General features: G+C 44.6%; 3 protein-coding genes and 1 long non-coding RNA gene across 19 annotated transcripts; 3 read left to right on the top strand and 1 right to left on the bottom strand.

Annotated features, from left to right (window-relative positions):
- Nucleotides 1–10053: 10053 nt before the first annotated feature.
- On the bottom strand, nt 10054–29365 carry LOC110510408 (high mobility group nucleosome-binding domain-containing protein 3-like). Of its 11 annotated transcripts, none has more exons than XM_036976442.1 (7): nt 29227–29365; nt 21351–21446; nt 18184–18213; nt 15737–15790; nt 15433–15537; nt 14761–14860; nt 10054–10811 (listed from the first exon to the last, which is right to left on the bottom strand). In XM_036976442.1, the coding sequence occupies exons 1-7, from the start codon at nt 29239–29241 to the stop codon at nt 10804–10806; spliced, it is 408 nt and encodes a 135-aa protein (XP_036832337.1). In that variant the 5' UTR covers nt 29242–29365; the 3' UTR covers nt 10054–10803. The 11 variants fall into 11 exon arrangements, with proteins under 11 accessions (XP_036832337.1, XP_036832338.1, XP_036832340.1 ...); XM_036976443.1 differs by having other exon boundaries at nt 15433–15534; XM_036976445.1 differs by having other exon boundaries at nt 21381–21446.
- A 23382-nt stretch (nt 29366–52747) lies between these two features.
- Nucleotides 52748–71610, top strand: enpp5 (ectonucleotide pyrophosphatase/phosphodiesterase 5). Of its 5 annotated transcripts, XR_005051562.1 has the most exons (8): nt 52748–53135; nt 58172–58319; nt 59370–60038; nt 62294–62446; nt 63759–63938; nt 64152–64645; nt 64737–64795; nt 71563–71598. XR_005051562.1 is itself a non-coding variant. In XM_036976441.1 (6 exons), exons 2-6 carry the CDS (start codon nt 58190–58192, stop codon nt 64544–64546), a joined length of 1527 nt encoding a protein of 508 aa, XP_036832336.1. In that variant the 5' UTR covers nt 52748–53135; nt 58184–58189; the 3' UTR covers nt 64547–65239. The 5 variants fall into 5 exon arrangements, 2 of the variants coding, with proteins under 2 accessions (XP_036832336.1, XP_036832335.1); XR_005051561.1 differs by having other exon boundaries at nt 64152–64795; nt 71563–71610; XR_005051560.1 differs by lacking the exon at nt 71563–71598 and having other exon boundaries at nt 64737–65239.
- A 919-nt stretch (nt 71611–72529) lies between these two features.
- On the top strand, nt 72530–73568 carry LOC118964489. Its single transcript, XR_005051559.1, has 2 exons — nt 72530–73409; nt 73530–73568. It is a non-coding gene; the product is annotated as an uncharacterized LOC118964489 (long non-coding RNA).
- Nucleotides 73569–79173: 5605 nt separating this feature from the next.
- Nucleotides 79174–139780, top strand: LOC110510406 (chloride intracellular channel protein 5). 2 transcript variants are annotated; one of them, XM_021591755.2, is made up of 6 exons: nt 79174–79889; nt 132675–132784; nt 134779–134904; nt 135589–135695; nt 138722–138903; nt 139049–139780. In XM_021591755.2, the coding sequence occupies exons 1-6, from the start codon at nt 79311–79313 to the stop codon at nt 139211–139213; spliced, it is 1269 nt and encodes a 422-aa protein (XP_021447430.2). In that variant the 5' UTR covers nt 79174–79310; the 3' UTR covers nt 139214–139780. The 2 variants fall into 2 exon arrangements, with proteins under 2 accessions (XP_021447430.2, XP_036832334.1); XM_036976439.1 differs by lacking the exon at nt 79174–79889 and adding an exon at nt 116415–116734.
- Nucleotides 139781–144179: the final 4399 nt, after the last annotated feature.

The raw sequence follows: 144179 nt of genomic DNA, 5'->3' as shown, positions 1-144179 counted from the left end.
TGACAGACCAGCTAGATCTACTGTCTCTATTATAATATGACATACCAGCTAGATCTACTGTCTCTGTTATATTATGACAGACCAGCTAGATCTACTGTCTCTATTATATTATGACAGACCAGCTAGAGCTACTGTCTCTATTATATTATGCTAGATCTACTGTCTCTATTATATTATGACAGACCAGCTAGATCTACTGTCTCTATTATATTATGACAGACCAGCTAGATCTACTGTCTCTATTATATTATGACAGACCAGCTGAGCTACTGTCTCTATTATATTATGACAGACCAGCTCGATCTACTGTCTCTATTATATTATGACAGACCAGCTAGATGTGCTGTCTCTATTATATTATGACAGACCAGCTAGATCTAACGTCTCTATTAAATCATGACGGACCAGCTAGATCGTCTCTATTATATTATGACAGACCAGCTAGATCTACTCTCTCTTTATTATATTATGACAGACCAGCTAGATCTACTGTCTCTATTATATTATGACAGACCAGGTATTTGTACTGTCTCTATTATATTTTGACAGAACAGCTCATTCTACTGTCTCTATTATATTATGACAGAACAGCTCGATCTACTGTCTCTATTATATTATGACAGACTAGCTAGATCTACTGTCTCTGTTATATTATGACAGACCAGCTAGATCTACTGTCTCTATTATAATATGACAGACCAGCTAGATCTACTGTCTCTGTTATATTATGACAGACCAGCTAGATCTACTGTCTCTATTATATTATGACAGACCAGCTAGAGCTACTGTCTCTATTATATTATGCTAGATCTACTGTCTCTATTATATTATGACAGACCAGCTAGATCTACTGTCTCTATTATATTATGACAGACCAGCTAGATCTACTGTCTCTATTATATTATGACAGACCAGCTAGATCTAATGTCTCTATTGAATCATGACAGACCAGCAAGATCTAATGTTTCTATTATATTATGACAGACTAGCTAGATCTACTGTCTCTGTTATATTATGACAGACCAGCCAGATCTACTGTCTCTATTATAATATGACAGACCAGCTAGAGCTACTGTCTCTATTATATTATGCTAGATCTACTGTCTCTATTATATTATGACAGACCAGCTAGATCTACTGTCTCTATTATATTATGACAGACCAGCTGAGCTACTGTCTCTATTATATTATGACAGACCAGCTAGATCTACTGTCTCTATTATATTATGACAGACCAGCTAGATGTACTGTCTCTATTATATTATGACAGACCAGCTGAGCTACTGTCTCTATTATATTATGACAGACCAGCTAGATGTACTGTCTCTATTATATTATGACAGACCAGCTAGATCTAACGTCTCTATTAAATCATGACAGAACAGCTCATTCTACTGTCTCTATTATAGTATGACAGACCAGCTCGATCTACTGTCTCTATTATATTATGACAGACCAGCTAGATCTACTGTCTCTATTATAGTATGAGAGACCAGCTAGATCTACTACTTCTATTATATTATGACAGACCAGCTACATCTACTGTCTCTATTATATTATGACAGACCAGGTAGATCTACTTTCTCTATTATAATATGACAGACCAGCTAGAGCTACTGTCTCTATTATATTATGACAGACCAGCTAGATCTACTGTCTCTGTTATATTATGACAGACCAGCTCATTCTACTGTCTCTATTATAGTATGACAGACCAGCTAGATCTACTTTCTCTATTATAATATGACAGACCAGCTAGAGCTACTGTCTCTATTATATTATGACAGACCAGCTAGATCTACTGTCTCTGTTATATTATGACAGACCAGCTAGATCTACTGTCTCTATTATATTATGACAGACCAGCTAGAGCTACTGTCTCTATTATATTATGACAGACCAGCTACATCTACTGTCTCTATTATATTATGACAGACCAGCTAGATCTACTGTCTCTATTATATTATGACAGACCAGCTAGATCTAATGTCTCTATTAAATCATGACAGACCAGCTAGATCTAATCTCTCTATTATATTATGACAGACCAGCTAGATCTACTGTCTCTATTACATTATGACAGACCAGGTATTTGTACTGTCTCTATTATATTTTGACAGACAAGCTCATTCTACTGTCTCTATTATATTATGACAGACCAGCTCGATCTACAGTCTCTATTATATTATGACAGACCAGCTAGATCTACTGTCTCTATTATAGTATGAGAGACCAGCTAGATCTACTACTTCTATTATATTATGACAGACTAGCTAGATCTACTGTCTCTATTATATTATGACATACAAGCTAAATCTACTGTCACTGTTATATTATGACATACCAGCTAGATCTAATGTCTCTATTATATTATGACAGACCAGATAGATCTACTGTCTCTATTATATTATGACAGACCAGCTAGATATACTGTCTCTTATATATTATGACAGACCAGCTAGATCTACTGTCTCTATTATATTATGACAGACCAGCTAGATCTACTGTCTCTATTATATTATGACAGACCAGCTAGTTCTACTGTCTCTATTATATTATGAAAGACCAGCTAGATCTACTGTCTCTATTATATTATGACAGACCAGCTAGATCTAATGTCTCTATTAAATCATGACAGACCAGCTAGATCTACTGTCTCTATTATAGTATGACAGACCATCTAGATCTACTCTCTCTATTATATTATGACAGACCAGCTAGAGCTACTGTCTCTATTATATTATGACAGACCAGCTAGATCTACTGTTTCTATTATATTATGACAGACCAGCTAGATCTACTGTCTCTATTATATTATGACAGACCAGCTAGATCTACTTTCTCTCATATATTATGACAGACCAGCTAGATCTACTGTGTCTATTATATTATGACAGACCAGCTAGATCTACTGTCTCTATTATATTATGACAGACCAGCTAGAGCTACTGTCTCTATTATATTATGCTAGGTCTACTGTCTCTATTATATTATGACAGACCAGCTAGATCTACTGTCTCTATTATATTATGACAGACCAGCTAGATCTACTGTCTCTATTATATTATGACAGACCAGCTAGATCTAATGTCTCTATTGAATCATGACAGACCAGCAAGATCTAATGTTTCTATTATATTATGACAGACTAGCTAGATCTACTGTCTCTGTTATATTATGACAGACCAGCCAGATCTACTGTCTCTATTATAATATGACAGACCAGCTAGAGCTACTGTCTCTATTATATTATGCTAGATCTACTGTCTCTATTATATTATGACAGACCAGCTAGATCTACTGTCTCTATTATATTATGACAGACCAGCTGAGCTACTGTCTCTATTATATTATGACAGACCAGCTAGATCTACTGTCTCTATTATATTATGACAGACCAGCTAGATGTACTGTCTCTATTATATTATGACAGACCAGCTGAGCTACTGTCTCTATTATATTATGACAGACCAGCTAGATGTACTGTCTCTATTATATTATGACAGACCAGCTAGATCTAACGTCTCTATTAAATCATGACAGAACAGCTCATTCTACTGTCTCTATTATAGTATGACAGACCAGCTCGATCTACTGTCTCTATTATATTATGACAGACCAGCTAGATCTACTGTCTCTATTATAGTATGAGAGACCAGCTAGATCTACTACTTCTATTATATTATGACAGACCAGCTACATCTACTGTCTCTATTATATTATGACAGACCAGGTAGATCTACTTTCTCTATTATAATATGACAGACCAGCTAGAGCTACTGTCTCTATTATATTATGACAGACCAGCTAGATCGACTGTCTCTGTTATATTATGACAGACCAGCTCATTCTACTGTCTCTATTATAGTATGACAGACCAGCTAGATCTACTTTCTCTATTATAATATTACAGACCAGCTAGAGCTACTGTCTCTATTATATTATGACAGACCAGCTAGATCTACTGTCTCTGTTATATTATGACAGACCAGCTAGATCTACTGTCTCTATTATATTATGACAGACCAGCTAGAGCTACTGTCTCTATTATATTATGACAGACCAGCTAGATCTACTGTCTCTATTATATTATGACAGACCAGCTAGATCTACTGTCTCTATTATATTATGACAGACCAGCTAGATCTAATGTCTCTATTAAATCATGACAGACCAGCTAGATCTAATCTCTCTATTATATTATGACAGACCAGCTAGATCTACTGTCTCTATTATATTATGACAGACCAGGTATTTGTACTGTCTCTATTATATTTTGACAGACAAGCTCATTCTACTGTCTCTATTATATTATGACAGACCAGCTCGATCTACAGTCTCTATTATATTATGACAGACCAGCTAGATCTACTGTCTCTATTATAGTATGAGAGACCAGCTAGATCTACTACTTCTATTATATTATGACAGACTAGCTAGATCTACTGTCTCTATTATATTATGACATACAAGCTAAATCTACTGTCACTGTTATATTATGACATACCAGCTAGATCTAATGTCTCTATTATATTATGACAGACCAGATAGATCTACTGTCTCTATTATATTATGACAGACCAGCTAGATATACTGTCTCTTATATATTATGACAGACCAGCTAGATCTACTGTCTCTATTATATTATGACAGACCAGCTAGATCTACTGTCTCTATTATATTATGACAGACCAGCTAGTTCTACTGTCTCTATTATATTATGAAAGACCAGCTAGATCTACTGTCTCTATTATATTATGACAGACCAGCTAGATCTAATGTCTCTATTAAATCATGACAGACCAGCTAGATCTACTGTCTCTATTATAGTATGACAGACCATCTAGATCTACTCTCTCTATTATATTATGACAGACCAGCTAGAGCTACTGTCTCTATTATATTATGACAGACCAGCTAGATCTACTGTTTCTATTATATTATGACAGACCAGCTAGATCTACTGTCTCTATTATATTATGACAGACCAGCTAGATCTACTTTCTCTCATATATTATGACAGACCAGCTAGATCTACTGTGTCTATTATATTATGACAGACCAGCTAGATCTACTGTCTCTATTATATTATGACAGACCAGCTAGAGCTACTGTCTCTATTATATTATGCTAGGTCTACTGTCGCTATTATATTATGACAGACCAGCTAGATCTAATGTCTCTATTAAATCATGACAGACCAGCTAGATCTACTGTCTCTATTATAGTATGACAGACCAGCTAGAGCTACTGTCTCTATTATATTATGACAGACCAGCTAGATCTACTGTTTCTATTATATTATGACAGACCAGCTAGATCTACTGTCTCTATTATATTATGACAGACCAGCTAGATCTACTTTCTCTATTATAATATGACAGACCAGCTAGAGCTACTGTCTCTATTATATTATGACAGACCAGCTAGATCTACTGTCTCTGTTATATTATGACAGACCAGCTCATTCTACTGTCTCTATTATATTATGACAGACCAGCTAGATCTACTTTCTCTATTATAATATGACAGACCAGCTAGAGCTACTGTCTCTATTATATTATGACAGACCAGCTCGATCTACTGTCTCTATTATATTATGACAGACCAGCTAGATCTACTGTCTCTATTATAGTATGAGAGACCAGCTAGATCTACTACTTCTATTATATTATGACAGACCAGCTACATCTACTGTCTCTATTATATTATGACAGACCAGGTAGATCTACTTTCTCTATTATATTATGACAGACCAGCTAGATCTACTGTCTCTGTTATATTATGACAGACCAGCTCATTCTACTGTCTCTATTATATTATGACAGACCAGCTAGATCTACTTTCTCTATTATAATATGACAGACCAGCTAGAGCTACTGTCTCTATTATATTATGACAGACCAGCTAGATCTACTGTCTCTGTTATATTATGACAGACCAGCTAGATCTACTGTCTCTATTATATTATGACAGACCAGCTAGAGCTACTGTCTCTATTATATTATGACAGACCAGCTAGATCTACTGTCTCTATTATATTATGACAGACCAGCTAGATCTACTGTCTCTATTATATTATGACAGACCAGCTAGATCTAATGTCTCTATTAAATCATGACAGACCAGCTAGATCTAATCTCTCTATTATATTAAGACAGACCAGCTAGATCTACTGTCTCTATTATATTATGACAGACCAGGTATTTGTACTGTCTCTATTATATTTTGACAGACAAGCTCATTCTACTGTCTCTATTATATTATGACAGACCAGCTCGATCTACAGTCTCTATTATATTATGACAGACCAGCTAGATCTACTGTCTCTATTATAGTATGAGAGACCAGCTAGATCTACTACTTCTATTATATTATGACAGACTAGCTAGATCTACTGTCTCTATTATATTATGACATACAAGCTAAATCTACTGTCACTGTTATATTATGACATACCAGCTAGATCTAATGTCTCTATTATATTATGACAGACCAGATAGATCTACTGTCTCTATTATATTATGACAGACCAGCTAGATATACTGTCTCTTATATATTATGACAGACCAGCTAGATCTACTGTCTCTATTATATTATGACAGACCAGCTAGATCTACTGTCTCTATTATATTATGACAGACCAGCTAGTTCTACTGTCTCTATTATATTATGAAAGACCAGCTAGATCTACTGTCTCTATTATATTATGACAGACCAGCTAGATCTAATGTCTCTATTAAATCATGACAGACCAGCTAGATCTACTGTCTCTATTATAGTATGACAGACCATCTAGATCTACTCTCTCTATTATATTATGACAGACCAGCTAGAGCTACTGTCTCTATTATATTATGACAGACCAGCTAGATCTACTGTTTCTATTATATTATGACAGACCAGCTAGATCTACTGTCTCTATTATATTATGACAGACCAGCTAGATCTAGTTTCTCTCATATATTATGACAGACCAGCTAGATCTACTGTGTCTATTATATTATGACAGACCAGCTAGATCTACTGTCTCTATCATATTATGACAGACCAGCTAGAGCTACTGTCTCTATTACATTTTTACGGACCATCTAGATCTATCAGGTGAAATTATACTGGCGAATCAGGTGATGATGTTGTACTGTAGAATCAGGCGGGGATGTTGTATTGTAGAATCAGGTGGTGATGTTGTACTGTAGAATCAGGTGATGATGTTGTACTGTAGAATCAGGTGGTGATGTTGTACTGTAGAATCAAGTGATGATGTTGTACTGTAGAATCAGGTGATGATGTTGTATTGTAGAATCAGGTGATGATGTTGTACTGTAGAATCAAGTGATGATGTTGTACTGTAGAATCAGGTGATGTTGTACTGTAGAATCAAGTGATTATGTTGTACTGTAGAATCAGGTGATGATGTTGTACTGTAGAATCAAGTGATGATGTTGTACTGTAGAATCAGGTGATGTTGTACTGTAGAATCAGGTGATGTTGTACTGTAGAATCAGGTGATGATGTTGTACTGTAGAATCAGGTGATGTTGTACTGTAGAATCAGGGGGTGATGTTGTACTGTAGAATCAGGTGGTGATGTTGTACTGTAGAATCAGGTGATGTTGTACTGTAGAATCAGGTGGTGATGTTGTACTGTAGAATCAGGTGATGATGTTGTATTGTAGAATCAGGTGATGATGTTGTACTGTAGAATCAGGTGATGATGTTGTACTGTAGAATCAGGTGATGATGTTGTACTGTAGAATCAGGGGGTGATGTTGTACTGTAGAATCAGGTGGTGATGTTGTACTGTAGAATCAGGTGATGATGTTGTACTGTAGAATCAGGTGGTGATGTTGTACTGTAGAATCAAGTGATGATGTTGTACTGTAGAATCAGGTGATGATGTTGTATTGTAGAATCAGGTGATGATGTTGTACTGTAGAATCAAGTGATGATGTTGTACTGTAGAATCAGGTGATGTTGTACTGTAGAATCAAGTGATTATGTTGTACTGTAGAATCAGGTGATGATGTTGTACTGTAGAATCAAGTGATGATGTTGTACTGTAGAATCAGGTGATGTTGTACTGTAGAATCAGGTGATGTTGTACTGTAGAATCAGGTGATGATGTTGTACTGTAGAATCAGGTGATGTTGTACTGTAGAATCAGGGGGTGATGTTGTACTGTAGAATCAGGTGGTGATGTTGTACTGTAGAATCAGGTGATGTTGTACTGTAGAATCAGGTGGTGATGTTGTACTGTAGAATCAGGTGATGATGTTGTATTGTAGAATCAGGTGATGATGTTGTACTGTAGAATCAGGTGATGATGTTGTACTGTAGAATCAGGTGATGATGTTGTACTGTAGAATCAGGGGGTGATGTTGTACTGTAGAATCAGGTGGTGATGTTGTACTGTAGAATCAGGTGATGATGTTGTACTGTAGAATCAGGTGATGTTGTACTGTAGAATCAGGTGATGTTGTACTGTAGAATCAGGTGGTGATGTTGTACTGTAGAATCAGGTGGTGATGTTGTACTGTAGAATCAGGTGGTGATGTTGTACTGTAGAATCAGGTGATGATGTTGTACTGTAGAATCAGGTGATGTTGTACTGTAGAATCAGGTGATGATGTTGTATTGTAGAATCAGGTGGTGATGTTGTACTGTAGAATCAGGTGATGATGTTGTACTGTAGAATCAGGTGATGTTGTACTGTAGAATCAGGTGATGTTGTACTGTAGAATCAGGTGATGATGTACTGTAGAATCAGGTGATGATGTTGTACTGTAGAATCAGGTGATGTTGTACTGTAGAATCAGGTGGTGATGTTGTATTGTAGAATCAGGTGATGTTGTACTGTAGAATCAGGTGATGTTGTACTGTAGAATCAGGTGATGATGTTGTATTGTAGAATCAGGTGATGTTGTACTGTAGAATCAGGTGATGTTGTACTGTAGAATCAGGTGATGTTGTACTGTAGAATCAGGTGATGATGTTGTACTGTAGAATCAGGTGATGTTGTATTGTAGAATCAGGTGATGTTGTACTGTAGAATCAGGTGATGTTGTACTGTAGAATCAGGTGATGATGTTGTACTGTAGAATCAGGTGATGATGTTGTACTGTAGAATCAGGTGGTGATGTTGTACTGTAGAATCAGGTGATGATGTTGTACTGTAGAATCAGGTGATGTTGTACTGTAGAATCAGGTGGTGATGTTGTACTGTAGAATCAGGTGATGATGTTGTACTGTAGAATCAGGTGATGTTGTACTGTAGAATCAGGTGATGTTGTACTGTAGAATCAGGTGATGTTGTACTGTAGAATCAGGTGATGTTGTACTGTAGAATCAGGTGGTGATGTTGTACTGTAGAATCAGGTGATGATGTTGTACTGTAGAATCAGGTGATGATGTTGTACTGTAGAATCAGGTGATGATGTTGTACTGTAGAATCAGGTGATGATGTACTGTAGAATCAGGTGATGTTGTACTGTAGAATCAGGTGGTGATGTTGTATTGTAGAATCAGGTGATGTTGTATTGTAGAATCAGGTGATGTTGTATTGTAGAATCAGGTGATGTTGTACTGTAGAATCAGGTGGTGATGTTGTACTGTAGAATCAGGTGGTGATGTTGTATTGTAGAATCAGGTGATGTTGTACTGTAGAATCAGGTGATGTTGTACTGTAGAATCAGGTGGTGATGTTGTACTGTAGAATCAGGTGATGATGTTGTACTGTAGAATCAGGTGGTGATGTTGTACTGTAGAATCAGGGGGTTGGGGGTCAATTTTAAATAGTCCGGTGGCCATTTTATTAATTGTTCAGCAGTCTTATGGCTTTGGGGTAGAAGGTGTTAAGAAGCCTTTTGGACCTGGTGCTCCGGTACCGCTTGCCGTGCGGTATCAGAGAGAACAGTCTATGACTAAGGTGGCTCTAGTCTTTGACAATTTTTGGGGCCTTTGACACCGCCTTGTATAGAGGTCCTGGATGGCAGGAAGCTTGGCCCCAGTGATGTACTGGGCAGAGAGACAAAACACACGCTACTCACAAGACTTCAACTTTCAGCTTTTATTTCAAAATAATGTTTTCCCCCAGGCAGGGTGGAACTCAGAGAGGTTCTAGAATCCACAGCGTTCTAGAACTGAAACACCACTTGTTATTGCTATGCCACTGCTCTGCCAGTTTCAAACACAGGAGTGACAATTCTCAAACTTTTCTACATCTGCTTAAAAAGCCGCAAATATTCTCCATGGCAACACCTCAGTTCAGGGTCAAAGGTCACCTGTGATGCCATAGGAGCCTAGTTTGACCCCTGGGTCTCTGATGTCATAGCCGGGAGATGATTTACAGTGATGTCATCAAAAAGAGCTATCTTAGTAGAGAGGATATGACGTCATCATTTAGAAAGGACGTGAGACACATTATAATGGTGACCCTGTGAGGCTCCTCCCACTGCCAGAGGAAGAATAGTTGCAGCCATTTTTTAAAAACATGTCACTTCATTCTGTCTTTCAAGAAAAGGTTGAGGAGAAAGAGAGGGAGAGGAGTAAAACAACAAAATGGAAGAGAGGGAGGAAAGGATTGGAAAAGAAAGAGAGTGATAGAACTGCAAGGAGTGTGGACGTGGGGTGTTGGTTTATCTTCGCTAATATCACAGGACCCCAAAAAATTCAGCATTTTACAAAATCCTCGTAAAAAAAGATCCTTTCTTTGTTTCCATGGTACCGGTTTGGGAGAAGTCAGAGAAAGACACACCCCCAATTTCCTCATTCCTTCTCCTCGTCAGACCCCGCCCCCACAGCCTCAGTCTCCTGCAGACAGACACAAACACATAGAATTAGGAATCAGAACACTAGAATGGACATGAACCTTCTTATGATGGGATAAAGGTCAGCCATGATGGTCAGGGAGTTGGTCAACCATGGTTTGCCAGTGCTGTGATAAGATAGTGTAAAATAATGAATTTGAAGAATTTATCTACACTGTATGTTTGTTAGCCAGCTAGCCAGAGTTTTAAATGAATGACTCCACTAATTATTTTGTAACTGCCAATATTCCAAAGGGCTCCTGAGAGGCACAGCGGTCTAAGGCACCTCATCTTAGTGCAAGAGGCGTCACTACAGTCCCTGGCTCAAATCCAGGCGGTATCACATCCGGCTGTGATTGGGAGTCCCATAGGGCGGCGCACAATTGGCCCAGCGTCGACTGGGTTTGGCCGGGGTAGGTCGTCATTGTAAATAAGAATTTGTTATTAACTGACTTGCCTAGTTAATAAAAGGTTAAATAAAAAAATATGCCAACATTCCATTCAACCCATTCATATGCAGTCAAACCACAGCCATACACTGGCTGACTTAAACAAGTTGGAAATGCAACAAGTACTGATATAGTATCATATAATAGCACTCACAGCTTTCCAAGATAACAATGACATTTACAGGTATTGTCTATTTGCATTTATACAATGGGTGCTTCTAATCCTGTATGCTGATTGGTTAAAATCACATTCCAGGCGGTGTCTACTCCACAAGTTACCACCGGTTAAATCTATTACTTTAAAATGCTTATTCACTCTGTTCCATCTGACTGCTGCAATACACTGCCTCCTCAGCCCAACCAGGCAATTTATAAACTTGATCTCCACTATAAAAAGCATCTAGACATTGTCTCACATTTCTTTTTCGACCAACATTTAGTTTTCAACATTTGTATAAACCTTGCTGTCTGTCTCTCCGACATTTGCAACATTGTTTCAATATTCAAATTGGATCACCAGCTGTCCCATAGTAATATACATGTCGGAAGTCGGTACGAGACAGACAGGCAGGCAGCGTTTCTCAGCCAGTCGAAATCATGAATCAGCTGGTATCATTTTTATGGATATATACAAAGAAATGCGAAGTGCACCTAGTTTGCAGTATTTCCAGCTTCAGTTTAAAGTGATTGAGTTACTGTAGCTGTGTTGTTGGCTCCTCTGAGAGAGCACATGTTCTATGCCAGGCGAAATCGCGCCTCATTAGCTCATTGTTATGGATGTATCCAAATAAATGTCACTGGAAAACACCTTAAACAGATGCCGCTACTTTGATGTTATTCTGGCTGCACTATTTGACTGTAAATTAGCTGTAGTTGACTAGCTAACAAGCAAAGGATAGGAACGTTTCCAGTCAGTATGACAATGGAACATTTAGAACGAACGACTGGTTCGCGTCCATAGATACTGAAAGACTGGGTCGCGTCCATAGATACTGAACGACTGGGTCGCGTCCATAGATACTGAACGACTGGGTCGAGTCCATAGATACTGAAAACTGGGTCGAGTCCATAGATACTGAACGACTGGGTCGAGTCCATAGATACTGAACGACTGGGTCGCGTCCATAGATACTGAACGACTGGGTCGCGTCCATAGATACTGAACGACTGGATACTGAACGACTGGGTCTAGTCCATAGATACTAAACGACTGGATACTGAACGACTGGGTCTAGTCCATAGATACTGAACGACTGGGTCGCGACCATAGATACTGAACGACTGGGTCGCGTCCATAGATACTGAACGACTGGGTCGCGTCCATAGATACTGAACGACTGGGTCGAGTCCATAGATACTGAACGACTGGGTCGAGTCCATAGATACTGAATGACTGGGTCGCGTCCATAGATACTGAACGACTGGATACTGAACGACTGGGTCAAGTCCATAGATACTGAACGACTGGGTCGAGTCCATAGATACTGAACGACTGGGTCGCGTCCATAGATACTGAACGACTGGGTCGAGTCCATAGATACTGAACGACTGGGTCGAGTCCATAGATACTGAACGACTGGGTCGCGTCCATAGATACTGAACGACTGGATACTGAACGACTGGGTCGCGTCCATAGATACTGAACGACTGGGTCGAGTCCATAGATACTGAACGACTGGGTCGCGTCCATAGATACTGAACGACTGGGTCGAGTCCATAGATACTGAACGACTGGGTCGAGTCCATAAATACTGAACGACTGGGTCGCGTCCATAGATACTGAACGACTGGGTCGAGTCCATAGATACTGAACGACTGGGTCGAGTCCATAGATACTGAACGACTGGGTCGCGTCCATAGATACTGAACGACTGGATACTGAACGACTGGGTCGCGTCCATAGATACTGAACGACTGGGTCGAGTCCATAGATACTGAACGACTGGGTCACGTCCATAGATACTGAACGACTGGGTCGAGTCCATAGATACTGAACGACTGGGTCGAGTCCATAAATACTGAACGACTGGGTCGCGCCCATAGATACTGAACGACTGGATACTGAACGACTGGGTCAAGTCCATAGATACTGAACGACTGGGTCGCGTCCATAGATACTGAACGACTGGGTCGCGTCCATATATACTGAACGACTGGGTCGCGTCCATAGATACTGAACGACTGGGTCGAGTCCATAGATACTGAATGACTGGGTCGCGTCTCTGGCAACCGAACCGATAAGAGAACGAATGACCATCCGGCTTGAGTAACAACCCTAGATTTGTGTCGGGACTATATCTGGTGGCAGGATGAAATGTTATGAAGAAATTCATCAAAATAACTATTTAATTAAAATATGTCAATCATTATTTGAATATGTTGGTAACCCACTGTATAAAAGGGATAATGCCCACGAAGACTGCATTTGGAAGATATATTGGCATGGTTCGACTTCTCGGGCCCAACAACACCAGCGTCAATATATCATCCAAACACTGGCTTATCAGGACATTACACTTAAATATTTTAGAGGCTATTTATACAGAAAAATTTACAATTCAATTACACAATTAAGAAATAAGGCCTGGGGAAGTGTGGTATATTGGCCAATATACCACAAACCCGGAGGTGCTTTATTGCTATTATAAACTGGTTACCAATGTAATTAGAGCAGTAAGAGGTGAAGAGGGACTGTCGTACTACTATGACCCTTGTAATACATCACATTACACAGTGATAATATATATTATTATTATTATTATTAATTTAGCTAGTGAAAACCTAGTTCCATGGCCGAGGAAAAGACTGGTCTGGTCCTGCTAGCTAGTTAGTAGCATCACTAGTGATCCTGATGTGTTAACAGACTGTACATACTGAAAATTGAGAACACACACACACACACACACATTTCATACAATGTTAGTGCCCACACACACAGTGGTTAAATCACACACTCAGTTTACAACACACAGTGGTTAAATCACACAAACCGCATCCCAAATCGGACTCCGTTCCCTATGTCTATGCTTAGGTCTAGGGCTAGATCTATGGCTAGGTCTATGGCTATGTCTATGTCTAGGGCTAGATCTATGGCTAGGTCTATGGCTATGTCTATGTCTATGTCTAGGCCTAGGTCTATGGCTATGTCTATGTCTATGGCTAGGCCTAGGTCTAGGGCTAGATCTATGGCTAGGTCTATGGCTATGTCTATGGCTAGGCCTAGGTCTATGTCTATATCTATGTCTATGGCTAGGTCTATGTCTATGTCTATGGCTAGGCCTAGGTCTAGGTCTATGGCTATGTCTATGTCTAGGCCTAGGTCTATGGCTAGGTCTATGTCTATGGCTAGGTCTATGTCTATGTCTATGGCTAGGCCTAGGTCTATGGCTAGGTCTATGGCTAGGTCTAAAGTAATGCTCTACGGAGGGAATAGAGTGCCATTTGGGAGACCCCCTAACAACTCTGGTTCAAATCCACAGCACTCTGTCGGTCTGTCTGTCATACCGTTGACTCGGACTGTCTCACTCGGTCCTCTGACAGACATGGAGTAGGGAGCAAGACTTCTGTAGTAGGTCACACTGACACTGGAGCGAGACACACAGATCTGTGTGTGTGTGTGTGTGTGTGCGTGGGTGTGCGTGTGTGTGTGTGAGAGAGAGACAGGGAGAACATTGAAGGAAGACATGTTAGATGATTATAATCCCACAACCAGCCCCCCTCCTCTGATGGAGGTGTGGCCTAGCGTACCTCCTCTACATCCTTTGATGGAGGTGTGGCCTAGCGTATCTCATCTACATTCTCTGATGGAGGTGTGGCCTAGCGTACCTCCTCTACATCCTTTGATGGAGGTGTGGCCTAGCGTATCTCCTCTACATTCTCTGATGGAGGTGTGGCCTAGCGTATCTCCTCTACATCCTTTGATGCAGGTGTGGCCTAGCGTACCTCATCTACATTCTCTGATGGAGGTGTGGCCTAGCGTACCTCCTCTACATCCTTTGATGGAGGTGTGGCCTAGCGTATCTCCTCTACATTCTCTGATGGAGGTGTGGCCTAGCGTACCTCCTCTACATTCTCTGATGGAGGTGTGGCCTAGCGTATCTCCTCTACATCCTTTGATGGAGGTGTGGCCTAGCGTATCTCCTCTACATTCTCTGATGGAGGTGTGGCCTAGCGTACCTCTGTAAGAGTCTGTCGGTTATGGGAGGGGCCATCCTCCCTCTTCAACTTAGCGCCTCCTTTCTTTCCCTTCATGGCCTTGTCGTCCACCTTGTCCACCGGCTTCTAGGCAGACAGAGCCAATCAGAACACAGCATAGAAACAGAGACTACCAATCCCAACAGAGGACAGACACAACCAATTAAAAACAGCTCTGAGAACATTCAAATGGACAGAAACTTTGAGACTTTAAAACAAACACAACATGCATTTATGGAAACGCACTTTAACACCTGGACAGTGTGTGTGTGCTCGATGGCATTACCTTGGCGATAGCCTTCTTAGGCTTGACCTCAACCGGTTTGGGAGGAGCTGGTTTCTGTAGGTCAGAGAGAGAGAGCCATTAGCTTTAGCATTAGCCTAGTTAAAGAGTGGGGGAACGCTATAGAATTAGCTTAGTTTAGCTTAGCCTAGCACAAAAAGTGGGAAACACCATACAATTATCTTAGTTTAGAATGGGGCATTTCTATAGAATTAGCTCAGCTGAGTGGATTGGACATTTCAATGGAATTAGCTTAGCTGAGAGAATGGAGCATTTCTATAAACTTAGCTTAGCAAAGACAATGGGAAAACACCATAGAAATAGCTTAGCATAGGAATATATGTATAACCTGAACAATAGTGCATTGTGGGCTATAGGGGAGGCCATACAATACCCACTAGTAGACGGCAACACCTCAGCTGAAGGTACGTACAGACAGCTTAATCAATGCGAACTTAAAAGTATATTTAACATATTTAACTTAGCAGTATATTTAACATATCATCATTATGTAAACAGGGAAGACTATCATTGGATCCTTTCGTTATTAAAGTGACTAAAATAAAGCCGTGAGAACCTGTTGGTTAAAAATCTGTAATAACCTGATCACATAATCAGCTATAATAGTAATATTGAGATAAGGTAATGTATTAACATGGCTGTAATAATGCGTTATATAAACATGGCTGTGATAATGCATCATATAAACATGGCTGTAATAATGCATAATATAAACATGGCTGTAATAATGCATTATATAAACATGGCTGTGATAATGTGTTATATAAACATGGCTGTAATAATGCATCATATAAACATGGCTGTAATAATGCGTTATATTAACATGGCTGTAATAATGCATCATATAAACATGGCTGTAATAATGCGTTATATAAACATGGCTGTAATAATGCATCATATAAACAAGGCTGTAATAATGTGTTATATAAACATGTTAATGATGAAGGGCTAACGTTCACAACAAGCTGAAGTTACCAAGACCATGTGTCCCAAATGAAACCCTATTCTTTATGGGGTCAACAATAGTGCACTACAAAGGGAATATGCTGCAGTTTGAGATCCGGCCCATGTGCGCCATGCTTGAAGACAGTGAAATCACGACAGACCGAGGATGAACAGAACAGATAGATATCAAGTCTGGTAAAGGAAATGAGGACGAGAGAGAGAAAACAAGCGCAGGACCAGAAGCAACCTGCAGGGACCTTTTCCCCCCACCACCTTTACAACACTGAATTCTGTCACGATACCCCGATGAAGACGGCTTGCTGTCACGATACCCCGATGAAGACGGCTTGCTGTCAAGATACCCCGATGAAGACGGCTTGCTGTCACGATACCCCGATGAAGACGGCTTGCTGTCACGATACCCGGTGAAGACGGCTTGCTGTCACGATATCCCGATGAAGACGGCTTGCTGTAACGATACCCCGATAAAGACGGCTTGCTGTCACGATACCCCGATGAAGACGGCTTGCTGTCACGATACCCCGATGAAGACGGCTTGCTGTCACGATACCCCGATAAAGAGGGCTTGCTGTCACGATACCCCGATGAAGACGGCTTGCTGTCACGATACCCCGATGAAGGTGGCTTGCTGTCACGATACCCCGATGAAGACGGCTTGCTGTCACGATACCCCGATGAAGGCGGCTTGCTGTCACGATACCCCGATGAAGACGGCTTGCTGTCACGATACCCCGATGAAGACGGCTTGCTGTCACGATACCCCGATGAAGACGGCTTGCTGTCACGATACCCCGATGAAGACGGCTTGCTGTCACGATACCCCGATGAAGACGGCTTGCTGTCACGATACCCCGATGAAGACGGCTTGCTGTCACGATACCCCGATGAAGACGGCTTGCTGTCACGATACCCCGATGAAGACGGCTTGCTGTCACGATACCCCGATGAAGACAGCTTGCTGTCTTTGCTGGGTTGCTTTATAACCCAGTCTGAATAGAGCACTCCTTTATAACCCAGTCTGAATAGAACTCTCCTTTATAACCCAGTCTGAATAGAACACTCCTTTATAACCCAGTCTGAATAGAACACTCCTTTATAACCCAGTCTGAATAGAACACTCCTTTATAACCCAGTCTGAATAGAACACTCCTTTATAACCCAGTCTGAATAGAACACTCCTTTATAACCCAGTCTGTATAGAGCACTCCTTTATAACCCAGTCTGAATAGAACACTCCTTTATAACCCAGTCTGAATAGAACACTCCTTTATAACCCAGTCTGTATAGAACACTCCTTTATAACCCAGTCTGAATAGAACACTGTCTGAATATCTAGCTAGTTATGATTTCAGATCCTAATATCATATCTGGTGACAGTGAGAAACTATGACCCACAGACTGCTTCTGGTGGAGCAACGACGAGAGAGAGGAGGGAGGAAGGAAGAGGGGATGATTAAACTTACCGATGACAACCTCTCTGACCGTCTGGTGGGCTACAGAAGAGAGAGAGAGGGGGAGAGAGAGACAGCAAGAGAGAGGGGGAGAGAGACAGCAAGAGAGAGGGGGAGAGAGACAGCAAGAGAGAGGGGGAGAGACAGCAGAGAGACAGCAAGAGAGAGAGGGAGAGAGAGACAGCAAGAGAGAGAGGGAGAGAGAGACAGTAAGAGAGAGAGGGAGAGAGAGACAGCAAGAGAGAGAGGGAGAGAGAGACAGCAAGAGAGAGAGGGAGAGAGAGACAGCAAGAGAGAGAGGGAGAGAGACAGCAAGAGAGAGGGGGAGAGACAGCAAGAGAGCGAGGGAGAGAGAGACAGCAAGAGAGAGAGGGAGAGAGAGACAGCAAGAGAGAGGGGGAGAGAGAGAGAGGGGGGAGAGGAGGAGAGGGGACAGAGGGCATATCAGTTGTGTATTGAGGGTCTGTTAGTGTACTAGGGGTAGTGTACTAGGGGTAGTATACTATGTGTAGTGAGGAGGGGTAGTGTACTAGGGGTAGTAAAGAGGGGTAGTGTATTAGGGGCAGTAAACTATGTGTAGTGAGGAGGGGTAGTGTACTAGGGGTAGTGAAGAGCGGTAGTGAGGAGGGGTAGTGTACTAGGGGTAGTGTACTAGGGGCAGTAAACTATGTGTAGTGAGGAGGGGTAGTATACTAGGGGTAGGTATACTAGGGGTAGGTATACTAGGGGTAGTGAGGAGGGGTAGTGTACTAGGGGTCGTGAGGAGGGGTAGTGTACTAGGGGTAGCATACTAGGGGTAGTGTACTAGGGGTAGTGAGGAGGGGTAGTGTACTAGGGATAGTGTACTAGAAGTAGTGTACTAGGGGTAGTGAGGAGGGGCAGTGTACTAGGGGTAGTATACTAGGGGTAGGTTTACTAGGGGTAGTGAGGAGGGGTAGTGTACTAGGGGTAGTGTGGAGGGGTAGTGTACTAGGGGTAGTGTGGAGGGGTAGTGTACTAGGGGTAGTGTGGAGGAGTAGTGTACTATGGGTGGTGTGGAGGGGTAGTGTACTATGGGTAGTGTGGAGGGGTAGTGTACTAGGGGTAGTGTGGAGGGGTAGTGTGGACGGATAGTGTACTAGGGGTAGTGTACTAGGGTTAGTGTGGAGGGGTAGTGTAGACGGGTAGTGCACTAGGGGTAGGTGTACTAGGGGTAGTGTACTAGGGGTAGGTACTAGGGGTAGTGTGGAGGGGTAGTGTGGAGGGGTAGTGTACTAGGGGTAGTGTACTATGGGTAGTGTGGAGGGGTAGTGTACTAGGGGTAGGTCTACTAGGGGTAGTGTGGAGGGGTAGTGTACTAGGGGTAGTGTACTAGGGTTAGTGTGGAGGGGTAGTGTAGACGGGTAGTGTACTAGGGGTAGGTGTACTAGGGGTAGTGTACTAGGGGTAGTGTACTAGGGGTAGTGTACTAGGGGTAGTGTACTAGGGGTACAGTACTAGGGGTAGTGTATTAAGGGTAGTGTACAAGGGGTAGGGTCCTAGGGGTAGGATACTAGGGGTAGTGAGGAGGGGTAGTTATACTAGGGGTAGGTATACTAGGGGTAGTGTACTAGGGGTAGTGTACTAGGGGTAGTGTACTAGGGGTAGTGTACTAGGGGTAGGTATACTAGGGATAGTGTACTAGGAGTAGTGTACTAGGGGTAGTGTACCAGGGGTAGTGTACTAGGGGAAGTGTGGAGGGGTAGTGTACTAGGGGTAGTGTGGAGGGGTAGTGTACTATGGGTAGTGTACTAGGGGTAGTGTGGAGGGGTAGTGTACTAAGGGAAGTGTGGAGGGGTAGTGTACTAGGGGTAGTGTACTGGGGTAGTGTGGAGGGGTAGTGTACTAGGGGTAGTGTACTAGGGGTAGTGTGGAGGGGTAGTGTACTAGGGGTAGTGTGGAGGGGTAGTGTACTAGGGGTAGTGTACTAGGGGTAGTGTGGAGGGGTAGTGTACTAAGGGAAGTGTGGAGGGGTAGTGTACTAGGGGTAGTGTACTGGGGTAGTGTGGAGGGGTAGTGTACTAAGGGAAGTGTGGAGGGGTAGTGTACTAGGGGTAGTGTACTGGGGTAGTGTGGAGGGGTAGTGTACTAAGGGAAGTGTGGAGGGGTAGTGTACTAGGGGTAGTGTACTGGGGTAGTGTGGAGGGGTAGTGTACTAGGGGTAGTGTACTAGGGGTAGTGTGGAGGGGTAGTGTACTAGGGGTAGTGTGGAGGGGTAGTGTACTAGGGGTAGTGTGGAGGGGTAGTGTACTAGGGGTAGTGTGGAGGGGTAGTGTACTAAGGGTAGTGTACTAGGGGTAGTGTAGAGGGGTAGTGAGTAGGGGTAGGTATACTAGGGGTAGTGTACTAAGGGTAGTGTACTAGGGGTAGTGTGGAGGGGTAGTGTACTAGGGGTAGTGTATTAAGGGTAGTGTACTAGGGGTACTGTACTGGGGTAGTGTTGAGGGGTAGTGTACTAGGGGTAGTGCACTAGGGGTAGTGTGGAGGGGTAGTGTACTAAGGGTAGTGTACTAGGGGTAGTGTGGAGGGGTAGTGTACTAGGGGTAGTGTACTGGGGTAGTGTGGAGGGGTAGTGTGGAGGGGTAGGTACTAGGGGTAGTGTATTAAGGGTAGTGTACTAAGGGTAGTGTAGAGGGGTAGTGAGTAGGGGTAGTGTATTAAGGGTAGTGTACTAAGGGTAGTGTACTAGGGGTAGTGAGTAGGGGTAGGTATACTAGGGGTAGTGTATTAAGGGTAGTGTACTAAGGGTAGTGTAGAGGGGTAGTGAGTAGGGGTAGGTATACTAGGGGTAGTGTATTAAGGGTAGTGTACTAAGGGTAGTGTAGAGGGGTAGTGAGTAGGGGTAGGTATACTAGGGGTAGTGTATTAAGGGTAGTGTACTAGGGGTAGTGTACTAGGGGTAGTGTACTGGGGTAGTGTGGAGGGGTAGTGTACTAGGGGTAGTGTATTAGGGGTAGTGTGGATAGTGTGTTTGTATAAAGATCCTCTTCATGTATCAGGGTGTTTAAGCGTTTCCTGTATGTGTTTGTGTGGTGAATCCGATACATACATAATGAGCGTGTTTGCGGTTGTGTAAAACACAAACACTGTACACTGCACACACACACACTGCACACACACACACACACACACACACACACACACACACACAGAGCTCCTACCTCTTGCTTAGCGACCTCCTGCTTAGCGACCTCTTGCTTAGCGACCTCCTGCTTAGTGACTTTAGAGGCGTCCTTGGCACCAGCCCCTTCGGCAGACTGGAAGAAACAGAGAGAGGACTGAATACACAACACACCCGGTATCCACGGCCGAGATGTCTGTTACGTTGTACGGTGAGCCAGTGGTCACCAACCAATCAAGATCACTTTCACAGTCAAAAAGCAAACCGAGATCTATTGCTCAGATTTTATTTTTAAACATGAAGCTAATATAAACAGTTGTGTAGAAATGATGTTTGTGCAGTCGACCTAATGCATTATTACCTCATATTGGCTATATAACTGGTCTGCCAATATCATTATTCTCAGAACATATTATATTTCAACACTCAAGTTTTGATAACAAAATAGATCCGTTGGTGTAGCACTTGCGAGGCACAGCTGAGCATAAATCGAGCAAATCATTGTATTTTTTTAATTTTCCTGGACTGATGGTACGGGACACCTGCATGTGATGTCATGGCCCTTTCAAGAAACACTGGGAACTGAACGAGGGAAAATCATGACGTCAGAGTTTCCGAGGTAGATGACGGTTCAAAACGCTTTTTTCTAGTAGGATCTCGTTTATTTCTGAGTTCCCAGATCTTGAACACACTGAGGTCGGAGATTTCCGAGTTTCCAGTTGCTTTGAACACAGCATTAGTCTCAGCGGAGGGAGGGAGGGAGGGAGAGAGAGAGCACTGTCCCCTGTTCTCTCCTATCTTTCCTCCAGTGATACTGACCAGAGAGAGGCGAAACTCGAGTCGCACCTCATGCACAAATTCATGTTGTACCTAATGACCAGGGAAAGTGACATATTCCTCGATATTTAAATAGACACGACGAACTGCTAAAATAAACGCAGGAGGTCGGCGGCACGTTTATATCCATCACGAGGTTGCTCCAGCCTGGCCTATGAATGGACGTTTACAGAGTAGGTGCACAGGTCGAGAGGATTGAGTAATCAAGGTGACAGACAGTGAAACATTAAACAAGGCCTTGCACACTCAGGCCTGCATCTAGATGATCTGTCATCATTAGTCCAACAGTTGCACATGAGAGTTTCTACTGGACAAATTCGGGTATGTTTATCCTCGTTTCATTTAGTTTACTTCCGTTTAAGGAACGTTTTTCAACAGTATCGGCGCTATGAATACACTCCTGATCACACACAAACACAGTTCACTGTCATAGCAGACACATACAAACAGCATGATCACTGTCATAGCAGACACATACAAACAGCATGATCCCTGTCATAGCAGACACATACAAACAGCATGATGACTGTCATAGCAGACACATACAAACAGCATGATCACTGTCATAGCAGACACATACAAACAGCATGATCCCTGTCATAGCAGACACATACAAACAGCATGATGACTGTCATAGCAGACACATACAAACAGCATGATCACTGTCATAGCAGACACATACTAACAGCTCGTTGTATATATAATTCCTTCTCGCATCTATCTACTGCTCTTGTCCTCTCACCTTTTCCCTTCGCTTGTGGACTTCAGTGCACAACACATCAGCTCTCTGTGACCGGGGGAAAAAAACTTTCCAAACCTTCATATCATGACCGTGAATCACTAATCACAGCCTACATCGTTTGTCAGTCATAGTCAACAAAGAACTAACGCGTTATAAAACCCGCTACAATCATGCAGTACATTTGAGCGGTTATACTCGCGGGACCCGGTGGCAATAAATTAATAAAAGCAGAAGCTTACCTTGGAAGCATCACTCTCTGTTGGACAGCCATAGACAGCTAGCTAACATAGCATCCGTCTCTGAGCTGTTTTTTTTATAATTTAAATGTAACCTTTATTTTCAATGGTGACCTACCAGGGAACAGTGGGTTAACTGCCTTGTTCCCGGGAAGAACAAGAGATTTTTACCTTGTCCACTCGGGGATTCAATCCAGCAATGTTTCGGACAACTGGCCCAACGCTCTAACCTGCCGCGTAGGTTAAACTAGCTAGCTGCATTTGACACCAGCTAAGTAAGTGAAAGTAAAAATATATATTCTATGATAGCTCTCCCTCTCTCTGCTTCTCCTTAATTTTGGAAGAAGTGAAGTTGTTAAACTGTTTAACTATTGTCCTTCTCTCCCTGAGTCATCTACTCACCACAATTTATGCACTGCCGTGCTAGTTAGCTGTAGCTCATGCTTTCAGTACTCGATCCATTCTCTGATCCTTTGAGTGGATAACATGTCAGTTAACGATGCAAGAGCTCTGAGGACGTTCTCCGGACATTATCATAATTACTGTGTAAGTCTATGGAAAGGGGGTGAAAACCATTAGCCTCCTATGTTTTGTATTGAAGTCAATGTACCCAGAGGAGGATGGAAACTAGCTTTCCTCCGGCTACACCATGGTGCTAGCCAAGAAGGTGCTGTTGAAGCAACTGTAGATCTTCATGGTAAAACAGTGTGTTTTAATCAATTATTTGGTGACGTGAATATATTTAGTAAAGTTTTATCTAAAAAGGAAAACTTTTATAATGTTTCACTATTTACATTTTTCTGAAATGTCCCTTTCCTCCTCTGACGAGCCTCCACTGGTGTTTGTACCCCAGATTGATCAAGCAGACCAAACATCCATTTGATCATAAAATACTAATGAATATTGACAAAGTCTCTCAGAAACACCACCTCACTAAGACATTAGAGAGAGTTTAGAGTTTCCCCGACACAGATTACGGTAAACCTTGTCCTGGACGGTAAACCTTGTCCTGGACGGTAAACCTTGTCCTGGACGAGGAGAATCTCAGGAGCATATTTCTTAGTCCAGGGCTTTAATCTGTGGAGAATCAGGAAGTTTCATGACTAATAGTAATTATGACTGGAGAGGAGATGAGTGGACTAGAGATCATGACTATCAGCAGATACTATCTCTCAGCCTCGGGGACAGTGTCACTGGAGGTCTCTTCACAGTCCCCGAGTCCAGAACAGACTATGGGAGGCACACATTGCTACACAGAGCCATGACTACATGGAACTCTATTCCACATCAAGTAACTGATGCAAGGCAGGTAGATGCAAGAAGGGTAGGCAGGTAGACGAGTAGGCAGGTTGACAGGCTCACAGGTAGACGGATCGGCGGGTAGACAGGTAGGCAGGTTCACAGGCTCACAGGTAGGCGGGTAGACAGGTTGACAAGCTCACAGGTAGGCGGGTAGGCAGGTAGACAGGTAGGTGGGTAGACAGGTAGGCAGGTTGACAAGCTCACAAGTAGGCGGGTAGGCAGGTAGACAGGTAGGCGGGTAGACAGGTAGGCGGGTAGACAGGTAGGCGGGTAGACAGGTAGGCGGGCTCAAAGGTAGGCAGATAGACAGGTAGACAGGCTCACAGGTAGGCAGGTAGACAGGTAGGCAGGTAGACAGGTAGGCAGATAGACAGGTAGGCAGGTTGACAGGCTCACAGGTAGGCAGGTAGACAGGCTCACAGGTAGGCAGGTAGACAGGTAGGCAGGTTGACAGGCTCACAGGTAGGTGGGTAGACAGGCTCAAAGGTAGGCAGATAGACAGGTAGGCAGGTAGACTGGTAGGCAGATAGACAGGCTAGCTAAACACCTATGTATCTAGGGTCTTCCTCTAAAAACAGGCTATCCAAACACCCTGATGGTTTAGCCAGAGGACAATACATAATTTACATAGCAACAACCTCTTTCACCATGTCCCCCCTCCCTCTCTCTCTGCTTCACTCTCCATGCCCCCTATCTCTCTCTGCCTCACTCTCCATGCCCCCTATCTCTCTCTGCCTCACTCTCTATCCCCCTCTCTGCATGCCCCCCACCCTCTCTCTCTGCCTCACTCTCCATGCCCCCTATCTCTCTCTGCCTCACTCTCTATCCCCCCTCTCTGCATGCCCCACACCCACTCTCTCTCTCTGCCTCACTCTCCATGCCCCCTCTCTCTCTGCCTCACTCTCCATGCCCCCCCCCTCACTCTCTCTCTGCCTCACTCTCCATGCCCCCCCTCACTCTCTCTCTCTGCCTCACTCTCCATGCCTCCCCCCTCACTCTCTCTCTCTGCCTCACTCTCCATGCCTCCCCCCTCACTCTCTCTGCCTCACTCTCCATGCTCCCCCCTCACTCTCTCCATGCCTCCCCCCTCACTCTCTCTCTGCCTCACTCTCCATGCTCCCCCCTCACTCTCTCCATGCCTCCCCCCTCACTCTCTCTCTGCCTCACTCTCCATGCCCCCCCCCTCACTCTCTCTCTCTTCATACGTCCCCTCCCTCTCAATTCAATTTCAATATACAGGCTTTATATGTTTACATTGCCAAAGCAAGCAAGTGAAGTAGATAATAAACAATAGTGAAATGAACAATATAAAATGAACAGTAAACATTACACTCACAAAAGTTCCAAAAGAATAAAGACATTACAAATGTCATATTATATGCAAATAGTTAAAGTACAAAAGGGACAATAAATAAACCTAAATATGGGTTGTATTTACATAGGTGTTTGTTCTTCACTGGTTGCCCATTTCTTGTGGCAACAGGTCACAAAGCTTGCTGCTGTGATGCACACTGTGGTATTTCACCCAGTATATATGGGAGTTTAAAATATAGTATGGGAGTATATATGGGAGTTCAAAATGTCAAATTCTTTGTGGGTCTGTGTAATCTGAGGGAAATATGTGTCTCTAATATGGTCCTACATTTGGCAGGAGGTTAGGAAGTGCAGCTCAGTTTCCACCTCATTTTGTGGGCAGTGTGCACATAGCCTGTCTTCTCTTGAGAGTCAGGTCTGCCTATGGTGGCCTTGCTCAATAGCAAGGCTATGCTCACTGAGTCTGTACATAGTCAAAGCTTTCCTTAATTTTGGGTCAGTCACAGTGGTCAGGTATTCTGCTGCTGTGTACTCTCTGTTTAGGACCAAATAGCTTTTTAGTTTGCTCTGTTTTTTTGTTAATTCTTTCCAATGTGTCAAGTAATTATCTTTTTGTTTTCTCATGATTTGGTTGGGTCTAATTGTGTTGCTGTCCTTGGCTCTGTGGGGTCTGTTGGTGTTTGTGAACAGAGCCCCAGGACCAGCTTGCTTAGGGGACTCTTCTCCAGGTTGATCTCTCTGTAGGTGATGCCTTTGTTATGGAAGGTTTGGGAATCACTTCCTTTTAGGTGGTTGTAGAATTTAACGGCTCTTTTCTGGGTTGTGATAATTAGAGGGTATCGGCCTAATTCTGCTCTGCATGCATTATTTGGTGTTTTACATTGTACACAGATTATAGTTTTGCTGAATTCTGCATACAGAATTTCAATTTGGTGTTTGTCCCATTTAGTGAATTCTTGGTTGATGTGCAGACCCAGACCTCACAACCATGAAGGGCAATGGGTTCTATAACTGATTTAAGTATTTTTAGCCAGATCCTAATTGGGATGTCAAATGTTATCAAATCAAATGTATTTATAAAGCCCTTCTTACATCAGCTGATGTCACAAAGTGCTGAACAGAAACCCAGCCTAAAACCCCAAACAGCAAGCAATGCATGTGTAGAAGCACGTTATGTTCCTTTTGATGGCATAGAAGGCCCTTCTTGCCTTGTCTCTCAGATCGTTCAAAGCTTTGTGGAAGTCACCTGTGGCGCTGATGTTTAGGCCGAGGTACAGTATGTATCGTTTTTTTTGTGTTCTCTAGGGCAACGGTGTCTAGATTGAATTTATATTTGTGGTCCTGGCAACTGGACCTTTTTTGGAAAACTGTTATTTTTGTCTTACTGAGATTTACTGTCAGGGCCCAGGTCTGTCAGGGCCCAGGTCTGTCAGGGCCCAGGTCTGTCAGGGCCCAGGTCTGTCAGAGCCCAGGTCTGTCAGAATCTGTGCAGAAGATTTAGGTGCTGCTGTAGGCCCTCCTTGGTTGGGGCCAGAAGCACCAGATCATCAGCAAACAGTAGACATTTGACTTCAGATTCTAGTAGGGTGAGGCTGGGTGCTGCAGACTGTTCTAGTGCCCGCGCCAATTCATTGATATATATGTTGAAGAGGTTGGGGCTTAAACTGCACCCCTGTCTCACCCCACGACCCTGTGGGAAGAAGTGTGTGTTTTTTGGCAATTTTAACCGCACACCTGTTGTTTGTGTACATGGATTTTATAATGGTGTATGTTTTTCCCCCAACACCACTTTCCATCAGTTTGTATAGCAGACCCTCATGACAAATTGAGTCAAAAGCTTTTTTTGAAATCAACAAAGCATGAGAAGACTTTGCCTTTGTTTGTTTGTCAATTAGGGTGTCCATGGTGAATGTGTGGCCTGTCGTAAGGTCATTTGCTAAAAAGCTACTTTGACATTTTCTCACTGAGGAAATGTACGAGTCTGCTGTTAATGATTATGCTGTGGATTTTCCCAAGGTTGCTGTTGACGCTTCTCCCACAGTAGTTATTGAGGTCAAATTTGTTGGGGAAGATGCCAGAGTTGAGGATGATGTTAAAGAGTTTAAGTATAGCCAATTGGAATTTGTGGTCTGTATATTATATAATTTCAGTGAGAATACCATCAACATATGTTTTTGCTGTTTGTTCTTTGTTGTAGTTCCAAAAAGATTGGAGACGTGGTTTACCCGAATAGCGGGCTGAGGAAGCAAAATAGTGATTGCTTTGCATTGCAGTTAGCCACTGATTCCTTCCAAACCACTCATTGTTTAATTTGTGATTTCCGACTTGCTGGGTAATGTCCAATGGCCGATGAGCACCGATACGTTTTATCTATAATTTCTCTGAATATGACAAGGATTGAAAAGGATTTGCCAGTAGATTGTCAACGTGATTAATGATGATGACTGCTTGTCTGGCTAGCATGTTAGCCAATATTTTTAAAGTATGCTGTTGACATGATCAGTCCAATCAAAGCTACGGCAGAAATAACCTGATTTTGTCGTAATTGTATCTGTGGCCAATGATCTTGAGCCTTCTTGGACAGGCACTTCTAATGTAAATGTATGGCAGCACCCAAAGGGGCTTGAAGTGCCTTGCTTTCCCTGGAGATTCTGCGGTGACAGCGTCCCCATGAGTGACGGAACACTGAGCCAATCACCACATAAGTAGAGAGGATGACCAACGCCTATGCTCGGTGCTCTTGCTGCCTGCCTCTCCACCACAGTCAGCACCGAGCCGGGCTGAAACGCCTGCATTTAACAGCCTTACCCAAGAGACCATGCTTCTATGCATCTTTAGCAACTCAAGGATTACATTTTTTTTTTTTTTTTACATTGTTTGCAAATTGATCTTTTTTATTTTTTAGGTAAACAGGTAGGAAAACAAAATGACAGGTCGCCACCGTGAGAGAGAGCGAGGAAGAGGCTGTCCTTCTAGAGGGAAAAAACATTTGAAATCCTTCTTCCATCGACAGATTTAAATCCCTACCGGTAGACAGGTCTAACACGTTAAAATGCACTAAAGGCACAATAATCTCCAAGCAGTCACTACGGGGATAAAGCGGCCACTTCAAACCGCCAGCGGCGGTGGTACGGCACGCATCCCTACCGGTCGGTATTCCTGAGCGCGAGCTGTGCACTGCGTGGTTACAGACAGTCCGGTATGTGTGAACAGGGAGTACACACCGGCCATGAACAGCGAGAGAAAGAGAGCAGGGGCTTTGACAGAAAACACACCGAATAACATGGAGGAACGCTGCCATGTCCCGCGCATCCACTCTACACTCCCATCAGACCGGAAAAAGTCCCAGTTGAACCGTTCTAACAGGCGGTGCTCGGGTTTGGAAACTTTCGCATCAGCTCACCTGCTAGGAGAGACGCACCGCTTATCCTGTCTCTCACAGATACAACGGTTTAGATAAAAAAAAAATAAACAGAGCGACTCACCTTCCTTTTAGGCATGATGTTACAGAGATACTATTGCCGTCAGAAAGGATCAAATAGTCCACCCTGCAGGTCCACAGCGCGAGTTTAGAAGTAACCTTCCACCAGATACCGGATCAATACTAAACACCTTCTATAATCACATGGTAATCATATGCAGACCTTTATCTCTGCATCCCGCCCACCCATAGGCCAGAACCCGCAAAACCAGCTCCTGTCGTGACAAGGGATTGGTCAAGCCCCCTGTATGCAAATATCACCGCTGCGCACATTGGTTGAAGCGTAAGAATAGGGGATCCCATGGCTTGTCTGATTGGCTACGCACTCTTTGTAAGCAAATCATGGCCGCTTGTGGGTGATGGCCAGATGTGTAGGTTGAAAGAAAGCGAGAAGAGTAGAGAAGGGAAGAGAAGAGAAGAGAAAAGTAGAGAGGCCAATAGAAAGATAATGGGGCTCTAAGTGGTTCTGGGAAGTCTAGGCGGGAAGTAGAGGTCTTCACGGTTCTGGGTGGACCCAATATACCTGAGGCCCGACCTGGGCACGATTTGCTTTCGGGTCTGAAATTGTCATTTGTCCCTCAGGTCCGGGTTGGGTTCTGTTTGATTGTCATCTGGTCTATCGAACTACAGCTGATAGACCCGAGTGGACCTAAATGGACCCGACCATGGCTCTGCATAGACTGTATAAGATATTTATTTTAAGCTAATAAGGTGAATTTATTGACTTATAGAAGTCCTAGTCAACATATAAGGACCTATTTGTTAACCAGAAGAGCAACTTGGCTGATCTCTATTTTTTTGTCACTCGGGTCTAATCAGGGTCTGGACCCGACCTAATAGGGTACGGGTCGGGTCTAGGTTGAGTTGTCTTCGGGTCCATTCGGGTTCGGATTTGGTTTTTCTCAGGGTCCTTTCGAGTCCGGGTTTCCATTTTAAAAAGGAATTATTGGGTCCATTCGGGTCGGGTCTGACTGTCCTCGTGGCCGAGTCCAAGTTCTTACCAGCTGGCCGGGACCAGGCCAGAAGAATGAGACTATAGCAGTCTAAAGGGAAGTACAAACACTATCGATCATTATCAATCAATAAGGGCAGTGATAAACACACTATCAACAATTAACAATCAATGAGGGTTGAGTTTTAAATACACTATCAATCATTATCAATCAATAAGGGCTGTGTTATAAACACTATCAATCATTAACAAATCAATAAGCTCTGTCTTATACACACTATCGATCATTATCAATCAATAAGGGCTGTGTTATAAACACACTATCGATCATTATCAATCAATAAGGGTTGAGTTTTAAATACACTATCAATCATTAACAAATCAATAAGACAAACGTTGATAGAGTAGCTATATTCAACAATCAATATTGCCACGTCTTCCACAGTACGACCAAAATTAAAAAAAGTGGTGTTATTTACATGAAACATGCCAAAGGCCAGGACTGAACAATAAACATTCACCCAAAACTTACTTATGCCACTTAATCACCACAACTCTTTCAGTATCCCCAAATGTAAATGTACATTTTGTCATGTTTTTCACTTGTATTTTAACTTGAATGTTTTATTGTCTATTTATCAATGCAATATCCATGTATTTATAAGATATATATGACTGCCAAGTTGAAACACAGATTAATTGATACATCTATTGGATCCATAATAGCAGCATTAGCTTACTCAACACATTTATACACACAACAACTTAGAAGTCCTGGGAAACTCTGGAATGAATGAATGATTCCACCACCACATCCCTGATGATATTTCCAGAGTAGCTATAGACTATAGGCACTAAGGCTACTATGACACGTGACAACAGAACTCAGCCCAGTTTACACAACCATTCTACTCTACTATGACGTCATAATGGTTGGATCTCACACAACGTTCTACAAAAGCATCACAATGGAGCTCACTTCACACAACATTCTACAGAAAGAACCCTCCGAACAACAATGGCCATTGGCCATCGCATCGCAACATTCTACAGTGACATCACAATGGGGAAAACCACAGCACAGCACAGCACACCACAATAGGCTACAATACACACACACACACACACACACAACAAACCCCCCCATCCAGGCTAACTGCATGTGTGGACCAGAACCATACAATAGCGTTTCAGGAACTAGAACACTCAGGAGCAGCCAGGTAAGACTATGGGTGTGTTAGTAAATTCGCTCTGGCAGATGAGGTGGGTTGATCTCACAACCACAGTCAAGCACTCAAGCTAACTGACTAAAGTTGGCTAGCTACTTCCAGACACAAATACGAGAATACCTCAACCTGACCATTTTACTCGCCCTAGCAGCGCTGGTTAGGAAGTTTAAAAAAAAAAGTGATCTAGAGCGCTGGTGACTGTAATTGTGCTGCTGGCAGGAATTTAATTACGTTTTTTTTCTCCAAAATGTACTGACACAGGTCATATTCAACAGGTGTTGCGCATTACAAAATTCCTCAGTTATTCTGTGCTCTGGCACACTCAGACAAGAGTGCTCTGAAATATGAGTTGATAGCCAGAGTTCATTTTGGAACGCACCCTATATAATTAACTAATAAGGCTCGAGGTGAAGTGGTATATGGCCAATATACCATGGCCAAGGGCTGCTCATATGTAAGAGGCAACGCACAGCCTGGATACAAAACTTAGCCATGGAATACTGTCCATATACCACAAACCCCAGAGGTGCCTTATTGCTATTATAAACTGGTTACCAATGTAATTAGAGCAGTAAAATAAATGTTTTAGTCATTCCCATGGTATACGTTCTGATATACCACAGCTTTCAGTCAAGAAGCATTCAGGGCTCGAACCACTGGTTTATAGTATACAGTATATCAGGGCCTTACTTTACACAATATAATACACAGTATATACACTATATAATATACAGCATAAAGACCTAACTTTACACGATATAAGGTACAATATATCAGGGCCTTACTTTACACAATATAATTCACAGTATATACACTATAAAATATACAGTATAAAGGCCTAAATTACAATTTTATAATATACAGTGTATAAGGGCCTAATTTTACATGCTATAATATACATTATAAACTTGGTGGTTCAAGCCCTAAATGCTGATTGGCTGACAGCCGTGGTATATCAGACCGTACACCATGGATTTGACAAAACATGTATTTGTACTGCTCTAATTACGTTGGTAACCAGTTTATAATACCAATAAGGCACCTTTGGGGTTTGTGATATATGGCCAATATACGACTACTAAGGGCTGTATCCAGGCACTCCGCTTTGCGTAGTGCATAAGAACAGCCCTTAGCCGTGGTATATTAGCCATATACCACACCTCCTCGGGCCTTATTGCTTAACAGGGCCTTACTTTACACAATACAATATATCAGGGGCTAACTTTACACTATATAATATATATAATATACAGTATATCAGGGCCTAACTTTACGTTATATAATGTACAGTATATCAGGGCCTATCTTTACACTATATCATATACGATATATCAGGGCCTTACTTTACACTATATAATATACAGCATAAAGGCCTAACTTTACACGATATAAGGTACAATATATCAGGGCCTAACTGTACACTATATAATCAACAGTATAAAGGCCTAACTTTACATTATATAGAATACATTATAAAGACCTAACTTTACACTATATAATATACAGTATATCAAGGCCTTATTTTACACTATGTAATAGACAGTATATCAGGGCCTAACTTTACACTATATAATATACAGTATAAAGTCCTAAATTTACATTGTATAATATACAATATATAACTTTACACACTGAACAAAAATATAAACACAACATGTAAAGTGTTGGTCCAACGTTTCATGAGTTGAAATAAAAGATCACAGAAATGTTCCATACACACAAAAAGCTTATTTATCTCAAATTTTGGGCACAAATTTGTTTACATCTGTTAGTGAGTATTTCTCCTTTTACCAAGATAATCCATCCACCTGACAGGTGTGGCATATCAAGATGCTGATTAAACAGCATGATCATTACACAGGTGCACCTTGTGCTGGAGACAATAAAAGGCAACTCTCAAATGTGCAGTTTGTCACACAACACAATGCCCTTTTTGAGGGAGTGTGCAATTGGCATTCAGACTGCACTAATGTCCACCAGAGCTGTTGCCAGATAATTAAATGTTCATTTCTCTACGATAAGCCGACTCCAATGTAATTTTAGAGAATTTGTCAGTCCGTCCAACCAGCCTCACAAACGCAGACCATGTGTATAGCGTTGTCACGCCCTGACCTTAGTTATCTTGTTTTCTTTATTATTTTGGTTAGGTCAGGGTGTGACGAGGGTGGTTTTTGTATTGTCTAGGGGTTTTGTATGTCTAGGGGTTGTTGTATATCTAGGTGTTTATATGTCTATGGTTGCCTAGATTGGTTCCCAATCAGAGGCAGCTGTTTATCATTGTCTCTGATTGGGGACCATATTTAGGTAGCCATATTCCTTGGGTATTTTGTGGATTATTGTCTATGTGTAGTTGCCTGTTAGTACTTGTTCTATGTGGCGTCACGATCGATCGTTCCTTATTTTGGTACTGTCACGCCCTGACGGGTATGCTTGTTTACCTGTCTATGGTTTTTTTGTATATCGAGGGGTGTTTGTTAGTCTAGGTTTATTATAGGTCTATGGTGGCCTGAATTGGTTCCCAATCAGAGGCAGCTGTTTATCGTTGTCTCTGATTGGGGATCCCATTTAGGTTGCCAAATGTCCATTTTAGTGTTGTGGGTTATTGTTTGTGTGTAGTTGCATGTCAGCACTAGGTCTATATAGTGTCACGTTAGTTTGTTTAGTGTTCTCTCTTTATTAAAAGAAGAATGTATTCATATCCCGCTGGGCCTTGGTCCCCTCACTATGACGAACGTGACAAATAGTTTACCAAATTATATTTCAAATACACTGACTCAAATACACTTCAATGCACCCAGGTATTTGAAAATAATATTTGAAATAAGTATTTGAAAATACTGTCAAATACTTTTCAAGTTGTATTTCCAAATACATTAAAATATTAAAATACTCTTATCTTTTAAAATAAAATATATCAGAATACTAACTTTGAACATATGTGAAAGTAATTGAGATATTTAAAATGGTATTTTAACCAAGGTCTGTATAATACATAGAGAGCTGTATTACAAATGTAGTGTCTCTTTAGTTATTATTTAAATCAGTTTATCCATGAGGATTAGCATGGTCCTTAATATGCATGGTCCTTAATATACATGGTCCTAAATATACATGGCCCTAAATTCCCATGAAAACTAGGCTTCAGAGCCCATTAAGGTCCTGATAGAGGCGGTCAGTAAGGCACTGTGCTGTTACATTTAACCCAGAGTGACACTGTGACCTTACTTTAGACCCAGTGTGTCTCTAATGTTGCTAGGTCCCTGCTAGTCAAGGGCAGGGTCTCAGTCTGTTACAGGCATTACAGCTAAACACTGACCTGTGCATGGATAACTGACTGGCTAGCTGGCTGGCTGGATAGCTGGCTGACTGGCTAGCTGCCTGACTGGATAGCTGACTGGCTGACTGACTGACTAGCTGGCTGACTGACTAGGTTGCTAACAAGCTAACTGGCTGACTGGCTGGCTTGCTGACTAACTGGCTGGCTGGATGGCTAGCTGACTGACTGACTGGCTGACTGGCTTACTAGCTGCTGACTGACTGGTTGGCTAGTTGGCTGACTGACTAGCGGACTTACTGGCTGACTGACTAGCTGACTATCCGGCTGGCTGATTGACTGGCTAGTTGACTGACTGGTTGACTGACTGGGTTGTGTTTTCATCTGAAGGGTCACAAAAACATCTAACAGTCTTTAGTCGATGGGATTCCCTATGGGCCCTGGTCAAAAGTAGAGCCCCAAATAGATCAGCTCTACACCTGACTGACACCTTGTGGACAAAGCAGTACTGTATCCAAACAACATCATGGGTACAACATCATGGGTACAACATCATGTGTACAAGCAGAAATCAATTAGAATATTGTAGTAGTAGTCTAGGACCTGGTGGTGGTGGTGTCTGTTCCCATAGTAATAGTCTAGGATCTGGTGGTGGTGGTGTCTCTGTTCCCATAGTAATAGTCTAGGACCTGGTGGTGGTGGTGTCTCTGTTCCCATAGTAATAGTCTAGGACCTGGTGGTGGTGTCTCTGTTCCCATAGTAATAGTCTAGGACCTGGTGGTGGTGTCTCTGTTCCCATAGTAATAGTCTAGGACCTGGTGGTGGTGGTGTCTCTGTTCCCATAGTAATAGTCTAGGATCTGGTGGTGGTGGTGTCTCTGTTCCCATAGTAATAGTCTAGGACCTGGTGGTGGTGTCTCTGTTCCCATAGTAATAGTCTAGGACCTGGTGGTGGTGTCTCTGTTCCCATAGTAATAGTCTAGGACCTGGTGGTGGTGTCTCTGTTCCCATAGTAACAGCCTAGGACCTGGTGGTGGTGTCTCTGTTCCCATAGTAACAGCCTAGGACCTGGTGGTGGTGTGTCTGTTCCCATAGTAATAGTCTAGGACCTGGTGGTGGTGTCTCTGTTCCCATAGTAATAGTCTAGGACCTGGTGGTGGTGTCTGTTCCCATTGTAATAGTCTAGGACCTGGTGATGGTGGTGGTGGTGTCTCTGTTCCCATAGTAATAGTCTAGGACCTGGTGGTGGTGGTGTCTCTGTTCCCATAGTATTAGTCTAGGACCTGGTGGTAGTGGTGTCTCTGTTCCCATTGTATTAGTCTAGGACCTGGTGGTGGTGTCTCTGTTCCCATAGTAATAGTCTAGGATCTGGTGGTGGTGGTGTCTCTGTTCCCATAGTAATAGTCTAGGACCTGGTGGTGGTGGTGTCTCTGTTCCCATAGTAATAGTCTAGGACCTGGTGGTGGTGTCTCTGTTCCCATAGTAATAGTCTAGGACCTGGTGGTGGAGTCTCTGTTCCCATAGTAATAGTCTAGGACCTGGTGGTAGTGGTGTCTCTGTTCCCATAGTATTAGTCTAGGACCTGGTGGTGGTGTCTCTGTTCCCATAGTAATAGTCTAGGACCTGGTGGTGTCTCTGTTCCCATAGTAATAGTCTAGGACCTGGTGGTGGTGTCTGTTCCCATAGTAATAGTCTAGGACCTGGTGGTGTCTCTGTTCCCATAGTAATAGTCTAGGACCTGGTGGTGGTGGTGTCTCTGTTCCCATAGTAATAGTCTAGGACCTGGTGCTGGTGGTGTCTCTGTTCCCATAGTAATAGTCTAGGACCTGGTGGTGGTGGTGTCTCTGTTCCCATAGTAATAGTCTAGGACCTGGTGGTGGTGTCTCTGTTCCCATAGTAATAGTCTAGGACCTGGTGGTGGTGGTGTCTCTGTTCCCATAGTAATAGTCTAGGACCTGGTGGTGGTGTCTCTGTTCCCATAGTAATAGTCTAGGATCTGGTGGTGTCTGTTCCCATAGTAATAGTCTAGGACCTGGTGGTGGTGTCTCTGTTCCCATAGTAATAGTCTAGGACCTGGTGGTGGTGTCTCTGTTCCCATAGTAATAGTCTAGGACCTGGTGGTGGTGGTGTCTCTGTTCCCATAGTAATAGTCTAGGACCTGGTGGTGGTGTCTCTGTTCCCATAGTAATAGTCTAGGACCTGGTGGTGTCTCTGTTCCCATAGTAATAGTCTAGGACCTGGTGGTGCTGTCTCTGTTCCCATAGTAATAGTCTAGGACCTGGTGGTGTCTCTGTTCCCATAGTAATAGTCTAGGACCTGGTGGTGGTGGTGTCTCTGTTCCCATAGTAATAGTCTAGGACCTGGTGCTGGTGGTGTCTCTGTTCCCATAGTAATAGTCTAGGACCTGGTGGTGGTGGTGTCTCTGTTCCCATAGTAATAGTCTAGGACCTGGTGGTGGTGTCTCTGTTCCCATAGTAATAGTCTAGGACCTGGTGGTGGTGGTGTCTCTGTTCCCATAGTAATAGTCTAGGACCTGGTGGTGGTGTCTCTGTTCCCATAGTAATAGTCTAGGACCTGGTGGTGGTGGTGTCTCTGTTCCCATAGTAATAGTCTAGGACCTGGTGGTGGTGTCTCTGTCCCCATAGTAATAGTCTAGGACCTGGTGGTGTCTCTGTTCCCATAGTAATAGTCTAGGACCTGGTGCTGGTGGTGTCTCTGTTCCCATAGTAATAGTCTAGGACCTGGTGGTGGTGGTGTCTCTGTTCCCATAGTAATAGTCTAGGACCTGGTGGTGGTGTCTCTGTCCCCATAGTAATAGTCTAGGATCTGGTGGTGTCTCTGTTCCCATAGTAATAGTCTAGGACCTGGTGGTGGTGGTGTCTCTGTTCCCATAGTAATAGTCTAGGATCTGGTGGTGGTGGTGTCTCTGTTCCCATAGTAATAGTCTAGGACCTGGTGGTGTCTCTGTTCCCATAGTAATAGTCTAGGACCTGGTGGTGGTGTCTCTGTTCCCATAGTAATAGTCTAGGACCTGGTGGTGGTGGTGTCTCTGTCCCCATAGTAATAGTCTAGGACCTGGTGGTGTCTCTGTTCCCATAGTAATAGTCTAGGACCTGGTGGTGGTGGTGTCTCTGTTCCCATAGTAATAGTCTAGGACCTGGTGGTGGTGGTGTCTCTGTTCCCATAGTAATAGTCTAGGACCTGGTGGTGGTGTCTCTGTCCCCATAGTAATAGTCTAGGATCTGGTGGTGTCTCTGTTCCCATAGTAATAGTCTAGGACCTGGTGGTGGTGGTGTCTCTGTTCCCATAGTAATAGTCTAGGATCTGGTGGTGGTGGTGTCTCTGTTCCCATAGTAATAGTCTAGGACCTGGTGGTGTCTCTGTTCCCATAGTAATAGTCTAGGACCTGGTGGTGGTGTCTCTGTTCCCATAGTAATAGTCTAGGACCTGGTGGTGGTGGTGTCTCTGTCCCCATAGTAATAGTCTAGGACCTGGTGGTGTCTCTGTTCCCATAGTAATAGTCTAGGACCTGGTGGTGGTGGTGTCTCTGTTCCCATAGTAATAGTCTAGGACCTGGTGGTGGTGGTGTCTCTGTTCCCATAGTAATAGTCTAGGACCTGGTGGTGGTGTCTCTGTTCCCATAGTAATAGTCTAGGACCTGGTGGTGGTGTCTCTGTTCCCATAGTAATAGTCTAGGACCTGGTGGTGGTGTCTCTGTTCCCATAGTAACAGCCTAGGACCTGGTGGTGGTGTCTCTGTTCCCATAGTAATAGTCTAGGACCTGGTGGTGGTGTCTCTGTTCCCATAGTAATAGTCTAGGACCTGGTGGTGGTGTCTGTTCCCATTGTAATAGTCTAGGACCTGGTGATGGTGGTGGTGGTGTCTCTGTTCCCATAGTAATAGTCTAGGACCTGGTGGTGGTGGTGTCTCTGTTCCCATAGTATTAGTCTAGGACCTGGTGGTAGTGGTGTCTCTGTTCCCATAGTATTAGTCTAGGACCTGGTGGTGGTGTCTCTGTTCCCATAGTAATAGTCTAGGATCTGGTGGTGGTGGTGTCTCTGTTCCCATAGTAATAGTCTAGGACCTGGTGGTGGTGGTGTCTCTGTTCCCATAGTAATAGTCTAGGACCTGGTGGTGGTGTCTCTGTTCCCATAGTAATAGTCTAGGACCTGGTGGTGGAGTCTCTGTTCCCATAGTAATAGTCTAGGACCTGGTGGTAGTGGTGTCTCTGTTCCCATAGTATTAGTCTAGGACCTGGTGGTGGTGTCTCTGTTCCCATAGTAATAGTCTAGGACCTGGTGGTGTCTCTGTTCCCATAGTAATAGTCTAGGACCTGGTGGTGGTGTCTGTTCCCATAGTAATAGTCTAGGACCTGGTGGTGTCTCTGTTCCCATAGTAATAGTCTAGGACCTGGTGGTGGTGTCTGTTCCCATAGTAATAGTCTAGGATCTGGTGGTGGTGGTGTCTCTGTTCCCATAGTAATAGTCTAGGACCTGGTGCTGGTGGTGTCTCTGTTCCCATAGTAATAGTCTAGGACCTGGTGGTGGTGGTGTCTCTGTTCCCATAGTAATAGTCTAGGACCTGGTGGTGGTGTCTCTGTTCCCATAGTAATAGTCTAGGACCTGGTGGTGGTGGTGTCTCTGTTCCCATAGTAATAGTCTAGGACCTGGTGGTGGTGTCTCTGTTCCCATAGTAATAGTCTAGGATCTGGTGGTGTCTGTTCCCATAGTAATAGTCTAGGACCTGGTGGTGGTGTCTCTGTTCCCATAGTAATAGTCTAGGACCTGGTGGTGGTGTCTCTGTTCCCATAGTAATAGTCTAGGACCTGGTGGTGGTGCTGTCTCTGTTCCCATAGTAATAGTCTAGGACCTGGTGGTGGTGTCTCTGTTCCCATAGTAATAGTCTAGGACCTGGTGGTGTCTCTGTTCCCATAGTAATAGTCTAGGACCTGGTGGTGCTGTCTCTGTTCCCATAGTAATAGTCTAGGACCTGGTGGTGTCTCTGTTCCCATAGTAATAGTCTAGGACCTGGTGGTGGTGGTGTCTCTGTTCCCATAGTAATAGTCTAGGACCTGGTGCTGGTGGTGTCTCTGTTCCCATAGTAATAGTCTAGGACCTGGTGGTGGTGGTGTCTCTGTTCCCATAGTAATAGTCTAGGACCTGGTGGTGGTGTCTCTGTTCCCATAGTAATAGTCTAGGACCTGGTGGTGGTGGTGTCTCTGTTCCCATAGTAATAGTCTAGGACCTGGTGGTGGTGTCTCTGTTCCCATAGTAATAGTCTAGGACCTGGTGGTGGTGGTGTCTCTGTTCCCATAGTAATAGTCTAGGACCTGGTGGTGGTGTCTCTGTCCCCATAGTAATAGTCTAGGACCTGGTGGTGTCTCTGTTCCCATAGTAATAGTCTAGGACCTGGTGCTGGTGGTGTCTCTGTTCCCATAGTAATAGTCTAGGACCTGGTGGTGGTGGTGTCTCTGTTCCCATAGTAATAGTCTAGGACCTGGTGGTGGTGTCTCTGTCCCCATAGTAATAGTCTAGGATCTGGTGGTGTCTCTGTTCCCATAGTAATAGTCTAGGACCTGGTGGTGGTGGTGTCTCTGTTCCCATAGTAATAGTCTAGGATCTGGTGGTGGTGGTGTCTCTGTTCCCATAGTAATAGTCTAGGACCTGGTGGTGTCTCTGTTCCCATAGTAATAGTCTAGGACCTGGTGGTGGTGTCTCTGTTCCCATAGTAATAGTCTAGGACCTGGTGGTGGTGGTGTCTCTGTCCCCATAGTAATAGTCTAGGACCTGGTGGTGTCTCTGTTCCCATAGTAATAGTCTAGGACCTGGTGGTGGTGTCTCTGTTCCCATAGTAATAGTCTAGGACCTGGTGGTGTCTCTGTTCCCATAGTAATAGTCTAGGACCTGGTGGTGGTGTCTCTGTCCCCATAGTAATAGTCTAGGACCTGGTGGTGTCTCTGTTCCCATAGTAATAGTCTAGGACCTGGTGGTGGTGGTGTCTCTGTTCCCATAGTAATAGTCTAGGACCTGGTGGTGGTGGTGTCTCTGTTCCCATAGTAATAGTCTAGGACCTGGTGGTGCTGTCTCTGTTCCCATAGTAATAGTCTAGGACCTGGTGGTGCTGTCTCTGTTCCCATAGTAATAGTCTAGGACCTGGTGGTGGTGGTGTCTCTGTCCCCATAGTAATAGTCTAGGACCTGGTGGTAGTGGTGTCTCTGTTCCCATAGTAATAGTCTAGGACCTGGTGGTGCTGTCTCTGTTCCCATAGTAATAGTCTAGGACCTGGTGGTGCTGTCTCTGTTCCCATAGTAATAGTCTAGGACCTGGTGGTGGTGGTGTCTCTGTCCCCATAGTAATAGTCTAGGACCTGGTGGTAGTGGTGTCTCTGTTCCCATAGTAATAGTCTAGGACCTGGTGGTGGTGTCTCTGTTCCCATAGTAATAGTCTAGGACCTGGTGGTGGTGGTGTCTCTGTTCCCATAGTAATAGTCTAGGACCTGGTGGTGGTGGTGTCTCTGTTCCCATAGTAATAGTCTAGGACCTGGTGGTGGTGGTGGTGGTGTCTCTGTTCCCATAGTAATAGTCTAGGACCTGGTGGTGGTGGTGTCTCTGTTCCCATAGTATTAGTCTAGGACCTGGTGGTGGTGGTGGTGGTGTCTCTGTTCCCATAATAATAGTCTAGGACCTGGTGGTGGTGGTGTCTCTGTTCCCATAGTAATAGTCTAGGACCTGGTGGTGGTGGTGGTGGTGTCTCTGTTCCCATAGTAATAGTCCTAGACTACCTGTGCTGAGTGGGCTCTATCTGTGAATTATTTTTTAATTTGAACTTTTATTTTATCAGGGAATTATACTGAGACCAAGATCTATTTTACAGATGAGCCCTGAATTACAAAAATGACAGATGATACAGACTTTAACATAAATATAACATGCAAGCAGAACGAAATACACGGTCACTGTCACGCCCTTAGAGCTATGTTATGTCTCTATGTTGGTTTGGCCAGGGTGTGATTTGGGTGGGCATTCTATGTTCCTTTTTCTATGTTTTTGTATTTATTTTGTTTTGGCCGGGTATGGTTCTCAATCAGAGACAGCTGTCTATCGTTGTCTCTGATTGGGAAACATACTTAGGTAGCTTTTTCCCCACAGGGTTTTTGTGGGTAGTTCATTTCTGTTTAGTGTTCTGCACCTTTCAGGACTGTTTGGGTGATCCCCTTTGTTATTTTGTTATTAGTGTTCAGTTTTAATAATGAAAGCATGAACACTTACCACACTGCGCTTTGGTCCGATGATTCCTCCTCTTCAGACAACGAATACCGTTACAGTCACAAAAAACAAACACATTCACCAGTAACACGATCCTCAATCAGCTTTCTGAATTTACCTCGAGACACCAGAAACACACATTCACCAGTAACACGATCCTCAATCAGCTTTCTGAATTTACCTCGAGACACCAGAACATCACATTCGTCAGTAGTAAGATCCTCAATCAGCTTTCTGAATTTACCTCGAGACACCAGAACATCACAATCATCAGTATTAAGATCCTCAATCAGCTTTCTGAATTTACCTTGAGACACCAGAAACACACATTCACCAGTAACACGATCCTCAATCAGCTTTCTGAATTTACCTCGAGACACCAGAACATCACAATCACCAGTAACACGATCCTCAATCAGCTTTCTGAATTTACATCGAGACACCCGAACCACACATTCACCAGTAACACGATCCTCAATCAGCTTTCTGAATTTACCTCGAGACACCAGAACATCACAATCACCAGTAACACGATCCTCAATCAGCTTTCTGAATTTACATCGAGACACCAGAACCACACATTCACCAGTAACACGATCCTCAATCAGCTTTCTGAATTGACCTCGAGACACCAGAAACACACATTCACCAGTAACACGATCCTCAATCTGCTTTCTGAATTTACCTCGAGACACCAGAAACACACATTCACCAGTAACACGATCCTCAATCAGCTTTCTGAATTTACCTCGAGACACCAGAACCACACATTCACCAGTAACACGATCCTCAATCAGCTTTCTGAATTTACCTCGAGACACCAGAACCACACATTCACCAGTAACACGATCCTCAATCAGCTTTCTGAATTTACCTGGAGACACCAGAACCACACATTCACCAGTAACACAATCCTCAATCAGCTTTCTGAATTTACCTCGAGACACCAGAACCACACATTCACCAGTAACACGATCCTCAATCAGCTTTCTGAATTTACCTCGAGACACCAGAACCACACATTCACCAGTAACACAATCCTCAATCAGCTTTCTGAATTTACCTCGAGACACCAGAACCACACATTCACCAGTAACACGATCCTCAATCAGCTTTCTGAATTTACCTCGAGACACCAGAAACACACATTCACCAGTAACACGATCCTCAATCAGCTTTCTGAATTTACCTCGAGACACCAGAAACACACATTCACCAGTAACACAATCCTCAATCAGCTTTCTGAATTTACCTCGAGACACCAGAACATCACATTCATCAGTAGTAAGATCCTCCATTGTTTTGTTTTAGTTTTTTATTTCACCTTTATTTAACCAGGTGGCCAGTTGAGAACAAGTTCTCATTTACAACTGCGACCTGGCCAAGATAAAGCAAAGCAGTTTGACACAAACAACAACACAGAGTTACACATGGAGTAAAACAAACATACAGTCAACAACACAATATAAAAGTCTATATACAGTGTGTGCAAATGAAGTAAGAGTAGGGAGGTTAGGCAATAAATAGGCCATGGTGGCGAAGTAATTACAGTTTAGCATTAACACAGGAGTGATAGATGAGCAGATGATGATGTGCAAGTAGAGATACTGGGGTGCAAAAATAAATAACAATATGGGGATGTGGTAGTTGGGTGGGCTATTTACAGATGGGCTATTTACAGATGGGTGCAGTGATCGTTAAGCTGCTCTGACAGCTGATGCTTAAAGTTAGTGAGGGAGATATGAGTCTCCAGCTTCAGTGATTTTTGCAATTTGTTCCAGTCATTGGCAGCAGAGAACTGGAAGGAAAGTCGGCCAAAGGAGGAGTTGGTTTATAGATGAACAAGTGGGTTTGGCGATGAATATGAAGTGAGGGCCAGCCAACGAGAGCATACAGGTCGCAGTGGTGGGTAGTATATGGATATTTGGTGACAAAACGGATGGCACTGTGATAGATTACATCCAATTTGCTGAGTAGAATGTTGGAGGCTATTTTGTAATTGACATCGCCGAAGACAAGGATCGGTAGGATAGTCAGTTTTACGAGGGTATGTTTGACAACATGAGTGAAGGATGCATTTTTGGGAAATAGGAAGCCGATTATAGATTTCATTTTGGATTGGAGATGCTTAATGTGAGTCTTGAAAGATAGTTTAAAGTCTAACCAAACACCTACAGTTCAAATCGGAAGTTTACATACATTTAGGTTGGTGTCATTAAAACTTGTTTTTCAACAAATATCTTGTTTAAACTTCTTGGTGACAGGGGGCAGTATTTTCACATCCGGATGAAAAGCAAAGTAAACTGACCGCTACTCAGGCCCAGAAGCTAAGATATGCATATTATTAGTATATTTGGATAGAAAACACTCTGAAGTTTCTAAAACTGTTTGAATCATGTCTGTGTATAACATAACTTATTTGGCAGGCAAAACCCAGAGGACAAACCATTCAGAATTTTTTTTTTTGAGGTCACTCCATTTTTCATTGGGATTCCAGATTTCTAAGGGACTTGCTTGCAGTTCCTATCGCTTCCACTGGATGTCAACAGTCTTTAGCAATTGGTTGAGGTTTTTCATTTGAGAAATGAAGAAGTAGCACTGTTCAGAATGAGGGTAGAGGGAAGTGAACTCTTTGTTAGAGGTGCGTGACCTGAAAGCTAGCTCCACTTTGTTTTCCTCCGGTATTGAACACAGTTTATCCCGTCTTAAATTTTATCTTATTTACGTAAAAAACTACCTAACGTTGTATTAGGAAAGTTGTTTGAAATGTTTGGACAAAGATTACAGGTAACTTATGAGATATTTTGTAGTCATGTTGCGTGAGTTGGAACCAGTGTTTTTCTGGATCAAACGATGCCAAATAAATGGACATTTTGGATATATATCGATGGAATTAATCGAACAAAAGGACCATTTGTGATGTTTATGGGACATATTGGAGTGCCAACAGAAGAAGCTCGTCAAAGGTAAGGCATTAATTATATTTTTATTTCTGCGTTTTGTGTTGCGTCTGCAGAGTTGAAATATGATTGTCTGTGTTTGTTTTCTGGGGTGCTGTCCTCAGATAATAGCATTGTTTGCTTTCGCCGTAAAGCCTTTTTGAAATCTGACACGTTGGCTGGATTCACGACAAGTGTAGCTTTAATTTGGTGTATTGCATGTGTGAATTCATGAAAGTTAAAAAAAAAAAGAAAAAGTAATTTATTTGAATTTGGCGCTCTGCATTTTCACTGGATGTTGGCCAGGTGGGACGCTACCGTCCCACCTATCCCTGAGAAGTTTTTTAACAAACTATAGTTTTGGCAAGTTGGTTAGGACACCTACTTTGTGCATGACGCAAGTAATTCTTCCAACAATTGTTTACAGACAGATTATTTCACTTATAATTCACTGCATCACAATTCCAGTGGGTCAGAAGTTTACATACACTAAGTTGACTGTGCCTTTAAAACAGCTTGGAAAATTCCAGAAAATGATGTCATGGCATTAGAAGCTTCTGATATGCTGAATGACATCTGTGGATGTATTTCAAGGCCTGGCTTCAAACTCAGTGCCTTTTTCCTTGACATATTGGGAAAATCAAAAGAAATCAGCCAAGACCTCAGAAAAAGAATGTAGACCTCTACAGGTCTGGTTCATCCTTGGGAGCAATTTCCAAACGCCTGAAAGTACCACATTCATCTGTACAAACAACAGTACCAAAGTATAAACACCATGGGACCACGCAGCCGTCATACCGCTCAGGAAGGAGACCAAATCAAATCAAATGTATTTATATAGCCCTTCGTACATCAGCTGATATCTCAAAGTGCTGAACAGAAACCCAGCCTAAAACCCCAAACAGCAAGCAATGCAGGTGTAGAAGCACGGTGGCTAGGAAAAACTCCCTAGAAAGGCCAAAACCTAGGAAGAACCTAGACACATTCTGTTTCCTAGAGATGAACCTACTTTGGTGCGAAAAGTGAAAATCAATCCCAGAACAACAGCAAAGGACCTTGCTGGAGGAAACAGTATCTATATCCACAGTAAAACGAGTCCTATATCGACATAACCTGAAAGGTCGCTCAGCAAGGAAGAAGCCACTGCTCCAAAACATCCATAATAATGACAGACTACGGTTTGCTACTGCACATGGGGACAAAGATCATACTTTTTGGAGAAATGTCCTCTGGTCTGATGAAACAAAAATAGAACTGTTCGGCCATAATGACCATCGTTATGTTTGGAGGAAAAAGGGGGAGGGTTGCAAGCCGAAGAACACCATCCCAACCGTGAAGTACAGGGGTAGCAACATCATGTTGTGGGGGTGCTTTGCTGCAGGAGGGACTGGTGCGCTTCACAAAATAGATTGCATCATGAGGAGGGAAATTGATGTGGATATATTGAAGCAACATCTCAAGACACCAAAATTTGTGGGCAGAACTGAAAAAGCGTGTGCGAGCAAGGAGGCCTGCAAACCTGACTCCGTTACACCAGCTCTGTCAGAAGGAATGGGCCAAAATTCCCCCGACTTATTGTGGGAAGCTTGTGGAAGGCTACACAAAATGTTTGACCCAAGTTAAACAATTTAAAAGCAATGCTACCAAATACTAATTGAGTGTATGTAAATTTCTGACTCACTGGGAATGTGATGAAAGAAATAAAAGCTGAAATAAATAATTCTCTCTACTATTATTCTGACATTTCACATTCTTTAAATAAAGTGGTGATCCTAACTGACCTAAGACAGGGAATTCTTACTAGGATTAAATGTCAGGAATTGTGAAAAACTGAATTTAAATATATTTGTCTAAGTTGTATGTAAACTTCTGACTTCAACTGTATGTCAGAACCGTCTGGAGTAGTGATGCTAGTCGGGTGGGCGGGTGCGGACAGCGGTCGGTTTAAGAGCATGCATCTAGTTTTACTAGCATTTAAGAGCAGTTGGAGGCCACGGAAGGAGTGTTGTATGGCATTGAAGCTCGTTTGGAGGTTTGTTAACACAGCGTCCATAGATGGGCCAGGAGTATACAGAATGGTGTAGTCTAGGTTGAGGTGGATCAGAGAATCACCAGCAGCAAGAGCGACATCATTGATATCTACAGATAAAAGAGTTGGCCTGAGAATTGAACCCTGGGGTACCCCCATAGGGACTACGAGAGGTCCGGACAACAGGCCCTCCGATTTGACACACTGAATTCTATCTGAGAAGTAGTTGGTAAACCAGGCGAGGCAGTCATTCATTTGAGAAAGCAAGGCTATTGAGTCTGCCGATAAGAATGAGGTGATTGACAGAGTCGAAAGCCTTGGCCAGGTCGATTTTGACGGCTGCATAGTACTGTCTTTTTCCGATGGCGGTTATGATATTGTTTAGGACCTTGAGCGTGGCTGAGGTGCACCCATGAGCAGCTCGGAAACCAGATTGCATAGCGGAGAAGGTTCGGTGGAATTTTGTTAACTTGGCTTTAGAAGACTTTAGAAAGGCAGGGCAGGATAGATATGGGTCTGTAGCAGTTTGGGTCTAGAGTGTCTCCCCCTTTGAAGAGGGGGATGACCGCGGCAGCTTTCCAATCTTTAGGGATCTTTGACGATACGAAGAGGTTGAACAGGCTAGTAATGCAACAATTGTGGCAGATAATTTTAGAAAGAGAGGGTCCAGATTGTCTAGCCCGGCTGATTTATAGGGTTCAGATTTGCAGCTCTTTCAGAACATCAGCTATCTGGATTTGGGTGAAGGATAAGTGGGGGTGGCTTGGGCAAGTTGCTGCGGGGGGTGCAGAGCTGTTGGCTGGGTTAGGGGTAGCCAGGTGGAAAGCATGGCCAGCTGTAGAAAAATGCTTATTGACATGTGTGGGGGGTGGGACAAAAGCTAAGGCATGATGAGCGGGACTGGGGACTCTACAGTGAAATAAAACAATAAGTACTAACCGAGACAGCAGTAGACAAGGCATTTTGACATTAGAGATAAAGCATAAAGCAATCACGGGTTTTGATCAGGAGAGCTAAGACAACAACGGATATGGCGATGAATGGGCAGAGAGGGTCAGTTAGGTACATACAGGGCCTGAGTTCGGGACTGGGGCGACAGATAAACAAAAAGAGGTACCGCGTTATTGAATAGTCCAGCATCAGCTGTGTAGCCGAGTGATCATAGGGTCCAATGAGCAGCAATAGGTGATTCAGGGAGCTGTTCGGTGGTCGCTACTACTACAGTATTCAGAAAGCTAGCGGGCCGGGGCTAGTGGATGGGTCTTCGGCGACATCGCAACGGAAAAGCCTGTTGAAACCACATCCGACGATTACGTGGGTAGACCATTCGTGATGGATCAACGGGGCACCGTGTCGACAATAAAGGGGTATTGTAGCCCAAGAAGTTAGCAGGTATATGGGCCTAGCTCGAGGCTAGCTTGTGCTTGCTTCAGGACAGAGGTGTTAGCTAACAGTAGCCCTCGATTGCAGCTAGCTAGCTGCGATGATTCAGTGTAATGGTCCAGAGCTTGCGTCAGGAATCCGGAGATGTGGTAGAGAAAAGCAGTCCGATTTGCTCTGGCTAACTGGCTACAAGCTAGTTAGCTGGCTAGCTCCTGATGGAGGTTCCAGTTATAAGGAATGAAAATAGCAGATCTGTACCACATTTGGTGAGACAGGTTGCAGGAAAGTATATTTAGTTCATAGATAGAAAGTGAGATTAAAATATATATATAAAAACATTTTTTTTACACGGGATAAGACAAAGACAACGTCCGATTCCATCTTGGACAAATCAGCTTTCTGCCACTGTTCTTGAACCCCTTTTCATTCTTGCTCGGAGGCTGATTTAACAATTCGATGTACATCATTAATTTTCATTTCAGGCAAGTCCTGAAGACACCTAGTAAAAAACTGCGACATAGTGGTAGTAACGCTCCATCGTCGATAACAACTAGACTGACCAGAAATTGCCAAACCGATAGGAAGTGTGTTTAGAACGTTCGATCATGGAATGTGCATAAGGGCTATTGAGGAAAGCATCAGGTTGCAGGTATGACCCAGTGTCGAAGAAACAAACGTTTATTTCCAAAACAGGGGCAGGCAAACCACAGGTCAAATGCAGGCATGGGTCAGTAATCCAGAGAGGTTGTGTAAGGGTCCAGAACAGCAGGCAGTCTCAGGGTCAGGGCAGGCAGGGGTCAGTAATCCAGACAGGTGTAAGGGTCCAGAACAGCAGGCAGTCTCAGGGTCAGGGCAGGCAGGGGTCAGTAATCCAGACAGGTGTATCAGGTGTATCAAATACTTATGTCATGCAATAAAATGCTAATTAATTACTTAAAAATCATACAATGTGATTTTCTGGATTTTTGTTTTAGATTCCGTCTCTCACAGTTGAAGTGTACCTATGATAAAAAAAATACAGACCTCTACATGCTTTGTAAGTAGGAAAACCTGCAAAATCGGCAGTGTATCAAATACTTCAGGCTGTTATTTACAAAAATACATAGTCCGCCGCCCCTTGTCTTACCAGACACTGTTCTATCCTGCCGGTACAGCGTATAACCAGCCAGCTGTATGTTGATATTGTCGATGTTCAGCCACGACTCCGTGAAGCATAAGATATTATCGTTTTGAATGTCCCGTTGGTAGTTTAATCTTCTGCGTCAATTATATTCTCCAAAGCAGAGTGGAAGGAAGTGGGGGTTCATTTGATCCACCTACGATTTCTCAGAAGGCAGCCCCGCCCTCCGGACCCTTTCTCTGCCTCCTCTTCATGCAAATCACGGGGATTTGGGCCATTTCCCGAGAAAGCAGAATATCATTCACTTCGGGCTCGTCAGCCTCATTAAAGGGGAAAAAAGTATTTTGCCAGTCCAGGGTGAGTAATCGCAGTCCCGGATGACCGAAGTTATTTTCGGTCATAAGAGACGGTAACATTACATTATGTGCAAAATAAGTTACAAACAATGCAAATAAACTAACAAAAAACACAATTGGTTAGGGACACGTAAAACGTCAGCCTTCTTCTCCGGCGCCATTAAGGGGTTGAGGGTTTGAATGGTTGCCTTTCACCAGCAGGACCGATATATTTTAAAGGTTAAGAAGGTGGACTTTGTGGCCTTTCTAGCTGTGGTAATTAAGGGCACTGCCAAGGTGGAGAGAAGGTGGACTTTGTGGCCTTTCTAGCTGTGGTAATTAATGGCACTGCCAAGGTGGAGAGAAGGTGGACTTTGTGGCCTTTCTAGCTGTGGTAATTAAGGGCACTGCCAAGGTGGAGAGAAGGTGGACTTTGTGGCCTTTCTAGCTGTGGTAATTAAGGGCACTGCCAAGGTGGAGAGAAGGTGGACTTTGTGGCCTTTCTAGCTGTGGTAATTAAGGGCACTGCCAAGGTGGAGAGAAGGTGGACTTTGTGGCCTTTATAGCTGTGGTAATTAAGGGCACTGTCAAGGTGGAGAGAATGTGGACTTTGTGGCCTTTCTAGCTGTGGTAATTAAGGGCACTGCCAAGGTGGAGATAAGGTGGACCTTGTGGCCTTTCTAGCTGTGGTAATTAAGGGCGCTGCCAAGGTGGAGAGAAGGTGGACTTTGTGGCCTTTCTAGCTGTGGTAATTAAGGGCACTGTCAAGGTGGAGAGAAGGTGGACCTTGTGGCCTTTCTAGCTGTGGTAATTAAGGGCACTGTCAAGGTGGAGAGAAGGTGGACTTTGTGGCCTTTCTAGCTGTGGTAATTAAGGGCGCTGCCAAGGTGGAGAGAAGGTAGACTTTGTGGCCTTTCTAGCTGTGGTAATTAAGGGCACTGCCAAGGTGGAGAGAAGGTGGACTTTGTGGCCTTTCTAGCTGTGGTAATTAAGGGCGCTGCCAAGGTGGAGAGAAGGTGGACTTTGTGGCCTTTCTAGCTGTGGTAATTAAGGGCACTGCCAAGGTGGAGAGAAGGTGGACTTTGTGGCCTTTCTAGCTGTGTAATTAATGGCACTGCCAAGGTGGAGAGAAGGTGGACTTTGTGGCCTTTCTAGCTGTGGTAATTAAGGGCGCTGCCAAGGTGGAGAGAAGGTCCAGGAAGATAGATATTATTGTGGATGCGGCAGAGCGGTTCCACCAAAAATAATAATTCAAGACATTATTTAGATGTGACAAGGCAAGGACACAGTATATTATGGTGCGTGAACTGGCCATACACGTTCGCTTAAGTTACAGTCTTACCGTTGGCTAACGTTACCTAGCTAGCTAACTGGCTATCAGCAGCCAAGGACGTTCGCTAGCTTTATTTGTGCATATTTGTTTTGTGCTCTGATTACACGCATGTTTTTTACGTCAGCAATTTACACATGATGACTTCATCCGTAATATGAAAAACCGTTATTGGCTAAATATAGCGATCTAGATGTCCTCGCAAGTTGGTTAGCTATCTAGCCAACGTTAGTTTTCATCTTTCACTTTTAAACAGTAACATGCAAAACACTAAAAAATTCCACAAAGAAATAAGAAAAATATAAAATAATGCAGATCCACATTATATAAATTCAAATACAGACATGTAGCGAATAAATTATTTTGACATTTTTTTGTGTGTATACATTTGAATGATTCTAAATAGTTTCCTAAATCAGATGTCAAGTTAAACCAAATCTTCATCAATTTTGATTTGTGAATGAAACATTTTCCTGATAAAATAAAGAGATATGACATTTTCACGTTAAATTGTGGATTCAGTATTGTAAAAATAACATGTCAAACTTAGATATTTCAATGGTTGTATGCATTATGTTGCCAAGATATAGTTTTACATCAGTCCAGAACACTTCACTATGTAAACAATGACAGAATAAGTGTTCAATAGATTCCGTTTCTAGTTCACAAAAACTGCATTCACTGGTAACATCAGGTTATATATTTAGAAATCAAGCTACGACACGGATAGAATCTATGGAGCATCTTAAAGGAGATCTCCTTTACGTTATTGATGATCACCATACATTTGTTCTGAGTGAGCCAAGCACAGCGCCAGTCTACATCAAACAATGAAGCTCAACAAAATATTGCAAAGGGAATAGACTTCCTGTAGAAAATATCCCATAATAAACAATAGTTGAATTTCTTATCTAGTAAACCTTTGCCATTCACCTGGATATCGCTTACTCTTACTGGTATAATGTCAGAAATTGGCTAGCTACCTTTTTTCCCTGTTCGTTAGCTATCTTTCAACTGACTGGTGTTCGCTAGCTACAGAGGTTAGCTACTGGACTTTGTACAAGCTAGTTAACGTTAGCTAGGTAATGTTAGCTACTTAACTACCTCGCTAATCAAAATATCTGTTTGCATGTATTGATTAGTTACAGTTACAGTTTTAAAGCAGTGGTGTAAAGTGTACGTTTACTTTTGATACTTAAGTATATTGTATCAATTATTTTTACATTTGATACATAAGTATATGTAAAACCAAATACTTTTAGACTTTTCCTCTAGTATTTTACTGGGTGACTTTTACCTGAGTCATTTTCTATTAACGTATCTTTACTGTTACTCAAGTATGACAATTGGGTACTTTTTCCACCACTGGTTTTAAAGCACATTGTCTTGCAATTCTATACCTTTTCCCGTGTCTATTGTGTATTCATGTGATACTCGAAAACTACCACAATATCTATGGAATAAAAACCGTGAGCTGACATGGGATAGTTGATCTGGACATTTCAGACAAGTTATAAATATCTCTCTAAGGCTTGTAATGACTGACATGACAGGGTGTCTGTCTCTGGTCTATTCAGTAGGTCAGGGTTTCGCAAACTCGGTCCTGCCCCCCCCCCCTCTCCCGGTGCACGGTCGTTTGCTAGCACTACACAGCTGATCAAGCTTTGGTTATTTTGGGGTGGGTGCAGAAACCGAGTTTGAGAAACCCTGCCGTAAGGCTCGGTACCGTCGGGAGGGTGTAAGTCTTTAGTAGACGACAGTGTGTCTGGGTAATGAATACAGAGGTCCATTACGTCATTCAGACAGGTGCTTTTTTTACTCAGTGTTTTCAGACTATACAGAACTTGCAGCATAGCTTTTATAGTTGATGCACGTCGATAACTTATATTACGCTAACATTTCATTAAATAATCCACTGTTCAGTCTCTTGAATAGAATAACATTTGCGCTTTGCAATTGGAGACTGCTGTATATGGGCGGGACTTCCTTGTAGCCAACACTGTTTATCTGTGCGTGTTGCAGAAATAGCAGAGAGATCTTGCACAGAGCAGATAAGAAGGTAAGGTTGACTTTAGTTCGTCTTTTTAGTCTTTATAAATGTCCGCACTCTAAAACGACGTTTAGTCATTTTGAATCTTCATCTCGACCATTATACATTATTATGAACGTCTCCCTTTGACCGTGTTATGGGTGACTGATGGGCAGCAGTCACTTCGGGGATAGTAGCTAACAGCTGATTATGAATACCATAATAATTCCATTTTGCAGTAGGTAACTACCGAGCTACTGCTAGCGGTATATTGGTTACATTCCCGACTGTTGCATTATTGGGAGGTCGGTCGAGGTGACCGCTGTCATTTAGATGCAGTTTGTGCCCAGTAACCCTCCGGATAACTCATAGGTAGCTACATCATAACAGTCCTACTGTCTGTCGTTTTACTCGTTGCAATATGTCTGCGGTGCAGCTGTGAGTGGGTTTGCTTTAGCACTCGTTTCATATGGATTGTCATTGTTTGTACATTTTTAATAAGAGTGCAGTAATAAACATGTTGTGCAACATCATTCTACTGTACACTGTAGCAGTAACACAGGACTAGTAGCCGTCTCTTCTCCAAGCACATAGGTCAGGCTACTGTAGCAAGTCACCAACGTGTTTGTAAACAAGCCAAGGAGGATACATAGCGAAGTGCACGTAGACACACGACTGGACACTGAACACGGTCTATATTCACCACAACACTGTATTCAACACTGTCTATATTAACCACATCACTGTATTCAACACTGTCTATATCCACCACAACACTGTATTCAACACTGTCTATATTAACCACATCACTGTATTCAACACTGTCTATATTAACTACAACACTGTATTCAACACTGTATTCAACACTGTCTATATTAACCACATCACTGTATTCAACACTGTCTATATTAACCACAACACTGTATTCAACACTGTATTCAACACTGCCTATATTAACTACAACACTGTATTCAACACTGTATTCAACACTGTATTCAACACTGTCTATATTAACCACAACACTGTATTCAACACTGTCTATATTAACCACAACACTGTATTCAACACTGTATTCAACACGGTCTATATTAACCACAACACTGTATTCAACACTGTCTATATTAACCACAACACTGTATTCAACACTGTCTATATTAACCACATCACTGTATTCAACACTGCCTATATTAACCACAACACTGTATTCAATACTGTCTATATTAACCACATCACTGTATTCAACACTGTATTCAGCACTGTCTATATTAACCACAACACTGTATTCAACACTGTCTATATTAACCACAACACTGTATTCAACACTGCCTATATTAACCACAACACTATTCAACACTGTCTATATTAACCACAACACTGTATTCAACACTGTATTCAGCACTGTCTATATTAACCACAACACTGTATTCAACACTGTCTATATTAACCACAACACTGTATTCAACACTGTCTATATTAACCACAACACTGTATTCAACACTGTCTATATTAACCACAACACTGTATTCAACACTGTCTATATTAACCACAACACTGTATTCAACACTGTCTATATTAACCACAACACTGTATTCAGCACTGTCTATATTAACCACAACACTGTATTCAACACTGTCTATATTAACCACAACACTGTATTCAACACTGTCTATATTAACCACATCACTGTATTCAACACTGTCTATATTAACCACAACACTGTATTCAACACTGTCTATATCCACCACAACACTGTATTCAACACTGTATTCAACACTGTCTATATCCACCACAACACTGTATTCAACACTGTATTCAGCACTGTCTATATTAACCACATCACTGTATTCAACACTGTCTATATTAACCACAACACTGTATTCAACACTGTATTCAGCACTGTCTATATTAACCACAACACTGTATTCAACACTGTCTATATTAACCACATCACTGTATTCAACACTGCCTATATTAACCACAACACTGTATTCAACACTGTCTATATTAACCACATCACTGTATTCAACACTGTCTATATTAACCACAACACTGTATTCAATACTGTCTATATTAACCACATCACTGTATTCAACACTGTATTCAGCACTGTCTATATTAACCACAACACTGTATTCAACACTGTCTATATTAACCACAGCACTGTATTCAACACTGCCTATATTAACCACAACACTATTCAACACTGTCTATATTAACCACAGCACTGTATTCAACACTGCCTATATTAACCACAACACTATTCAACACTGTCTATATTAACCACAACACTGTATTCAACACTGTATTCAGCACTGTCTATATTAACCACAACACTGTATTCAACACTGCCTATATTAACCACAACACTATTCAACACTGTCTATATTAACCACAACACTGTATTCAACACTGTCTATATTAACCACAACACTGTATTCAACACTGTCTATATTCACCACAACACTGTATTCAACACTGTCTATATCCACCACAACACTGTATTCAACACTGTCTATATTAACCACAACACTGTATTCAACACTGTCTATATTAACCACAACACTGTATTCAACACTGTCTATATTAACCACATCACTGTATTCAACACTGTCTATATTAACCACAACACTGTATTCAACACTGTCTGTATTAACCACAACACTGTATTCAACACTGTATTCAACACTGTATTCAGCACTGTCTATATTAACCACAACACTGTATTCAACACTGTCTGTATTAACCACAACACTGTATTCAACACTGTATTCAACACTGTATTCAGCACTGTCTATATTAACCACAACACTGTATTCAACACTGTCTATATTAACCACAACACTGTATTCAACACTGTCTATATTAACCACATCACTGTATTCAACACTGCCTATATTAACCACAACACTGTATTCAACACTGTATTCAGCACTGTCTATATTAACCACAACACTGTATTCAACACTGTCTATATTAACCACAACACTGTATTCAACACTGTCTATATTAACCACAACACTGTATTCAACACTGTCTATATTAACCACAACACTGTATTCAACACTGTCTATATTAACCACATCACTGTATTCAACACTGTCTATATTAACCACATCACTGTATTCAACACTGTCTATATTAACCACAACACTGTATTCAACACTGTCTATATTAACCACAACACTGTATTCAACACTGTATTCAACACTGTCTATATTAACCACAACACTGTATTCAACACTGTCTATATTCACCACAACACTGTATTCAACACTGCCTATATTAACCACAACACTGTATTCAACACTGCCAATATCCACCACAACACTGTATTCAACACTGCCTATATTAACCACAACACTGTATTCAACACTGCCTATATTAACCACATCACTGTATTCAACACTGCCTATATTAACCACAACACTGTATTCAACACTGTCTATATTAACCACAACACTGTATTCAACACTGTCTATATTAACCACAACACTGTATTCAACACTGTCTATATTAACCACAACACTGTATTCAACACTGTATTCAACACTGTCTATATTAACCACAACACTGTATTCAACACTGTATTCAGCACTGTCTATATTAACCACAACACTGTATTCAACACTGCCTATATTAACCACATCACTGTATTCAGCACTGTCTATATTAACCACAACACTGTATTCAACACTGTATTCAGCACTGTCTATATTAACCACAACACTGTATTCAACACTGTCTATATCCACCACAACACTGTATTCAACACTGTATTCAGCACTGTCTATATTAACCACAACACTGTATTCAACACTGTATTCAGCACTGTCTATATTAACCACAACACTGTATTCAACACTGTATTCAGCACTGTCTATATTAACCACAACACTGTATTCAGCACTGTCTATATTAACCACAACACTGTATTCAACACTGTCTATATTAACCACATCACTGTATTCAACACTGTCTATATCCACCACAACACTGTATTCAACACTGTATTCAGCACTGTCTATATTAACCACAACACTGTATTCAACACTGTATTCAGCACTGTCTATATTAACCACAACACTGTATTCAACACTGTATTCAGCACTGTATTCAATACTGTCTATATTAACCACAACACTGTATTCAACACTGTATTCAGCACTGTCTATATTAACCACAACACTGTATTCAACACTGTATTCAGCACTGTCTATATTAACCACAACACTGTATTCAACACTGTATTCAACACTGTATTCAACACTGTATTCAACACTGTATTCAACACTGTATTCAACACTGTATTCAACACTGTATTCAATACTGTCTATATTAACCACAACACTGTATTCAACACTGTATTCAGCACTGTCTATATTAACCACAACACTGTATTCAACACTGTATTCAACACTGTATTCAATACTGTCTATATTAACCACAACACTGTATTCAACACTGTATTCAGCACTGTCTATATTAACCACAACACTGTATTCAACACTGTATTCAGCACTGTCTATATTAACCACAACACTGTATTCAACACTGTATTCAACACTGTATTCAACACTGTATTCAACACTGTATTCAACACTGTATTCAACACTGTATTCAACACTGTATTCAATACTGTCTATATTAACCACAACACTGTATTCAACACTGTATTCAGCACTGTCTATATTAACCACAACACTGTATTCAGCACTGTCTATATTAACCACAACACTGTATTCAGCACTGTCTATATTAACCACAACACTGTATTCAACACTGTCTATATCCACCACAACACTGTATTCAACACTGTATTCAGCACTGTCTATATTCACCACAACACTGTATTCAACACTGTATTCAGCACTGTCTATATTAACCACAACACTGTATTCAGCACTGTCTATATTAACCACAACACTGTATTCAACACTGCCTATATTAACCACAACACTGTATTCAACACTGTCTATATCCACCACAACACTATATTTCACACTGTCTATATTAACCACAACACTATATTTCACACTGCCTATATTCACCATAACACTATACTGCAGTTTGTATTACAGGGTGGTATGCTGTTGTGGAGCATAATGCTGGGTTGCAGCTCACGAAGAGGAGGAAGCTGCTATCTGGGATGGCTTATGACCTTAACCCTGACCCTGCCTCTGGCCTCCCTACAGATGGACCACCATGGACACCAAGGTAGGGTCAGGGAACATGGAGTAGGGTCAAGGACCTGGGGTCAGGGAGCATGGAGTAGGGTCAAGGACTCGGGAGCATGGGGTAGGGTCAAGGACTCGGGGGCAGGGAGCATGGGGTAGGGTCAAGGACTCGGGGGCAGGGAGCATGGGGTAGGGTCAAGGACTCGGGTGCAGGGAGCATGGGGTAGGGTCAAGGACTCGGGGGGCAGGGAGCATGGAGTAGGGTCAAGGCCTCGGGGGGCAGGGAGCATGGAGTAGGGTCAAGGACTCGGGGGACAGGGAGCATGGAGTAGGGTCAAGGACTCGGGGGGCAGGGAGCATGGAGTAGGGTCAAGGACTCGGGGGGCAGGGAGCATGGAGTAGGGTCAAGGACTCGGGGGGCAGGGAGCATGGAGTAGGGTCAAGGACTCGCTGGGCAGGGAGCATGGAGTAGGGTCAAGGATCCGGGGGCAGGGAGCAGGAGGATGGGATAGAGACCATGGGGCAGAGACCATGGGGCAGGAAGCATGGAGTAGGGTCAAGGACCAGGGAGCATGGGGTAGGGTCAAGGACCAGGGAGCATGGGGTAGGGTCAAGGACCAGGGAGCATGGGGTAGGGTCAAGGACCAGGGAGCATGGGTCAGGGAGCATGGGTCAGGGAGCATGGGGTAGGGTCAAGGACCAGGGAGGATGGGGTAGGATCAAGGACCAGGGAGGATGGGGTAGGGTCAAGGACCAGGGAGCATGGGGCAGGGTCAAGGACCAGGGAGCATGGGGTAGGGTCAAGGACCAGGGAGCATGGGGTAGGGTCAAGGACCAGGGAGCATGGGGTAGGGAGCATGGGGCAGGGTCAAGGACCAGGGAGCATGGGGCAGGGTGCATGAAGTAGGGTCAAGGACCAGGGAGCATGGGGTAGGGAGCATGGGGCAGGGTCAAGGACCAGGGAGCATGGGACAAATGCAAGAGATATACATTGCCTACCCCTTTACTAGCAGTGTTGGTCCCTCTTCTTCCAGGCTTTATGTTGCCTGTTGCCATTCTAACATTACCCTCTCCTCTCTCTATACCCCAGGACACCCCCTCCACCCTCACCACCAGGCCACCAGAGGGGCTCGCCCCAAGCTACTGCTGCTGTCTTTCGATGGGTTCCGCTGGGACTACGTGGACCGTGTCCCCACCCCTAACTTCCATGCCCTGATGGAGGAAGGGTCAATAGTTGAGCAGGTTGAGAACACCTACATCACTAAAACCTTCCCTGACCACTACACCCTGGTCACCGGGCTGCATGCCGAGACGCATGGCATCGTGGGTAACGAGATGTACGACCCAGACCTTAACGCCTCCTTCTCCATGGAGACGCATAGCGCCTACGAGCCACGCTGGTGGGCTGGGGCAGAGCCTCTGTGGGTGACCAATCAGAAGCAGGGTGGGCGGAGCGGTGGGGTTATGTGGCCGGGGTCGGACGTGGAGATCGGGGGTGCGTACCCGTCACGCTACCTTCCGTACAACGCATCGCTGAGCTTCGAGAGGCGCGTGGAGACGATGGTAGCCTGGCTGATGGGGGAGAGGCCAGGGGAGGGGGTTCGGTCTGTGCAGGGGGGTGTGGACTTTGGCGTGTTATACTGGGAGGAGCCTGACGAGAGCGGTCACAACCTGGGCCCAGAGAACCCTCTAATGGACGCGGTCATTGCTGATATCGACGACAAGCTGGGCTTCCTCCGCAATGAGCTGCGCAAGATGGGTCTGTACCTGCTGTCTATGTACATTATACATTATGATCTAGATAAGGGGTTGCTAATGTTCCCCCCTGCAATGTCTATTTCTATAGGCACAAGCACTGTGACAACTATTCATCCCCCCTTCCAGTATTAAACTGTTCACCCCCCTTCCAGTATTAAACTGTTCACCCCCCCCCCCCCCCCTTCCAGTATTAAACTGTTCCCCCCCCCCCCCTTCCAGTATTAAACTGTTCACCCCCCCCCCCCCCCTTCCAGTATTAAACTGTTCACCCCCCCCCCCCCCTTCCAGTATTAAACTGTTCACCCCCCCCCCCCCCCTTCCAGTATTAAACTGTTCACCCCCCCCTCCCCCCCTTCCAGTATTAAACTGTTCACCCCCCCCCCCCCCCCTTCCAGTATTAAACTGTTCACCCCCCCCCCCCCCTTCCAGTATTAAACTGTTCACCCCCCCCTCCCCCCCTTCCAGTATTAAACTGTTCACCCCCCCCCCCTTCCAGTATTAAACTGTTCACACCCCCCCCCCCCCCCCCCTTCCAGTATTAAACTGTTCACCCTCCTCTTGTTGGCAGAGAGAACATGTTGCAGGTTTAAAGCTTATTTTCTGCAATTCTACACATTTTGTCATGGGGGTACAGAGAACATTTTGTCAGGGGGGTACAGAGAACATTATGTCATGGGGGTACAGATAACATTTTGTCATGGGGGTACAGAGAACATTTTGTCATGGGGGTACAGAGAACATTATGTCATGGGGGTACAGAGAACATTTTGTCATGGGGGTACAGAGAACATTTTGTCATGGGGGTACAGAGAACATTTTGTCATGGGGGTACAGATAACATTTTGTCATGGGGGTACAGAGAACATTTTGTCATGGGGGTACAGAGAACATTTTGTCATGGGGGTACAGAGAACATTTTGTCATGGGGGTACAGATAACATTTTGTCATGGGGGTACAGAGAACATTATGTCATGGGGGTACAGAGAACATTTTGTCATGGGGGTACAGAGAACATTTTGTCATGGGGGTACAGATAACATTTTGTCATGGGGGTACAGATAACATTTTGTCATGTAGTACAGAGAACATTTTGTCATGGGGGTACAGAGAACATTTTGTCATGGGGGTACAGATAACATTTTGTCATGGGGGTACAGAGAACATTATGTCATGGGGGTACAGAGAACATTTTGTCATGGGGGTACAGAGAACATTATGTCATGGGGGTACAGAGAACATTTTGTCATGGGGGTACAGAGAACATTTTGTCATGGGGGTACAGAGAACATTATGTCATGGGGGTACAGAGAACATTTTGTCATGGGGGTACAGAGAACATTTTGTCATGGGGTACAGAGAACATTTTGTCATGGGGGTACAGAGAACATTTTGTCATGGGGGTACAGAGAACATTTTGTCATGGGGTACAGAGAACATTTTGTCATGGGGGTACAGAGAACATTTTGTCATGGGGTACAGAGAACATTTTGTCATGGGGGTACAGATAACATTTTGTCATGTAGTACAGAGAACATTTTGTCATGGGGGTACAGAGAACATTTTGTCATGGGGGTACAGAGAACATTTTGTCATGGGGGTACAGAGAACATTTTGTCATGGGGGTACAGAGAACATTTTGTCATGTAGTACAGAGAACATTATGTCATGGGGGTACAGAGAACATTTTGTCATGGGGTACAGAGAACATTTTGTCATGGGGGTACAGATAACATTTTGTCATGGGGGTACAGAGAACATTTTGTCATGGGGGTACAGATAACATTTTGTCATGTAGTACAGAGAACATTTTGTCATGGGGGTACAGAGAACATTTTGTCATGGGGGTACAGAGAACATTTTGTCATGTAGTACAGAGAACATTATGTCATGGGGGTACAGAGAACATTTTGCAGTTTTAAAGCATATTTTCATGCAATTCTATGTATTTTGCCATGTTTTATGTGTACTCGTGATATTTGAGACACTCGAACATTACTACAAAATCTATGGGCTAAAAAACATTAGCTGACTGGGATAGTTGATCTGGACATTTCTGACAAGTTATAAATATATCTCTAAGGTTTGCAATGACTGACATGACAAGAGGAACTGATGATGCACTACCCAAGATAGAAAGATTACCTTATGCTTTAATCAATTTATCAAGAAACGCATGTAATTGATCAATTCATGAAATAAATATTGAATTATTGGTCAATTAAATGTAATTAGTTGTATTTTGACTGCATTCCTAGGTCTATACGAAAGTGTGAACCTGATTGTGACCAGTGATCATGGCATGACCCAGCTCTCCAAAGACAAGGTGATTGAGCTGGACCAATACCTGGACAGAGACCTCTACACCTGGGTGGACAAGAGTCCTGTGGTGGGGATACTGCCTAGAGACGGTAAGATCCTGGGTATGCTGCCTAGAGACGGTAAGATCCTGGGGATGCTGCCTAGAGACGGTAAGATCCTGGGTATGCTGCCTAGAGACGGTAGGATCCTGGGGATGCTGCCTAGAGGGGTAAGATCCTGGGGATGCTGCCTAGAGACGGTAAGATCCTGGGTATGCTGCCTAGAGACGGTAGGATCCTGGGGATGCTGCCTAGAGGGGTAAGATCCTGGGGATGCTGCCTAGAGACGGTAAGATCCTGGGGATGCTGCCTAGAGACGGTAAGATCCTGGGGATACTGCCTAGAGACGGTAAGATCCTGGGGATACTGCCTAGAGACGGTAAGATCCTGGGGATACTGCCTAGAGACGGTAAGATCCTGGGGATACTGCCTAGAGATGGTAAGATCCTGGGGATACTGCCTAGAGACGGTAAGATCCTGGGGATACTGCCTAGAGGAGGTAAGATCCTGGGGCTACTGCCTAGAGGAGGTAAGATCATGGGGATACTGCCTAGAGGAGGTAAGATCCTGAGGATACTGCCTAGAGGAGGTAAGATCCTGGGGATACTGCCTAGAGGAGGTAAGATCCTGGGGATGCTACCCAGAGGAGGTAAGATCCTGGGGATGCTACCTAGAGGAGGTAAGATCCTGGGGATGCTACCTAGAGGAGGTAAGATCCTGGGGATGCTACCTAGAGGAGGTAAGATCCTAGGGATGCTATCTAGAGGAGGTAAGATCCTGGGGATGCTACCTAGAGACGGTAAGATCCTGGGGATGCTACCTAGAGACGGTAAGATCCTGGGGATGCTACCTAGAGACGGTAAGATCCTGGGGATGCTACCTAGAGGAGGTAAGATCCTGGGGATGCTACCTAGAGGAGGTAAGATCCTGGGGATGCTACCTAGAGGAGGTAAGATCCTGGGGATGCTACCTAAAGACGGTAAGATCCTGGGGATGCTGCCTAGAGGAGGTAAGATCCTTGGGATGCTGCCTAGAGACAGTAAAATCCTAGGGATGCTGCCTAGAGGAGGTACTACCTAGAGACGGTAAGATCCTGGTGATGCTACCTAGAGGAGGTAAGATCCTGGGGATGCTACCTAGAGGAGGTAAGATCCTGGGGATGCTACCTAGAGGAGGTAAGATCCTGGGGATGCTACCTAGAGGAGGTAAGATCCTGGGGATGCTACCTAGAGACTGTAAGATCCTGGGGATTCTACCTAGAGGAGGTAAGATCCTGGGGATGCTGCCTAGAGAAGGGACTGTCCCACCTGTCCTGTAGGTAAGTTAGAGGAGGTGTATAGTAACTGTCTCACCTGTCCTGTAGGTAAGTTAGAGGAGGTGTACAGTGCGCTGGTTGAGGCCAATCCCAACATGGTGGTGTATAGGAGGGAGCAGATCCCCGAGCGTCTCCACTACCGTCACAACAACAGGATCATGCCCATAATTATCGAGGCCAAGGAGGGCTGGACCATCACCCAGAACAGAACCACAGGACCACACATGTGTAAGGAAATACTAGATCAACTAAATTCCAATTTTGAAATTTGCAGTATTATTGTAACTCTCAGACTTTCACAAGTTCAGATATTTAGGCTGTCCGTTAAACATTTAGAGTTACCAATATTAGGATTCAGTCCACAATGACCGCTAATTAACAGTAAACGTGTTCTAAATGTTTTGATCCTATTTAATGCTGTTCTCTCTCTGTGTTTCACAGTGGGTAACCACGGCTATGACAACACCCTACCCAGCATGCATCCTGTCTTGGTGGCGCGTGGCCCCGCCTTCCGTCAGGACTACGTGAAGAGTTCCATGCGTTCCGTTGACCTCTACCCCCTCATGTGTCACATCCTGTCTGTCCGGCCCCGCCCCAACAATGGTTCTCTAGCCCGGGTTATGGACCTCCTCTCTGAGCCCCCCCCCCCCACACACTCCACCCCGCTGGAGGGCAGATACCAGCCTTCCTTCGCCACCGCCCTGGGCGTGGTCCTGGGGGTTGTCATGGTGACAGGGTTCCTGGTGGTTATCGTCAAACAGATGACGCTCCGACAACTACCCAGCAGGCAGAGCGAGATGGCCCAGCCGCTATTACTTGAAGAACTACAGCTTTAGAGGAGAGGAGAAGAGAGGAGAGGGAGTTAGGAGAAGAGATAGAGGAGGAGAGAAGAAAGTAGAAGGAGAGGAGAAGATGAGAGTTGGCTCCGTACACCGGTAAAGGACAGTAGCTTCAGTGTGGGGGAGGAGGAGGAGAGGATAAAGTGTGGCTTTGTTCTGATGGTTATTTTGTTGTTTATCTCATCAGAGAGGAGCAGTCATAATAACAATAAGAGCCAATAGTACACTGGACACCAAGCATAATAAGTGAGTAAATCTAGTATGTGGTTGAGTTGTTATGCTAAGCCGTACAGTGACTCAGAGGTTTTAGACCACTGTGGGATCTGAGTTCAGTTAGTCAGGCTGTTGCTTTCAGTCTTCAATAGATCCATGACTGCCACGTTACTACTTTAGTCCATGTTGTTGTCGTCATGACTACCACCTTTACTACTTTAGTCCATGTAGTTGTCGTCATGACTACCACGTTACTGCTTTAGTCCATATAGTTGTCGTCATGACTACCACGTTACTGCTTTAGTCCATGTAGTTGTCGTCATGACTACCACGTTACTACTTTAGTCCATGTAGTTGTCGTCATGACTGCCACGTTACTACTTTAGTCCATATAGTTGTCGTCATGACTACCACGTTACTGCTTTAGTCCATATAGTTGTCGTCATGACTACCACGTTACTGCTTTAGTCCATATAGTTGTCGTCATGACTGCCACGTTACTACTTTAGTCCATATAGTTGTCGTCATGACTACCACGTTACTACTTTAGTCCATGTTGTTGTCGTCATGACTACCACATTACTACTTGTCCTGTTCAGTACTTACAGTTATCCTCTACTTCATAGGAGATCATCTTTCTATTATATGTGCAATAATGTTGTTTTATATATGTTACTGTCTGTAGGGGACGTGTTTCTGTACAGACGCACTATAAAGTGTTAGAATCATAAACCACTAACCATTCAGGGCTTGACATTCAGGTAAATTTGTCAGTGGCACACCTTGCCAGTACCAAGTGGAAACCTACTGTCCCGAATGAGAAAATGACTGGCTGGGCCAAGTTATGCACACAGAATTTGAATCATGGGTGATTTCATGTTTCATTTGCAGTCTGGGCAAGTACCTTTTTTAATTTCCTATAGAGCCAACTATACAATCTGATATTTACACTGGTTGTTTGGGGAAAAAAAGTAAAGACACCCCTCTCAGTGATGACATATAGCCTTAACCTTTAAAGAAAATGTCATAAATTAGCCCAATAACATATTGATGACATGTAATATCTTCAGGGCCTATATAGTAAATGGTGCTTATTAGAGGTCGGTATGCCAATAAGCATTATCACCTGTAGCCTGATACAGCATGGTGACTACATGGTGAGTACATGGTCTCCTGTCTGATACAGCATGGTGACTACATGGTGACTACATGGTCTCCTGTCTGATACAGCATGGTGACTACATGGTCTCCTGTCTGATACAGCATGGTGACGACATGGTCTCCTGTCTGATGCAGCATGGTGACTACATGGTGACTACATGGTCTCCTGTCTGATACAGCATGGTGACTACATGGTCTCCTGTCTAATACAGCATGGTGACTACATGGTCTCCTGTCTGATACAGCATGGTGACTACATTGTCTCCTGTCTGATACAGCATGGTGACTACATGGTCTCCTGTCTGATACAGCATGGTGACTACATGGTCTCCTGTCTAATACAGCATGGTGACTACATGGTCTCCTGTCTGATACAGCATGGTGACTACATTGTCTCCTGTCTGATGCAGCAGGGTGACTACATGTTCTTCTGTCTGATGCAGCATGGTGACTACATGGTCTCCTGTCTGATATAGCATGGTGACTACATGGTGACTACATGGTCTCATGTGTGATACAGCATGGTGACTACATGGTCTCCTGTCTGATACAGCATGGTGACTACATGGTCTCCTGTCTGATATAGCATGGGGACTACATGGTCTCCTGTCTGATGCAGCATGGTGACTACATGGTCTCCTGTCTGATACAGCATGGTGACTACATGGTGACTACATGGTCTCCTGTCTGATACAGCATGGTGACTACATGGTCTCCTGTCTGATACAGCATGGTGACTACATGGTGACTACATGGTCTCCTGTCTGATGCAGCATGGTGACTACATGGTCTCCTGTCTGATACAGCATGGTGACTACATGTATCCTGTCTGATACAGCATGGTGACTACATGGTCTCCTGTCTAATACAGCATGGTGACTACATGGTGACTACATGGTCTCTTGTCTGATGCAGCATGGTGACTACATGGTCTCCTGTCTGATACAGCATGGTGACTACATGGTGACTACATGATGACTACATGGTCTCCTGTCTGATACAGCATGGTGGCTACATGGTCTCCTGTCTGATACAGCATGGTGGCTACATGGTGACTACATGGTCTCCTGTCTGATACAGCATGGTGACTACATGGTCTCCTGTCTGATACAGCATGGTGACGACATGGTCTCCTGTCTGATGCAGCATGGTGACTACATGGTCTCCTGTCTGATACAGCATGGTGACTACATGGTCTCCTGTCTGATGCAGCATGATGACTACATGGTGACTACATGGTGACTACATGGTCTCCTGTCTGATACAGCATGGTGACTACATGGTCTCCTGTCTGATACAGCATGGTGACTACATGGTCTCCTGTCTGATGCAGCATGGTGACTACATGGTGACCACATGGTCTCCTGTCTGATGCAGCATGGTGACTACATGGTGACTACATGGTCTCCTGTCTGATACAACATGGTGACTTCATAGTGACTACATGGTCTCCTGTCTGATGCAGCATGGTGACTACATGGTCTCCTGTCTGATACAGCATGGTGACTACATGGTCTCCTGTCTGATGCAGCATGGTGACTACATGGTGACTACATGTTCTCCTGTCTGATACAGCATGGTGACTACATGGTCTCCTGTCTGATACAGCATGGTGACTACATGGTCTCCTGTCTGGTGCAGCATGGTGACTACATGGTGACTACATGTTCTCCTGTCTGATACAGCATGGTGACTACATGGTCTCCTGTCTGATACAGCATGGTGACTACATGGTGACTACATGGCCTCCTGTCTGATTCAGCATGGTGACTACATGGTCTCCTGTCTGATACAGCATGGTGACTACATGGTCTCCTGTCTGATGCAGCATGGTGACTACATGGTCTCCTGTCTGATACAGCATTGTGACTACATGGTGACTACATGGTCTCCTGTCTGATGCAGCATGGTGACTACATGGTGACTACATGGTCTCCTGTCTGATACAGCATGGTGGCTACATGGCTGAAGCATGGGATTTCTCTTCTGCATTGTTTACCCCAATGGGTGAATCATTAGCTAGATCAGACTCTAAATATGATATTGTTGCTTGTTTAAGGTATGAAAAAACTACCACTAGCAAAGTCATTTAGGAATGTTGCCCAGTGACTGGGTTTATTAGAACACAGCATATTGGAATGTTGCCCAGTGACTGGGTTTATTAGAACACAGCATTTAGGAATGTTGCCCAGTGACTGGGTTTATTAGAACACAGCATATAGGAATGTTGCCCAGTGACTGGGTTTATTAGAACACAGCATATAGGAATGTTGCCCAGTGACTGTGTTTATTAGAACACAGCATATTGGAATGTTGCCCAGTGACTGGGTTTATTAGAACACAGCATATTGGAATGTTGCCCAGTGACTGGGTTTATTAGAACACAGCATTTAGGAATGTTGCCCAGTGACTGGGTTTATTAGAACACAGCATATAGGAATGTTGCCCAGTGACTGGGTTTATTAGAACACAGCATATAGGAATGTTGCCCAGTGACTGTGTTTATTAGAACACAGCATTTAGGAATGTTTCCCAGTGACTGGGTTCATTAAAACACAGCATTTAGGAATGTTGTCCAGTGACTGGGTTTATTAGAACACAGCATTTAGGTATGTTGCCCAGTGACTGGGTTTATTAGAACACACTTCTTTCCACCCAGCTGAGGAGTTGAGAGCTCTCGCCATCTGACAGTTGATATTCAGCTGATAAATAAACCACATAGCTCATCTGGAATGTAAATCTGTTTTTTTAAACAATTGTGTGTGTGTGTGAGATATATATATATATATATATATATATATATATAAAATATACATACACACACACACTACCGTTCAAAAGTTTGGGGTCACATAGAAATGTATTTAGTTTTTTAAAGAAAAGCACATTTTTTTGTACCTTTTTTTAAATTACATCAAATTGATCAGAAATACAGTGTAGACATGACTATTATAGCTGGAAACGGCCTTCTAGGCAGAGTTCCTCTGTCCAGTGTCTGTGTTCTTTTGCCCATCTTAATATTTTATTTTTATTGGCCAGTCTGAGAGATGGCTTTTTCTTTGCAACTCCCGGAGTCGCCTCTTCACTGTTGACGTTGAGACTGGTGTTTTACGGGTACTATTTAATGAAGCTGTAAGTTGAGGACTAGTGAGGCATCTGTTTCTCAAACTAGACACTCTAATGTACTTGTCCTCTTGCTCAGTTGTGCACCGGGACCACCCACTCTTTCTATTTTGGTTAGACCCAGTTTGCGCTGCTCTATGAAGGGAGCGTTGTACAAGATCTTCAGTTTCTTGGCAATTTCTCGCATGAAATAGCCTTCATTTCTCAGAACAAAATAGACTGACGAGTTTCAGAAGAAAGTTATTTGTTTCTCACCATTTAGGCCTGTAATCGAACCCACAAATGCTGATGCTCCAGATACTCAACTAGTTTAAAGAAGGCCAGTTTTATTCCTTCTTTAATCAGACAACAGTTTTCAGCTGTGCTAACATAATTGCAAAAGGGTTTTCTAATGATCAATCAGCCTTTTAAAATGACAAACTTGGATTAGCTAAGACAACATGCCATTGGAACACAGGAGTGATGGTTGCTGGTAATGGGCCTACGCCTATGTAGATATTCCGTAAAAAATCAGCCTTTTCCAGCTACAATAGTCATTTACAACATTAACTTCGGGATCGAAGATGTAGGCTAATGCGATTAGCATGAGGTTGTAAGTAACAAGAACATTTCCCAGGACATAGAAATATCTGATATTGACAGAAAGCTTAAATTCTTAATCTAACTGCACTGTCCAATTTACAGTAGCTATTACAGTGAAAGAATACCATGCTATTGTTTGAGGAGAGTGCACAATTTGGAACATGAAAAATTATTAATAAACACATTAGGCACATTTGGGCGGTCTTGAGACAAAATTTTGAATAGAAATGCAATGGTTCACTGGATCAGTCAAAAAATGTGCACATACACTGCCATCTAGTGGCCAAAATCTAAATTGCACTTGGGCTGGAATAATGCATTATGGCCTTTCTGTTACATTTCGAAGACGATGGTACAAAAGAACGGTTGGTTTTGTCTTTGTATTATCTTATACCAGATCTAATGTGTTATATTCTCCTATATTCCTTTCACATTTCCACAAACTACAAAGTGTGTCCTTTCAAATGGTCCCAAGAATATGTATATCCTTGCGTCAGGTCCTGAGGTACAGGCAGTTAGATTTAGAATATGCATATCATTGCGTCAGGTCCTGTGGTACAGGCAGTTAGATTTAGAATATGTCGTTTTATGCGGAAATTGAAAAAGAAGGGGCGGATCCTTGAGGTTTTTTTTTTTTAACAATGTCTACACTGATCAATTTGATATTTTAAACAAGGACATTTCTAAGTGACCCCAAACTTGTGTGTGTTACAGAATAGCATTATTACAATATTATTTTTCCTTTTTTTCTTCTAACAAGTGATTTGTGTAAAGAATGGATGTCTTGATAAGCAAGCAGCTACAAAGTGTAGGCCTAGTTCTAGGTAAACCTTGCCTTGCTAATAATGATATGAAATAATACTGACGATCAGGGGGAGGACTTTTTTTTTATTCTGCCTCCGCTGAGAACGGTCTGACGCGAGTATCTAGGCCATACTGTGACGGGGCTTACTCCAGATGGAAGGCTTTGCCTCAGCTTGGAAACCAAATGCTGGTTGATAACAAGTGTGAATCGTCAGATGTCAGGAAGATTGTCAAGGATTAAATCCAAATATAAATCATTATTTTCTGTTTTGTAGTTTGGAAATGTACTGGCCCAAACGGGTCATGTGAAAGCTTGATTTAATTGGCCCGGTGAGCTCGGCAGAAGTTGCCAGCTCGCAGGCCTGAATGTCAAGCCCTGCCCATTAGTTGGTGATGTCATAACCATTCGCTGGTGAAAATTGCTATATGTTTTAAGGACTGTGATGTGTGAAGTGCAATAGGTTTTAAGGACTAGGAGGGATTCTTAATTTAGGAGGGATTCTGAATAATATGTGTAATTCTTAACTTTCTGTGTTGATAGTTGACTACTGAGCTGTGCGGTCTGAGAGGCCATTTTGCGCTAAATTAACTGAATCGTGATGAGGGAGCAGTGCGATGAAGTGCTGTGTAGGACATGTGTGTTTTTGCACTCTTTATTTACAGAGCCTTCGGAAAGTATTCAGACCCCTTGACTTTTCCACATTTTGTTACGTTACAGCCTTCTTCTAAAATGGATTAAATAGCTTTTTTTCCCTCATCAATCTAGACCCAATATCCCATATTGACATCACAATATCCCATAATGACATCACAATACCCCATAATGACATCACAATATCCCATAATGACATCACAATATCCCATAATGACATCACAATATCCCATAATGACAAAGCAAAAAACAGTTTTTCTGAAATGTTTGCAAATGTATAAAAAAGCAACAAATGAAAACATTTCCGTAAGTATTCAGACCCTTTACTCAGTACTTTGTTGAAGCACCTTTGGCAGCGATTACAACCTCAAGTCTTCTTGGGTATGACTTGCCTAGTTAAATAAAGGTTAAACATATGTTTATAAATTCAAGCTTGGCACACCTGTATTTGAGGAGTTTCTCCCATTCTTCTCTGCAGATTCTTTTAATCTCTGTCAGGTTGGATGGGGAGTGTCGCTGCACAGCTATTTTCAGGTCTCTCCAGAGATGTTCGATCGGGTTCAAGTCCAGGCTCTTGCTGGGTCACTAAAGGACATTCAGAGACGTGTCCTGTTGGAAGGTGAACCTTCGCCCCAGTCTGAGGACCTGAACGCTCTGGAGCATCATCATCAGGGATTTCTCTGTACTTGGCTCTGTTCATCTTTCCCTTGACCATCACTCCCAGTCACTTCTGCTGAAAAACATCCCCACAGCATGATGCTGCCACAACCATGCTTCACCGTAGGGATGGTGCCAGGTTTCCTCCAGACGTGACACTTGGCATTCAGGCCAAAGAGTTCATTATTGGTTTCATCAGACCAGAGAATCTTGTTTCACATGGTCTAAGAGTCTTTAGGTGCCTTTTGGCAAACTCTAAGCGGGCTGTTGTGTGCCTTTTTCTGAGGAGTGGCTTCCGTCTGGCCACTCTACCATAAAGGCCTGATTGATGGAGTGCTGCAGAGATGGTTGTCCTTCTGGAAGGTTCTCCCATCTCCACAGAGGAACTCTAGAGCTCTGTCAGAGTGACCGTCTGGTTCTTTGTCATCTCCCTGACCAAGGCTTTTGTCCCCTGATTGCTCAGTTTGGCCGTGCGGCCAGCTCTAGGAAGAGTTGGTGGTTCCAAACTTCTTCCATTTAAGAATGATGGAGGCCACTGTGTTCTTGCGGACCTTCAATGCTGCAGAAATGTTTTGGTACCCTTCCCCAGATCTGTGCCTCGACACAATCCTGTCTCTGAGCTCTACCGACAACTCCTTTGACCTCATGGCTTGGTTTTTGCTCTGACATGCACTGTCAACTGTGGGTCCTTATATAGACAAGTGTGTGTGCCTTTCCAAATCATGTCCAATCAATTGAATTTACCAACGTGGGTGGACTCTAATCACGTTGTAGAAACATCTCAAGGATGATCAATGGAAACAGGATGTCTGAATACTTTGTTTTTTGCTTTGTCATTAATGAGGTATTATGTGTAGATTGATGGGGATTTTTTTGTTGTTTTAATCCATTATAGAATAAGGCTGTAACGTAACAAAATATGGATAAAGTCACTGGGTCTGAATACATTCCGAAGGCACTGTGAATGCTTTTTTGATGTTGATAACTGATGTATTGAAAGAGTTGACATAGCAGCTTCCTACTCTGTCATAGGATACCTTTTTATTGTATCGATACTATAAATCATTGTAGTAGATTTATTTAATTCAGATTATTGAGTGGTAGAAAATGTCCTTTGTGCGATTTTTGTTAGACTCATTGATTGATTGATTTAATGAACACCAGTGCCCAAAAATAGACAACTTCACTGTGATGCAATAAATAAGGAGACACTCAGAAAGTATTCAGACCCCATGACTTTTCCCACCATTTCTTTTTACAACCCAGTCTAAAATTTATGAAATGATTTTCCTCTTCAATCTACACACAATACCCCATAATGACAAAGTGACAAAGGTTGTTTTCAAATGTAAAATTCAAATGTATTAAAAATAAAAACAGAAATACCTTTATTTACATGGCAAAATGGGATTAACATTAATTTGATCTAATATTAATAAAAAGGAAAGTAATATCTCATCTCGCGTTTTATGATATCTTACAGTATTAGAGGTGTAATTAATGAGGTACGTTAAAGAGGTGTTGTAATTAATGAGGTACGTTAAAGAGGTGTTGTAATTAATGAGGTACGTTAAAGAGGTGTTGTAATTAATGAGGTACGTTAAAGAGGTGTTGTAATTAATGAGGTACGTTAAAGAGGTGTTGTAATTAATGAGGTACGTTAAAGAGGTGTTGTAATTAATGAGGTATGTTAAAGAGGTGTTGTAATTAATGAGGTACGTTAAAGAGGTGTTGTAATTAATGAGGTACGTTAAAGAGGTGTTGTAATTAATGAGGTACGTTAAAGAGGTGTTGTAATTAGTTATGTACATTAAAAGGAGAATCTGGGCTTGTTTTCGTCATGTCTGAGGCATTTCAATGTTATACTGATTGCACTGTATGTTTTTGTGGGTGTACAGTCATGGCCAAAAGTTGAGAGAATGACACAAATATTAATTTCCACAAAGATTGCTGTTTCAGTGTCTTTTAGATATTTTTGTCAGATGTTACTATGGAATACTGAAGTATAATTACAAGCATTTCATAAGTGTCAAAGGCTTTTATTGACAATTACATTAAGTTGATGCAAAGAGTCAATATTTGCAGTGTTGACCCTTCTTTTTCAAGACCTCTGCAATCCATCCTGGCATACTGTCAATTAACTGATGGCAGCCCAGAATTTGTGGGTTTTTGTTTGTCCACCCGCCTCTTCAGGATTGACCACAAGTTCTGAATGGGATTAAGGTCTGGGGAGTTTCCTGGCCATGGCCCCAAAATATTGATGTTTTGTTCCCCGAGCCACTTAGTTATCACTTTTGCCTTATGGCATGGTGCTCCATCATGCTGGAAACGCATTGTTCATCACCAAACTGTTCCTGGATGGTTGGGAGAAGTTGCTCTCGGAGGATGTGTTGGTACCATTCTTTATTCATGACTGTGTTCTTAGGCAAAATTGTGAGTGAGCCCACTCCCTTGGCTGAGAAGCAACCCCACACGTGAATGGTCTCAGGATGCTTTAATGTTGGCATGACACAGGACTGATGGTAGCGCTCACCCTGTCTTCTCCGGACAAGCTTTTTTCCGGATGCCCCAAACAATCGGAAAGGGGATTCATCAGAGAAAATGACTTTACTCCAGTCCTCAGCAGTCCAATCCCTGTACCTTTTGCAGAATATCAGTCTGTCCCTGATGTTTTTCCTGGAGAGAAGTGGCATCTTTGCTGCCCTTCTTGACACCAGGCCATCCTCCAAAAGTCTTCACCTCACTGTGCTTGCAGATGCACTCACACCTGCCTGCTGCTATTCCTGAGCAAGCTCTGTACTGGTGGTGCCCCGATCCCGCAGCTGAATCAACTTTAGGAGACGGTCCTGGCGCTTGCTGGACTTTCTTGGGCGCCCTGAATCCTTCTTCACAACAATTGAACTGCTCTCCTTGAAGTTCTTGATGATCTGATAAATGGTTGATTTAGTTGCAATCTTATTGGCAGCAATATCCTTGCCTCCGAAGCCCTTTTTTTGCTGTGCAATGATGGAACGTGTTTCCTTGCAGGTTACCATGGTTGACAGAGGAAGAACAATGATTCCAAGCACCACCCTCCTTTTGAAGCTTCCAGTCTGTTATTCAAACTCAATCTGCATGACAGAGTGATCTCCAGCCTTCCCCTCGTCACCACTCACACCTGTGTTAACGAGATAATCACTGACATGATGTCAGCTGGTCCTTTTGTGGCAGGGCTGAAATGCAGTGGAATGTTTTGGGGGGGATTCAGACCATTTGCATGGCAAAGAGGGACTTGGCAATTAATTGCAATTCATCTGATAACTCTTCATAACATTCTGGAGTATATGCAAATTACCATCATACAAACTGAGGCAGCAGACTTTGTGAAAATTCATATTTGTGTCATTCTCAGCTTTTGGCCACGACTAGATATGGTTGTCCCTGTTCGATAGAGTCATTGGACGTCTTTCAGTGATGTTCCTATCGGCAAATTCATTGCTAAATATACAAGTCAACACATTTTTTTCCAATCTCTGAAAGTCTACAATTTGTGTGGGGCGATGCTTCATCCTTCCGTCCCTTCCCCAAGGCGGGCATTTTTGAATAGGAAGCTAACGCTAACAACATAATCCTTTGGGCAAAACCGTAAGAACTGACTAGACTACAATGGCTTCATGTGATTCCTTTCATCAACACAAATTTGCCGATGGAGCATCTATTAGCTACATGCGGACGTTCAACCATGCATGTTTCAATTGAGTTAGTCTTATTTGCTAGCATTAGTTAGCGTGAATCAAAGATAGAACGAACAAACGTTTACTCTGCTGAAGGTTGCTACCACCTCTTCAATGTCAAAGGGAAAATTGATTGACGGCTATATAATTTACCTGATGGCTTTCAGAGTTCAATACAGGACAGTAACGTCCAGCTAGACTTGCATCATTCTTGATAGCCGCAAACCACTGGCAGCATCGGGGTAAGTCTCTGCTATTTTATTTGTATAACTAGGCAAGTCAGTTAACAACAACTTATTATTTACAATGACAGCACCAAAAGGCAAAAGGCCTCCTGCGGGGACGGGCATGGATAAAAAATAAAGGGTAAATATAAATATAGGACAAAAGGACACATATCACGACAAGAGAGGCAACACTACTTAAAGAGACCTAAGACAACAACATAGCAAGGCAGTAACACATGACATCACGGCATGATAGCAACACAACATAGCAACATGGTAGCAACACAACATGTTAGCAGCACAAAACATGGTACGAACATTATTGGGCACAGACAACAGCATAAAGGGCAAGAAGTTGGAGACAACAATATATCACGCAAAGCAGCCACAACTGTCAGTAAGAGTGTCCATGATTGAGTCTGAATGAAGAGATGGAGATAAAACTGTCCAGTTTGAGTGTTTGTTGCAGATCGTTCCAGTCGCTAGCTGCAGCGAACTGAAAAGAGGAGCGACCCAGGGATGTGTGTGCTTTGGGGACCTTTAACAGAATGTGGCTGGCAGAACGGGTGTTGTATGTGGAGGATGAGGGCTGCAGTAGGTATCTCAGATAGGGGGAGTGAGGTCTAAGAGGGTTGTGGAGGATGAGGGCTGCAGTAGGTATCTCAGATAGGGGGAGTGAGGTCTAAGAGGGTTGTAGATAAAACATTTTCGTACTTGTTTGTAATTAACACGGCCGGACGCAGAACACGGCCGGACGCAGAGCACGGCCGGACGCAGAGCACGGCCGGACGCAGAGCACGGCCGGACGCAGAGCACGGCCGGACGCAGAGCACGGCCGGACGCAGAGCACGGCCGGACGCAGAGCACGGCCGGACGCAGAGCACGGCCGGACGCAGAGCACGGCCAGACGCAGAGCACGGCCAGACGCAGAGCACGGCCAGACGCAGAGCACGGCCAGACGCAGAGCACGGCCAGACGCAGAGCACGGCCAGACGCAGAGCACGGCCAGACGCAGAGCACGGCCAGACTCAGAGCACGGCCAGACGCAGAGCACGGCCAGACGCAGAGCACGACAATCTGGATGGGAAATTACTGAGGATAATAGCAGAAGATATTGCCACATCTCCTATTTACCATATCTTCATTCTAAGCCTACTAGAAAGTGTGTGCCCCCAGGCCTGAAGTCTTTCCACTACCAAAGAATAGTGAAGCCCCCTTTACTGGCTCATATAGGTGACCAATCATCCTGTTACCAACCCTTAGTAAACTTCTGAAATTGTGTTTGACCAGATACATGCAACTGACGTTGAGTAAAGCCAGAGTGTCCATGTATGCAGATGACTCAACACTGTTTACGTCAGTGTTATGTGTCAATGTGCAGCGGTTAGGAGGGAGTCAGGCGCAGGACTGAGTAAAAGACATACTTTACTCGAAAATAAATAACATTTCCACACAGGGAAAACACACCAGCTCACAGAAGTCTTGAACACTAAACAAAGAACAAACACGCACAAAACCATGTGGGAACTAGAGGGTTAAATAGGGAATACATTATAACGTAATGGGAACCAGGTGTGTACAATCAAGACAAAACAAATGGAAAAAGAAACGTAGATCGGTGGCAGCTAGAAAGTCGGTGACGACGACCGCCGAACGAACAAGGAGAGGCAGTCAGCTACTACAGCTAATGAAATGACTGCAACACTTAACAAAGAGCTGTTGGTTTCAGAATGGTAGCAAGAAATAAGTTGGTCCTAAATATTTCCAAAACTAAAAGCATTGTATTTGAGACAAATCATTAACTAAACCCTAAACCTCAACTAAATATTGTATTATTAGTAGTATAGTATTATTAGTAGTAGTACTATTAATAGTGTGTAAATATTGTAATATTAGTAGTAGTAGTATAGTATTATTAGTAGTCATACTATTAATAGTGTGTAAATATTGTAATATTAGTAGTAGTAGTATAGTATTATTAGTAGTCATACTATTAATAGTGTGTAAATATTGTATTATTAGTAGTAGTAGTATAGTATTATTAGTAGTCATACTATTAATAGTGTGTAAATATTGTAATAAAGAATGTGGAAATTGAGCAAGTTGAGGTACAGTGGGGCAAAAAAAGTATTTAGTCAGCCACCAATTGTGCAAGTTCTCCCACTTAAAACGATGAGAGGGGCCTGTAATTTTCATCATAGGTACACTTCAGGTATGACAGTGAGAAAAGAAATTCCAGAAAATCACATTGTAGGATGGATTTTTAATGAATTTATTTGCAAATTATGGTGGAAAATAAGTATTAATAGTATTATTAGTAGTAGTAATATTAATAGTGTGTAGCCCAAACTGTTCAGACGCTACAGACGATTTTGCGAGAAGATCGATTTTCAGGATGTCTCATGGTCTGACAACTCTAGCTCTGACACCTCTCACCGCAGATACGGAAGTGTGACATCGGGGGATGAAGTGGATTGAGACACACCCAATGCAGATATCTCTAGCTTAAACTGACAGCTTTATTTTGGGAATGTTTTTATTATTCTAATTGTGTTTCAGAGGGGGGGCATCGATTCTAACAGGTGAAATGGTTTGATTATAAAGATCTGTTTACACTTGATTAAAATATCCAGATACAAATGTTCCCTGTCTACCTCCGGAGGTGGGAGATCTGATCACAATCAATTCACAATGCAGCTTTTAATCGTCTACACCAGTCTCAATATGTGGACAAAATCAGGACAAAGGATGCATGTTAGCAGCGGGTATAAATGGGTCTCTTGATAAGGAGTTTCTCTGTAGTGATTTCAGACTATATGCTATGTGGTGATTATTGTGAAGGGTTTGCCCACCTGCACCCACCCTGCAGGGTGTTATGTCACATTCCAAATAGCACCCTATTCCCAATGTAGTGCACTACTTTAGACCAGAGCCCTATGGCACCCCATTCCCTATTAGGTGCACTACTTTTGGCCAGAGCCCTATGGCACCCTATTCCCTATATAGTGCACTACTTTAGACCAGAGCCCTATGGCACCCCAATCCCTATATAGTGCACTACTTTAGACCAGAGCCCTATTCCCTATATAGTGCACTACTTTATACCAGAGCCCTATGGGGGTAGTGCACTATATAAGGCATTGGGGAGCCTATATACTCTGTTCCCGTCTGTACCAGTGTTTTCACTCATATACAGGATGTCACAATGATGTCATACCTTCCTTCCTTTAGAAGTATAGACATGCTGTGTGACATCTCCAATGTTATTACTATTATCGGCTAATGGGGTTCCTAATGGATCCAATCAAATAGTTACGTGTGAAATACCAGCCATCGTTAAAGGCTAGTCTTTATAACCAGGTCTCCTTACAAGCAGCCAGCTAGGGCTTGAATCACCTGAGACCGGGCTGCTACTGAAGGATCAAAGTTCTGTCTGAGTTATCATTGCTAGAGCTCACTCATGCGTGTAATCAGGGGGAGGGGGGAGAGAGAGGGCAAGCCCATTGCACCGAGAGTGAGAGAGACCAGCGCGGCTACAGACAATCACCAGTCAGTTAGTTGCAGCAACCTTGTAACGGACAACTCTCCCCCCAGTCAGCCCTGAACATTTAGCCAGAGAAGCGGCCAGCATGGAGAACTTGTACGAGACCGTAGCGGAGGGGAGCGTGTATGAGCGGCCCGACAGTCCTGCCGAGGCCAAGTATGAGAACCAAGGAGTTATCTATGAAACTCCCAGTGAGGTGGAAGAGGCGTTGCACAGAGAGGAGCAGGTGTACTCATCCCCGAGAGGGAAGCGATCTTCGCCGGACTACATGGACACCAGAGACGCGCCGGAACAGGCAGCAGAGAAAGATTGTTCTTCTATAGCCTCCTCGTACGGCAACAACGAAGACGATAAGTGCACGGTGGAGGAGATTAAATTAGCAGCAGAGGTTGAGGCTGTCCTCGAGGTTAACGGTGATGGAGCTGGCTCGAGACGGTCATCGTCATCATCATCCTCCTCTTCCTCCTCCAAGCACGAGGACAACCTGCAGGACAGGCTGGTGGATGCCTACAGCCACAGTGAGAAGAGTCTGAGCGACAAGGAGGAGGAAGAACCGGTGGACTACAGTCTGAAGACCATCGAGACTCTAGAAGCCATTACTCTGAACGAGGACAGTGCCACTCCTGATGACCCCAATGCGCCCGAAATCTCCCTGTTTGTCAAGGTAAGGAAGAGGAATTGTCAACTTTCTCAAACTGTCTCCAACTGTCTCAGAAGGGATATTCCTATAAACAACCGTGGAATAGGTATATACAGGCTCCGAGATGATAAACAGGATTAGGATTAAACAGCTGTTTCTCCAACTGTCTCAGAAGGTAGGCCTAAAGAATGGGATTAAACAGCTGTTTCTCCAACTGTCTCAGAAGGTAGGCCTAAAGAATGGGATTAAACAGCTGTTTCTTCAACTGTCTCAGAAGGTAGGCCTAAAGAATGGGATTAAACAGCTGTTTCTTCAACTGTCTCAGAAGGTAGGCCTAAAGAATAGGATTAAACAGCTGTTTCTCCAACTGTCTCAGAAGGTAGGCCTAAAGAATGGGATTAAACAGCTGTTTCTCCAACTGTCTCAGAAGGTAGGCCTAAAGAATGGGATTAAACAGCTGTTTCTTCAACTGTCTCAGAAGGTAGGCCTAAGGAATTTGACTAAATAGCTGTTTCTCCAACTGTCTCAGAAGGTAGGCCTAAAGAATGGGATTAAACAGCTGTTTCTTCAACTGTCTCAGAAGGTAGGCCTAAAGAATGGGATTAAACAGCTGTTTCTCCAAATGTCTCAGAAGGTAGGCCTAAAGAATGGGATTAAACAGCTGTTTCTTCAACTGTCTCAGAAGGTAGGCCTAAGGAATTTGATTAAATAGCTGTTTCTCCAACTGTCTCAGAAGGTAGGCCTAAAGAATGGGATTAACAGCTGTTTCTCCAACTGTCTCAGAAGGTAGGCCTAAAGAATGGGATTAAACAGCTGTTTCTCCAAATGTCTCAGAAGGTAGGCCTAAAGAATGGGATTAAACAGCTGTTTCTCCAAATGTCTCAGAAGGTAGGCCTAAAGAATGGGATTAAACAGCTGTTTCTTCAACTGTCTCAGAAGGTAGGCCTAAAGAATGGGATTAAACAGCTGTTTCTCCAACTGTCTCAGAAGGTAGGCCTAAAGAATGGGATTAAACAGCTGTTTCTCCAACTGTCTCAGAAGGTAGGCCTAAAGAATGGGATTAAACAGCTGTTTCTCCAACTGTCTCAGAAGGTAGGCCTAAAGAATGGGATTAAACAGCTGTTTCTCCAACTGTCTCAGAAGGTAGGCCTAAAGAATGGGATTAAACAGCTGTTTCTCCAACTGTCTCAGAAGGTAGGCCTAAAGAATGGGATTAAACAGCTGTTTCTTCAACTGTCTCAGAAGGTAGGCCTAAAGAATGGGATTAAACAGCTGTTTCTCCAACTGTCTCAGAAGGTAGGCCTAAAGAATGGGATTAAACAGCTGTTTCTCCAACTGTCTCAGAAGGTAGGCCTAAGGAATGGGATTAAACAGCTGTTTCTCCAACTGTCTCAGAAGGTAGGCCTAAAGAATGGGATTAAACAGCTGTTTCTCCAACTGTCTCAGAAGGTAGGCCTAAAGAATGGGATTAAACAGCTGTTTCTTCAACTGTCTCAGAAGGTAGGCCTAAAGAATGGGATTAAACAGCTGTTTCTTCAACTGTCTCAGAAGGTAGGCCTAAGGAATGGGATTAAACAGCTGTTTCTCCAACTGTCTCAGAAGGTAGGCCTAAAGAATGGGATTAAACAGCTGTTTCTCCAACTGTCTCAGAAGGTAGGCCTAAAGAATGGGATTAACAGCTGTTTCTCCAACTGTCTCAGAAGGTAGGCCTAAGGAATGGGATTAAACAGCTGTTTCTTCAACTGTCTCAGAAGGTAGGCCTAAAGAATGGGATTAAACAGCTGTTTCTCCAACTGTCTCAGAAGGTAGGCCTAAAGAATGGGATTAAACAGCTGTTTCTCCAACTGTCTCAGAAGGTAGGCCTAAAGAATGGGATTAAACAGCTGTTTCTCCAACTGTCTCAGAAGGTAGGCCTAAAGAATGGGATTAAACAGCTGTTTCTCCAACTGTCTCAGAAGGTAGGCCTAAAGAATGGGATTAAACAGCTGTTTCTTCAACTGTCTCAGAAGGTAGGCCTAAGGAATGGGATTAAACAGCTGTTTCTCCAACTGTCTCAGAAGGTAGGCCTAAAGAATGGGATTAAACAGCTGTTTCTTCAACTGTCTCAGAAGGTAGGCCTAAGGAATGGGATTAAACAGCTGTTTCTCCAACTGTCTCAGAAGGTAGGCCTAAAGAATGGGATTAAACAGCTGTTTCTCCAACTGTCTCAGAAGGTAGGCCTAAAGAATGGGATTAACAGCTGTTTCTCCAACTGTCTCAGAAGGTAGGCCTAAGGAATGGGATTAAACAGCTGTTTCTTCAACTGTCTCAGAAGGTAGGCCTAAAGAATGGGATTAAACAGCTGTTTCTCCAACTGTCTCAGAAGGTAGGCCTAAAGAATGGGATTAAACAGCTGTTTCTCCAACTGTCTCAGAAGGTAGGCCTAAAGAATGGGATTAAACAGCTGTTTCTCCAACTGTCTCAGAAGGTAGGCCTAAAGAATGGGATTAAACAGCTGTTTCTCCAACTGTCTCAGAAGGTAGGCCTAAAGAATGGGATTAAACAGCTGTTTCTTCAACTGTCTCAGAAGGTAGGCCTAAGGAATGGGATTAAACAGCTGTTTCTCCAACTGTCTCAGAAGGTAGGCCTAAAGAATGGGATTAAACAGCTGTTTCTTCAACTGTCTCAGAAGGTAGGCCTAAGGAATGGGATTAAACAGAACTCCCGTTGTGTGACAGTTGGAGAAACACGGATTACGTTGGCCTATATATATGTCTATAATTGAGGAAGAGGAATATATATAGTATATCTGTATTTCTGCAACTGTCACACATGGTTTCAAATGTTTTCAAATGTCATTAGTCTTCTGAGGGATAAAGGTGATGTTTTAAAACAGCCGTGAGAAAGCAAGCATTGACTAGAACGTGTGTTAAAGGTTGTATATGGTCTGTATACGATCTATCTTCATCAGATAGTGTTTTTCAGGGAAAGACAGGGCTCATTGAGTTACCGTCTAAGATTGGCCCGTACCCTCCTCACCACTCTGCAGTAGTCTGAAGGTCGTTAAGGTGTGGCTGTGTGAGTGGTCATCCCCCTCCACATGGACTTTGCTATAGTAGGCCTCACAGCAGGATAGGCCTCGTCCAGGGCTATCCACATCCGAGCCTGGAGGTCCAGACGACAGCAGGTTTCCTGTTCTACTTGATAATGAACCCACCTGGTGTTTAAATCAGGTGGGTTCATCAGGTTTAAATCAGTTCTTGAAATAGAATGAAAATCAGTGGTGGAACTGTCTTCGACCCTCAGTTTTGAAAACACAGAGTCCGACAGAACACAGTGGTTATAGAGAGTTCAGAGAGGCACTTGGCCTCCTATTAATGTTTTCTTTATCAACAAGCTCATTTCTGTGTGTAGAGCAGGAAGTGCTGTTTTATTCCACTGTGTCTATATCCTCTGTACACCGTCTTTGACTTTGACAAGCCCTGGAGACAGCCTTGTAATCATTAACTATAGTTCACTGTACCACCATAGAAACAAGAGGTGAGCTCTATGGCTGGGCAAACCCCCCCCGCCACACACACACTGGCTGTAATCAGTGTTTTCTGTTCTAGCACGGTCACCCTGATAATTGAGCAACACAGATTAACAGAGAGAGAGAGAGAGAGAGAGAGAGAGAGGGGTTTGAACAAGAGAGTGGTTGGACATGTTTGAGTCTGAGAAAGTCCAGATATACGGTAGCCTCGTACCTATCTCCTGCCCTAGCTCTTATCCCCTATCCCCTAGCCCATAGACCCTATCCCCAAGCCCATATACCCTATCCCCTAGCCAATAGACCCTACCCCTTAGCCCATAGACCCTATCCCCTAGCCCATAGACCCTATCCCCTAGCCAATAGACCATATCCCCTAGCTAATATACCCTATCCCCTAGCCAATATACCCTAGCCAATAGACCCTATCCCCTAGCCAATAGACACTATCCCCTAGCCAATAGACCCTATCCCCTAGCCCATAGACCCTATCCCGTAGCCCATAGACCCTATCCCCTAGCCAATAGACCCTATCCCCTAGCCAATATACCCTATCCCCTAGCCAATAGACTCTATCCCCTAGCCAATAGACCTAAGCCAATAGACCCTATCTCCTGCCCTAGCTCTTATCCCCTAGCCAATAGACCCTAGCCCCTAGCTAATAGACCCTATCCCCTAGCCAATAGACCCTAGCCAATAGACCCTATCCCCTAGCCAATAGACCCTATCCCCTAGCCAATAGACCCTATCCCCTAGCCAATAGACCCTATCCCCTAGCCAATATACCCTATCCCCTAGCCAATAGACCCTATCCCCTAGCCAATAGACCCTATCTCCTAGCCAATAGACCCGATCTCCTAGCCAATAGACCATATCCCCTAGCCAATATACCCTATCCCCTAGCCAATAGACCCTATCCCCTAGCCAATAGACCCTATCCCCTAGCCAATATACCCTATCCCCTAGCCAATAGACCCTATCCCCTAGCCAATAGACCCTATCCCCTAGCCAATAGACCCTATCCCCTAGCCAATAGACCCTAGCCCATAGACCCTATCCCCTAGCCCATAGACCCTATCCCCTAGCCCATAGACCCTATCCCCTAGCCCATAGACCCTATCTCTTGCCCTAGCCCTTATCCCCAGCCCCTATCCCCTAGCCAATAGAACCTATCTCCTGCCCTAGCCCATAGACCCTATCTCCTGCCCTAGCCCTTATCCCCAGCCCCTATCCCCTAGCCAATAGAACTTATCTCCTGCCCTAGCCCTTATCCCCTAGCCAATAGAACCTATCTCCTGCCCTAGCCCATAGACCCTATATCCTGCCCTAGCCCTTATCCCCTATATCCTGCCCTAGCCCTTAGACCCTATCTCCTGCCCTAGCTCTTATCCCCTAGCCCCTAGCCCCTATCTCCTGCCCTATCCCATAGCCCCTATCTCCTGCCCTAGCCCTTATCCCCTAGCCAATAGAACCTATCTCCTGCCCTAGCCCATAGACCCTATCTCCTGCCCTAGCCCCTATCTCCTGCCCTATCCCCTAGCCCCTATCTCCTGCCCTATCCCCTAGCCCCTATCTTCTGCCCTATCCCCTAGCCCCTATCTCCTGCCCTAGCCCATGTATACCCAAACTGGGGTACGTGCAATGCCGTCCGGGGTACGCCGATTTACATTTTTTTTTAATGGGTTTTGTTTTTTCTCTCCTGAGTAGCCTCGTTTCACTGCCAAAAATAACATTAAACCTTCTAGTGTTCAGCGAAATAACAACACAAGGTCAAATACAGGAAGCCTAGTCAAATAATTAAAATCTAATCACATTAACCGTGTCACCACTCCTCTAGTGTCACCACACCTCTACACCTCTAGTGTCACCACACCTCTAGTGTCACCACTCCTCTAGTGTCACCACTCCTCTAGTGTCACCACTCCTCTAGTGTCACCACACCTCTAGTGTCACCACACCTCTAGTGTCACCCCACCTCTACACCTCTAGTGTCACCACTCCTCTAGTGTCACCACTCCTCTAGTGTCACCACTCCTCTAGTGTCACCACACCTCTACACCTCTAGTGTCACCACTCCTCTAGTGTCACCACTTCTCTAGTGTCACCACTCCTCTAGTGTCACCACAGCTCTACACCTCTGTCACCACACCTCTAGTGTCACCACACCTCTACACCTCTAGTGTCACCACTTCTCTAGTGTCACCACTCCTCTAGTGTCACCACTCCTCTAGTGTCACCACTCCTCTAGTGACACCACTCCTCTACACCTCTAGTGTCACCACACCTCTAGTGTCACCACTCCTCTAGTGTCACCACACCTCTACACCTCTAGTGTCACCACTCCTCTAGTGTCACCACACCTCTACACCTCTAGTGTCACCACTCCTCTAGTGTCACCACACCTCTAGTGTCACCACAGCTCTACACCTCTGTCACCACACCTCTAGTGTCACCACACCTCTACACCTCTAGTGTCACCACTTCTCTAGTGTCACCACTCCTCTAGTGTCACCACTCCTCTAGTGTCACCACTCCTCTAGTGACACCACTCCTCTACACCTCTAGTGTCACCACACCTCTAGTGTCACCACTCCTCTAGTGTCAACACTCCTCTAGTGTCACCACACATCTAGTGTCACCACACCTCTAGTGTCACCACACCTCTACACCTCTAGTGTCACCACTTCTCTAGTGTCACCACTCCTCTAGTGTCACCACACCTCTAGTGTCACCACACCTCTAGTGTCACCACTCCTCTAGTGTCACCACTCCTCTAGTGTCACCACTCCTCTAGTGTCACCACACCTCTAGTGTCACCAATCCTCTACACCTCTAGTCTCACCACACCTCTAGTGTCACCACACCTCTAGTGTTACCAATCCTCTACACCTCTAGTGTCACCATTCCTCTAGTGTCACCACACCTCTAGTGTTACCAATCCTCTACACCTCTAGTGTCACCACTCCTCTAGTGTCACCACACCTCTAGTGTCACCAATCCTCTACACCTCTAGTGTTACCACACCTCTAGTGTCACCACTCCTCTACACCTCTAGTGTCACCACTCCTCTTGTGTCACCACTCCTCTCGTGTCACCACTCCTCTAGTGTCACCACACCTCTAGTGTCACCAATCCTCTACACCTCTAGTGTCACCAATCCTCTACACCTCTAGTGTCACCACACCTCTAGTGGTACCACTCCTCTACACCTCTAGTGTCACCACTCCTCTTGTGTCACCACTCCTCTCGTGTCACCACTCCTCTAGTGTCACCACACCTCTAGTGTCACCACTCCTCTACACCTCAAGTGTCACCACACCTCTAGTGTCACCACTTCTCTATTGTCACCACTCCTCTAGTGTCACCACTCCTCTATTGTCACCACTCATCTAGTGTCACCACTCCTCTAGTGTCACCACTCTATTGTCACCACTCCTATAGTGTCACCACACCTCTACACCTCTAGTGTCAGCACTCCTCTAGTGTCACCACTCCTCTAGTGTCACCACACCTCTAGTGTCACCATGCATCTAGTGTCACCACACCTCTAGTGTCACCACACCTCTACTCCTCTAGTGTCACCAATCCTCTAGTGTTACCACGCCTCTAGTGTCACCACACCTCTACTCCTCTAGTGTCACCAATCCTCTAGTGTCACCACACCTCTAGTGTCACCAATCCTCTAGTGTCACCAGACCTCTAGTGTCACCACACCTCTAGTGTCACCACACCTCTAGTGTCACCACACCTCTAGTGTCACCACTCCTCTAGTGTCACCACACCTCTAGTGTCACCACTCCTCTATTGTCTCTACACCTCGTGTCTCTACACCTCTAGTGTCACCACTCCTCTATTGTCTCTACACCTCTAGTGTCACCACTCCTCTTGTGTCACCACTCCTCTCGTGTCACCACTCCTCTAGTGTCACCACACCTCTAGTGTCACCACTCCTCTACACCTCTAGTGTCACCACACCTCTAGTGTCACCACTTCTCTATTGTCACCACTCCTCTAGTGTCACCACTCCTCTATTGTCACCACTCATCTAGTGTCACCACTCCTCTAGTGTCACCACTCTATTGTCACCACTCCTCTATTGTCACCACTCCTCTAGTGTCACCACACCTCTACACCTCTAATGTCAGCACTCCTCTAGTGTCACCACTCCTCTAGTGTCACCACACCTCTAGTGTCACCATGCATCTAGTGTCACCACACCTCTAGTGTCACCACACCTCTACTCCTCTAGTGTCACCAATCCTCTAGTGTCACCACGCCTCTAGTGTCACCACACCTCTACTCCTCTAGTGTCACCAATCCTCTAGTGTCACCACACCTCTAGTGTCACCAATCCTCTAGTGTCACCACACCTCTAGTGTCACCACACCTCTATTGTCTCTACACCTCGTGTCTCTACACCTCTAGTGTCACCACTCCTCTATTGTCTCTACACCTCGTGTCTCTACACCTCTAGTGTCACCACTCCTCTAGTGACACCACTCCTCTACACCTCTAGTGTCACCACACCTCTAGTGTCACCACTCCTCTAGTGTCACCACACCTCTACACCTCTAGTGTCACCACTCCTCTAGTGTCACCACACCTCTACACCTCTAGTGTCACCACTCCTCTAGTGTCACCAATCCTCTAGTGTCACCACAGCTCTACACCTCTGTCACCACACCTCTAGTGTCACCACACCTCTACACCTCTAGTGTCACCACTTCTCTAGTGTCACCACTCCTCTAGTGTCACCACTCCTCTAGTGTCACCACTCCTCTAGTGACACCACTCCTCTACACCTCTAGTGTCACCACACCTCTAGTGTCACCACTCCTCTAGTGTCAACACTCCTCTAGTGTCACCACACATCTAGTGTCACCACACCTCTAGTGTCACCACACCTCTACACCTCTAGTGTCACCACTCCTCTAGTGTCACCACACCTCTAGTGTCACCACACCTCTAGTGTCACCACTCCTCTAGTGTCACCACTCCTCTAGTGTCACCACACCTCTAGTGTCACCACACCTCTACACCTCTAGTGTCAGCACTCCTCTAGTGTCACCACTCCTCTAGTGTCACCACACCTCTAGTGTCACCATGCATCTAGTGTCACCACACCTCTAGTGTCACCACACCTCTACTCCTCTAGTGTCACCAATCCTCTAGTGTTACCACGCCTCTAGTGTCACCACACCTCTACTCCTCTAGTGTCACCAATCCTCTAGTGTCACCACACCTCTAGTGTCACCAATCCTCTAGTGTCACCAGACCTCTAGTGTCACCACACCTCTAGTGTCACCACACCTCTAGTGTCACCACACCTCTAGTGTCACCACTCCTCTAGTGTCACCACACCTCTAGTGTCACCACTCCTCTATTGTCTCTACACCTCGTGTCTCTACACCTCTAGTGTCACCACTCCTCTATTGTCTCTACACCTCTAGTGTCACCACTCCTCTTGTGTCACCACTCCTCTCGTGTCACCACTCCTCTAGTGTCACCACACCTCTAGTGTCACCACTCCTCTACACCTCTAGTGTCACCACACCTCTAGTGTCACCACTTCTCTATTGTCACCACTCCTCTAGTGTCACCACTCCTCTATTGTCACCACTCATCTAGTGTCACCACTCCTCTAGTGTCACCACTCTATTGTCACCACTCCTCTATTGTCACCACTCCTCTAGTGTCACCACACCTCTACACCTCTAATGTCAGCACTCCTCTAGTGTCACCACTCCTCTAGTGTCACCACACCTCTAGTGTCACCATGCATCTAGTGTCACCACACCTCTAGTGTCACCACACCTCTACTCCTCTAGTGTCACCAATCCTCTAGTGTCACCACGCCTCTAGTGTCACCACACCTCTACTCCTCTAGTGTCACCAATCCTCTAGTGTCACCACACCTCTAGTGTCACCAATCCTCTAGTGTCACCACACCTCTAGTGTCACCACACCTCTATTGTCTCTACACCTCGTGTCTCTACACCTCTAGTGTCACCACTCCTCTATTGTCTCTACACCTCGTGTCTCTACACCTCTAGTGTCACCACTCCTCTAGTGACACCACTCCTCTACACCTCTAGTGTCACCACACCTCTAGTGTCACCACTCCTCTAGTGTCACCACACCTCTACACCTCTAGTGTCACCACTCCTCTAGTGTCACCACACCTCTACACCTCTAGTGTCACCACTCCTCTAGTGTCACCAATCCTCTAGTGTCACCACAGCTCTACACCTCTGTCACCACACCTCTAGTGTCACCACACCTCTACACCTCTAGTGTCACCACTTCTCTAGTGTCACCACTCCTCTAGTGTCACCACTCCTCTAGTGTCACCACTCCTCTAGTGACACCACTCCTCTACACCTCTAGTGTCACCACACCTCTAGTGTCACCACTCCTCTAGTGTCAACACTCCTCTAGTGTCACCACACATCTAGTGTCACCACACCTCTAGTGTCACCACACCTCTACACCTCTAGTGTCACCACTCCTCTAGTGTCACCACACCTCTAGTGTCACCACACCTCTAGTGTCACCACTCCTCTAGTATCACCACTCCTCTAGTGTCACCACTCCTCTAGTGTCACCACACCTCTAGTGTCACCAATCCTCTACACCTCTAGTCTCACCACACCTCTAGTGTCACCACACCTCTAGTGTTACCAATCCTCTACACCTCTAGTGTCACCACTCCTCTAGTGTCACCACACCTCTAGTGTTACCAATCCTCTACACCTCTAGTGTCACCACTCCTCTAGTGTCACCACACCTCTAGTGTCACCAATCCTCTACACCTCTAGTGTTACCACACCTCTAGTGTCACCACTCCTCTACACCTCTAGTGTCACCACTCCTCTTGTGTCACCACTCCTCTCGTGTCACCACTCCTCTAGTGTCACCACACCTCTAGTGTCACCAATCCTCTACACCTCTAGTGTCACCAATCCTCTACACCTCTAGTGTCACCACACCTCTAGTGGTACCACTCCTCTACACCTCTAGTGTCACCACTCCTCTAGTGTCACCAATCCTCTAGTGTCACCACAGCTCTACACCTCTGTCACCACACCTCTAGTGTCACCACACCTCTACACCTCTAGTGTCACCACTTCTCTAGTGTCACCACTCCTCTAGTGTCACCACTCCTCTAGTGTCACCACTCCTCTAGTGACACCACTCCTCTACACCTCTAGTGTCACCACACCTCTAGTGTCACCACTCCTCTAGTGTCAACACTCCTCTAGTGTCACCACACATCTAGTGTCACCACACCTCTAGTGTCACCACACCTCTACACCTCTAGTGTCACCACTCCTCTAGTGTCACCACACCTCTAGTGTCACCACACCTCTAGTGTCACCACTCCTCTAGTATCACCACTCCTCTAGTGTCACCACTCCTCTAGTGTCACCACACCTCTAGTGTCACCAATCCTCTACACCTCTAGTCTCACCACACCTCTAGTGTCACCACACCTCTAGTGTTACCAATCCTCTACACCTCTAGTGTCACCACTCCTCTAGTGTCACCACACCTCTAGTGTTACCAATCCTCTACACCTCTAGTGTCACCACTCCTCTAGTGTCACCACACCTCTAGTGTCACCAATCCTCTACACCTCTAGTGTTACCACACCTCTAGTGTCACCACTCCTCTACACCTCTAGTGTCACCACTCCTCTTGTGTCACCACTCCTCTCGTGTCACCACTCCTCTAGTGTCACCACACCTCTAGTGTCACCAATCCTCTACACCTCTAGTGTCACCAATCCTCTACACCTCTAGTGTCACCACACCTCTAGTGGTACCACTCCTCTACACCTCTAGTGTCACCACTCCTCTTGTGTCACCACTCCTCTCGTGTCACCACTCCTCTAGTGTCACCACACCTCTAGTGTCACCACTCCTCTACACCTCAAGTGTCACCACACCTCTAGTGTCACCACTTCTCTATTGTCACCACTCCTCTAGTGTCACCACTCCTCTATTGTCACCACTCATCTAGTGTCACCACTCCTCTAGTGTCACCACTCTATTGTCACCACTCCTATAGTGTCACCACACCTCTACACCTCTAGTGTCAGCACTCCTCTAGTGTCACCACTCCTCTAGTGTCACCACACCTCTAGTGTCACCATGCATCTAGTGTCACCACACCTCTAGTGTCACCACACCTCTACTCCTCTAGTGTCACCAATCCTCTAGTGTTACCACGCCTCTAGTGTCACCACACCTCTACTCCTCTAGTGTCACCAATCCTCTAGTGTCACCACACCTCTAGTGTCACCAATCCTCTAGTGTCACCAGACCTCTAGTGTCACCACACCTCTAGTGTCACCACACCTCTAGTGTCACCACACCTCTAGTGTCACCACTCCTCTAGTGTCACCACACCTCTAGTGTCACCACTCCTCTATTGTCTCTACACCTCGTGTCTCTACACCTCTAGTGTCACCACTCCTCTATTGTCTCTACACCTCTAGTGTCACCACTCCTCTTGTGTCACCACTCCTCTCGTGTCACCACTCCTCTAGTGTCACCACACCTCTAGTGTCACCACTCCTCTACACCTCTAGTGTCACCACACCTCTAGTGTCACCACTTCTCTATTGTCACCACTCCTCTAGTGTCACCACTCCTCTATTGTCACCACTCATCTAGTGTCACCACTCCTCTAGTGTCACCACTCTATTGTCACCACTCCTCTATTGTCACCACTCCTCTAGTGTCACCACACCTCTACACCTCTAATGTCAGCACTCCTCTAGTGTCACCACTCCTCTAGTGTCACCACACCTCTAGTGTCACCATGCATCTAGTGTCACCACACCTCTAGTGTCACCACACCTCTACTCCTCTAGTGTCACCAATCCTCTAGTGTCACCACGCCTCTAGTGTCACCACACCTCTACTCCTCTAGTGTCACCAATCCTCTAGTGTCACCACACCTCTAGTGTCACCAATCCTCTAGTGTCACCACACCTCTAGTGTCACCACACCTCTATTGTCTCTACACCTCGTGTCTCTACACCTCTAGTGTCACCACTCCTCTATTGTCTCTACACCTCGTGTCTCTACACCTCTAGTGTCACCACTCCTCTATTGTCTCTACACCTCGTGTCTCTACACCTGTAGTGTGATGGGTGATTTTTTTAATGTTTTATTCCATGTTGAATTCAGGCTGTAACAACAACATGTGTAATAAGTCAGGGGGTATGAATACTCTCTGAAGGCACTGTATGTATGTTTGTATAATAATATTATGAATCTAAATCAAATAATATTGTCATACTAAGTGTTATTTTGTTCCCAGTTACCACAGTGTTCTACAACTAGGAGTGGGTAGAATACCTGTCGCACCCTACCTTGATGTTTCAATCCATCCGGAAAGTATTTAGACCCAATTGTGTTTTTTTCCTCATCAATCTACACACAATACCCCATAATGACAAACTACAAACTGGTTTTTAGAAATGTTTGCAAATGTATATAAAAAAAAAATCCAACTGAAATATCACATTTACATTATTCAGACTCAGTATTTTGTTGAAGAACCTTTGGCATCGATTACAGAATCGAGTCTTCTTGGGTATGACGCTACAAGCTTAGCAAACCTGTATTTGGAGAGTTTCTCCCATTCTCCTCTGCAGATCCTCTCAAGCTCTGTCAGGTTGGTTGGGGAGTGTTGCTGTACAGCTATTTTCAGGTCCCTCCAGAGAAGTTCTATCGGGTTTAAGTCCGGGCTCTAGCTGGGCCACTCAAGGACATTCAGAGACTTGTCCTGAAGCCACTCCTGCTTTGTCTTGGCTGTGTGTTTAGGGTTGTTGTCCTGATGGAAGGTTTAACCTTTCCCCAGTCTGAGGTCCTGAGCGCTCTGGAGCAGGTTTTCATCAAGGATCTCTCTGTACTTTGCGCCGTTCATATTTTCCTCAACCCTGACTACTCTCCCAGTCCCTGCCCCTGAAAAACATCCCCACAGCATGATGCTGCCACCACCATGCTTCGCCGTAGGGCTGGTGCCAGGTTTCCTCCAGGCATTCAGGCCAAACAATTAAATCTTGCTTTCATCAGATCAGAGCATCTTGTTTCTCATGGTCTAAGTCCTTTAGGTGCCTTTTGGCAAACTCCAAGCGGGCAGTCATGTGCCTTTTACTGAGGAGGGGCTTCCGTCTGGCCACTCTACCATACAGGCCTGATCGGTGGAGTGCTGCAGAGATGGTTGTCCCATCTCCACAGAGGGACCATCTGTTTTTTTGGACACCTCCCTGACCAAGGCCCTTGACCCGATTGCTCAGTTTGGCCTGGCGGCCAGCTCTAGGAAGAGTCTTGGTGGTTCTAAACTTCTTTAATTTCAGAATGATGGAGGCTGCTGTGTTCTTGGGGACCTTCAATGCTGCAGACATTTTTTGGTACCCTTCCCCAGATCTGTGCCTCGACATAATCCTGTCTCGGAGCTCTACAGACAATTTTTTCAACCTCTGTGGTGGAAATTCAGTTCTGAGAGACTTTGGTTATTTCTTCAAACAATCATCTTTATTTAATATCGATTAATTATTGCAATAATGAAACCGTCAGCCCAACAGTCTTGACTGTTGGACTGAGAGCCTTCACTTTACAGACAATGCACAGTTTATATAGCTAATACCCAGAATGCTTGCTTCCACCCCTCCCATATAAATTGGGGGGGACCATAAGCCACTTTGGGTTCATCCTCTGGTCATCTTCCTCGGATGTGGTCTCCCAGATGCTAGGATAATTAGGAATATTGAGGCCTTTGTAACCGAGAGAGTCTGGAGGAACAGATCAATCATCCCACAACCTGTCCATGGAATACATCTCCCTAAGTTCACCACTGATCATAGAATGGAATGTGGCTGTAAAGTTTTATCGCCCTCTAGTAAAACCCATTTCCTCAGTTCACCACTGATCATAGAATGGAATGTGGCTGTAAAGTTTTATCGCTCTCTAGTAAAACCCTAAGTGCCCAGACAAGCTGCAGGAAGCCAGAGTGGACACCATAAAACTCAGCCTTAGCAGGCCAGTCTTACTCTTAGTTAAATATATAATAATTAACTTTTAATATCAAACAAATCAGGTAAGTACGTAATATTTCTATCATACCTCATGGCTTGGTTCTTTGCTGTGACATGAACTGTCAACTGTGGGACCTATATAGACAGGTGTAAGCCTTTCCAAATCATGTCCAATCAATTGAATTTACCACCGGTGGACTCCAAAGTTGTAGAAATATCTCAAGGATGATCAATGGAAATTGCAAGTCTCATAGCAAAAGGTCTGAATACTTCTGCAATTAAGGTATTTCTGTTTTCACATTTTTATACATTTGCAAAAATGTCTCATAATTCTAGTAATTCCAAGTACGTTTTTGGAAATGTTTAGATGTTTATAGGATATTTGTTTTCAGTTTAACACAATATTCCATTGATGTTCAAGCATTATACATTTGACCAAGTCTTATATTTAAGTTTGACCTAATATTACCACTAGACTCCCAGCATGCACATTTGTATCTCATTAAAGCATGAAAGATCAGACTGGAATGCATCCCCATTATGTTTCCCTCCAGATTGGAATGCATCCCCATTATGTTTCCCTCCAGACTGGAATACATCCCCATTATGTTTCTATAGACTGGAATACATCCCCATTATGTTTCTATAGACTGGAATACATCCCCATTATGTTTCTCTCCAAACTGGAATACATCCCCATTATGTTTCTATAGACTGGAATACATCTCCATTATGTTTCTATAGACTGGAATACATCCTTATTATGTTTCCCTCCAGACTGGAATACATCCCCATTATGTTTCCCTCCAGACTGGAATACATCCCCATTATGTTTCTATAGACTGGAATGCATCCCCATTATGTTTCCCTCCAGACTGGAATACATCCCCATTATGTTTCCCTCCAGACTGTAATACATCCCCATTATGTTTCTATAGACTGGAATACATCCTTATTATGTTTCTATAGACTGGAATACATCCCCATTATGTTTCCCTCCAGACTGGAATGCATCCCCATTATGTTTCTATAGACTGGAATACATCCCCATTATGTTTCTATAGACTGGAATACATCCCCATTATGTTTCCCTCCAGACTGGAATACATCCCCATTATGTTTCCCTCCAGATTAGAATACATCCCCATTATGTTTCTATAGACTGGAATACATCCCCATTATGTTTCTATAGACTGGAATACATCCCCATTATGTTTCTATAGACTGGAATACATCCCCATTATGTTTCCCTCCAGATTGGAATACATCCCCATTATGTTTCTATAGACTGGAATACATCCCCATTATGTTTCCCTCCAGACTGGAATACATCCCCATTATGTTTCCCTCCAGATTAGAATACATCCCCATTATGTTTCTATAGACTGGAATACATCCCCATTATGTTTCTATAGACTGGAATACATCCTTATTATGTTTCTATAGACTGGAATACATCCCCATTATGTTTCCCTCCAGATTAGAATACATCCCCATTATGTTTCTATAGACTGGAATGCATCCCCATTATGTTTCCCTTCAGATTAGAATACATCCCCATTATGTTTCCCTCCAGACTGGAATACATCCCCATTATGTTTCTATAGATTGTAATACATCCCCATTATGTTTCTATAGACTGGAATACATCCCCATTATGTTTCCCTCCAGACTGGAATACATCCCCATTATGTTTCTATAGACTGGAATGCATCCCCATTATGTTTCCCTCCAGACTGGAATACATCCCTGTTATGTTTCTATAGACTGGAATACATCCCCATTATGTTTCTACAGACTGGAATACATCCCCATTATGTTTCTATAGACTGGAATACATCCCCATTATGTTTCCCTTCAGATTAGAATACATCCCCATTATGTTTCCCTCCAGACTGGAATACATCCCCATTATGTTTCCCTCCAGACTGGAATACATCCCCAGTATGTTTCCCTCCAGACTGGAATACATCCCCAGTATGTTTCTATAGACTGGAATACATCCCCATTATGTTTCTACAGACTGGAATACATCCCCATTATGTTTCTACAGACTGGAATACATCCCCATTATGTTTATACAGACTGGAATACATCCCCATTATGTTTCCCTTCAGATTAGAATACATCCCCATTATGTTTCCCTCCAGACTGGAATACATCCCCATTATGTTTCCCTCCAGACTGGAATACATCCCCATTATGTTTCCCTCCAGACTGGAATACATCCCCAGTATGTTTCTATAGACTGGAATACATCCCCATTATGTTTCTACAGACTGGAATACATCCCCATTATGTTTCTACAGACTGGAATACATCCCCATTATGTTTCTACAGACTGGAATACATCCCCATTATGTTTATACAGACTGGAATACATCCCCATTATGTTTCCTTTCAGATTAGAATACATGTTTCTATAGACTTGAATACATCCCCATTATGTTTCTATAGACTGGAATACATCCCCATTATGTTTCTACAGACTGGAATACATCCCCATTATGTTTCTACAGACTGGAATACATCCCCATTATGTTTCTATAGACTGGAATACATCCCCATTATGTTTATACAGACTGGAATACATCTCCATTATGTTTCCCTCCAGACTGGAATACATCCCCATTATGTTTCCCTCCAGACTGGAATACATCTCCATTATGTTTCTACAGATTGGAATACATCCCCATTATGTTTCCCTCCAGACTGGAATACATCTCCATTATGTTTCCCTCCAGACTGGAATACATCTCCATTATGTTTCTATAGACTGGAATACATCCCCATTATGTTTCCCTCCAGACTGGAATACATCTCCATTATGTTTCCCTCCAGACTGGAATACATCTCCATTATGTTTCCCTCCAGACTGGAATACATCTCCATTATGTTTCTATAGACTGGAATACATCCCCATTATGTTTCCCTCCAGACTGGAATACATCTCCATTATGTTTCTACAGATTGGAATACATCCCCATTATGTTTCCCTCCAGATTGGAATACATCCCCATTATGTTTCCCTCCAGACTGGAATACATCCCCATTATGTTTCCCTCCAGATTGGAATACATCCCCATTATGTTTCTATAGACTGGAATACATCCCCATTATGTTTCTACAGACTGGAATAGATCCCCATTATGTTTCCCTCCAGATTAGAATACATCCCCATTATGTTTCCCTCCAGATTAGAATTCATCCCCATTATGTTTCCCTCCAGATTGGAATACATCCCCATTATGTTTCCCTCCAGATTGGAATGCATCCCCATTATGTTTCCCTCCAGAATATAATACATCCCCATTATGTTTCCCTCCAGACTGGAATACATCCCCATTATGTTTCCCTCCAGACTTGAATACATCCCCATTATGTTTCTATAGACTGGAATACATCCCCATTATGTTTCTACAGACTGGAATACATCCCCATTATGTTTCTATAGACTGGAATGCATCCCCATTATGTTTCTATCGACTGCAATACATCCCCATTATGTTTCCCTCCAGATTGTAATACATCCCCATTATGTTTCCTTTCAGATTGGAATACATCCCCATTATGTTTCCTTTCAGATTTAACAGATATTCATTTTTGTAGGTGATGTAGAGACACATGCCATTTTAATTTTATTCGTAGGACATATGAACAGCATTTAATCGTACAAACAGCCATATTTTTTACCCTTCACAAGTCGTGTTTGAACCTGCAATCTTTGGTCTTTTACCCTCTGCACCACAAGGGAAGCTCTCATCCATCTTGTTTTTTCAGTATATAGTCATGGCAGTATGGTCAATCAGGAATTCTCATGCTTCCTTTTTAGACTTCTGCATTTCTGACTGGATGTATAAATCTTGATGAAATAAAGACATCTTTTAGTAAATTACACTGCTCAAAAAAATAAAGGGAACACTAAAATAATACATCCTAGATCTGAATGAATGAAATATTCTTATTAAATACTTTTTTCTTTACATAGTTGAATGTGCTGACAACAAAATCACACAAAAATTATCAATGGAAATCAAATTTATCAACCCATGGAGGTCTGGATTTGGAGTCGCACTCAAAATTAAAGTGGAAAAACACACTACAGGCTGATCCAACTTTGATGTAATGTCCTTAAAACAAGTCCAAATGAGGCTCAGTAGTGTGTGTGGCCTCCACGTGCCTGTATGACCTCCCGACAACGCCTGGGCATGCTCCTGATGAGGTGGCGGATGGTCTCCTGAGGGATCTCCTCCCAGACCTGGACTAAAGCATCCTCCAACTCCTGGACAGTCTGTGGTGCAACGTGGCGTTGATGGATGGAGCGAGATAATGATGTCCCAGATGTGCTCAATTGGATTCAGGTCTGGGGAACGGGCGGGCCAGTCCATAGCATCAATGCCTTTCTCTTGCAGGAACTGCTGACACACTCCAGCCACATGAGGTCTAGCATTGTCTTGCATTAGGAGGAATCCAGGGCCAACCACACCAGCATATGGTCTCACAAGGGGTCTGAGGATCTCGGTACTTAATGGCAGTCAGGCTACCTCTGGCGAGCACATGGAGGGCTGTGCGGCCGCCCCAAAAAATGCCACCCCACACCATGACTGACCCACTGCCAAACCGGTCATGCTGGAGGATGTTGCAGGCAGCAGAACGTTCTCCATGGTGTCTCCAGACTCTGTCACGTCTGTCACGTGCTCAGTGTGAACCTGCTTTCATCTGTGAAGAGCACAGGGCGCCGGTGGGGAATTTGCCAGTCTTGGTGTTCTCTGGCAAATGCCAAACGTCCTGCACGGTGTTGGGCTGTAAGCACAACCCCCACCTGTGGACGTCGGGCCCTCATACCACCCTCATAGAGTCTGTTTCTGACCGTTTGAGCAGACACATGCACATTTGTGTCCTGCTGGAGGTCATTTTGCAGGTCTCTGGTAGTGCTCCTCCTGTTCCTCCTTACACAAAGGCGGAGGTAGCGGTCCTGCTGCTGGGTTGTTGCCCTCCTACGGCCTCCTCCACATCTCCTGATGTACTGGCCTGTCTCCTGGTAGCGCCTCCATGCTCTGGACACAACGCTGACAGACACAGCAAACCTTCTTGCAAACATGTGCCATCCTGGATGAGCTGCACTACCTGAGCCACTTGTGTGGGTTGTAGACTCCGTCTCATGCTTCCACTAGAGTGAAAGCACCGCCAGCATTCAAAAGTGACCAAAACATCAGCCAGGAAGCATAGGAACTGAGAAGTGGTCTGTGGTTACCACCTGCAGAACCACTCCTTTATTGGGGGTGTCTTTCTAATTGCCTATAATTTCCACCTGTTGTCTTTTCCATTTGCACAACAGCATGTGACATTTATTGTCAATCAGTGTTTCTTCCTAAGTGGACAGTTTGATTTCACAGAAGTGTGATTGACTTGGAGTTACATTGTGTTGTTTAAGTGTTCTCTTTATTTTTTTGAGCAGTGTATATCTGAGCCTCAATTTCATCTATAAGTCATCTATAAATAAATCTCCGCCTTATCTCAGCTCGCTGGTCACCATAGCAGCACACACCCATAGCTCCAGCAGGTATATTTCACTGGTCACCCCCAAAGCCAACCCTCATTTGGCCGCCTTTCCTTCCAGTTCTCTGCTGCCAATGACTGGAACAAATTGCAAAAAGTCACTGAAGCTGGAGACTCATTTCTCCCTCACTAACTTTAAGCATCAGCTGTCAGAGCACCTTACTGATCATTGCACCTGTAAATAACCCATCTGTAAATAGCCCACCCAACTACCTCATCCCCATACTGTTATTTATTTTTTCTTCTCCTTTGCACCCCAGTATCTCTACTTGCACATTCATCTGCACATCTATAACTCCAGTGTTTAATTGCTAAATTGTAATTACTTCGCCACCATGGCCTATTTATTGCCTTACCTCCCTAATCTTACCTCATTTGCACACGCTGTATATAGACTTTTCTATTGTGTTACTGACTGTACTTTTGTTTATTCCATGTGTAACTCTGTGTTGTTGTTTGTGTCACACTGCTTTGCTTTATCTTGGCCAGGTCGCAGTTGTAAATGAGAACTTGTTCTCAACTTGTCTACCTGGTTAAATAAAGGTTAAATAAAACACTAAAATAAAACAATGGAGGATCTTACTACTGATGATTGTGATGTTCTGGTGTCTCGAGGTAAATTCAGAAAGCTGATTGAGGATCGTGTTACTGGTGAATGTGTGGTTCTGGTGTCTCGAGGTAAATTCAGAAAGCTGATTGAGGATCGTGTTACTGGTGAATGTGTGGTTCTGGTGTCTCGAGGTAAATTCAGAAAGCTGATTGAGGATCATGTTACTGGTGAATGTGTGGTTCGTGTGTCTCGAGGTAAATTCAGAAAGCTGATTGAGGATCGTGTTACTGGTGAATGTGTGGTTCTGGTGTCTCGAGGTAAATTCAGAAAGCTGATTGAGGATCGTGTTACTGGTGAATGTGTGGTTGTAATTGAGAACTTGGTCTCAACTGGCCTACCTGCTAAATAAAAGTGAAATAAAAAAGATTTTTTTTAAAACATTTTCTTTTTCTCAAAAGAAACATGGTTAAAAAGTTAAAATGTGGGATTGAACAATCTTCAACTCTGCAGTCAGATGACATCATATAAACATCCCCATCAAAGTCTGTCAGTTTAAACTAGAGCTGTCGGTTTAAACTAGAGCCGTCAGTTTAAACTAGAGCCGTCAGTTTTAAACTAGAGCCGTCAGTTTTAAACTAGAGCCGTCAGTTTAAACTAGAGCCGTCAGTTTAAACTAGAGCCGTCCGTTTTAAACTAGAGCCGTCAGTTTTAAACTAGAGCCGTCAGTTTCAACTAGAGCCGTCAGTTTAAACTAGAGCCGTCAGTTTTAAACTAGAGCCGTCAGTTTTAAGCTAGAGCCGTCAGTTTTAAACTAGAGCCGTCAGTTTAAACTAGAGCCGTCAGTTTAAACTAGAGCCGTCAGTTTAAACTAGAGCCGTCAGTTTAAACTAGAGCCGTCAGTTTAAACTAGAGCCGTCAGTTTAAACTAGAGCCGTCAGTTTAAACTAGAGCCGTCTGTTTAAACTAGAGCTGTCAGTTTAAACTAGAGCTGTCAGTTTTTTTGCATGGGCTGCATCTCAATATGACGGTCTTCAGTGGTGTTTGTCAGACCATGAGACATCCCGAACAATCGGTATTTTCACAAAATGTCTGTAGCTTCTGCAAACTATTATGACCACTCTATCGAAAGGGGATACTCTCACTGATACGATGGTGTCCTCCGTTTGGCTCTACGACCCCCACAATTATCACAGGACTCGTCTGAAGTCGGTAACGCGGACGTGCCAAGTTCTGTCTGTAGCGTCCGAACCGTTTGAGCTACAAATGACCCCGCTATGGAAAAGGGAGACTCACAAACACAATGGTTTTCTCCATTTTGTTATTTTGGGAGCTTTGGGACGGTAATCCATCCAAATTAATGAAAGTATTGAGGTAGTTTTGTGCCAACAAAAATAAGGGGTTAAATATGTGTAAATAAAATAAATATATATTTATCCTGAGGTGTCTTATATCTCAGACAAACACTTAAAAACCTAATTCTTTATGATTTATGTTTTCCCCATTCATGAAGGTGTTATTCAATGAGTTTCTAAGGGCTATAGCAATAAAATTCAATATTTAACCAAATAATTTGTAAATATATTTTGGGGATACCTAAAAGTCCTAAAATTCAAAAGGATCCATGGTATGACCATCTTAAGACGATTCCATATGTTACAAAGCATATTTCCTTATTTGTAATGTTCTTGAAATGTTCTCCAAATCAAAGTAAAATGTACATTGGAATATTATATTAAACCTAAAACAAATGTGCTAAGAACATCATAAAAATGTACTTATTTAGAAAATTGTGGAACATTATGTAGCATTGTGGGAATGTTCTGTGCGGCCTTTGAATATCACAATAATATTCTTGCAACATTAAGAGAATGTAATCTCTTGTAATGTACCCACATTGTTCCTGCTCAGCTAGACAGTCTTAGTGTTTTGGGAACATGTCTTTTGTGATGTCCCCATAATGTTCCCACAACCTAATGAAACATTGTGGGAACCTTTTAAAGAACAGACTAAATGGGTTCTGGGAACGTTCTTGCAATATCAGGCGAATGTTTTATACAAACATTGTACAATCATCATCATGAATGGACAGTTTTGGTGTTATGAGAACATTTGCCACAACCTAACGAATGTTCTTTCAGAGACACAATTTTGGTTTGCTGGGAAAACATTACTGTTTGTGTTATTGTGTTATTACATTCCCTGGAAACATAATGAGAACGTTTGGGGAACGTTCTGTTGCAGTTGTTACAAATGTTGTGCACAACATTTAAGGTGAATGTTAGGAGAACATTCCAAGGATAATTCATTTAAAACATAAATATTTTGTTATCAAAAACGTTCTTTGAATGTTTTGGGGATGTTATCCTCCTAACGTTAGATAAAACCCTAACTAGAACTTAATAGTTATGTTGGTTATGTTCTTGGTTTGCTGGGATGTGAAACATTCCTGATATGAGTGGTTCACAGTCTTTAGAGACATCACAATACATTCAACAGGTATTATATGTGAAGCGTTTTAATATACCACTGGGTATCGAGAGGAAGAGACAGTGATGTTTGACTAGTCAAAGAACAAAAGGAGATCAGCTCTGAGATCACTGTCCTGTTTCACTAATCATTCACCTCAGCACTAAATCATTGACAGATGGGCTGTGTGTGTGTTGCACTGTGTCATAAGCTGCTCTGTACAGAGAGGTCTTTGAACCCTGTAGTTACTACAATAGAATAATAACGCCACTGACGCACTGACTGACTGGCTGGCTGACTGGCTAGCTGACTGGCTAGCTGACTGGCTAGCTGACTGGCTGGCTGACTTGTTGGCTGACTTGTTGGCTGTCTGACTGGGTAGCTGACTGGCTAGCTGACTTGTTGGCTGTCTGACTGTGTAACTGACTGGCTAGCTGACTTGTTGGCTGTCTGACTGGGTAGCTGACTGGCTAGCTGACTTGTTGGCTGTCTGACTGGGTAGCTGACTGGCTAGCTGACTTGTTGGCTGTCTGACTGGGTAGCTGACTGGCTAGCTGACTTGCTAGCTGTCTGACTGGCTGGCTGACTTGCTGGCTGACTGGCTAGCTGACTTGCCTGCTGTCTGACTTGCTGACTGATTTTATTTATTATGATCCCCATTAGCCGACACCAATGGCGACAGCTAGTCTTACTGGGATCCCCATTAGACGACACCTTAACCCTAAACGCAGGACAAGGGAGAGCTGTCTAACAGCTGACATGCTCTGCTGTTCCAGTTGAAGTCAGAAGTTTACATACACCTCAGCAAAATACATTTAATTTTTTATGACTGCAGGGGCAGTATTGAGTAGTTTGGATGAAAAGGTGCCCATTGTAAACGGCCAGCTCCTCAGTCTCAATTGCTAATATATGCATATCATTATTAGTATTGGATAGAAAACACTCTAAAGTTTCCAAAACTGTCAAAATATTGTCTGTCAGTATAACAGAACTGATATTGCAGGCGAAACCCTGAGGAAAATCAAAACAGGAAGTGGCTTCTATTTTGAACAACCTGAGGATTGATTATAAAAAATGTTTGACATGTTTCTGTGGACATTATGGAAACTATTTGGAATTTTCGTCTGTGTTGTCGTGACCGCTCTTTCCTGTGGATTTCTGAACATAACGCGACAAACAAACGGAGGTATTTAGGATATAAAATCATCTTTATGAAAAAAACAGAACATTTGTTGTGTAACTGGGAGTCTCGTGAGTGAAAACATCCGAAGATCATCAAAGGTAAACGATTCATTTGATTGCTTTTCTGATTTTCGTGACCGAGCTACCTGATGCTAAGTGTACTTTATGTTTTGTCATGCGATCGATAAACTTACACAAACACTTGGATTGCTTTCGCTGTAAAGCATAATTTCAAAATCTGACACAACAGGCTAAGCAGTGTTTTCCTATATTGCACTTGTGATTTCATGAATATAAATATTTATAGTAATATGTATTGTATGTAGCGCTATGCTATTCAGCGGTTGTTGATGACACTTATCCCGATGTCGGGATTGCAGCCATAAAAAGTTAAACTCAGTTTTTTACAATTCCTGACATTTTAATCCTAGTAGAAATTCCCTGTCTTAGGTCAGTTAGGATCACCACTTTATCTTAAGGATGTGAAATGTCAGAATAATAATATAGAGAGTGATTTATTTAAGCTTTTATTTCTTTCATCACATTCCCAGTGGGTCAGTAGTTTACATGCACTCAACTAGTATTTGGTAGCATTGTCTTTAAATTGTTTAACTTGGGTCAAACGTTTCGGTTAGCCTTCCACAAGCTTTCCACAATAAGTTGGGCGAATTTTGGCCCATTCCTCCTGACAGAGCTGGTGTAACTGAGTCAGGTTTGTAGGCCTCCTTGCTCGCACACGCTTTTTCAGTTCTGCCTACAAATTTTCTATAGGATTGAGGTCAGGGCTTTGTGATGGCCACTCCAATAACTTGACTTTGCTGTCCATAAGCCATTTTGCCACAACTTTGGAAGTATGCTTGGGGTCATTGTCCATTTGGAAGCGGCTTCTTCCTTGCTGAGCGGCCTTTCAGGTTATGTCGATATAGGACTCGTTTTACTTTGGATATAGATACAGATGTACCTGTTTCCTCCAACATCTTCACAAGGAATTTTGCTGTTGTCTGAGAATGATTTGTACTTTTCGCACCAAAGAACGCATCTCCTTCCTGAGCAGTACGACAGCTGCCTGGTCCCATGGTGTTTATACTCGCGTACTATTGTTTGTACAGATGAACGTGGTACCTTCAGGTGTTTGGAAATTGCTCCCAAGGATGAACCAGACTTGTGGAGGTCTACAATTATTTTTCTGAGGTCTTGGCTCATTTATTTTGAATTTTCCATGATGTCAAGCAAAGAGGCACTGAGTTTGAAGGTAGGCCTTGAAATAAATCCACAGGTATACCTCCAATTGACTCAAATGATGTCAATTAGCCTATCAGAAGCCTCTAAAGCCATGACATTTTCCTGGAATTTTCCAAGCTGTTTAAAGGCCCAGTCAACTTAGTGTATGTAAACTTCTGACCCACTGGATACAGTGAATTACTGTAACGGTTGTCTGTGGTGAAGAAGGTGAGGACCAACGCAAAGCGTGGTAAGTGTTCATATTCTTTAATAGAACTCAGAACACTAAAATAGAGAACCAACAAGAGAACAAAATGAAACCGAAACAGTTCTGTCTGGTACAGATACGAAACAGAAAATATTCACCCACAACTCAAGGGTGAAAACAGGCTGCCTACGTATGGTTCTCAATCAGGGACAACGATTGACAGCTGTCTCTGATTGAGAACCATACCAGGCCTAACACAGAAATCCCATACTAAAACAAAGACATAACAAAATAGCTAAGGTCAGAACGTGACAATTACAAGTGAAATGTCTGAACAATTGTTGGAAAAAATTACTTGTGTCATGCAGCAAAGTAGATGTCCTAACCGACTTGTCAAAACTATAGTTTGTGGAGTGGTTGAAACAACAAGTTTTAATAACTCCAACCTAAGTTTATGTAAACTTCCGACTTCACCTGTATATGTACCACTATATTCACCTGTATATGTACCACTATATTCACCTGTATATGTACCACTATATTCACCTGTATATGTACCACTATATTCACCTGTATATGTACCACTATAATCACCTGTATATGTACCACTATATTCACCTGTATATGTACCACTATAATCACCTGTATATGTACCACTATATTCACCTGTATATGACCCACTATATTCAGCTGTATATGTACCACTATAATCACCTGTATATGTACCACTATATTCACCTGTATATGTACCACTATATTCACCTGTATATGACCCACTATATTCACCTGTATATGTACCACTATATTCACCTGTATATGTACCACTATAATCACCTGTATATGTACCACTATATTCACCTGCATATGTACCACTATATTCACCTGTATATGACCCACTATATTCACCTGTATATGTACCACTATAATCACCTGTATATGTACCACTATATTCACCTGCATATGTACCACTATATTCACCTGTATATGTACCACTATATTCACCTGTATATGTACCACTATAATCACCTGTATATGTACCACTATATTCACCTGTATATGTACCACTATAATCACCTGTATATGTACCACTATATTCACCTGCATATGTACCACGATATGCACCTGTATATGTACCACTATGTATTCCTCAGGGTCAGTAGTTATATACAGGGTCAGTAGCTATATACAGGGTCAGTAGCTATATACAGGGTCAGTAGTTATATACAGGGTCAGTAGTTATATACAGGGTCAGTAGCTATATACAGGGTCAGTAGCTATATACACGGTCAGTTCCAGGTTCAGTAGCTATATACAGGGACAGTAGCTATATACAGGGACAGTAGTTATATACAGGGACAGTTCCAGGGACAGTAGCTATATACAGGGTCAGTTCCAGGTTCAGTAGCTATATACAGGGTCAGTTCCAGGTTCAGTAGCTATATACAGGGTCAGTAGCTATATACAGGGACAGTAGTTATATACAGGGTCAGTAACTATATACAGGGTCAGTAGCTATATACAGGGTCAGTAGTTATATACAGGGTCAGTAGCTATATACAGGGTCAGTAGCTATATACAGGGTCAGTTCCAGGTTCTGTAGCTATATACAGGGTCAGTAGCTATATACAGGGACAGTAGTTATATACAGGGACAGTTCCAGGGTCAGTAGCTATATACAGGGTCAGTAGTTATATACAGGGTCAGTTCCAGGTTCAGTAGCTATATACAGGGTCAGTAGTTATATACAGGGACAGTTCCAGGGACAGTAGTTATATACAGGGACAGTTCCAGGGACAGTAGTTATATACAGGGACAGTTCCAGGGTCAGTAGTTATATACAGGGTCAGTAGTTATATACAGGGACAGTTCCAGGGTCAGTAGCTATATACAGGGACAGTTCCAGGGTCAGTAGTTATATACAGGGACAGTTCCAGGGTCAGTAGTTATATACAGGGACAGTTCCAGGGACAGTAGTTATATACAGGGACAGTTCCAGGGACAGTAGTTATATACAGGGACAGTTCCAGGGTCAGTAGTTATATACAGGGACAGTAGCTATATACAGGGACAGTTCCAGGATCAGTAGTTATATACAGGGACAGTTCCAGGGTCAGTAGTTATATACAGGGACAGTTCCAGGGTCAGTAGTTATATACAGGGACAGTTCCAGGGTCAGTAGTTATATACAGGGACAGTTCCAGGGTCAGTAGTTATATACAGGGACAGTTCCAGGGTCAGTAGCTATATACAGGGACAGTTCCAGGGTCAGTAGTTATATACAGGGACAGTTCCAGGGTCAGTAGCTATATACAGGGACAGTAGCTATATACAGGGACAGTTCCAGGGTCAGTAGCTATATACAGGGACAGTTCCAGGGACAGTAGTTATATACAGGGACAGTTCCAGGGACAGTAGTTATATACAGGGACAGTTCCAGGGTCAGTAGCTATATACAGGGACAGTAGTTATATACAGGGACAGTTCCAGGGTCAGTAGCTATATACAGGGACAGTTCCAGGGTCAGTAGTTATATACAGGGACAGTTCCAGGATTCCAGTCAGTCATCACCAAACCCCTCCGTGCTCTCATACAATCTATAGATGTGTCATTCATTATTATCTCATTTAGTTTCATTGGAACTCTTATGACACACCAAAACCTTCCTCTTGAAACGTCCTCGTGGGTAGGGTGCTATCTCAACTCATCTTTCTACGATTCCTCACTTCCTGTCTCTTCTCCTCCTATCTCCTCGCCAGTTTTCTCCAATGGGTTTTGAGAGGTGAGGGGAGGATTTAAGGAATCAAGGTTTTGATGGCTAGTTTCAGACAGATCCCGTCACCAGGACAGAGAGAAGTGTAGTTTTTCAGGAATAAAAAATATATATAAACAGTTTAATTTAAGACATCAGCGAGAGGAAATCACCTGCACCACAAAGATGTATAGAGAGTTTACCTGGTTTATTAAACATGTATATATTATCATAGTATTTATGGAGTTAGTTGAGCTCTCTATGTACAGTAAATTGCTTTGGAAATTACTGTCAATGTGCAGGCTGCAGAGAACACACTATACATTCAGTATATGACTGATTGGGAATGGATGGAGTTACAGTGTATCCTAGCTCCCTGTCTCTCAGTGTTACAGTGTATCCTAGCCCCCTGTCTCTCAGTGTTACAGTGTATCCTAGCCCCCTGTCTCTCAGTGTATCCTAGCGCCCTGTCGCTCAGTATTACAGTGTATCCTAGCCCCCTGTCTCTCAGTGTATCCTAGCGCCCTGTCGCTCAGTATTACAGTGTATCCTAGCCCCCTGTCTCTCAGTGTTACAGTGTATCCTAGCCCCCTGTCTCCCAGTGTATCCTAGCCCCCTTTATCCCAGTGTATCCTTGCCCCCTGTCTCCCAGTGTATCCTAGCCCCCTGTCTCCCAGTGTATCCTAGCGCCCTATCTCTCAGTGTATCCTAGCCCCCTGTCTCCCAGTGTATCCTAGCCCCCTGTCTCCCAGTGTATCCTAGCGCCCTATCGCTCAGTGTATCCTAGCCCCCTGTCTCCCAGTGTATCCCAGATCCCCTGTCTCCCAGTGTATCCTAGCGCCCTATCTCTCAGTGTATCCTAGCCCCCTGTCTCCCAGTGTATCCTAGCCCCCTGTCTCCCAGTGTATCCTAGCCCCCTGTCTCTCAGTGTATCCTAGCCCCCTGTCTCTCAGTGTATCCTAGCCCTGTGTCTCTCAGTGTTACAGTGTATCCTAGCCCCCTGTCTCTGTGTATCCTAGCCCCCTGTCTCTCAGTGTTAGTGTATCCTAGCCCCCTGTCTCTCAGTGTTAGTGTATCCTAGCGCCCTGTCTCTCAGTGTTAGTGTATCCTAGCCCTCTGTCTCTGTGTATCCTAGCTCCCTGTCTCCCAGTGGTGAGCTATTCTGAAAGCCCATTCAGTCTAGCTAAGTCGCAAATGGGTCCCTATTCCCTAAATAGTGCACTGCTTTACAATAGAGACTCTTGGGAATAAGGTGCTATTTGGGACACACCTTAGGCAGTCTCTAGACTTCAACGTGATTACTGTTCCTGTCTGTTTTATGACACAGCTAGGACCAGCTAGGACCTTCATAAAAGATGTTGTGAAATCTGCCACACCTTCTCACCATGGTTTCACTCTGACTGGGAGGTAGGGAGTTGGGGTTAGGGTTTGTGTGTGTGTGTGTGTGTGTGTGTGTGTGTGTGTGTGTGTGTGTGAGAGAGAGAGATCTGGCTAGCTTGGTAGAATACAGTTGATTTGGGTAGGTGGAATACAGCTGATCTGGCTAGGTAGGTAGAATTGGGTTGATCTGGCTAGGTAGGTAGAATTGGGTTGATCTGGCTAGGTAGGTAGAATTGGGTTGATCTGGCTAGGTAGGTAGAATTGGGTTGATCTGACTAGGTAGGTAGAATTGGGTTGATCTGACTAGGTAGGTAGAATTGGGTTGATCTGGCTAGGTAGGGATAATTGGGTTGATCAGGCTAGGTAGGTATAATTGGGTTGATCTGACTAGCTTGGTTGAATTGGGTTGATCTGGGTAGCTAGGTAGCATTGGGTTGATCTGGCTAGGTAGGTAGAATTGGGTTGATCTGGCTAGGTAGGTAGAATTGGGTTGATCTGGCTAGGTAGGTAGAATTGGGTTTATCTGGCTAGGTAGGGATAATTGGGTTGATCTGGCTAGGTAGGTATAATTGGGTTGATCTGACTAGCTTGGTTGAATTGGGTTGATCTGGGTAGCTAGGTAGCATTGGGTTGATCTGGGTAGCTAGGTAGCATTGGGTTGATCTGGCTAGGTAGGAAGAATTGGGTTGATCTGGCTAGGTAGGTAGAATTGGGTTGATCTGGCTAGGTAGGTAGAATTGGGTTGATCTGGCTAGGTAGGGATAATTGGGTTGACCTGGCTAGGTAGGTAGAATTGGGTTGATCTGGCTAGGTAGGCAGAATTGGGCTGATCTGACTAGCTTGGTTGAATTGGGTTGATCTGGGTAGCTAGGTAGCATTGGGTTGATCTGGCTAGGTAGGTAGAATTGGGTTGACCTGGCTAGGTAGGTAGAATACAGTTGATCTGACTAGCTTGGTTGAATTGGGTTAATCTGGGTAGCTAGGTAGCATTGGGTTGATCTGGCGTAGGTACGTAGAATTGGGTTGATCTGGCTAGGTAGGTAGCATTGGGTTGATCTGGCTAGGTGGGTAGAATTGGGTTGATCTGGCTAGGTAGGTAGAATTGGGTTGACCTGGCTAGGTAGGTAGAATTGGGTTGATCTGGCTAGGTAGGCAGAATTGGGTTGACCTGGCTAGGTAGGTAGAATACAGTTGATCTGACTAGCTTGGTTGAATTGGGTTGATCTGGGTAGCTAGGTAGCATTGGGTTGATCTGGCTAGGTAGGTAGAATTGGGTTGACCTGGCTAGGTAGGTAGAATACAGTTGATCTGACTAGCTTGGTTGAATTGGGTAGATCTGGGTAGCTAGGTAGCATTGGGTTGATCTGGCTAGGTAGGTAGAATTGGGTTGATCTGGCTAGATAGGTAGAATTGGGTTGATCAGGCTAGGTAGGTAGAATTGGGTTGATCTGGCTAGGTAGGTAGAATTGGGTTGATCTGGCTAGGTAGGTAGCATTGGGTTGATCTGACTAGCTTGGTTGAATTGGGTTGATCTGGGTAGCTAGGTAGAATTGTGTTGATCTGGCTAGGTAGGTAGAATTAGGTTGATCTGGGTAGCTAGGTAGCATTGGGTTGATCTGACTAGCTTGGTAGAATTGGGTTGATCTGGGTAGCTAGGTAGCATTGGGTTGATCTGGCTAGGTAGGTAGAATTGGGCTGATCTGACTAGCTTGGTTGAATTGGGTTGATCTGGGTAGCTAGGTAGCATTGGGTTGATCTGGCTAGGTAGGTAGAATTGGGTTGACCTGGCTAGGTAGGTAGAATACAGTTGATCTGACTAGCTTGGTTGAATTGGGTTAATCTGGGTAGCTAGGTAGCATTGGGTTGATCTGGCGTAGGTACGTAGAATTGGGTTGATCTGGCTAGGTAGGTAGCATTGGGTTGATCTGGCTAGGTGGGTAGAATTGGGTTGATCTGGCTAGGTAGGTAGAATTGGGTTGACCTGGCTAGGTAGGTAGAATTGGGTTGATCTGGCTAGGTAGGCAGAATTGGGTTGACCTGGCTAGGTAGGTAGAATACAGTTGATCTGACTAGCTTGGTTGAATTGGGTTGATCTGGGTAGCTAGGTAGCATTGGGTTGATCTGGCTAGGTAGGTAGAATTGGGTTGACCTGGCTAGGTAGGTAGAATACAGTTGATCTGACTAGCTTGGTTGAATTGGGTAGATCTGGGTAGCTAGGTAGCATTAGGTTGATCTGGCTAGGTAGGTAGAATTGGGTTGATCTGGCTAGATAGGTAGAATTGGGTTGATCAGGCTAGGTAGGTAGAATTGGGTTGATCTGGCTAGGTAGGTAGAATTGGGTTGATCTGGCTAGGTAGGTAGCATTGGGTTGATCTGACTAGCTTGGTTGAATTGGGTTGATCTGGGTAGCTAGGTAGAATTGTGTTGATCTGGCTAGGTAGGTAGAATTAGGTTGATCTGGGTAGCTAGGTAGCATTGGGTTGATCTGACTAGCTTGGTAGAATTGGGTTGATCTGGGTAGCTAGGTAGCATTGGGTTGATCTGGCTAGGTAGGTAGAATTGGGTTGATCTGGCTAGGTAGGTAGAATTGGGTTGATCTGGGTTGTTAGGTAGCATTGGGTTGATCTGGCTAGGTAGGTAGAATTGGGTTGACCTGGCTAGGTAGGTAGAAAACAGTTGATCTGACTAGCTTGGTAGAATTGGGTTGATCTGACTAGCTAGGTAGCATTGGGTTGATCTGGCTAGGTAGGTAGAATTGGGTTGATCTGGCTAGGTAGGTAGAATTGGGTTGATCTGGCTAGGTAGGTAGAATTGGGTTGATCTGGCTAGGTAGGTAGAATTGGGTTGATCTGACTAGCTTGGTTGATCTGGGTAGCTAGGTAGCATTGGGTTGATCTGGGTAGCTAGGTAGCATTGGGTTGAACTGGCTAGGTAGGTAGAATTGGGTTGATCTGGCTAGGTAGGTAGAATTGGGTTGATCTGGCTAGGTAGGGATAATTGGGTTGACCTGGCTAGGTAGGTAGAATTGGGTTGATCTGGCTAGGTAGGCAGAATTGGGCTGATCTGACTAGCTTGGTTGAATTGGGTTGATCTGGGTAGCTAGGTAGCATTGGGTTGATCTGGCTAGGTAGGTAGAATTGGGTTGATCTGGCTAGGTAGGTAGAATTGGGTTGATCTGGCTAGGTAGGTAGAATTGGGTTGATCTGGGTAGCTAGGTAGCATTGGGTTGATCTGACTAGCTTGGTAGAATTGGGTTGATCTGGTTAGCTAGGTAGAATTGGGTTGATCCTGGTAGCTAGGTAGCATTGGGTTGATCTGGGTAGCTAGGTAGCATTGGGTTGATCTGGCTAGGTAGGTAGAATTGGGTTGACCTGGCTAGGTAGGTAGAATACAGTTGATCTGACTAGGTAGGTAGAATTGGGTTGATCTGGCTAGGTAGGTAGAATTGGGTTGATCTGGCTAGGTAGGTAGAATTGGGTTGACCTGACTAGGTATGTAGAATTGGGTTGATCTGGCTAGGTAGGTAGAATTGGGTTGATCTGGCTAGGTAGGTAGAATGGGGTTGATCTGACTAGGTAGGTAGAATGGGGTTGATCTGGCTAGGTAGGTAGACTTGGGTTGATCTGGCTAGGTAGGTAGACTTGGGTTGATCTGGCTAGGTAGGTAGAATGGGGTTGATCTGGCTAGGTAGATAGAATGGGGTTGATCAGGCTAGGTAGGTAGAATGGGGTTGATCTGGCTAGGTAGGTAGACTTGGGTTGATCTGGCTAGGTAGGTAGACTTGGGTTGATCTGGCTAGGTAGGTAGAATGGGGTTGATCTGGCTAGGTAGATAGAATGGGGTTGATCTGGCTAGGTAGGTAGAATGGGGTTGATCTGGCTAGGTAGGTAGAATTGGGTTGATCTGACTAGGTAGAAACGGTGGGGCTTACTCTAAAGAAAAGCTCTATGTAGAAAAAAGTTATGATATTTAAAAAATGCATAATTAATCAGGTGCTCGTAAAACCGCTGACATGCAATGTAGCGACAATCTCACTCTGAAGAGGCATGTGCCCTTGTTCACTCTGAAGAGCAGTGTGTCAGTCGACCACTAGAGGGGGGTGTTGTCTCTCTCTCCAGGGTTAATCCAACCGAGCCTTCCATCAGTATAGAGACCTGTGTGATGAAAGGTAGTAATTATACCTGTGAATAAATATTTCATATATTCAGGGATGAAGCGGTAATAGGGTGGGACGTACTTATGTAGAGGACATTATCATCCCTTACAGTCAGAGCAGTTGTTGTTGTTCACATACTCTAGATTTACAGAAACCTTGAGGCCCCAGGGTTAGTCCCCATGCAGCAGACACCTTGAGGCCCCAGGGTTAGAGTCCTCACCAGCAGACACATTGAGGCCCCAGGGTTAGAGTCCTCACCAGCAGACACCTTAAGGCCCCAGGGTTAGAGTCCTCACCAGCAGACACCTTGAGGCCCCAGGGTTAGAGTCCTCACCAGCAGACACCTTGAGGCCCCAGGGTTAGATTCCCCAAGCAGCAGACACCTTGAGGCCCCAGGGTTAGATTCCCCAAGCAGCAGAAACCCAGACCATGGGGTTAGAGTCCCCATTGAGCAGAAACTCAGGCCCCAGGGTTAGAGTCCCAAACAGCAGAAACCGAGTCCCCTGGGTTCGAGTCCCAAACAGCAGAAACCGAGGCCCCTGGGTTAGAGTTCCCATGCAGCAGAAACCGAGGCCCCTGGGTTAGAGTTCCCATGCAGCAGAAACCGAGGCCCCTGGGTTAGAGTTCCCATGCAGTAGAAACCGAGGCCCCTGGGTTAGAGTCCCCATGCAGCAGAAACCGAGGCCCCTGGGTTAGAGTCTCCATGCAGTAAAAATATTGAGGCCCCTGGGTTAGAGTCCCCATGCAGTAAAAATATTGAGGCCCCTGGGATAGAGTCCCCATGCAGCAGAAACCGAGGCTCCTGGGTTAGAGTCCCCAGCAGCTAAAACCAAATCCAAGCATGAATAATGTAACAGGATTCCTCTCTGTCAGATCAGATAAAAGCTGTGCTAGTTAGCCTGCCAGGCAGAACTGTGAACACACATTAAAAATACATGATTCTCTCTCTCTCTCTCTCTCTCTCTCTCTCTCTCTCTCTCTCTCTCTCTCTCTCTCTCGCTCTGCTGCTGGGGGAAGTGTTCACCTGTTTATCTACGAGATTATAGTTACTCTAAGGGGTTAATTTATTTAGAATTCTAGGATTTGGAGGTTGAAGGGTGTGATTCCAGACTAGGTTGAAGGGTATGATTTCAGACTAGGTTGAAGGGTGTGATTCCAGACTAGGTTGAAGGGTATGATTTCAGACTAGGTTGAAGGGTGTGATTTCAGACTAGGTTGAAGGGTATGATTTCAGACTAGGTTGAAGGGTGTGATTCCAGACTAGGTTGAAGGGTGTGATTTCAGACTAGGTTGAAGGGTGTGATTTCAGACTAGGTTGAAGGGTATGATTTCAGACTAGGTTGAAGAGTATGATTTCAGACTAGGTTGAAGGGTATGATTTCAGACTAGGTTGAAGGGTATGATTTCAGACTAGGTTGAAGAGTATGATTTCAGACTAGGTTGAAGGGTGTGATTTCAGACTAGGTTGAAGGGTGTGATTTCAGACTAGGTTGAAGGGTGTGATTTCAGACTAGGTTGAAGGGTATGATTTCAGACTAGGTTGAAGAGTATGATTTCAGACTAGGTTGAAGGGTATGATTTCAGACTCGGTTGAAGGGTGTGATTTCAGACTAGGTTGAAGGGTGTGATTTCAGACTAGGTTGAAGGGTGTGATTTCAGACTAGGTTGAAGGGTGTGATTTCAGACTAGGTTGAAGGGTGTGATTTCAGACTAGGTTGAAGGGTGTGATTTCAGACTAGGTTGAAGGGTGTGATTTCAGACTAGGTTGAAGGGTGTGATTTCAGACTAGGTTGAAGGGTGTGATTTCAGACTAGGTTGTAGTTTATTGTTTTCAGACTAGGTTGAAGGGTGTGATTTCAGACTAGGTTGAAGGGTGTGATTTCAGACTAGGTTGTAGTTTATTGTTTTCAGACTAGGTTGAAGGGTGTGATTTCAGACTAGGTTGAAGGGTATGATTTCAGACTAGGTTGAAGGGTATCATTCAGATTTTTAGAAGTCAGAGCAGATGTAATACTTCTATTGTAAGGACTCAATCAAAAGAGCAGGCGATGCAGCTTATTTCCATATCTAACACCTGTTTATGTTTGTGACTAGAATGTCATGCAAAGATCATTGAACAAGTGACCACACAGCCTTCAGAGAGGAGGCGCTGTACCTGACCTGATTTCACTGACGGAAGTAGTGAGTTTTCAGTGATGCTGAGGCGGAGAGAGAGCGAGATGGAGGAAGGGAGATGAGAGAGGGAGGGAGGGGGGAGAGAAAAAGAGGAGGGTGAAGTGTGCGAGAGGTGAGGGAGAGAGTTGGTGAAGTGAGATGGAGAGAGAGAGAGAGAGATGGACTGAGTGAGGGGTACAGAGCTCCGCCCCCTTGCTAGTCTGTCACCTGTTCTGTTCCCCTCTCTCTCTCTCTCTCTGTGTGTCAGTCAGAGCTATCTGCTTCTCATCACTCAGCTGTAGAAGGGGCCAAATCAGAGTCACATCTGGTCTACAGCTGTTACTACCTGTTACCTGTTTCACATCCTTCCTGACAACATTGTTGGAGCCTGGAGGAAACAGGAGGAAGGTAGAGCTGCGGAGCAGTACAGAACAAAGCATCTTAACCTAAGGACTGAGCCAGGACCAGGAGAGCAGTCACTATGAGCTCTGTCATCAGAACAGACAGGAGAATGTAGGCTTCAGGACTGTGGATGGGACTTGATTTTGAAGACGTGCAGATTTGGCTCTTACTGCAACGTAAGGGGACAGTAAACTCGAAGGACGGACAGACAGCCTGTCAGAAAGACAGATATGACCTCACCAAACGGAGAAGACAGAGACCCTGAGATAGAGCTTTTTGTCAAGGTAAGATGTGTGTGACAGGTGTGTGTAGTGTAGTAGTGGACAGTGTGTGTGTGTGTGTGTGTGTGTGTGTTCTGTAGTGTAGTAGTGGACAGTGTGTGTGTGTGTGTTCTGTAGTGGAGTAGTGGACAGTGTGTGTTCTGTACTGTAGTAGTGGACAGTCTGTTCTGTAGTGGAGTAGTAGACAGTGTGTGTGTGTGGGTGTGTGTGTGTGTTCTGTAGTGTAGTAGTGGACCGTGTGTTCTGTAGTGTAGTAGTGGAGTAGTGGACAGTGTTTGTGTTCTGTAGTGTAGTAGTGGACAGGTGTGTGTGTGTGTGTGTGTGTGTGTGTGTGTGTGTGTGTGTGTGTGTGTGTTCTGTAGTGTAGTAGTGGACAGTGTGTGTGTGTTCTTTAGTGTAGTCGTGGACAGTGTGTGTGTGTTCTGTAGTGGAGTAGTGGACAGTGTGTGTGTGTGTGTGTGTTCTGTAGTGTAGTAGTGGGCAGTGTGTGTGTGTGTGTGTTCTGTAGTGTAGTAGTGGACAGTGTGTGTTTAGAGTTTCAACAGCAACAGGTTCTGCTGAGGTCGACCCACGAGACACCAATACTCTAGGTGTTAATGGCAGAGTAACACAGCCTTCTCCGACCTGCCCTATGGCTATAGCGGTAAAACACTATCCTACCTTGTCCACTGTATATCCTCATACACACTATCCTACCTTATCTACTGTATATCCTCATACACACTATCCTACCTTATCTACTGTATATCCTCATACACACTATCCTACCTTATCCACTGTATATCCTCATACACACTATCCTACCTTATCTACTGTATATCCTCATACACACTATCCCACCTTATCTACTGTATATCCTCATACACACTATCCTACCTTATCTACTGTATATCCTCATACACACTATCCTACCTTATCTACTGTATATCCTCATACACACTATCCTACCTTATCTACTGTATATCCTCATACACACTATCCTACCTTATCCACTGTATATCCTCATACACACTATCCTACCTTATCTACTGTATATCCATGGTACACACTGACGTCCAACTGTATCCTTCCTGGTTCTGGACCGTATGCAGGATCAGTTTGGGCTTTTAAATCATAATGATGAAGAGGGGAGGGGGGCTGATCCTGGATCAGTAACTGAGATACTAAGTGAATACAGGTCCTGATATCAGCCACATGATATCTGCTGTTGAGTTCTCCACAACCCCCCTGGAGGACTAGACGAAGGTTAAGAATCAGTGTGCAGCCAGCCATGTAGCCTGAAAGTCAGCTGACATGGTCTCAGGGGACAACAGACACATCACTGACATGGTCTCAGGGGACAACAGACACCTCACTGACACAGCTGACATGGTCTCAGGGGACAACAGACACATCACTGACATGGTCTCAGGGGACAACAGACACATCACTGACGTGGTCTCAGGGGACAACAGACACATCACTGACATGGTCTCAGGGGACAACAGACACATCACTGACTGTTCTCCACTGTACACGCTCCTTGTTTTAAGAGCTATGATCTGAAGGTAAAAAACAGAGAGTCCAAGGCTGAGAACCAGACATGCTGCATCTGTTCCCCATGCTGCCCTGGGGGACCTGCCCCATCTGTTCCCCATGCTGCCGTGGGGGACCTGCCCCATCTGTTCCCCATGCTGCCCTGGGGGACCTGCCCCATCTGTTCCCCATGCTGCCCTGGGGGACCTGCCCCATCTGTTCCGCATGCTGCCCTGGGGGACCTGCCCCATCTGTTCCCCATGCTGCCGTGGGGGACCTGCCCCATCTGTTCCCCATGCTGCCCTGGGGGACCTGCCCCATCTGTTCCCCATGCTGCCCTGGGGGACCTGCCCCATCTGTTCCCCATGCTGCCCTGGGGGACCTGCCCCATCTGTTCCCCATGCTGCCCTGGGGGACCTGCCCCATCTGTTCCCCATGCTGCCCTGGGGGACCTGCCCCATCTGTTCCCCATGCTGCCCTGGGGGACCTGCCCCATCTGTTCCCCATGCTGCCCTGGGGGACCTGGCCCATCTGTTCCCCATGCTGCCCTGGGGGACCTGCCCTATATAGAGGGAGTGACAGACATCACATGGACCAGCGCTGCATCTGTTCCCCATGCTGCCCTCGGGGACCTGCCCTATATAGAGGGAGTGACAAACATCACATGGACCAGCGCTGCATCTCATAGGATCCAAGCTAACTCACATCACACATGTTAAAGGACCCACATATTAAGGTCAGGAAGAGGGGGTTCACACACTAAGGTCAGGAAGAGGAGGCTCACACATTAAGGTCAGGAAGAGGAGGTTCACACATTAAGGTCAGGAAGAGGAGGCTCACTCATGTTAAAGGGTAGAGGAGGTTCACACATTAAGGTCAGGAAGAGGAGGCTCACTCATATTAAAGGGTAGAGGAGGTTCACACATTAAGGTCAGGAAGAGGAGGCTCACTCATATTAAAGGGTAGAGGAGGTTCACACATTAAGGTCTGGAAGAGGAGGCTCACACATTAAGGTCAGGAAGAGGAGGCTCACACATTAAGGTCAGGAAGAGGAGGTTCTCACATTAAGGTCAGGAAGAGGAGTCTCACACATTAAGGTCAGGAAGAGGACTATTGATTTGAAGAGATTCTGATACTACTTAAGATTAGACAGCTCACAGTGCTTTAGCCTCAACTAAATCTCTCTTCTGAGACAAGGGGATTGACCTGGAATTGATTCACCTTAGTGTACCGTGGACAGTGGGTACTATCAAAACAAACCAGGGCACCCTCATGGTAAACATCCTGGTCTCTTTGGTAAGAGGAGATGAGAGTTGTAGTAGGTTCATCAGGTCAATGTATCAGGCCCGTGTATCAGGTCAGTTCAGTCCAGTGCCCTAATATCAGGTTGGTGCAGGTCAGTCTATCAGATCTGCTGAACCACTGCTCTGAGAATCCATGACTAGCCTGGAGTTTATTCACCCCAAGGGATTGTGGGTAGTGGACACGCACCATAACAAACCTGGGCAACTTCCTCTAATTTGATTGTAAATGTTTTGGATTTGAACAAACTGTCATCTCTCCAATGAACTTCAGGTCATTCCAGTTGAGTTTAATCCTGTGCTTTGTACCCTGTTTGTCTGTTGTCAGTCCATCATCCTCAGGTCAGTCTTGTCAACCCATCCTCAGGTCCGTCTTATCAGCCCCTCCTCAGGTCAGTTCGTCGTCAGCCCCTCAGGTCAGTCTGTTGGGTCAGTCTTATCAGCCCCTCCTCTGGTCAGTCTGTTGTCAGCCCCTCCTCTGGTCAGTCTGTTGTCAGCCCCTCCTCTGGTCAGTCTGTTGTCAGCCCTTCCTCTGGTCAGTCCGTTGCCAGCCCTTCCTCAGGTCAGCCCTTCCTCTGGTCAGTCCGTTGTCAGCCCTTCCTCTGGTCAGTCTGTTGTCAGCCCTTCCTCTGGTCAGTCCGTTGCCAGCCCTTCCTCAGGTCAGCCCTTCCTCTGGTCAGTCTGTCGTCAGATCAGTCCGTTGCCAGCCCTTCCTTAGGTCAGCCCTTCCTCAGGTCAGCCCTTCCTCTGGTCAGTCCGTTGTCAGCCCTTCCTCAGGTCAGTCCGTTGCCAGCCCTTCCTCTGGTCAGTCTGTTGTCAGCCCTTCCTCTGGTCAGTCCGTTGCCAGTCCGTTGTCAGCCCTTCCTCTGGTCAGTCCGTTGTCAGCCCTTCCTCTGGCCAGTCCGTTGTCAGCCCTTCCTCAGGTCAGCCCTTCCTCAGGTCAGCCCTTCCTCTGGTCAGTCCGTTGCCAGCCCTTCCTCAGGTCAGCCCTTCCTCTGGTCAGTCCGTTGCCAGCCCTTCCTCAGGTCAGCCCTTCCTCTGGTCAGTCCGTTGCCAGTCCGTTGTCAGCCCTTCCTCTGGTCAGTCTGTTGTCAGCCCTTCCTCTGGTCAGTCTGTTGTCAGCCCTTCCTCTGGTCAGTCCGTTGCCAGTCCGTTGTCAGCCCTTCCTCTGGTCAGTCTGTTGTCAGCCCTTTCTCTGGTCAGTCCTTTGCCAGTCTGTTGTCAGCCCTTCCTCTGGTCAGTCCGTTGCCAGTCTGTTGTCAGCCCTTCCTCTGGTCAGTCCGTTGCCAGTCTGTTGTCAGCCCTTCCTCTGGTCAGTCCGTTGCCAGTCTGTTGTCAGTCCTTCCTCTGGTCAGTCCGTTGCCAGTCTGTTGTCAGCCCTTCCTCTGGTCAGTCCGTTGCCAGTCTGTTGTCAGCCCTTCCTCTGGTCAGTCCGTTGCCAGTCTGTTGTCAGCCCTTCCTCTGGTCAGTCCGTTGCCAGTCTGTTGTCAGCCCTTCCTCTGGTCAGTCTGTCGTCAGCCCTTCCTCTGATCAGTCCTTCCTCAGGTCAATCTGTTGTCAGCCCTTCCTCTGGTCAGTCCTTCCTCAGGTCAGTCTGTTGTCAGCCCTTCCTCAGGTCAGTCTGTCGTCAGGTCAGTCTGTTGTCAGTCCTTCCTCAGGTCAGCCCTTCCTCTGGTCAGTCCGTTGTCAGCCCTTCCTCTGGTCAGTCCTTCCTCAGGTCAGTCTGTTGTCAGCCCTTCCTCAGGTCAGTCTGTCGTCAGGTCAGTCTGTTGTCAGTCCTTCCTCAGGTCAGTCCGGTTTCAGTCCTTCCTCAGGTCAGTCTGTTGCCAGTCTGTTGTCAGCCCTTCCTCTGGTCAGTCCGTTGCCAGTCTGTCGTCAGCCCTTCCTCTGGTCAGTCCTTCCTCAGGTCAGTCTGTTGTCAGCCCTTCCTCAGGTCAGTCCTTCCTCAGGTCAGTCTGTTGTCAGCCCTTCCTCAGGTCAGTCTGTCGTCAGGTCAGTCTGTTGTCAGTCCTTCCTCAGGTCAGTCCGGTTTCAGTCCTTCCTCAGGTCAGTCTGTTGTCAGTCTGTTGTCAGGTCAGTCTGTCGTCAGGTCAGTCTGTTGTCAGTCTTTCGTCAGGTCAGTCTGTTGTCAGTCCTTGCTCAGGTCAGTCTGTCGTCAGCCTTCCTCAGTCTATTTAGTTTAGCTGTAATATTAGCGTTGTACAGAGGTCTATAATATACTGAACAACAAAACCACAACATGTAAAGTGGTGGTTTCATGAGCTGAAATAAAAGTTCCCAGAAATGTTCCATACGCACAAAAATATAATTTTTCTTAAATTTGTTTACATCCCTGTTAGTGAGCATTAGATCCTTTTGTCAAGATAATCCATCCAACTGACAGGTGTGGCATAAAGATAAGCTGATTATACAGCATGATCATTACACAGGTGCACCTTGTTCTGAGGACAATAAAAAAACCTATCTAAAATATACAGTTTTGTCACACAACACAATGCCACAGTCTCAAGTTGAGGGAGTGTGCATTTGGCATGCTGACTGCAGGACCATCCACCAGAGTTGTTGCCAGAGAATTGAACATTAATTTCTCTACCATAAACCGCATCCAATGCCATTTTAGAGAATTTGTCCAACTGGCCTCACAACTGTAGACCACGTGTATGGCGTCATGTAGACAAGCAGTTTGTTGATGTCAATGTAGCAAAATGCTTCTGAGACCCATTGTAAGGTCCATTTTTATTAAAGTTGTTTGTGGCCAACATACAGTGTATTCAGAAAGTACTCAGACCCCTTGACTTTTTCCACATTTTGTTACGTTACAGCCTTATTTAAAAAAATGGATTACATGTTTCTCCCCCCATATATAGACACAATACCCCATAATGACAAAGCAAATATCACATTAACATAAATATTCAGACCCTTTACTCAGTATTTTGTTGAAGCGCCTTCGGCAGGCAATTACAGTCTCGATTCTTCTTGGGTGTGACGCTACAAGCTTGGCACACCTATATTTGGGGAGTTTCTCCCATTCTTCTCTGCAGATCCTTTAAAGGTTGGATGAAGAGAGTTGCTGCACAGCTATCTTCAGGTCCCGCCAGAGATGTTCGATCGGGTTCAAGTCCGGGCTCTGGATGGGCCACTAAAGGACATTCAGAGCCTCCTGCATTGTCTTGGCTGTGTGCTTAGGGTCGTTGTTCTGTTGGAAGGTGAACCTTCGCCCCAGTCTGAGGTCCTGAGCGCTCTGGAGCAGGTTTTCATCAAGGATCTCTGTACTTTGCTCCATTCATCTTTCCCTCGATCCTGACGAGTCTCCCAGTCCCTGCCGCTGAAAAACATCCCCACGGCATTATGCTGCCACTATCATGCTTGACAGTAGGGATGGTGCCAGGTTTCCTCCAGGCGTGACACACAAAGAGTTCAATCTTGGTTTCATCAGATTGGAGAATCTTGTTTCTCATGGTCTGAGTCCTTTAGGTGGCTTTTGGCAAACTCCAAGAGGGTTGTCATGTGCCCTTCACTGATGAGGGGCTTCCGTCTGGCCACTCTACCATAAGGCCTGATTGGTGGAGTGTTGCAGAGATGATTGTCTTTCTGGAAGGTTCTCCCATCTCCACAGAGGAACTCTGCAGCTCTGTCAGAGTAACCATCGGGTTCTTTGTCACCTCCCTGACCAAGGCCCTTCTCCCACGATTGCTCAGTTTGGCCGGGCGCGGCCAGCTCTAGGAAGAGTCTTGGTGGTTCTAAACTTCTTTCATTTAAGAATGATGGGGGACATTCAATGATGCAGAATTTTTTGATACCCTTCCCCAGATCTGTGCCTTGCCACAATCCTGTCTCTGAGCTCTACAGACAATTCCTTGAATTGGTTTTTGGTCTGACATTCACTCTCAACTGTGGGACCTTATATAGACAGGTGTGTGCCTTTCCAAATCATGTTCAATCAATTGAATATACCACAGGTGGACTCCAATCAAGTTGTAGAAAATCAAGCTGTAGAAACATCAAGGATGATCAATGGAAACAGGATGCACCTGAGCTCAATGTCGAGTCTCATAGAAAAAGGACTATGCAAATAAGGTATTTCTTGTTTTTTATTTAAATACATTTGCAAAAATGTCTAAAACCCTTTTTTTTTTTGCTTTTCATTCTCATGGATGAGGAGGGGAAAAAAAAGCAAGGCTCTAATGTAACAAAATGTAGAGAAAGTGAAGGGGTCTGAATACTTTCCAAGTACACTACATATCCATCTGTATTCCCAGTCATGTTAAATCCATAGATTAGGGTCTGATGGATTCGTTTCAACTGACTGATTTCCTCATGTTAAATCCATAGATTAGGGTCTGATGGATTCGTTTCAACTGACTGATTTCCTCATATGAACTGTAACTCAGTAAAATCTTTGAAATTGTTGCATGTTGCGTTTATATTTTTGTTCCATATCCAGAATAGGATCAATAACCCAAAACAACTACTCCTTTTCTGCTTCAATAAGAACTTTTGATTTGTGTTTTTGGTTGATTTGAAAAAAAAAAAGTTTTTCTGAATATTTAGACAAGTTAGCTGGCTCCTAACTCCTTGATCCTGCTTCTGTATTGGTCAGTTTAGTCAAGGAACGCCCTACAGATGTAGGATCTTAATCTGAGCCAGTCTCCTACAGCAGGAAAATAATCCTGCAGCAACAGGAAATGTGAATAATTAATTTGGATTATAAATTTGTAGCGGTGGATACATTTTTAGTAAAGGAAAAATTGAGTCTGAAATTTAAAAGTTGAAATTACAAACTATGGAAGCCTTTTAAACCTCAAGTACACTAAATGTTAAAAAATTGACGCAGTGAGCAAATTAAGTGTTTGCATAGTACAGGTCAGTGTATTAGGGTCAGTCCTCTGCCCTGCTGTCCCTCTATAGCGTGTTCTATTGTCCTCAGTGTTCTAGATGTTGACTATCTATTATGATCAGCAGTGTATTGTGTTACCACAGGACCCATAGAACTCAGCTCAGCAACAAACAATACACACACACACACACACACACACACACACACACACACACACACACACACACACACACACACACACAGACAGAAGCTTCACTACGGGAGGGGGCATTGGCATACAGTCTAGTCAGCATGGTACAGAGAGACAGTGGCTCATCAGATACAGTGGTCCATCATACTACACTAGCTATCCTGACCTCCCTGCCCCATACTACACTAGCTAGCTAGCCTGACCTCCACACCCCATATTACACACGCTAGCTAGCCTGACCTCCACACCCCATATTACACAGGATAGCTAGTCTGACCTCCACACCCCATATTACACATGTTAGCTAGCCTGACCTCCACACCCCATATTACACACGCTAGCTAGTCTGACCACACCCCATACTGCAATAGCTAGCTAGCCTGACCTCCTCACACCATATTACACACGCTAGCTAGTCTGACCTCCACACCCCATATTACACACGCTAGCTAGCCTGACCTCCACACCCCATATTACACAGGCTAGCTAGCCTGACCTCCACACCCCATATTACACAGGCTAGCTAGCCTGACCTCCACACCCCATATTACACAGGCTAGCTAGCCTGACCTCCACACCCCATATTACACAGGCTAGCTAGCCTGACTTCCACACCCCATATTACACAGGCTAGCTAGCCTGACCTCCACACCCCATACTGCAATAGCTAGCTAGCCTCGTCCCATACTACACTAGCTACCCTTACAGCAATTAACCGTGGTTCTACCATGGTACTTTCATTCATACCATGGTACTAATTTGGTACTTTCATTCATACTATGGTACTAATATGGCACTTTCATTCATACCATGGTACTAATATGGCACTTTCATTCATACCAAGGTACTAATATGGTACTTTCACTTATACAATGGTACTAATCTGGTACTTTCACTTATACCATGGTATAGTCTCAATCATAGAAATGTACCATGGTTTAGCCTTGAAGTATGATAGTACTGCCATTAAATATTACCATGATATGGCATAAGCCAACTGAAAACTGTACCGTGATGATAACTATCACCGTGATGATAACTTTAGACCCGCTAATCACCACGATGATAACTATCACCGTGATGATAACGTTTAAAATATTGACTTCATCTGGTGCATATTCTGTTCTTCTGAAATACATTGTTTTCATATCAAAATGTTTCTTTAGACTGGGTAGCTGCAGAAACAGGATAGGAGAGCCCATGGTATAGAGGCCTGGCGTGGAGCATAGCCAGATAACGTACAGTAGGGTAACTCATATTCTGTTCTTCTGAAATACATTGTTTTCATATCAAAACGTTTCTTTAGACCCGCTAATCAGCGGCTTGTAGGCGCGGAGATCTGGAGATGCTGAACGTGTTTATGTTAATTAACCCCCTAGAGTCGATTGACCCGTCAATCTAATTTACACATGCATGTACTGTATCCGCCTAAGTAACACTTCAGGTGAAAGGTGAAAGAGCTAGAGCGTGGTTTGTCAGACCTTGAGCCATCCTGAAAATCTGTCTTCTAACAACAACAAAAAAACATCAGTAGCATCCTACAAACTATTATGACCCCTCTATGGAAAGTGGAGACTCTCACAAACACGACGGTGTTCTCCGATTTGCTCGAGAACCTCACAACTGTCACTGCTCTACAAAACCCACAAGTGTCATCCGGGTTCATCTGAAGGTAACCGGTTAATTGTCACATACCCAGCCCTGTAGACCCCTAGCTCCATACCCAGCCCCTGTGGACCCCTAGCTCCATACCCAGCCCTGTAGACCCCAAGCTCCATACCCAGCCCTGTAGACCCCTAGCTCCATACCCAGCCCTGTAGACCCCTAGCTCCATACCCAGCCCTGAGGACCCTAGCTCCATACCCAGCCTTGTGGACCCTAGCTCCATACCCAGCCTTGTGGACCCTAGCTCCATACCCAGCCCTGTAGACCCCTAGCTCCATACCCAGCCCTGTAGACCCCTAGCTCCATACCCAGCCCTGTGGACCCTAGCTCCATACCCAGCCCTGTGCATCCTAGTTCCATACCCAGCCCTGTAGACCCCTAGCTCCATACCCAGCCCTGTGCATCCTAGTTCCATACCCAGCCCTGTAGACCCTAGCTCCATACCCAGCCCTGTGGACCCCTAGCTCCATACCCAGCCCTGTGGACCCCTAGCTCCATACCCAGCCCTGTGCATCCTAGTTCCATACCCAGCCCTGTAGACCCTAGCTCCATACCCAGCCCTGTGGACCCCTAGCTCCATACCCAGCCCTGTAGACCCCTAGCTCCATACCCAGCCCTGTGCATCCTAGTTCCATACCCAGCCCTGTAGACCCTAGCTCCATACCCAGCCCTGTGCATCCTAGCTCCATACCCAGCCCTGTAGATCTTAACTCCATACCCAGCCCTGTGGACCCTAGCTCCATACCCAGCCCTGTAGATCCTAGCTCCATACCCAGCCCTGTGGACCCTAGCTCCACACCCAGCCCCGAAGACCCTAGCTCCATACCCAGCCCAGTGCCCCTAGCTCCATACCCAGCCCTGTGGATACTAGCTCCATATCCAGCCCTGTAGACCCTAGCTCCATACCCAGCAATGTGCATCCTAGCTCCATACCCAGCCCAGTGCCCCTAGCTCCATACCCAGCCCTGAGACTCTTAGCTCCACACCCAGCCCTGTAGATCTTAGCTCCATACCCAGCCCTGAGACTCTTAGCTCCACACCCATCCCTGTAGATCTTAGCTCCATACCCAGCCCTGTGGACCCCTAGCTCCATACCCAGCCCTGTGGACCCCTAGCTCCATACCCAGCCCTGTAGACCCCAGCTCCATACCCAGCCCTGTGGACCCTAGCTCCATACCCAGCCCTGTGGACCCTAGCTCCATACCCAGCCCTGTGGACCCTAGCTCCATACCCAGCCCTGTAGATCCTAACTCCATACCCAGCCCTGTGGACCCTAGTTCCATACCCAGCCCTGTGGACCCTAGCTCCATACCCAGCCCTGTGGACCCTAGCTCCACACCCAGCCCCGTAGACCCCAGGTCCATACCCAGCCCTGTGGATCCTAGCTCCATACCCAGCCCTGTGGACCCTAGCTCCATACCCAGCCCTGTGGACCCTGGTTCCACACCCAGCCCCGTAGACCCCAGGTCCATACCCAGCCCTGTGGATCCTAGCTCCATATCCAGCCCTCTAGACCCTAGCTCCATACCCAGCCCTGTAGACCCCTTGCTCCATACCCAGCCCTGTAGACCCTAGCTCCATACCCAGCCCTGTAGACCCTAGCTCCATACCCAGCCCTGTAAACCCCTAGCTCCATACCCAGCCCTGTAGACCCTAGCTCCATACCCAGCAATGTGCATCCTAGCTCCATACCCAGCCCAGTGCCCCTAGCTCCATACCCAGCCCTGAGACTCTTAGCTCCACACCAAGCCCTGTAGATCTTAGCTCCATACCCAGCACCGAGACTCTTAGCTCCACACCCAGCCCTGTAGATCTTAGCTCCACACCCAGCCCTGTAGATCTTAGCTCCACACCCAGCCCTGTAGATCTTAGCTCCACACCCAGCCCTGTAGATCTTAGCTCCACACCCAGCCCTGTAGATCTTAGCTCCATTTTTTTTTTTTTTTTTTTTTTTTTTTTTACCTTTATTTAACCAGGCAAGTCAGTTAAGAACAAATTCTTATTTTCTGGGTTAACTGCCTGTTCAGGGGCAGAACGACAGATTTGTACCTTGTCAGCTCGGGGGTTTGAACTCGCAACCTTCCGGTTACTAGTCGAACGCTCTAACAACTAGGCTACCCTGCCGCTACCCTACCCTCCATACCCAGCCCTGTGGACCCCTAGCTCCATACCCAGCCCTGTGGACCCCTAGCTCCATACCCAGCCCTGTAGACCCTAGCTCCATACCCAGCCCTGTGGACCCTAGCTCCATACCCAGCCCTGTGGATCCTAGCTCCATACCCAGCCCTGTGGACCCTAGCTCCATACCCAGCCCTGTGGACCCTAGCTCCATACCCAGCCCTGTAGATCCTAGCTCCATACCCAGCCCTGTAGATCCTAGCTCCATACCCAGCCCTGTGGACCCTAGCTCCATACCCAGCCCTGTGGATCCTAGCTCCATACCCAGCCCTGTAGATCCTAGCTCCATACCCAGCCCTGTAGATCCTAGCTCCATACCCAGCCCTGTGTATCCTAGCTCCATATCAAGCCCTGTAGAACCTAGCTCCATACCCAGCCCTGTAGACCCCTTGCTCCATACCCAGCCCTGTAGACCCTAGCTCCATACCCAGCCCTGTAGACCCTAGCTCCATACCCAGCCCTGTAAACCCCTAGCTCCATACCCAGCCCTGTAGACCCTAGCTCCATACCCAGCAATGTGCATCCTAGCTCCATACCAAGCCCAGTGCCCCTAGCTCCATACCCAGCCCTGAGACTCTTAGCTCCACACCAAGCCCTGTAGATCTTAGCTCCATACCCAGCCCTGAGACTCTTAGCTCCACACCCAGCCCTGTAGATCTTAGCTCCACACCCAGCCCTGTAGATCTTAGCTCCATACCCAGCCCTGTGGACCCCTAGCTCCATACCCAGCCCTGTAGACCCTAGCTCCATACCGAGCCCTGTGGACCCTAGCTCCATACCCAGCCCTGTGGATCCTAGCTCCATACCCAGCCCTGTAGATCCTAGCTCCATACCCAGCCCTGTGGACCCTAGTTCCATACCCAGCCCTGTGGACCCTAGCTCCATACCCAGCCCTGTGGACCCTAGCTCCATACCCAGCCCTGTAGATCCTAGCTCCATACCCAGCCCTGTGGACCCTAGCTCCATACCCAGCCCTGTAGATCCTAGCTCCATACCCAGCCCTGTGGACCCTAGTTCCATACCCGGCCCTTTGGACACTAGCTCCATACCCAGCCCTGTGGACCCCAGCTCCATACCCAGCCCTGTAGATCCTAGCTCCATACCCAGCCCTGTGGACCCTAGCTCCATACCCAGCCCTGTGGACCCTAGTTCCACACCCAGCCCCGTAGACCCCAGGTCCATACCCAGCCCTGTGGATCCTAGCTCCATATCCAGCCCTGTAGACCCTAGCTCCATACCCAGCAATGTGCATCCTAGCTCCATACCCAGCCCAGTGCCCCTAGCTCCATACCCAGCCCTGAGACTCTTAGCTACACACCCAGCCCTGTAGATCTTAGCTCCACACCCAGCCCTGTAGATCTTAGCTCCATACCCAGCCCTGTGGACCCTAGCTCCATACCCAGCCCTGTGGACCCCTAGCTCCATACCCAGCCCTGTAGACCCTAGCTCCATACCCAGCCCTGTGGACCCTAGCTCCATACCCAGCCCTGTGGACCCTAGCTCCATACACAGCCCTGTGGATCCTAGCTCCATACCCAGCCTTGTAGACCCTAGCTCCATACCCAGCCCTGTAGACCCCTAGCTCCATACCCAGCCCTGTAGACCCTTAGCTCCACACCCAGCCCTGTGGATCCTAGCTCCACACCCAGCCCTGTAGACCCCTAGCTCCACACCCAGCCCTGTAGACCCTAGCTCCATACCCAACCCTGTTGACCCCTAGCTCCTTACCCAGCCCTGTAGATCCTAGCTCCATACCCAGCCCTGTGGACCTTAGCTCCATACCCAGCCCTGTGGACCCCTAGCTCCATACCCAGCCCAATGCTATGTAAAGGTATCTCTGTGGTCGATGAAGCAGGTAATGGAATCAGTATTCATAATTCAGTCAGTCCATGGTGTCAGGTGACTGGGTTAGTTTCCACCGCTATGGAAACTACACACACACACACACACACACACACACACACACACACACACACACACACACACACACACACACACACACACGCACACACACAGAGTGAGATACCTGATCTCTCCCCCCTTCTCTCTCTCCCCCTCCTTCTCTCTCTCCCCCCTCCTCTCTCTCTCTCCCCTGTTCTCTCTCGCTCCCCCGTCCTTTTCGCTCTCTCCCCTATCTCTCTCTCCCTTCCCCTATTTCTCTCTCTCCCCCCTTCACCCCCTATCTCTCTCTCTCTCTCAATTCATTTCCATTTCAATTTAAGGGCTTTATTGGCATGGGAAACGTGTTTACATTGCCAAAGCAAGTGAAAGTGATTGTAAATAAACAAAAAAAATGAAGAGTAAACATTACACTCACAAAAGTTTATTTTATTTAACTAGGCAAGTCAGTTAAGAACAAATAATGTTTTACAATGACGGCCTACCCCGGCTAAGCCTGGGCGACGCTGGGCCAATTATGCACCTCCCTATGGGACTCCCAATCACAGCCGGTTGTGATACAGCCTGGAATCGACCCAGGGTCTGTAATGACGCTTATAGCACTGAGATGCAGTGCCTTAGACCTCTGCGCCGCTCGGGAGAATAAAGATATTTCAAATGTCCTATTGTGTCTATGTACAGTGTTGTAACGATGTACAAATAGTTAAAGTACAAAAGGGAAAATAAATAAACATAAATATGGGTTGTATTTACAATGGTGTGTGTTCTTCACTGGTTGACCTTTTCTTGTGGCAACAGGTCACAAATCTTGCTGCTGTGATGGCACACTGTGGTATTTCACCCAGTAGATATGGGAGTTTATCAAAATTGGATTTGTTTTAAATTCTTTGTGGGTCTGCGTAATCTGAGGGAAATATGTCTCTCTAATATGGTCATACATTTGGCACGAGGTTAGGAAGTGCAGCTCAGTTTCCACCTCATTTTGTGGGGAGTGTGCACATAGCCTGTCTTCTCTTGAGAGCCATGTCTGCCTACGGCGGCCTTTCTCAATATCAAGGCTATGCTCACTGAGTCTGTACATAGTTAAAGCTTTCCTTAAGTTTGGGTCAGTCACGGCGGTCAGGTATTTTGGTAACTCTTTCCAATGTGTCAAGTAATTATCTTTTTGTTTTCTCATGATTTGGTTGGGTCTAATTGTGTTGCTGTCCTGGCGCTCTGTGGGGTGTGTTTGTGTTTGTGATCAGAGTCCCAGGACCAGATTGCTTAGGGGACTCTTCTCCAGGTTCATCTCTCTGTAGGTGATGGCTTTGTTATGGAAGGTTTGGGAATCACTTCCTTTTAGGTGGTTGTAGAATTGAATGTCTCTATTCTGGATTTTGATAATTAGCGGGTAACGGCCTAATTCTGCTCTGCATTATTTGGTGTTTTATTTTGTACACAGAAAACATTTTGGCAGAATTCTATATGCAGAGACTCAATTTGGTATTTGTCCCATTTAGTGAATTCTTGGTTGGTGAGCGGGCCCCAAACCTCACAACCATAAAGGGCAATGGGTTCTATAACTGATTCAAGTATTTTTAGCCAGATCCTAATTGGTATGTTGAATTCTATGTTCCTTTTGATGGCATAGAAGGCCCTTCTTGCCTTGTCTCTCAGATTGTTCACAGCTTTGTGGAAGTTACCTGTGGCGCTGATGTTTATGCCAAGGTATGTATAGTTTTTTGTGTGCTCTAGGGCAACGGTGTCTAGATGGAATTTGTATTTGTGTTCTTGGCGACTGGACCTTTTTTGGAACACCATTATTTTGGTCTTACTGAGATTTACTGTCAGTGCCCAGGTCTGACAGAATCTGTGCAGAAGATCTAGGTGCTGCTGTAGGCCCTCATTGGTTCGGGACAGAAACACCAGATCATCAGCAAACAGTAGACATTTGACTTCAGATTCTAGTAGGGTGAGGCCGGGTGCTGCAGACTGTTCTAGTGCCCGCGCCAATTCGTTAATATATATGTTGAAGAGGGTGGGGCTTAAGCTGCATCCCTGTCTCACCCCACGGCACTGTGGAAAGAAATGTGTGTATTATTTGCCAATTTTAAACGCACACTGGTTGTTTGCGTACATGGATTTTATAATGTCATACGTTTTCCCCCAACAACACTTTCCATCAATTTATATAGCACACCCTCGAGGCAAATTACCCTTGTTTTGGTTTGTTTGTCAATGAGGGTGTGCAGGGTGAATACGTGGTCTGTCGTACGGTAATTTGGTAAAAAAGCCTATTTGACATTTGCTCAGTACATTGTTTTCACTGAGGAAATGTGCGAGTCAACTGCTAATGATAATGCTCTCTCTCTCTAGGCGGGTAGCGATGGAGAGAGTATCGGGAACTGTCCGTTCTCCCAGCGTCTCTTCATGATCCTGTGGCTGAAGGGAGTGGTCTTCAATGTCACCACCGTCGACCTCAAGAGGTATGCCAGGGGTTAAGGGACAGGGGCTAAAGAGGTACGCCAGGGGTTAGGGGTTAAGGGACAGGGGTTAAAGAGGTATGCCAGGGGTTAGGGGTTAAGGGACAGGGGCTAAAGAGGTATGCCAGGGGTTAGGGGTTAAGGGACAGGGGCTAAAGAGGTATGCCAGGGGTTAGGGGTTAAGGGACAGGGGCTAAAGAGGTATGCCAGGGGTTAGGGGTTAAGGGACAGGGGCTAAAGAGGTATGCCAGGGGTTAGGGGTTAAGGGACAGGGGCTAATGAGGTATGCCAGGGGTTAGGGGTTAAGGAACAGGGGCTAAAGAGGTACGCCAGGGGTTAGGGGTTAAGGGACAGGGGCTAAAGAGGTACGCCAGGGGTTAGGGGTTAAGGGACAGGGGCTAAAGAGGTACACCAGGGGTTAGGGGTTAAGGGACAGGGGCTAAAGAGGTACGCCAGGGGTTAGGGGTTAAGGGACAGGGGCTAAAGAGGTACGCCAGGGGTTAGGGGTTAAGGGACAGGGGCTAAAGAGGTATGCCAGGGGTTAGGGGTTAAGGGACAGGGGCTAAAGAGGTATGCCAGGGGTTAGGGGTTAAGGGACAGGGGCTAAAGAGGTATGCCAGGGGTTAGGGGTTAGGGGTTAAGGGACCGGGGCTAAAGAGGTATGTGGGACAGAGGACACACCACAGAAGACAGGGACAGAGGACACACCACAGAGGACAGGGACAGAGGACACACCACTGAGGAAAGGGACAGAGGACACACCACAGAGGACACACCACAGAGGACACACCACTGAGGACAGGGACAGAGGACACACCACTGAGGAAAGGGACAGAGGACACACCACAGAGGACAGGGACAGAGGACACACCACAGAGGACACACCACTGAGGAAAGGGACAGAGGACACACCACAGAGGACACACCACTGAGGAAAGGGACAGAGGACACACCACAGAGGAAATGGACAGTATCACCTTGGTAACACTCCCAGGTGTCTGATCCACTGAGGAAAGGGACAGTATCACCTTGGTAACACTCCCAGGTGTCTGATCCACTGAGGAAAGGGACAGTATCACCTTGGTAACACTCCCAGGTGTCTGATCCACTTAGGCAAGGGACAGTATCACCTTGGTAACACTCCCATGTGTCTGATCCACTGAGGAAAGGGACAGTATCACCTTGGTAACACTCCCAGGTGTCTGATCCACTGAGGAAAGGGACAGTATCACCTTGGTAACACTCCCAGGTGTCTGATCCACTGAGGAAAGGGACAGTATCACATTGGTAACACTCCCAGGTGTCTGATCCACTGAGGAAAGGGTCAGACATGACAACCAGGTGACTCAGTAGTAGAGGTTATGCTACATCAGCTCAGATTTATGTCACAAGTTGGGATTTTCAATCAAACTTCCATTTAGACTCTTGATGATGTTAGAAGTTTACAAACACTCACCTGTCTATCTCTGCTTTAATAGGAAGTAACCCTGTCTCTCTCTGCTTTAATAGGAAGTAACCCTGTCTCTCTCTGCTTTAATAGGAAGTAACCCTGTCTCTCTGCTTTAATTGGAAGTAACCCTGTCTCTCTCTGCTTTAATGGGAAGTAATCCTGTCTCTCTGCTTTAATAGGAAGTAACCCTGTCTCTCTCTGCTTCAATAGGAAGTAACCCTGTCTCTCTCTGCTTTAATGGGAAGTAACCCTGTCTCTCTGCTTTAATAGGAAGTAACCCTGTCTCTCTCTGATTTAATAGGAAGTAACCCTGTCTCTCTCTGCTTTAATAGGAAGAAACCCTGTCTCTCTCTGCTTTAATGGGAAGTAACCCTGTCTCTCTGCTTTAATAGGAAGTAACCCTGTCTCTCTCTGCTTTAATAGGAAGTAACCCTGTCTCTCTCTGCTTTAATAGGAAGTAACCCTGTCTCTCTCTGCTTTAATAGGAAGAAACCCTGACCCTCTCTGCTCCAATTAGAAGTAACTCTATCTATCTGTTGTCCAATAGGAAGCCAGCTGACCTCCATAACCTAGCCCCAGGGACCCATCCTCCCTTCCTGACATTTAATGGAGAGGTGAAGACAGACATCAATAAGATAGAAGAGTTCCTGGAGGATGTACTGGCTCCACCCAAGTAAGGATACAGTAACACGCTGTATGAATACAACAGCACAACGTCACACATCTTCCGAGGAGTACGTCCTCTCTCCAGATAACACTGTCATCTTGTACACAGGCAGCTCTCCAACCATAATGTGTATCACACAGAAATCCTCTGTACCGTTCGGCTTCATATGCCATCACCCAAAGTAGTGTCAGTGCAAGTCCTGATCCAGCTCGCTCCATTATATCCACTGAATACAGCTCAATAGATGATACTGTGACCCAGATGTTTTCCACTGTCTCTGTGTCTGACTGTGTCTGGCTGTGTCTGGCTGTGTCTGACTGTGTCTGACTGTGTCTGACTGTGTCTGACTGTGTCTGGCTGTGTCTGGCTGTGTCTGGCTGTGTCTGGCTGTGTCTGACTGTGTCTGGCTGTGTCTTAGTATCTCAGTATTCCTGTATCTGACTGTGTCTGACTGTATCTCTATTACTGTATCTGACTGTATCTCTATTACTGTATCTGACTGTATCTCTGTATTCCTGTATCTGACTGTGTCTGACTGTGTCTGGTTGTGTCTTAGTATCTCAGTATTCCTGTATCTGACTGTATCTGACTGTATCTCTATTACTGTATCTGACTGTATCTCTGTATTCCTGTATCTGACTGTATCTCTATTCCTGTATCTGACTGTATCTCTGTGTCTTCCTCTTGCAGGTACCCTAAGTTGGCAGCCAAGCAGAGAGAGTCCAACACAGCTGGAAACAACATCTTTGCCAAGTTCTCAGCGTACATCAAGAACACCAAGCCTGAAGCTAATGGAGGTAGGACACATAGTATAACCCTTGACCCCTACCCTTAACCCTTAACCCTAACACTTAGAACACCAAGCTAATGGAGGTAGGACACATAGCCTAACCCCTGACCCCTACCCTTAACCCTAACCCCTAGAACATGTCTTGTGGAGTATGCATGGGTGTCTGAGCTGTAGTTTAAACAGATAGCTCCATGCTTTCAACATGTCAACACTTCTCACAAATAACAAGTAGTGAGGAAGTCAATCTCTCCTCCACTTTGAGCCAGGCGAGATTGAAATGCATATTATTAATATTAGCTCTGTGTACATCCAAGGGCCAGCCGTGCTGCCCTGTTCTGAGCCAAATGCAACTTTCCTAAGTCCTTTTTTGTGGCACCTGACCACACAACTGAACAGTAGTCAAGGTGCGACAAAACTAGGGCCTGTAGGACCTGCCTTGTTGATAGTACTGTTAAGAAGGTAGAAACTAGGGCCTGTAGGACCTGCCTTGTTGATAGTGTTGTTAAGAAGGTAGAAACTAGGGCCTGTAGGACCTGCCTTGTTGATAGTGTTGCCTTGTTGATAGTTTTTTTTTTACAGGCCTACACACAATAACCCATAATATCAAAGTGCAATAATGTTTTTCAATGTTTTTTACAAATTGATTACAAATGAAAAACTGAAATATCTTGAGTCAATAATTAATAAATAAATAAATAAATAATAAATAATCAACCCCTTTGTTATGACAAGCCTCAATAAGTTCAGGAGTAGAAATGTGCTTAACAAGTCACATAATAAGTTGCATGGACTCACTATGTTTGCAATAATAGTGTTTAACATGACCTCATCTCTGTACCCTACACATACAATTATATGTCAGGTCCCTCAGCCAAGCAGTGAATTTCAAACACAGATTGAACCACAAAGACCAGGGAAGATTTCCAAATGCCTCACAAAGAAGGGTAAATGTGTAAAAAAAAAAAAACAGACCTTGAATATCCGTTTGAGCATGGTGAAGTTATTTATTACACTTTGGGTGATGAATCAATACACCCAGTCACTGCAAAGAAACATGTGTCCTTCCTAACTCAGTTACTGGAAAGGAAGGAAACCGCTCAAAGATTTCACCATGAGTGTCTTTAAAACAGTTACAGTGTTTAATAGCTGTGATAGGAGAAAGCTGAGGATGGCTCAACGACATTGTAGTTACTCCACAATAGTAACCTAAATGACAGAGTGGAAGAAGTGACAGAAGGAAGCCTGTACAGAAGAAAAACAATATTCCAAAACATGCATCCTGCTTGAATCAAGGCTCTAAAGTAATACTGCAAAAAATGTTACAAAGCAATTCACTTTTTGTCCTGAATACAAAATGTTATATTCGGGGCAAATCCAATACAACACATCACTGAGTACCACTCTCCATATTTTCAAGCATAGTGGTGGCTGCATCATGTTATGGGTATGCTTGTACGTTTTTCAGTTTTTCAGGATAAAAAATACATGTAATGAACTTGAAAATCTATGGCAAGACCTTAAAATAGTTGTCTAGCAATGATCAACAACCAATTTGACAGAGCTTGAAAACCTTTGAGAAGAATAATGGGCAAATGTTGCACAATCCAGGTGTGTAAAGATCTTAGAGACTCACCCAGAAAGACTCACAGCTGTAATCGCTGCCAAAGGTGCTTCAGACTCAGGGGTGTGAATACTTATGTAAATTAGATATTTCTGTATTTCATGTTCAATAAATTTGCAAGCATGTTTTCACTTTGTCATTATGGGGTATTGCATATAGATGGGTAAGAAAACAAATCAATTTGGTCTATTTTGAATTCAGGCTGTGACACAACAAAATGTGGAATAAGTCAAGGGGTATGAATACTTTCTGAAGGCACTGTAGCTACTTGTAGTCTACTTGGACACCGGGTCTCCACATTTCCCACTCTTCCACAGCGAATAGCCTGAAGCCACAGGGCTCTTCTCACAGGATCGATTTCCCTATCTGGGAGCATTGTGAATTGTAGGTCTGTATTTTTGACCTGGTTACATTGACCTGGTTACATTGAACAACACAGCAGCTTTTTAGGGCATGTTTTGTTATTGCTTTATAACAAAAATTGGCAACGAAGTTGGCTCTTTTACAATGAAGGGTCAAAAGTCAAGAATGTTTGTATTCCACAAATTGTGGGTTCTGGTTGAACTGGTCATACTTCATATGAGATGAATACCGACTTGGGAGTAGTGGCAGTTAATTTGAATAAAGTATGGACTCATTCCTCTAAAACTGTCTGGCTAGCTAGCTAACAAACACACGGTACAGATACATTCTTCAAATTCATTATTTTACACTATCTTATCACAGCACTGGCAAACCATGGTTGACCAACTCCATGACCATCATGGCTGACCTTTATCCCATCATAAGAAGGTTCATGTCCATTCTAGTATTCTGATTCCTATGGCCTAACCTCTATCCCTCTGCAAACCTCTGTCACTATATCATTGAACTTTGTGGAAGGGCCGTAGGTTGCTATACGTTATTATTGTGTCTCATACTTACATTTAGCAGGTTTAGTCTCATTGAGATTTACTTTTTAAACTAGTGTGAATATCAGAAGCAATATCAGACATGTCCAACTGTTAGCTGCCACTAAATGGTAGCAGAGTCAATCCTACTACACAGAAGGAACCTGGCTGTGGCCTGCTGTGGCTGTGCACTATGCTGTACTGCCACCTGGTGGATATGATGGAGATGACTGTACTGTCCTGTGCTGCCACCTGGTGGATATGATGGAGATGACTGTACTGTCCTGTGCTGCCACCTGGTGGATATGATGGAGATGACTGTACTGTCCTGTGCTGCCACCTGGTGGATATGATGGAGATGACTGTACTGTCCTGTGCTGCTACCTGGTGGATATGATGGAGATGACTGTACTGTCCTGTGCTGCCACCTTGTGGATATGATGGAGATGTGCTCCCTTTTCCTGATTTCTCTTTATATGACAAATGGACTAAAATCTCTCTCTCTCTCCCCCTCCCTTCTAGTCCTGGAGAAGGGTCTGCTGAAGGCACTGAAGAAGTTAGATGACTACCTGGCTGGTCCCCTCCCAGAGGAGATCGATGCAGACAGCATGGAGGAGGAGAGGGGGTCCACCAGACGCTTCCTGGATGGAGATGACCTCACCCTGGCTGACTGCAACCTACTGCCCAAACTACATATAGTCAAGGTACACACACACACACACACACACACACACACACACACACACACACACACACACACACACACACACACACACACACACAGACACAGGCTCTCAGACGTTCTATTACCTGAGTGTGAGGTGTGTTCTCTCTGTGTTTTGTTACCAGGTGGTTGCTAAGAAGTATCGTAACTATGAGATTCCGTCAGAGCTGGGTGGGGTGTGGCGCTATCTGAAGAATGCCTACACACGAGACGAGTTCACCAACACCTGCGCTGCCGACAACGAGATAGAGATGGCTTACCTGGATGTGGCCAAGAGACTGGAGAAGTGACATTTAACCCCTAACCTACAACCATGATTTTTAACCCCTGGCCTCTAACCCCTGACCTCTAACCCCTGTCCTCTAAACTACAAGCCTGATTTTTAACCCCTTGAAACCTAACCCCTGACCTCTAACCCCTGACCTCTAACCCCTTATCTCTAATCCCTGACCTCTAATCCCTGACCTCTAACCCCTGACCTCTAACCCCTGATCTCTAACCCCTGACTTCTAACCTACAAGCGTGATTTTTAACCCGTTGACTCCTAATCCCAACCCATATCAGCAGTTACCATGAAGCCAGTCCACAGTGACCAGCTGGTTGTATTTATTCATAATTTCCCCTGCTGTAGTCTGCCTCCACCATCAACATCTGGCTACTGATTATACTAATATATTGATTGATGTATTGATCTGTAATTGATAATACACTGTGTTGAAAGGTCCATTACAATCACGAGCTTCACTTGGTTGATTTTCATATCGTTTTGCTGTAGTCTCTCTATTTGAGACAGATCTTATGTTGAGAAGTTGATTTGATAATTTGTTAACAAATTTTAATGTATTTTAAAAACTTTTGAACAAACAAGGAGAAACGGCGTTGTGTATTAAGAGAACATTACTATGGGTGCATTCCAGGGCCCTATTGCCCTATAGTGCACTAATCATGACCAGCACCATAGGGAACAGGGTTACTATAGGGAACAGGGTTATTATAGAGAACAGGGTTATTATAGGGAACAGGGTTATTATAGGGAACAGGGTTACTATAGGGAACAGGGTTACTATAAGGAACAGGGTTATTATAGGGAACAAGGTTATTATAGGGAACCGGGTTATTATAGGGAACAGGGTTATTATAGGGAACAGGGTTACTATAGGGAACAGGGTTATTATAGGGAACAGGATTATTATAGGGAACAGGGTTACTATAGGGAACAGGGTTATTATAGGGAACAGGGTTATTATAGGGAACAGGGTTATTATAGGGAACAGGGTTATTATAGGGAACCGGGTTATTTAAGGAACAGGGTTATTATAGGGAACAGGGTTACTATAGGAAACATGGTGACTATAGGGAAAAGGGTTACTATAGGGAACAGGATTATTATAGGGAACAGGGTTATTATAGGGAACAGGGTTATTATAGGGAACAGGGTTACTATAGGGAACAGGGTTATTATAGGGAACAGGGTGACTATAGGGAACAGGGTTATTATAGGGAACAGGGTTACTATAAGGAACAGGGTGACTATAGGGAACAGGGTTATTATAGGGAACAGGGTGACTATAGGGAACAGGGTTATTATGGGGAACAGGGTGACTATAAGGAACATGGTGACTATAGGGAACAGGGTTATTTTAGGGAACAGGGTGACTATAGGGAACAGGGTTATTATAGGGAACATGGTTATTATAGGGAACAGGGTTACTATAGGGAACAGGGTTATTATAGGGAACAGGATTACTATAGGGAACAGGGTTATTATAGGGAACAGGGTTATTATAGGGAACAGGGTTATTATAGGGAACAGGGTTATTATAGGGAACAGGGTTATTATAGGGAACAGGGTTATTATAGGGAACAGGGTGACTATAGGGAACAGGGTTATTATAGGGAACAGGGTTATTATAGGGAACAGGGTGACTATAGGGAACAGGGTTATTATAGGGAACATGGTTATTATAGGGAACAGGGTTACTATAGGGAACAGGGTTATTATAGGGAACAGGATTACTATAGGGAACAGGGTTATTATAGGGAACAGGGTTATTATAGGGAACAGGGTTATTATAGGGAACAGGGTTATTATAGGGAACAGGGTTATTATAGGGAACAGGGTGACTATAGGGAACAGGGTTATTATAGGGAACAGGGTTATTATAGGGAACAGGGTTACTATAGGAAACAGGGTTATTATAGGGAACAGGATTACTATAGGGAACAGGGTTACTTTAGGGAATAGGGTTACTATAGGGAACAGGGTTATTATAGGGAACAGGGTTATTATAGGGAACAGGGTTATTATAGGGAACAGGGTTACTATAGGGAACAGGGTTATTATAGGGAACAGGGTGACTATAGGGAACAGGGTGACTATAGGGAACAGGGTTATTATAGGGAACAGGGTTATTATAGGGAACAGGGTTACTATAGGGAACAGGGTTACTATAGGGAACAGGGTTACTATAGGGAACAGGGTTACTATAGGTAACAGGGTTACTATAGGGAACAGGGTTATTATAGGGAACAGGGTTATTATAGGGAACAGGGTTATTATAGGGAACAGGGTTATTATAGGGAACAGGGTTATTATAGGGAACAGGGTGACTATAGGGAACAGGGTTATTATAGGGAACAGGGTTATTATAGGGAACAGGGTTACTATAGGAAACAGGGTTATTATAGGGAACAGGATTACTATAGGGAACAGGGTTACTTTAGGGAATAGGGTTACTATAGGGAACAGGGTTATTATAGGGAACAGGGTTATTATAGGGAACAGGGTTATTATAGGGAACAGGGTTACTATAGGGAACAGGGTTATTATAGGGAACAGGGTGACTATAGGGAACAGGGTGACTATAGGGAACAGGGTTATTATAGGGAACAGGGTTATTATAGGGAACAGGGTTACTATAGGGAACAGGGTTACTATAGGGAACAGGGTTACTATAGGGAACAGAGTTACTATAGGTAACAGGGTTACTATAGGGAACAGGGTTATTATAGGGAACAGGGTTATTATAGGGAACAGGGTTATTATAGGGAACGTGGTTACTATAAGGAACATGGTGACTATAGGGAACAGGGTTATTATAGGGAACAGGGTTTTTATAGGGAAGCACTTTATACTGTGTTTGGCCTCTGATAGAAGCCTGGAACAAAGCTCTCTTCTGGTTGGTTCTCCTGAATAAACCTGTTGCTACGTTGTTGCTATTGTTTAACTTTGATTGTTCATCAGAACTAGTTCTAGAATGGATCTCATCCTGAACCATGTGCCTATTTGGAAATGTCCAAATTCCAAGCCAAGTAAAAATGGATTGATTAACATGATAATAACATTCTTTATTAAATTAAATCCTAAACGTTTGTCATACGGACAGGTGTTTAGAATATTTAGCCTCTAGCTATCAGTTGTTAGAACGTGTCCGTCATGTCGGTTTAATATGGAGTCAACAGAGATGACTTTAGATTCAGAGAATATTTATGTAGAGACCATTCAGGCCTGGGCGATGACAATCTACCAGATCCACCCTAGAGTGGTTAAAGTCTGGCAGGCATCTGTAATGTAGTCAGCCTGGAACGCAGACACATGTTCCACGCAGCGAGTTCAGATTCTAAAACTTTATTGTCCATTCAGGGTAAAACAGTCATCAGTCTCTGTCTCGTGGTCTTTGGCTGACTTCCTGTCTATAACCTGTGTGCTTCCTGTTCTGACCCATAGTGTTCTGGTGTGGTTTGGATGGTCATGTGATCTGAAAGAAGAGCCATGTTTAGAGTGGACCGCTAGGAAATAAAATCATATTTTCACAGATACTCTGTTTTCTGCTTCTGTCTCTGTGTCTTTTATTTCTGAAACACAAAACAGCAGCTACTGGAGATCATCAATCACCCATTACACCGACCGACCTACTAGAGTCTCAGAGGGAATAGTGTGCAACCCCAAATGGCACCCTATTCCCTTTATAGTGCACTACCTTTGACCAAAGGCCTATAAGCCGTGGTCTAAAGTAGTGCACTATATATGGAATAAGGTGCCATTTGGGACACATGCTAATATGATGAAGAGTAAAGTCCTGTCTTCACTGTGTTTGGCAGAGAAAGAGTTAACTCTGCCTGGCATCACCGATCAGACGCAGTTGAGTAGATCGGTTTCTGCTCCGTGTGTTTAAGAGAGAGACAGGGAGAGAGACAGGGGGAGAGACAGGGAGAGAGACAGGGGGAGAGACAGGGAGAGCAACAGGGAGAGCCACAGGGAGAGCCACAGGGAGAGAGACTAAGAGAGAGACTGAGAGAGAGACAGAGAGAGAAACAGGGAGAGAGACAGGGAGAGCCACAGGGAGAGCCACAGGGAGAGCCACAGGGAGAGAGACAGGGAGAGCCACAGGGAGAGCCACAGGGAGAGAGACAGGGAGAGCCACAGGGAGAGCCACAGGGAGAGAGACAGGGAGAGCCACAGGGAGAGCCACAGGGAGAGAGACAGGGAGAGCCACAGGGAGAGCCACAGGGAGAGAGACAGGGAGTGATACAGGGAGATCCACAGGGATAGAGACATGGAGAGCCACAGGGAGAGCCACAGGGAGAGAGACAGGGAGAGCCACAGGGAGAGCCACAGGGAGAGATACAGGGAGAGAGACAGGGAGAGATACAGGGAGAGAGACAGGGAGAGCCACAGGGAGGGAGAAAGGGAGAGCCACAGGGAGGGAGACAGGGAGAGAGACTGAGAGAGAGACAGGGGAAGAGACAGGGAGAGAGACAGGGGGAGAGACAGGGAGAGAGACAGGGAGAGAGACAGGGGGAGAGACAGGGAGAGCCACAGGGAGAGAGACAGGGAGAGCCACAGGGAGAGCCACAGGGAGAGAGACAGGGAGAGCCACAGGGAGAGCCACAGGGAGAGAGACAGGGAGAGATACAGGGAGATCCACAGGGATAGAGACATGGAGAGCCACAGGGAGAGCCACAGGGAGAGAGACAGGGAGAGCCACAGGGAGAGCCACAGGGAGAGATACAGGGAGAGAGACAGGGAGAGATACAGGGAGAGAGACAGGGAGAGCCACAGGGAGGGAGAAAGGGAGAGCCACAGGGAGGGAGACAGGGAAAAAGACAGGGAGAGAAAGTGGGAGACAATGCTGACAACTTTAAATAGAGGTTACCATGCCAAACACCACCTCTCCTCCTCTCCTCTCCACTGCCTCTCCTCCCCTCATTCCTCATCTCTACTCTCTCATTAGGCTAGAAAACTTGAGTGCGGCC

This window comes from Oncorhynchus mykiss, chromosome 4, assembly GCF_013265735.2.
Source record: "Oncorhynchus mykiss isolate Arlee chromosome 4, USDA_OmykA_1.1, whole genome shotgun sequence".
NCBI lineage: Eukaryota > Metazoa > Chordata > Actinopteri > Salmoniformes > Salmonidae > Oncorhynchus > Oncorhynchus mykiss.
This window is presented reverse-complemented; position numbering and strand designations above follow the sequence as displayed.

What these genes read in the sequence shown, in the direction of transcription:
- LOC110510408 (XM_036976442.1), bottom strand. An exon ending in CTAAGAAGGCTATCGCCAAG is followed by an intron (nt 15,538 to 15,736) that starts GTAATGCCATCG and finishes CTGTCTGCCTAG; the next exon opens with AAGCCGGTGGACAAGGTGGA. An exon ending in ACCGACAGACTCTTACAGAG is followed by an intron (nt 14,861 to 15,432) that starts GTACGCTAGGCC and finishes ACACACACACAG; the next exon opens with ATCTGTGTGTCTCGCTCCAG.
- enpp5 (XM_036976441.1), top strand. Translation starts at nt 58,190, where the DNA reads ATGCTGTTGTGGAGCATAATGCTGGGTTGCAGCTCACGAAGAGGAGGA. An exon ending in GGGGATACTGCCTAGAGACG is followed by an intron (nt 62,447 to 63,758) that starts GTAAGATCCTGG and finishes CCTGTCCTGTAG; the next exon opens with GTAAGTTAGAGGAGGTGTAC. An exon ending in AACCACAGGACCACACATGT is followed by an intron (nt 63,939 to 64,151) that starts GTAAGGAAATAC and finishes TGTGTTTCACAG; the next exon opens with TGGGTAACCACGGCTATGAC.
- LOC110510406 (XM_021591755.2), top strand. Translation starts at nt 79,311, where the DNA reads ATGGAGAACTTGTACGAGACCGTAGCGGAGGGGAGCGTGTATGAGCGG. An exon ending in ACCACCGTCGACCTCAAGAG is followed by an intron (nt 132,785 to 134,778) that starts GTATGCCAGGGG and finishes GTTGTCCAATAG; the next exon opens with GAAGCCAGCTGACCTCCATA. An exon ending in CCAAACTACATATAGTCAAG is followed by an intron (nt 138,904 to 139,048) that starts GTACACACACAC and finishes TTTTGTTACCAG; the next exon opens with GTGGTTGCTAAGAAGTATCG.